The following is a 143,307-nucleotide window of genomic DNA, read 5'->3' on the forward strand; positions in this document are numbered from 1 at the left end:
TTTAAAGAGGCCAGAAGTAAGCGGCCCGAATTCAGTTCTGTCTTGCTGTCTGTTTGGGACACTTGAATGAACCAAGTTGTAGCAATTAAAAAAAATTATCTCCAACTAAGCACATGGTCAGAATCTTCGGTTAGGGCTAGGACTTTTCCAGAATGGTCTTCCAGATCGGTCTTCTCTTTAGAATTCCTACATACCAAGAGCTGATACCAGGAAATCTATAAAAGTACATGTTCTCAAAGCTCCTAAAATTATATATATCTTTCCCCTTTGCTCCGCTTTGTGACCCCAAATTCTTCTATTTCTATTTAGTTTTTATAAGACATATTTTTTTAATCCTCACCCGAGGATATGTATTTCATTGATTTTTAGAGAGTGGAAAGGGTGGGGGAGAGATACAGAGGGAGAAACATCAATGTGAGAGACACACATCAATTGGTTGCTTCCTGCACGCAGCCCGACGGGCTGGGGATTGAGCCTGCAACCCAGGTACGTGCTCTTGACCAGAATCAAACTTGAGACACTTCAGTCCCCGGGTTGATGCTCTAACCACTGAGAAAAACCAGCTAGGGCTCTAATTTGATTTTTAAATGTTTGCCTTGAACAGATTATAAGCCCATCTTTTAGGGTTTCCCATTTTCTTTGGTTTGGAATTGTGTGATAAGTCTAACTTCTGTTAGAATAAGTCCATCATTTGCTTATTTATGCACAAAGATTTTGCTGATGAATTAATATGTTGACAGCCAGAGTCTGCAGTTGATGGGGCTGGGTCTTGTCAGAGGCTCTCTGGGGCTTGGAATTTACCTCGAGTGTCCTGTGCAGGCACTGTGCCCTCTGACCTGCCCCTGCCCAGCCTCATTGCTGCCGAGTCCTGGGCATCTGGGTTGGCAGCTGGCCTCACCTCGTACAAACTTGAGTTTGTTGTACTTGGTTGTTGGGTTCCCTGGAGCTGTCACTAATATGTGCTCCCATGGGCCTTCCCCAGGAAACCTGGTGGTTGGAGCTGTTCTGATAGAATTAAGCTGTCTAAGTTCATGCCTGTTGCCCAAGTCAGAGACATGGCTAGGCTTTTTTGACTCGGAGCAAAATTGTCAGCCTGTCCTCCTCACTTGTTGTTCAGCCGCTCTTCCAGACCCCTGAGGGGCTTTTGGGATTGATCCAGAGCAAACCCTAACAGAGGGTGGGAGGCAGTGTTTACAGCTGCCGGGGCTTTCAGTGGTCAGCTCTGACTTCTCTGTGTGGGGAACTGAACACAGCTGAGGAGATGCTGTCAGCCAGCAGGTGCCCCAGGTAATGAGGATTTCCCTGCTTTTGCAGACAGAAGGAGCAGGTAGCAAGGCCTTTTTCACCACAGCTCGTGATCCTTGCTCTAAAATTGGGAAGTTGGCAGTGAGCATCTGAGCCTGTCAGTCACAGCCAGCCTTTGCTCCTCAGAGTTAGAAGAGGAATTAATCTCTCTCCTCTGTCTCTCTGTTCCTTCCCATGGCCTCCCAGGTGTCCCCAGGGCTTTGCTGAATCTGTGTCGTGTGGCCGTGAGAAGAGCTCTTGGCAAGTACCGACTCCATCTGATTCCCTCGCTGCCGCTGCCAGACCCCATAAAAAAGTTCCTGCTGTACGAGTAGAAGGCAGTGCAGCAGTGGTTTGCAGCGTGGAAGGAGGTGATCTGCGGGGAAGCTGGACCTGCTTCTTGCCCCTGTGAGCCCATCCTGTGCTGACAGATCGTATTTGGCTGTTGCTAGGCAGACGGCCTCGTTCTTCTGGTTTGTAATTCCATCTCAGGTCTTGGACATCGGACAGTCTCTGGGTCATTATCAGCTGAGAGGCTCATACAGAACTTCATGTTATTCTTCCTCAGTGTCTGTTTTGGATTTTCCCAGCTACAGATGGATGAGTGGGCCTGGAAATGTGTGCAGGTGCAGGCTGTGGTCGGAGAACTCAGCACTTTCCAGAGCTGTGCTTCTGTCTGTGGTTTTACTTCTCAATTTAATTGTTTGATTCATCTTTCTGATATCAAATGAAAAGGGAGTTTTTGGTAAAAAAGTGGAGTGCAGAAATACAGTTCATGAACTTGCTGGTTGTCCCTTGCACCTGGGGTTGACATGTGACGCCTGTCGTTCGCACACCCCTTCCTTGCCAGTTCAGTGTTCTCTCCTTGTGGTGGGGAGTCCTACTGTCTTCAGTCAAGGCTGGTTCCTGGCTGCGAGGATTGGCTGTGTTATCTCAAAGTCAGTGCCTGCATTTGTTTGCAATCAAAAGAGATAGCGTCTGCATTCCCCAGCGCTGTACCTGTTCTGGTACCTGACTGCTTGGCATCGTGCCACAGGTCCCGAGTTTTTTGCCATTTCACTCTGGGGAGCTTGCAGACATCGTTTGGACCAAGGCCTGCCCAGCAGCATCCACTGCCAGTTGCAGTGGGAAAAGAGACCTGCAGCGCTGCCTGTCTCCTAGTCCCTGCACACATCAGCGTGGCAACCACCTGTCCTGGGTGCGGCCAGGCTGTCAGCTGCTGGTGTCAAACACCTGTGGTTGGTGATTGCTCTGTTTGGGACCTGATGTCTTGGTGGTGTTCCTAGAACCTAAGTGAATAGTGGTGAGATCAGGTCTCCCCCTGGCCTGCTGGGGTGGTGGTAGGTGAGCGAAGTGAGTGGGTGTCATCTGACATCTGGGCTGTGGGTGGGGCTAGCTCTCACACCTGGGCCCTAAAGGAGGAGTTTCAGGAGTGGTGCTTAGCTCACCTTTCAGCTTTTCCAATCCTGGGTCCCCTTTTTCTGCTGCCTGTTTGGCTCAGGCGCTCTCCAGGTGAGCCATGCTGCAGAGTTATGTGTGCTCTGCGCCTGCCCTGCTGGGTGTTGTCTGCAGGGCCTGTTGAGGGCACAGCTCCCCAGCGCTGTCCTGGGTAGAGGGTGGCTGTGTTCGGGGCTTTCTGGAAAGCAGCCCCTGGGATTGCTGCCAGCCCAGGAGCCCCCACGTGTAGGCACGACCTTCCAGCTGCACAGGGCTGGGCTCAGCTCTTCCTTTCTGGAGGACAGGTTGCTCCCTGTGTTCAGCTAGTGTCTAGTGAGTTTTTGCAGATTCCCTACAATTTGGAGGTCAGCCTGCCTGAAACTTCATAGCTGCCAAACATGAGTCTGAGGACATTGTGAACAGTCGGTTGTTTCAGGCCCCTCTGCTTGTTTAGAGTGACACTTGACTAAAGCTCCTTGTCTTTTGTTGGCAAGAGTGGGCTACAGAATAGGAACAATAACTTTCTGTCAGAGCACTTTATACAATCATGTTTCTAAGCCCTGGGCGTCCAAGAACTGAGGCTACTGCCTGGCCGGCCCAGAGCCTTCCCCAGGAAAGGGCACAGGCAACCAGTGGGAAGGAGCCCAGCCCCCAACCTAGGCCGCGGCGCCTCTGACTGTCTGCGTAGTCCTGAGCTCTGGGCCGTGGCTGCTGTGGGGGCAGCGTTGATAACTCTGAGAATTCAGCTTTGGCACCTGGGTGAGGTGTGGAATGTATTTCCCAAGCCCACCTGTGTCACGTTTGTGCCTTTTCATGTTGTTTGTTTATATATTTATTTATTTATTTATACCTGGCTTTATTCCGGAAAAGTGTTTAAGGCAGAGATACTTTAGTTTTGATGTTCAGTTTTGAAATTGGATAAGTATTAGTCAATGTGTACTTGTTAAACAGATACTTTTAAGAAGAAAGGACAATTAATCAGTTTCCTAATGTAGAATATGTTTCTGTTATCAGGGCTAGGTGCCATCATTTTAAGTTTTTTTCATCTTCCATGAATTGATTCTGCAAGTGAATGTTTCATGCAGAAGTAGGAAGAGGAACAGCAAGCACAGGAATGAGCAGAGCTTGCCCCGCCCCGGAGGAGCATCTGTGCCTGGGCAGGCCCGTGGGCAGGGAGGCTGCGCTGAGCGAGGCTGTGCCTTCCCCATGGGGCTTACAAGGAGAATGTGTGGGAAGCACTTGGTACTTGAGCAATCCCTGTCACATGTCAGCTGCTGTCCTGGTGACTGTGGCCCCTCTCACCAGTGAGTGATGATGATGGTGCCGTGAGGGCCTGGGACCTTGAGGATCAGGCTTGACCGTGTGTCCCCTGGGACAGTGAGAGTCCTGGGGTCCACAGCTAGGTCTTGGGCACAGCGGGCTCTGTGCAGGTCGGAAGTATAACTTAGAAAGTCCAGTTTATAATGGGGCGGATGAGGACACATTTGTAATACCTTAACTAATAAAAAAAAAAAAAAAAAAAAGAAAGTCCAGTTTATTCAACCTAGAGGGTTGTCTTATATTCTGAGATTATGTTCTTAATTTGGGTGATAAAATGTCCTTTAATGAAGGTGGTTATAGGGGGCAATTTTTTTTTTTAAAATCTTGGTGGCAAAACAAATTGTTGGCTGCCGTTTGTCAAGCTGCAGAATTTGTCAAGTTTGCCCATCTTTGAAGTCCCGAAGTCGGGGACCCACAGTTCAGCTGAGGTGTGTTTACATATTGGTGAGAAAGTCCTCTTGGGTCCCGGAAATGGCCTGTGCGCTGTTGGAGGACAGTGTGGTGTTGCAGTTGCCTCATGCAGGAACGAGCTCTGAGGTCCCTGTGTGGCATAGTCGGAAGTGCATGCTACATCCTGGCAATGACAGGGCCAGCGTCCCTGCAGTGGTGGCTCGCTGACATGAGAAACTCTCCTCTGTATCTTGTGCAGAATATACTCTATATGCTCTCGGCAGTGATAGGATGGAGAAGTGAGGTGGGGGAAGAGTGACTTCTGTTGCTTTAGAGTGTAATTGCTCAGTGTCTGGAATGCGTGAGTATCCTTTCTTTTTAAGTTGCTTTGATTTCAGACCCCTACCAAGTAATGTACGAATGTGCATAAATCCAGTCTAAGTGTGGTGTTTACGGACACCATTCTCTTGTGTATAAAACCACAGTGTGCTGCTGCAGTTCAGCCAGCAGAGTCTTGCCTCAGTGTGTGCACAGCTCCTGTGTGTCCGGGACGTGCCTCAGGTAAGGACTGCCCTGAGCACAGTGTCCCCTCAGCTTTGTGATGAGTGTGTTTGACCACAGTGGCTGGGACCTACTGCTCTTGCATTTGTACCTGGTTAAGAACTTTCAAAACTACGATGGACATCTTTATATGTTACTGTAAATTAATAAATGCTTTATTCCCCTATAATTTCTCCAAGTGTCTTAATTTTTTGGACCATTTGTCTCGGGGTTGATCATGTGAAATCTTTGTGTCTGCAGTTCAGGGGGAAGTATCTGTCTTTCTGGAAAGTTTCTGACGATTTGGAGAGAAGGACTTGTCTAAGCAGGGGTCTCGAATGGCCCTGAGGGTCGATGCACAGCTTTCAACTGCTGGACGATCTGTTTCACTTAGTGGGTTTCTGCTTGGAAGAATCTTTGAAACCCACGCTTCCAAGTGAGGCATCTGCCCCTGCAGTGTTCGATGGGGGAGAGGGGGAGGGGGAGACCACGGGCAAGGGCCTTGTTTCTGGGCCCTGTTACATGTGACTTTTTAAAAAATTCTTACCAGAGGATATTTTTTCCATTGATTTTTAGAGAGAGAGAGAAACATTGACGAGAGAGACACATCTATTGGTTGCCTCCCTGATGGGCTGAGGATCAAACCTACAATCGAGGTACATGCCCTTGACTGGGAATTGAACCCATGACCTGCTGGCCTATATTCTAACCACTGAGAAAAACTGACCAGGGCCATGTGGCTCATTAAAAAAAAATATATATATATTTTTATTGATTTCAGAGAGGAAGGGAGAGGGAGGAAGAGATAGAGACATTGAGAGAGAGAATCATTGATTGGCTGCCTCCTGCACACTACCTACTGGGGATCAAGCCCGCAACTCAGGCATGTGCTCTGACCAGGAATTGAACCATGACCTCCTGGTTCATAGGTTGACACTCAACCACTGAGCAGCCAGGCCAGTGTGGTCATTTTGACAGGAGCTGGTGGTGGGGTGGTGAGGTGTAAAGCTTTGGGAGGAACCCAGGAACGAATGAGTTAAAGACAGATGTATGTCCCCTGAAGTCCAGAACCTGGTTGGCAGGTGTCATTGACTGGAAGACCTACAGGGGCCATGTGGGAGGAGCCATAATTGGTGCAGGAACACCAGGGAGTAGGGGAGACTGCAGCTAAGTTAGGGGAATGTCCCCCCCTCGGGATGGGCATTCACAGATGTTCCAGTAACTGGCTCTGCAAGATGCAAGCGCCCGGAAGTTCTCAGGCTCCGCAGCCCTGTGTCTCCTGTGGCCATGTCCCTGTCAGCAAACTCTAAGTTCTGTGGTGGCCGCAGCCACTCGGGCAGGGAAGCTCACTGGGCTGCCTGGGCTGTTGGGCTCTGTGCTGTCTTCTAACATCACGGAAGTCCAGTAGAGAAGGTGCTGGCCATTGATGGAACAACGAAGTGCAAACTGGCATTTGAACACAAGTACTCAGTACTTTGCTAAGAAGAATCTTTTTTCTTCAAATCCTCACCTGAGGCTATTTTTCCATTGATTTTTTAGAGAGAGTAGAAGGGAGCCAGAGAGAAAGAAACATTGATGTGAGAGAGAGACCAGGGCCAGGGATCGAGCCTGCAACAAAGGTACATGCCCTTCACCAGAATCGAACCTGGGACTCTTCGGTCCACAGGCTGACGCTCTTTACACTGAGCCAAACTGGCTCGGGCTGGGGAGAGGGATCTTTGAGACCCTCTGCTTAAGAAAGTTAAAAGGCCAAGAGCCACCACAGGAAGCATGAGTGGAGCTGCCTTGATGAAAGAGATTCTGACGAGGAGGTCCTGTTCCTTAACCCACCCCCGGAAGTGGGATGTCTGTTGGCCTGGCAGAGCAGCGCTAGGAAAAGGACAGCTTCCAGAGTCCCAGGGACATCGGCCCCCGGGCATCTGTCCTCTGGTGGAGGAACGCCCAGCAAGTACTATGTAGGTGCTTTTAATTGGGGCAAGAAAGGGCATTTCTCAGCAATCAACCTCAGAGTTCCTCAGAGCCTCTGTAGGAGACACCAGCAGGGGAGGAGGTTGGAAGGAGCTGAGCAGTTTGTGGCCCTGGGAGAACGACACCTTTAGCTCCACCACCCACTCTGTTCAATCTGGACCTCAGCCAGTCCCACCAGGCAAGGTGGCTCGCATCTTTAGCTTCCTTGCTCAGACGGCCCTTCATGTGGAATTTGGCAGGGCTGAGAAAATGCATCGTCTTTTTTCTCCCTTGACATGTTTATTGCAGGGAATTTTCAAGCTGCTTCCTTGTGAAGTATTGACCAGAGACAGGTCAGCTATTGGGTGCAGGGAAGGAGGAAACAATGAGGGGAAGAGAGACAGATGTGGGAAGGCAGTTAAGAGGAAGGAACCCCAAATCACAGCTTTGCACTTCTCTGCTTCCTCTTAGTGTCAGAATTTTCCGAGTAGATGTACTTTGCTGATAGTTTTCTTCTCCATTAATCTGACATGAACGGAGCCTCCTGTTCCTTCAGTGGGAGGGACCTGTCCCCAGCTCTGTGACTGTTTCTCTTCAGTTCTCTGGGCCAGTCTCTTCACGTGCAGAGGGACACAGGAATGTCGCCCCTGCTTAGGCTTGTTTCAAGGTTAAACTCATGCGGAGGGTGCTGGAGGCAGGAGCTCTGTTCAGTGAGGTGTGCATTAACTCGGCGAAAGCTGTACAGAACCCAAATCTGATGTCTGGGGGGCATTTACCAGGTGCAGGGGCGGGTCTGGGTGAGGAGGAAGAGGGGAGCTTGTGCAGAGGCCCATGGGGGAGGGACACGTCACCTGGGCTGAGAGGAGGCTGGCCAGCGAGGCTGGAGGGGAAGAGGGGCACGGGGGCTGGAGAGGCCGGCAGGGCGGCCACGGAGTGTCCACTGGTCCAGGTTAACACTTTGATCCTCATCCCGAGAGGCCACTTAGTGGTTTAAGCAGGGAAAGCCGCAGTGGGACTTGCATCTGGAACAGAGCAGGTGTGCTGGCTGTGGGAGCCGGCCTTGATGTCCAGGCCGGCCAGCGGCTCGGCTGCTTCCTGAGGCTGGCTCTACTGCTGGCAGCCTGGACTTGGTCCTTGGCAGAATGGTGGAGGGAGTGAGCTGACCTTAGACTTGTTTAGGAAGTGAGATCTTCTGGTCTTGGAGACTGATGGGGAAATGAGAGGCTAGGAAGAGGGTGTCAAAGGCTGTGACCGGATTTCTGCCTCATGCAACTGGGTAGAGAATCTTGCTATTCCTTGAGATGGAAGCTACCAGATGAGGCTCGATCCTGGCAATGTTGAATTGAGATGCCTTTGAGGTACCCCAGGAAGAGTGTGGAATAGGTTACTTGGAAGTACCAATTCGGAGTTCAGGGTTGAAGTCTGGACTATCTTCATCCTTTCCGGTACCCACACCAGCCTTGAGGCAGAGTAAACTTTCCTGGCCCTTGATTGGAGTCTCAACTTTCTTCCATATAAACAAGCAAAATAAACAAACAAACAAAAACACCAAATCCTTTTCAACTCCTGATCTGCCTCCAGCTATATTCACCTCTTCCCCTGCAGGTTGGCTCCCACAACGAGGCTCTTCAAACGCAGTTCCTCAAATTCAGCTCCTTTAGTGTAGTTCCTCTCCATCCTCAGATCTATGAAACCAAAGGTCACCTGCTCCCTATGAATGGCAGGACGGGTATAGGATGATCACTGTAGACATTCCTCTTTAAAAGGGGGAAGGGAGGCACAAAGGATTCACTGGTCCATAGCAGTTCAGAGTCTAGGTCGGCAAATGTTGCAAGTGCCTCCGTGAGGTCTCAAGGGCTGGAAATGACTCTTCGCGGTGCCTGGCTCTGTCCTCCGGCCTCTTGTTCTCACCCTCTGAGTCATCCTTCCTTTTTCTGTGAAAGGTAGTGCATGTTTGCAGCAGAGTGGTTTTCACAGCCTTATTCCTGCCAGTATAATTTTGGGGGTCAAACAGACTCCTTTAATTTAGTTCTAGCTCTGTCCCTCTCAGCTTAGGCTGGCAGTTTTTGCTGATACAATTCTCTCAAAAAATTTTGGGTCACATGTGAATCTCATTGGGGTTTCCCCATTAGACAGAAGCTACACTCACAGCTCTTTCCTAGATAAGCCTTAAAGCTTTGTTTCTTCCTTCTCTGGGTTTAGTTTGCTGTACTTTTAAAATTTCTTGAAATGGAGACTTTAGTAATTGATTTTTAGCCTTTCTTTTATTCGTGTGTGTGCATTTAAATGTACAACTTGCCCTCTGAGCATGGCTTTGATGCCAATCTCACAAATTTTGATGTTATACTTTTATTCATTTAAAAATATTTCTAATTTCTATTATTTCTTATTGACCCATAGATTATTTAAAAGGGTACTTGGAATTTTTAATTTTCCCCCTATTGAGGCTTAATTCCACTGTAGTAATAAAATACAGACTATAATCTACGTTTTTGATTCTTGGAAATTGAGATTTCAACATGTTGCTCAAATCTTCTATACATTTACTAATATTTTTGTCTGTTTATCCATTTTGGATAAACATTTGTTAAAATATTCTATTTTGACTATAATTGCATCTATTTTTCCTTCTATTTGTGTAAATATTTGCTTTGCATATTTTAAGCCTATATTATTAACACATTGCATTCTTGTGTTTTCATATTACACAGTGTTTTACATAAATGTTAAAGACAGGCCTTAAAATTAAATACCCACTGCATTTTAAAGTTATTTATTACATGTTCTTACAAGCTAATTTCTTTTTAAAGTATGTTACTTTGTAAAACATTTTTTATACTCGTTCAATAGAAACTTATCTGGCCACTGGGTAAAGCTAGCAATAAAACTACTGGTGCACAATGTATTAAGTGCATATAAATTTGAAATTGTCATGTCTTCCTGGTGGATTGACCCTTTCATTATTACAAAATATCACTCTTTATTAATGATTCTTGCTTTTGAGTTTAAGTTGATATTATGTATAACTTCATTGGCTTTCCTCTGGTCAGTGCTTACATAGTGTATCTTTTAAAAAAGTGCTTTCATGTTCACATTCTCTGTATCTATATATTTGAGGTGTATCTCTTGAAGCATCATAGAGTTAAACTTTGTTTTATCCAATCTGATAATTTTTAATTGATATATTTAATAAACTTACATTTATTGTAATTATTGATATATTTGCGCTTAAATCTACCTAACACCTTATTAGTTTTTCTTTGTTCATATATCAAATGTTCCTTGTTCCAAATTTATCTTAAAAGGATATTCTGTGTTTTCCATCTGTATTTTTTCTTTCTGTATTTAATTTTCTACTGACATAATTTCAAATTCTCTAATTCTCTCTTCAGCTTTGTGTAATTTGCTTTTAAATTCATATATTGAGTTCTATCTGTTTATTTACTTATTTTGAAAGATTGGCTCTCTTTATTTTTTTTCAATGAGGTATAATTTATTTATTTATTTTTGAATAGTAGAATTCTTTTTTTTTCTTAAATTTTTATTTTTTGCTAAAAGTATTACAAAGGGTATTACATATGTGTCCTTCCCCCCGCCCCTCGCCCTTGACAATCCTCTGCCCTCTCTTACCCCCCAGTGTCTTATGTCCATTAGTTATGCTTATATGCATGCATACAAGTCCTTCGGTTGATCTCTTACCCCCCTCCCTCCTGCCCCCCAACCCTCCCTGGTCTTCCCACTGCAGTTTGACAATCAGTTTGAGGCAGCTCTGCCTCTGTACCTATTATTGTTCAAAAGTTTGTAATGGTCTTTATTATCCATGAATGAGTGAGATCATGTGGTATTTTTCCTTCATTGACTGGCTTGTTTCACTTAGCATAATGCTCTCCAGTTCCATCCATGCTGTTGCAAAAGGTAAGAGTTCCTTCTTTTTTACAGCAGCATAATATTCCATTGTGTAGATGTACCACAGTTTTCTAATCCATTCATCTACTGATGGGCACTTAGGCTGTTTCCAGATCTTAGCTATGGTGAATTGTGCTGCTATGAACATATGGGTGCACATATCCTTTCTGATTGGTGTTTCTGGTTTCTTGGGATATATTCCTAGAAGTGGGATCACAGGGTCAAATGGGAGTTCCATTTCCAGTTTTTTGAGGAAACTCCATACTGTCTTCCATAGTGGCTGCACCAGTCTGCATTCCCACCAGCAGTGCACAAGTGATCCTTTTTCTCCACATCCTTTCCAGCACTTGTCATTTGTTGATTTGTTGATGATAGCCATTCTGACAGGTGTGAGATGGTACCTCATTGTTGTTTTGATTTGCATCTCTCGGATGATTAGTGACTTTGAGCATGTTTTCATATGTCTCTTGGCTTTCTGAATGTCCTCTTTTGAAAGGTGTCTATTTAGATCCTTTGCCCATTTTTTGATTGGATTGTTTATCTTCTTTTTGTTAAGTTGTATGAGTTCCCTATAAATTTTGGAGATTAGGCCCTTATCAGATATGACGTTGGCAAATGTTTTCCCATGCAGTGGGTTTTCTTGTTGTTTTGTTGATGGTTTCTTTTGCTGTGCAGAAGCTTTTTATTTTGATGTAGTCCCATTTGTTAATTTTCTCTTTAGTTTCAACTGCCCTAGGAGCTGTATCAGTGAAGAAATTGCTTCGGCATATGTCTGAGATTTTGTTGCCTTTGGATTCTTCTAGAATTTTTATGGTTTCCTGTCGTACATTTAAGTCCTTTATCCATTTTGAGTTTATTCTTGTGTATGGTGTAAGTTGGTGGTCTAGTTTCATTTTCTTGCATATATCTGTCCAATTTTCCCAACACCATTTATTGAAGAGACTATCTTGGCTCCATTGTATGTTCTTGCCTCCTTTGTCAAATATTAATTGAGCATATTGGTTCGGGCTAATTTCTGGACTCTCTATTCTATTCCACTGATCTATATGTCTGTTCTTGTGCCAGTACCAGGCAGTTTTGAGGACAGTGGCTTTGTAATACAGCTTGATATCTGGCATTGAGATACCACCTACTTTGTTCTTTCTCAGGATCGTTGCAGCTATTCGGGGTCTTTTTTTATTCCAGATGAATTTTTGGAGAGTTCGTTCTAGATCTTTGAAGTAGGCCATTGGTATTTTAATGGGAAGTGCATTGAATTTATAGATTGCTTTGGGTAGTATGGACATTTTAATGATGTTGATTCTACCAATCCAAGAACATGGTATGTTCTTCCATCTCTTTATGTCTTCCTCTAATGAGGTATAATTTATATAATGTAAAATGTACAAATCCTGTGTATTTAGATTAATGAATTGTTATACACATACAGCTCTATCTATATCTGTGTCTATATCTATATAATCTGTATCTCTCCACATCTAAAGAATTTTCACCCAGATCAGGATGTTTTATGTTCCCAAAGTCCTCCTATGTCCCTTGAATATTCCCCTCAAAGATAACCTTTTTTTTTTTTTACCTTCATCACCTTGGATTAGTTTGATCTACTTTTTAAATTTCCTGTAAATGATTTCATTAGTATGCACTCTTTTGTATCTGACTTGTTTACTCAACATTATGTCTGAGAGTTATCCATGTTGTTTTGTGTAGCAATAGTTTGATATTTTTTATTGCTGTGTAGCAATCCATTATACAAATTTGCTATATTTTATTTGTTCATTCTTCTGTTGGTGGGCATTTGAGTTGTTTCCACAATATTATTTTCTTGTGACTTTTTTATCTTGGTCCTGTGTTCAGTGTGTCTGGTAATTTTTGATTGAATGATGGACATTGTGATCATACAGTGTTGTGGCTCTGAATGATGTTATCTTCCTTTAGAGCAGCGGTTCTCAACTTGTGGGTCACGGCCCCTTTGGGGGTCGAACGACCCTTTCACAGGGGTCACCTAAGACCATCGGAAAACACATATATAATTACATATTGTTTTTGTGATTAATCACTATGCTTTAATTATGTTCAATTTGTAACAATGAAAATACATCCTGCATATCAGATATTTACATTACGATTCATAACAGTAGCAAAATTAGTTATGAAGTAGCAACGAAAATAATTTTATGGTTGGGGGTCACCACCACATGAGGAACTGTATTAAAGGGTCACGGCATTAGGAAGTTTTAGAGAGTGTTTACTTTGCTTATGACGGGCAGTTAGATTAGGGGAAGACTGACTGAATTCAGTCAGGTAGTGAGCTGATTTGAGGATTTTCAGTTTTGTAAGGCAAGTCTATTCCCGGCTCACCTTTTCTTCACAGGCCTCGCTCCTTGGTGCTCCCAGAACTCCAGTTATTCCACAGCACAGTGAGTGCCATGGCTGTTTCCCCCAGGGCCTGGCAGCCTCTGGGCCTGTCTGCAAATCAGGAGTCACTTTGAGGAGACAGTTGATGCAGAGTGTTGGGCTCATATCTGTGCATTCTTCTTGTCCCCTAAGGTCCTCAGTAGCCTTGAACTCCAGCTGTTTTTTCCCCCCTCACCCCTGTGAGATTGATGAAACTGCTTAACCTTTCTCATAGTAGCTTCTCTCTGTTACTCATCCTCTCAAATCATGTTGCTTAGACTTTTCAGATGCCTGGAGGGTGGAAGCAGCACTTAGTGTCAGATTCATCTCAGTCAGTCCCCTTTTCCCTGGGATCTTTGGGTCTTATCCAGCATTTATTCCTTCCTTCCTTCCTTCCTTCCTTCCTTCCTTCCTTCCTTCCTTCCTCTCTCTCTCTCTCTCTCTCTCTCTCTCTCTCCCTCCCTCCCTCCCTCCCTCCCTCCCTCCCTCCCTCCCTCCCTTCCTTCCTTCCTTCCTTCCTTCCTTCCTTCCTTCCTTCCTTCCTTCCTTCCTTCCTTCCTTCCTTTCTCTCTCTCTCTCTCTCTCTCTCTCTCTTTCTTTCTTTCTTTCTTTCTTTCTTTTCTTTGGGGGGTGAGGGGTTTGTCTGATCCTCTGATCCAACATATTCTATCATGTCAGAGCAGATTGATGAAATAATTCCAGACTATTTGTTTCAGTAGCTGTTTGCATTTTATGAGATGATTATCAAATTTGATTTTCATAATTGCTCTGTGAAGTCGTTAGCAGGGTTATTGTCCCTACTTTACAGATGGGGACACTGAGGCCCAGAGGAATACAGTGGTTGATGGAGTTTCCACACCTATTGCATGGTGGCCCATCTTTAACCCTCACCAACACTGAAATCCGTGTGTACTGGACACCATCTAATGGAATCCTAACTGTGCCCAGCCAACAGGAAATAGCAGTAAACAAAGAGAAACTTGGAGGGTGGTGGTTCAGTCACTGAGCTGAAGGGAAGGCCCTCAGTGAAACATGAGTGAAACTTGCTATAAACAAGTGCTGTGTGGATGCAGTTCTTTCCCTCTAAGGAACGGAGAAATCTCAATGGCAAATAAACCTGCTCCACCTGCAGCGAGCGGGTCCCTCAGCACCTCTTGGGCAGAGGCGCGGAGAAGCAGACCTGAGACAGACTCCAGCCCACATGGGACAGAGGTCCCGGGACTGTAGGCGCCCTCTGGTGGTTGGCTGATTCGGCACCGCCTGTTCAAATGCAAAGGGTGGCATTTCAGGGTGAATCCTGCCTGCACTTTTTTTTTTTTGCATTTCCTAATTTTTATTTTTCAATTACAGTTTACTCTCTGTGTTATTTTGTATTGGTTTCAGGTGTACAGCATAGTGGTTAACAATCATATACTTCCTCCTGATATTTCCAGTACTCATCTGGCACCGTACATAATTATTACATACTAGAAGCCCGGTGCATGAAATCTGTGCATGGGTAGGGTCCCTGGGTCTGGCTGGCTATCAGGGTTGATTGGGGCCTTCCAGCTGCTGGCCGGGGCCTTCCTTCCCCCCGGCTGCTGGCTGCCTTCATTCCAAGCTGCCCCCTGGTGGTCAGCGCATGTCATAGTGAGTGGTCGAACTCCTGAGGGGACAATTTGCACATTAGCCTTTTATTATATAGGACTAGAGGCCTGCTGCACAAAAATTTGTGCACTCGGGGGGGGGGGGTCCCCCAGCCCGGCCTGTGCCCTCTCGCAGTCTGGGACCCCTCGGGAGATAACGACCTGCTGGCTTAGGCCTGCTTCCGGGTGGCAGAGGGCAGGCCCAATCCCTAGGTGCAGCCCCTGGTCAGGCTCAGAGCAGGGCCTATTGGGGAGTTGGGGCGCCGCCCCGTCATGCACAGAGCAGGGCGGATCGGGAGGTTGCGATGCCACCCTCAGTCACACTCAGGGTAGGGCTGATTGGGGGGTTGGGGCACCACCTCCTGTCACACTCAAGGCAGGGTCGATGGGGAGGTTGCGGCGCCACCCCCTGTCACGCACAGAGCAGGGCCGATCAGGGGGTTGGGGCGCTGCCCCCTGTCACGCACAGAGCAGGGCGGAGAAGGGGGTTGGGGCTCTGCACCCTGTCACACTCAGGGCAGGGCCAATGGGGAGGTTATGGCTCTACCCTGTCACACACAGAGCAGGGCCCGTGGGGGGTGGGGGGGGGGTTGGGGCGCTGCACCCTGTCACACACAGGGCAGGGCCGATCAGGGGGTTGGTGCGCTGCACCCTGTCAAACACAGAACCGCAGGGCAATCAGGGGATTGGGGAGCTCCCCCCTATCAGGCACAGAGCCGAAGGCAGATCACGGGGTTTGGGCACTGCCCCCTGTCATGCTAATCCCAGTGCCGGGAGCCTCACTGCTCCACTGATCCCGGTGCTGGGAAGCATATTACCCTTTTACTATATACGATAGAGGCCTGGTGCACGGGTGGGAGCCGGCTGGTTTGCCCTGAAGGGTGTCCTGGATCAGGGTGGGGGTCCCCACTGGGGTGCCTGGCCAGTCTGGGTGAGGGGCTGAGGGCTGTTTTCTGGAAGCAACCGCTCCTTGTTTTCTTTTTTTTTATTTTTTATTCTGGGCCAGCTTTAGCTCTGAGGCCTCGCTGCTGAAAACATCGATACAATGTTGCTAAAGCCCGGCTGAATGAAAGCCTCTGGGGTTTTGTTTATCTTCTTATTTGCAACATAGTACATAGTTGCTTAGAGTTGTAGCTCAGAGGCCGGCAAGTGAGGCGGGGAATGTTGGAGTCCTCCTTCACTGCAGCAAGCAAGCCTCATGCTTGCTTCCAGCTGGCTGGCTCCGGCCGCCACCTTGGCTGACAGTTAATTTGCATATACTCACTGATTAGCCAATGAAAAGGGTAGCAGTCGTACGCCAATTACCATGCTTCTCTTTTATTAGTGTAGATTATTGACTATATTATTATTATTATTATTTATTATTAAATCTTTATTGTTCAGATTACATTTGTTCCTCTTTTTCCCCCCCCCATAACTCCCCTCCTCCCAGTTCCCGCCCCACCCTCTGCCCTCACTCCCCACCCACTGTCCTCATCCATAGGTGCACGATTTTTGTCCAGTCTCTTCCCGCATCTCCCATTCCCCTTTTCCCCCCAAGAATAGTCAGTCCATTCCCTTTCTATGTCCCTGATTCATTATAATCACCAGTTCATTCTGTACATCAGATTATTTATTCACTTGATTCTTAGATTCACTTGTTGATAGATGCATGTTTGTTGTTCACAATTTGTATCTTTACCTTTTTCTTCTTCTTCCTCTTCTTAAAGGATACCTTTCAGCATTTCGTATAATACTGGTTTAGTGGTGATGAACTCCTTTAGCTTTTCCTTGCCTGTGAAGCTCTTTATCTGACCTTCAATTCTGAATGATAGCTTTGCTGGATAAAGTAATCTTGGTTGTAGGTTCTTGCTATTCATCACTTTGAATATTTCTTGCCATTCCCTTCTGGCCTGCAAAGTTTCTGTTGAGAAATCAGCTGACAGTCGTATGGGTATTCCCTTGTAGGTAATTGAGTCTCTTTCTCTTGCTGCTTTTAAGATTCTCTCTTTGTCTTTTGCTCTTGGCATTTTAATTATGATGTGTCTTGGTGTGGTCCTCTTTGGATTCCTTTTGTTTGGGGTTCTCTGTGCTTCTTGGACCTGTAAGTCCATTTCTTTCACCAGGTGGGGGAAGTTTTCTGCCATTATTTCTTCAAATAGGTTTTCAATATCTTGCTGTCTCTCATCTTCTGGCACCCCTATAATTCTGATATTAGTCCGCTTGAAGCTGTCTCAGAGGCTCCTTACACTATCTTCGTATTTTCGGATTCTTTTTTCATTTTGCTTTTCCGGTTGGGTGTTTTTTGCTTCTTCGCATTTTAAATCTTTGACTTGATTCTTGCGCTCCTCTGGTCTGCTATTGGGTGTCTGTATAATATTCTTTATTTCAGTCCGTGTATGCTTAATTTCTAGTTGGTTCTTTGTCATAGCATCGAGGGTCTCATTAGTTTTCATGAGGCTCTCATCAAGTTTATTGGCAGCTTCTAGCACATTATTGCAAGCCCTTAAAATTGCGTTTTTTAGCTCTATATCCTCCATTTCTGTCATGTTTTTTTGTCTCTGCATTTTTTATGCTTTCTTGGTGCACCCCCTTGTGGTCTTTGTGCGCAGTCTTGTTCTAGTTGAGCCTTGATTGTTGTAGTTAATACTAGAGGGATTTGACCACCAGGCCGACTGGCTGTGAGAATCAGCTGTGTCTGCCGGGAAAACTTCTGTCCTCTGGAGAGGTGCTAATCTAGTCTTTGCCTGAGGCGATCCGGCAAATGGCTCTGCGCAGGGCTTGGGCGGGGCGGGTCGCAGGGGATCAACAGGAGGGCGGAGGGAGCAGTTATGGCTGCTCTCAGTCCCATTCCCAGAGGCTCTGCTTCTCAGAACCCCAGCAACCGCTGCAAACCTCGGAGAGAAAGCTGCCCTCACGTTCCAACTGATGCCAGACAATCCCGCTTCTCCCGTTTGAGTCTGAGTCCCTAGAGACTCTCCCGGATGTGGAGCTCAGAGTCTGAGACTCCCTCCTGATTGAAAACGACAACCGCGTCCTCAGCCACCAGCCCGCTTTGCGCGTGCACCACCGCACCTTTATATTTTCCACACTGCGCCTCCTCTGAGCCTCGGTATGCTGTTCTCTTTTCTTCTAGTTGAAGAGTCTCTCCTCAGCCAGCCTTCCTGTGGTTCTGGGTGATATCTGTTCGGTCTTTTAGTTGTATTTTTGAAGTGGTTGTTTGCGGCAGCAATCTCCAGTGTTTACCTATGCCGCCATCTTGGTCTCTCCTCCACACTTGTCTTCTATTGACTATATTATTTATATCCCCATAACTATTTTATAACTACCAATCTGGACTTCATAATTCCTCACCTTTTTCACCCAACCTCCTGACCCCCTCTTCTCTGGCAACAACTGGTCTGTTCTCTGTATCTATGAGTCTGTTTCAGTTTTATTTGTTTATCTATTTTGTTCTTTAGATTCCTCAAATGTGAGATCATATGGTATTTCTCTGACTGACTTATTTCACTTAGCATAATTCTCTCCAGGTCCATCTATGCTGTCACAAATGGTAAAATTTCCTTCTTTTTCTTTTTCTTTTTCTTTTTCTTTTTCTTTTTCTTTTTCTTTTATCTTCGCCTTCTTCTTCTCCTTCTCCTTCTCCTCCTCCTCCTCCTCCTCATCCTCCTCCTCCTCCTCCTTCTCCTTCTCCTTCTCCTCTTCCTTCTTCTTCCTCTCTTCCTCCTCCTCCCCCTCCTCCTCCTCCTCCTTCTTCTGCCAAGTAGTATTTCCTTGTGTAAATGTACCATCACTTTTTTTACCCACTCATCTATACATGGGCACTTGTGTTTCTTCCATATCTTGGCTATTGTAAATAATGCTGCAATGAACATAGGGGTGCATATATATTTTTTTGAATTAGTGTCATGTGTTTCTTCAGATAAATATCTAGAAGTGTAATTGCTGGGTCATAAGGCAGTTCCATTTTTAATTATTTGAGGAACCTTCATACTGTTTTCCATAGTGGCCACACCAATCTGCATTCCCACCAACAGTGCACAAGGGTTCCCTTTTCTCCACATTCTCACTAACACTGGTTGTTTATTGATTTATTGATGATAGCCATTCTGACAAGTGTGGGGGATCAAACCCGCAATTGAGGTATATGCCCTTGACTGAGAATTGAATCTGAGACCCTTCAGTCTGTGGGCTGATGCTCTAACCATTGAGCTACCAGCCAGGGCTAGTTTAATTTTTTTCATGTATCTGTCCAATTCTTTTAACACCATTTATTGAATAGACTGTCTTTACCCATTTTTAAAAAATATGTTTTTATTGATTTTAGAGAGAGGAGAGGGAGAGATAGAAACATCAATGATGCTCTAGAGCAGTGGTTCTCAACCTGTGGGTCTCCACCCCTTTGGGGGTCGAATGACCCTTTCACAGGGGTCGCCTAAGACCATCGGGAAACACATATATAATTACATATTGTTTTTGTGATTAATCACTATGCTTTAATTATGTTCAATTTGTAACAATGAAATTGGGGGTCACCACAACATGAGGACTGTATTAAAGGGTCACGGCATTAGGAAGGTTGAGAACCACTGCTCTAGAATCATTAATTGTCTGCCTCTTGCATGCCACCTTCTGGGGATTGAGCCCCAATGCAGGCATGTGCCCTGACCGGGAATTGAACCATGACCTCCTGGTCTAGGTCAATGCTTAACTATTAAGCTACACCGGCCAGACTAGACTATCTTTACCCCATTTTATGTGCTTGCCTCCTTTGTAAATATTAATTGACCCTATAGACATGGGTTTATTTCTGGGTTGTGGGCTTTTTCTGTGGCTGGTGCTGACGGGTGGCAGACTAACTTCACAAGCAGAGTGCCACGTGGTTCCCTTCCTCTGCAACGGAGGAGAGGTCTCTCCAGAAACCAGCCCTGCCTGCACCTTGGTCGGGGCCTTCTGGCCTCCAGAGCTGTGAGAAATACATTCTGTGTTGGAGCAGCCCAGCAGCCCCCGCTGACTGACACGCCCTCATTTCCTATCGACTGCAGCCTGAGAACAGAATTCTCCGTCCTGTCCTGTACCAGGGACACTTTCCTCGTTTCTTAAAGACATTGTTTATCTTATGAAGCACAGTAAGTCCACTGACTATGGAATCTCCCAAAGTAAGCGAATGGAGAACTTTAGCTGTCACGCCTGCACATGCCCTATGTACACGCACAGCACACACACACCAAATACCCCCATCTCTCTCTCTCTCTCTCTCTCTCTCTCTCTCTCTCTCTCTCTCTCTCTCTCTCTCTCTCACACACACACACACACCCCTCACACACACCAAATACCAAATACAGACAGCCACACCATATCACAGCCCTCACATACCCCCATGAGCACTCACTACACACACGCATATCCAACTCCACGTATGTGCTACCACATTGTGGCTTGGTGTTGGGACACGGTTATGAGTAGTGACTGGGAATTTGTTTCTGTTTAGGAGTTGGAGGAGGGGGACCTGTCTGCTCAGGGAAGGCTCCCTCGCTGGCACCAGTGACAGCCACCTGGTCTCAGGCACTCACCTTTCCGAGTGCAGGAACCCTCACCAGCAGAGGCCTCAGCAAACTGGGGGGACTCCTCCTGAGTGGGGCCATCTATCGGTCCCTGCCTTCATGCAGTTGCCCGTTGTGGTCGAATGGTGTCCCCCGAAAGGGTGTGTCGAAGTCCTAACGCCATCCCTGTGGATGTGGCCTCCTTTGCAGGCAAGGTCTTTGCCGGTGTAGGTAGGTGAGGTGGTCATACTGGAATAGGGGTGGCTCTCAATGCTATGGCTGGTGTCCTTAGAGAAAGAGGCAGGAGATTTGGACCTGGAGACGCAGAGACAGAGACAGAGCGTGGCCTGACGCAGCCCCAGGAGCGCCACGGGCTGCGGGCCGCCAGCGGAGGCTGGGAGAGGCTGGACCGATTCTCCCTCGGGGCCTGCAGAGGGACCAGCCTGCCGAGGTCTTGATTTTGGGTTTCTGGCCCCCAGAACTGTGGGACAATACATTTCTGCCGTCCTAAGCCACCCGTTGTGGAGCTGTGTTACGGCCGCCCCCGAGAACAAAGACAATTCCATGAGCATTGCCTGAGCCCAGCTAAGCGGCAGCCACTGCTCTGGTGCCTGGCGGATAGGACAGACCCGGTTTCCGCCCTGCCACCTGCAAAGAGATGACGAGATGAAATGTGTGTCTCGCCGGTTGTCACGTGGGCCCCCCGAGGAGGGGCTTGGCCATGTGCCCACACAGATTCCGGCTTATTTGTAGGTGTGTCCTGGGGCCCGAGGACCTTGTGAGGAGAAGATTTTTCCAGAACCATCTGGAAGATCTGGGATGGGAGGGTGGGCAGGAGGCTGCCTGTGCCAGGGTGGAGGGATGTGGTTTAAGGTCCAAGTTTGATGATAGCTTCCTGGACCTTGTCTAAATGGGCTCAGGTGTCCCGCTCCCCAGTGCTCTGCAGGGGGTGGGGTGGGGGCTGGTGTGTGTTTGAGGGCCCCGGGCTCTGAGTTGTTGCTGACCCACTCATTCCAGCGTCTTTCCAAAAGTTGCTCTAATTAGCCTCACCTTGGGCCCACATGGACAGAGGCCTGAGGTGGAGACTGCATTCTTATAAAGTGTTTAGGATTATTCAGAAGTGGGAGAGGCACCCTTGTTTGTAGCTGAGTGGGTTATTTCGCTCTGGCCATGGTCGGCCTTGACAGACTTCTTCCCGTCTGTTTCCACCCCCACCTCTGCCCCCACTCCGTGGTCCTGCCCTCAGAACATCCTGGAGGGAGGCCGGTGACCTGGCCCACGTGCGCCTGTCATAGCCTCGCTCCAGTCTGGCCTCACCCGGCCCTGGTGATCGTGCCTTTAATGAGCCTTTTCAGAGAGTATTACTTGCCACTCACACTGACCCCTGGCAGGGCCCGTCCCCGGGGGGAGGTTTACAGCAGTTCTGGAAAAATGCACCGACTACCAGCTGAATTTTGTAGGAGCACTTTGAAGCAAGGACCCCTCTGCCTGGGCTGACACCCATCTGAGGGGTGTGACCCCTTCTGACGCTGGCGCAGCGTTGGGAGTTGGGAGTTGGGAGTTGGAAAGGTGCTGGAGCCCTGGAATGCTCTTGGTTCTGACTGGCTCCTCTCCTTTGCTCCTCTGTGGGCTCAGGAGGCTGCGGATGTGAAGGGAGAAAGGAAGGAAGGAATCACGAGAGATGGAGGAATGAGACTTTCCTTCGAAGGCTAACTCTTTGATACTCTTTATTTTTCAAAATATTTTCTCTCCTTGTTCAATTTGGACGGTCTGTCTCCTGAGTCTTTTTAAAATTTTTATTTTTATTTTTTTAATTGATTTTGGAGAGGAAGAGAGAGAGAGAGAGAGAGAGAGAGAGAGAGAGAAACATCAATGAGAGAGAATCATTGATCAGCTGCCTCCCACATGCCCCACATTGGGGATCGAGCCCACAACCCGGACATGTGCCCTGACTGGGAATCGAACCGTGACCTCTTGGTTCATAGGTCTACACTCAGCCATGGAGCCACACCGGCTGGACCAAAATTTATTTTAATTATAGTTAACATCTGGTTCACTGAGTCTTTTCCCTGTTCTCTCCATTCTGCTGTTGAGCTTATCCACCAACTTTTACATTTCAGTTATTGAACTTTTTAGTTCTTAAATTTCCATTTAAAAATATATTTATCTTAGTTGAGACTTTCTATTTCTTTGCTGAGTCTTTTGAATTTTTATTTTTTATTATTTTACTTTATGTTTTAAATATATATTTTTATTGATTTCAGAGAGGAAGGGAGCAAAGGAGAGAGAGATGGAATCATCAATGATGAGAGAGAATCATTGGTCGGCTGCCTCCTGCATCCCACACTGGGATTGAGCCTACAACCTGGGCATGTGCCCTGACTGGGAATAAAACTGGGAATAAAACTGTGACCTCCTGGTTCATAGGTCGATGCTCAACCACTGAGCCACGCTGGCCGGGTAAGGCTTTTGAATTTTTAAAATTTGTTTAGTCATATTGGGCAAACTTGCTCCTTGAAGCATTCTTATCCTGGCTGCCTCTGTCATGTCGTGTTGGCATCTATTGGTGTCTTTTTTTCACTCAGTTTGAGGTCCACCTGGCTCTCAGTATGATAAGCGGTTTTCTGTTGAGGCTGTGACAGGAGACAGGTGCTGTCCTGTGACTGCCAGGGGGTGAGATGCCTGGGCTCCCGCCTTTGCTGTCTTGGGCAAAGGTGGGGCCATTTTTCTCTGTGCTGTTTGGCTGGAGCAGAGCAGTCATTGTCTAAGTTTTCTGACCTGCTAGGCTGCTCCTTTAAATACCTGCTGTGTTTTTATTGGTGAGCCTGGTCCCTTGTAAACCTTATTTACAAGTAAAGTTCCTTTTCTCAATCTCTGTGTCCTCCCAGGTTAGAGCCTTAAGGGGTGGCCAGCACAGTGGGGACAGGTGGGAGAGGACCTGACCCCATGAGTGTGCCGTGGGCCCTGTGGGCCTCCATGAGTCCTGGGAACCAGGGATGGGGTGGCCTGGCTTTCCTTCCCTGGATGTGGATTGTTCCCAAGCCGGGCCCACCTCCAGGACATGAGGGTCAGCTCACCTGGGGAAGGTGGTGCGGGGATGGGGGAGGGCATGGTGAATGGATCGTTTGTGTGTTATGAGAGGCCCAGACCCACTGCAAGGGAGGGACCAAGCAGAGAGCTGAGAAATCATAATAAAACACCTCTCCCGGGAAACCACTTAAATGAATCACTGCTAAGGTAAGAATAACTCTTTTGGCAAATGCATTTTCTCTGCCCAAGCTAGAATATATTCAGTCCCACAAAGGGCCCTGTGACAAGCTGAGGGGCAGGCCCCGCCCAGTGGTCGTTCTTGCGGCTCTTAAATTCTCTTCTTCCCACAGGGCTGGGCCTGACCAGGAATTTAGAGGGCCCTGATGCTTACTTAGTGAAACGGCCTGGGGCTGTATTGCTTAGCAGATACATGCATTTATGGGGTCCTAGCAGAGCAAAACAAGCTTTTCAAGATACCTTTATATCGATCTCATTTACATTTTGCTATCAAGTGATTTTTTTGGGGAGGTGGGCAAGAGAATGGACAATCCTCTGAAGAATGCGATGTTGGTGGCCCAGGTTGGCTGAGGTATTGGGAGTTGTGGCTCATTTCCGCTGTGTTAAACCACACTCCATGCATGTGGTCACTACTGCCTGGAGCAAAGGGCCGGGGCTGACAAATGAGTTTCCACATGCCGAACTCAGACTCCAGGTGCACACAGCAGCCCGGGGACGGGTGTGTGTGTGTGTGTGTTTCCCCAGCAGCTGCCCCTCCGGCCAGGTGAGGCCTGACCTCGCTCCTCTGCTGCAGGGAAGCCTGCCTGGGGCGGTTCTGATGACCAGGGTCAGGTCACACACACACACACACACACACACACACGTATTATCTCATTGAAAGCTGGGACTGTCTCACTTCCTTTTTCTAGATGAGGAATCAGAGGCACAGAGAGGCTAAGAAATCCCCCCAGGGTCACACAGCAAGTGACTGGTAGAGCCCAGGTAAAACCCCACTTTGCTTCGATTCCAAAGCTGGGACTTCTGAATAACTTTGGTGTGGGCCATTTCATCACAATGAATGCCACAGATGGTGTGGGTGCAGGCCTTGGTCCTCGGCCCGACTGAGGCCCTCCACGGCAGGCGTCCATCACTGGCCTGAGCAACGGTGCCTGAGAAGAAGCAACTTTTGAAAAACATATGGGTTTGCTGACTGAGCATTTTATTCTGCTACTCTGCCTTTTTAAATGACTTTGGTAAGGCAGTTCTAGAGGAGGTGGGTGAAGTTTCTATAGACCTCCCGCTTTGTCCATAGATGGCCACGTGACTTTTGCCCCCTGCAGTGGAAGGTGGACAGACTTGATGGCTGCAGATAGTTAACCCCAGCTGCGACCTGCTGTATTTATTTATAAAATATATTTTTATTGATTTCAGACAGGAAGGGAGAGGGAGAGATAGTAACATCAGTGATGAGAGAGATTCATCTATGGGCTGCCTCCTGCACGCCCCCTACTGGGGATGGAGCCTGGAACCTGGGCATGTGCCCTGACCGGGAATTGAACCATGACCTCCTGGTTCATAGGTTGATGCTCAATCACTGAGCAAACCGGCCCGGCAAGGGGAGCTGTGACATTTAAAGGTCATTTCAGTCAAGTCAGACAATTCACCTGCCACACGCCCAGCTTCCCTCCCACCTCTCTGGCGGCTCCATCTGCCAGGCTCCCCTAAACACTGGCATCCCCCGAGGGCAGTCCTAGTCCCTTCTCTTCTCCCATGGATGTAAACTCGTCCAGGAGGTTTCAATGGTACCCGGGCCCCCAGCTCCAGTGTCCTGCTGTATTTAATGGGCCTGAGAGACAGCTGCCCCAAGGGGCGTCCAGCCTGGCCGGGCCCTGCCCCTTATTGCAAAGCTGTTTTAAAGACATGCCTTGGGGCCCAGCCTGGTCTGGGGAGGAAAGTGGCGAGGTGTGTAGATAGGAAACACCTGTTCCAGAACATTGAGCTTGGCCAGGTATTGTTTTATATTTGTGTTTTTTTTCCTTTCGGTTCATTCAAACTTAATCTGGTGGTGAAATTAAGTACATCATCAGCCTAAAGCTACCAAACCAAATCCATAAATGGTGGGATTTGAAAAATATGTACTAGCGCAGGGAGTCTGGCCTGGGGCCAGCCCAGCTAGTGCACAATGGGTCAGTGTGTGCTGGGGCCCTGAGCTGAGACCACAGGCAGGGGGTCAAGTCCGGGGAAAGCTCCCATGGGCCCAAGGCAACGCTGTGGGGCTCTAAGCTGCAGACATGAGCCCCTGAGGCCTGCTGTCGTCAGGGGTGAGGTGAGCAATGCGGTGTGGCTGGGGCGTGGGGAGCTGCAGGGGAAGGTGTGGAAATCTGACACAAATGCAAATGTTTTACCTCCTAAATCACCTTGGTCTTTGCAGTTGAAATTGATCCTGAACTTCCCACCCCAGTATCTCCCAGGGGTGGGGGGAGCCCGGCTGCTTCTCGATTTTCAAACTCACAAGTCATAACTCTTCCTCCTGCTGCAGCCGGTCATAGGCTGAGTTCTGAACTCACAGAGACACGCGAAAATGCCGAGACTGTCCTGGGACCGGCCACCTCCACGCTCCCTGCAGACGGGGACTGGCTGAGGGCACTTTTGTCTGGGGCTTCGCCTTCCTTTGGTTCTCTTCTGGCCCTGGGGACCCTCAGGTGCGATGCATTGACCACCGTCAACCCAACATGCCAAGGCCAACCAGGGCCCCGCTCACAGCTGCCCTCCCGGGCGTGTCCTGTTCACTCAGAGGGACGGTGGCTCCCGAGGAGCCAGTCTTAAATGTGTTGTCCGATGGCCAGGATGCTAGGACACGCCTGGTGGACCCAGGGCCTGGGACACGTGGTCTGCAGTGCCCATGGGGGTGGGTCTGCGGAACCTGTCCAGCTGCCTTTGTCCTAGTTTTTTCGTTGTTCTCAGGCCTCTTCTGAGCGTCCGCGTCAGCTGCAGGCAGGCCGCTTCCCAGGAGTGAGCATGAGTGAGCCAGGGCTGCTGTGACATGCTGTGTTGCTCATGCATTAATCACACCAGCGCTGTGTCGGCTCTTGGACACCTGTCATTCCCAGCCTCTGTGCGTCTGCTGAATCACAGGCCCAGACGGAATCCCCGATGGGTTACACCTCTACTGCAATGAGCTCTCCTGTGCACAGTGGCTCTGTTACAATCACCCAGCACTGAGCCTATAGCTCAGGGGTGGAAAGCCTTCTGCCAAGGGTCTTTGGATACTTATAACATCATCTGTGGGCCATACAGCATTATTGACTTAAAAATTAGCCTGCTGTATTTGGTCAAACATTTATTAACTCAGCCACCCTGAGCGGTGGGGCCCAGGTCCTACAGCCAGTGAGTGGGCAGCGCTGGGCCCTGCACTTGGCCTCTGACATGGTGCCTCTCTGGGGCCTTCTGTTCAGCCCTTGTGCTCAGAGCAGTGAATCCTTTTCCTTTGATTCCCGAGGACAGAACTGGGGGTGTCTGCCCAGTGCCTCCCAGGGATTCTTGCTGGGGAGTGTGGTGGGTGTGAGTACCCACATGACCACTTAGAAAGGGGTGCTGCTGGGGGAGCCCCAGGAGGAGGGGCCGCAGAGCTGTGCTCACTGCCACCTCCAACCCTGCCACATGGTTCCGGGACTGCCAGGCATGGCTGCCTTCCTTTATATGTTTTCTTTTAATATATATTTTTTTTGGGGGGGGAGTCTAGATACTTAAAAAGCTTTGTATCTTCTCACTGTTTGGACACCACAAAACGGGTAGAGTAGGGGTCCTCAAACTTTTTAAACAGGGGGCCAGTTAACTGTCCCTCAGACAGTTGGAGGACTGGACTATAGTTTAAAAAAAAACTGTGAACAAATTCCTATGCACACTGCACATATCTTATTTTGAAGTAAAAAAAACAAAACGGGAACAAATACAATATTTGTATTTGCATGTGGCCCGCGGGCCGTAGTTTGAGGACCCCTGGGTAGAGTATTAAAAGACCTCTCAAACTACGCTGGAGAAGACGGGCTTTAAAAATTGAGTAGGTGATTCTTATGTTGTGCGCACTTGGTATAAACAAGCTGAACAAACCCTAGTGCCCTTTTGTTCTCTATTTATGTTGAATGCAATGGTTTTGTGGAAAAGCCACGTTTTTACGACTCTGAAGTGCCTACTTCTCTCCCCTGAGGAACATTGAGTCTCGTCTTATTTACTGCGCTGGGTATTAACACTCATAGTCTATTAAGGAATTTTCTCCAGGGCCGTGGCACTCCCGGGGCTGTGAAAGGACCGTGGTGTAGGTAGGAGGTGATATTAAAGTCCAGACACGTAGGGTGGGGCACCGAACATGACCCCGAATTCCAGGGGACGCATTAACTCCGAGCCCACGGCCCCATGCAGACAGGCCTCACCTCCGGCACCACCAGTTTCACTCTGTTAACGTAAAAACCATTGAAACCTGTAAAGAATTTTTGTGAGTTTATTTGAGCCAAACTGTCGACATATGCCGGGAAGTAGAACCTCAACAGATTGAGATAATGCTCCGGAGAATGGCGGGGTTACATTTGTATTTATACATTTGCAATCAAAGGAGGGACGTAGGTGGGTTACATGAAAATCATTGGTGATAGATTAAGGAGGAGGGATAAAGCAAAGCAGGGGAAACCCCTGGGATTGGATAAAAAGTAAAATGATGGACACATACTTAAGTGGGTGCAGGAACAATTAACATGATCATGAAGGAATTTGTGGTATCTGTCCTGGTGCCCAGCACATTTGGTTGTGCCCCAGGGGCTCCAGAAAAAGGGAAGTTACAAGTCACCCAGAATTTTCAAGGGTATGTTATCATAGATGCAAAAAGACAGATAGGCTCAGTTAAGGTAAAGGTTGACCTTGTCAGTGAAGATACTGACCTAGGACGTAACTGCCCTCCGTAACTGCTTTTAGGTAAAGCTTAATTTCAGACCATCCTTTGTGGTTACTTTAGGTCTCTGAGTTTGCAAGACTGCCATGCAGGCCTCCCCTAAGCTTGTCAGGTCAGCATGTGGCCCCTTTCGTCCACAACTCCCAGTGTGAAGGATGAGGTGGGAGCCCAAACTGTTTCCCGGCAACGAGGCCTGAGCTCAGGTCCAGAGTGTGGAAGTACATCCGCTCCATTCAGAAGTGACAGTGCCCGCGGGGGCCCAGTGCCGCCCTGCCCGGGAGGAGCCGTCGAGAGACCACAATTCACGGCTCCTCTCTGACTGAGGTTGCCTTGCCCTTGAGGGCACCACAGGGGTGGGGGACAGTTGGCTTCTATGCCAGGCTGGCCCTCCTGGGAAGTGTTCGGGACCCTGCATCCCAGCATCCAGGGCAGTGGAGGGGGCGGGCCCCTGTGGCTGCAGTTTCAGGAGCAGGAGGCTGGGCACGGGATGCTCTCGGTCTGATGGAGCCACAGCCGGACCTGGGGTCTCTTGGGTGTGAAGGGAGACCCCAGCAATGGCTTGGGTGTGAGTGGGGGCTGGGCAGGCACTCTGGTCTGGAGCTGGAGGGCTTGGCCAGCCTCTCGGAAGTTCTGGGCAGTTGGCAGGGAGGGTGCTGCTCTGTGGTGACCTGGCTTTCAGAAGCCTCGGTTGCTGCTGCACTTGCAATGTCCAGGGGCAGGAGGTGGACCACAGCCATGGCCTGGAGCTCAGGAGGTTCCTGCTCCCCATTCATCGACGCTCTAGGATCCTCAGCCACTACTGTGGTCATGGGACCCCAGAAAAGGTGACACAGGATCCCAGTCAGCCTTGTTCCACCCAGGGCTTGACTGAGCAGCTCCCGATTGCCACACCCAGCATGGCTCGTGTGCAGGTTGGGTCAGAGATGTGGGGGTCCAGTCGTGGGTAAAGCTGAGATGAGGCGTCCCTTTATGTGATGCCTGACATCGGGACCCCGTTCAGTCTTTGAGGAGGGCCCCCAGTGAGGGGGTCGGAAACAGCAGGGAAACAGCTCAGCCCAAGAGGCTCAGGTGACTCATCAGACACCCAAGGAGCAAGGGAGTCAGCTGCCCAGTGGGGCAGGCCCCACACCCACAAGCCTGCAGCCAGGCCTGTGGGCGCCTCCATGACCACGGAGCTAAATTCCGCCCCCCACCCCGCCCCCGCCTCACCTCTTAGCTCTTTCTCCACCATCATCCTCTCTTCATGTCTTAGCCCAAACCTAGGGCAGCCTGACACGGAGGGAGACAGCATGAAGACTGCACACCAACAACAGACAGAACAGTCGGCTCTGCAGAGTGTAGACACAGCCCAGGGGACATGAACAGATGTCTAAATTAAAGTGTAAACTATATGTGGGGCAGATGTTAACTAGATTTATTGTGGTGATCATTTCACAGTATATACAGATATTGAGTCATTAGGTCATACACCTGAAACTAATAAAATGTTGTACATCAATTATACAAAATAAAAAATGTGAAAGAACAGAAAAAACTCTATAATAATAATAGAGGAATACGTAAATTGTCTGGGACCCTGTTACAGTAACAGTAATGACCGAATAGCAGGCTGTGTGGGGCGACCAGGCTGGCAGGGGGGTTAGGGATGACCAAACAACTGAACAGCAGGCTGCGTGGGGTGACCAGGCTGGCAGGGGGGACCGTTGGGGGTGATCAGGCAGTCAGGCAGATGAGCAGTTAGGAGCCAGCAGTCCCAGATTGTGAGAGGGATGTCCGACTGCTGGTTTAGGCCCGATCCCCGGGATCGGGCCTAAACTGGCAGACATCCCCCGAGGGATCCTGGATTGGAGAGGGTGCAGGCTGGGCTGAGGGGACCCCTCCGTGCATGAATTTTATGCACCGGCCTCTTGTAAATTATAATTAGAATTTAAATTAAGTTAAAGTAGACTTAAAAATTAAAATTAGAAATAATTATGTTAGTATCCTCGTAGAGAACTAAAATATATTACATCTATAGAATAAATGTTATTAAAAAAAGAACATTTTAAAAGCAAGCATGAGCTGAAAAATAAAAGGGCCCAGACACATGGCTAGGTTGAGCAGTCCCTGCTGTCTCCTGCTGTTTGAACCATGGTGGCTATGGCGACAGACCTTGTAGAGCAGAGTCGAGCTTTCCTCATGCCCCGGGGCCCCCCTCATTACTGACTTACAGAATTGTGAGCATAACAAAATGGTCTTTACACCACTACCTCTCGGGGTGACTTGTTGCACAGCAAATATAAACTGGAAAAGTGAATTTCTCTCCGTTTCATTTATTGTTATTATAATTATCAATTAATTTCTTTGAGTCTCAGTTTCCCTTATCTGTAAAATGGAAATAATACTTAATTTAAGGCTTAGCTAACATGATATATGTACAGTACTTACTTAGCACAATGACTTAGAAAACACTTAACAAAGGTTGCTTGAAAAAAGGTAGCTAGATGTATATATTTCTGCATATTTTCTTTCATTTACTTGAGAATATGAGGCAGCTTTTTCCTGAACTTTAACTTCTTGCAGTAAGTGTTTTGGAGTGTTCTCTTCACCTGCTTTCTTGCTATATTTTGGTTTTGATTTTGAATTTTTTCTTAGGTTACGATGCTGGGTTTCTTCTGTTTACCCATCTTGGAGACACAGCAGGTTCCTATGGGTTTTCCATTTGCCCCAAATCAGTGAGAACAGAAACTCTTGTCTTGCATGCCTGGCACTCCTGCCTTCAGCCTAGGGGTCCTCTCTGTACATCTTCAGCTGCTCCCCAGCCCGGAGCACCCACCAGTGGCTGCAGCTTTTCCTGATGTCAGAGTCCATGATCTTTTCCCCTCCCCCTTCCCCTCCTCCTCCTCCTCTTCCTCCTCCTCCTCCTTCTTCATGGTAGCGGATAAGAAAGAGGGTGTTTTGGGATTTGATTTGTGTGAGAACATATGTTATTTTTATAAATGTGCATTGTTATGCCATTTTTCTTTCTTTCACCATTCAGGATGGCAGGACCTGCCTGAGCCCTGGAGTTTGTCGAAGCCAATCAACAGAACCGCTCCTTGGTCCATTCATGGGGCAGCCCATCTGCTGGCTCATGGGATGGCTGTTCTCTTACATCAAAGCTCTTGCTTCTTCCAAAAGTCCATCCGGCTTTGGAGCCAGAGACTCATCAGAAAAGAATTCCTGCCGTGTTGGAGGTTCAGGAAGGACTAATGGGAATCAGCAGGCCGTGTCCTCAGAGTCCTGCAGGGTTTCAGTAGTTTTCATGGCATTAAACACCCTTGCAGACTCGGGAGGGTTAAATGGAAAGCTGTCGGTACTTGATGGGATAATGGTTAGCTCCTTCTGAAAGCGCCGCGGATCCGATGGGGTCCCCCAGTCCCCAGGAGGAGCAGCAGGAAGCCGCTCTAATTAGATCGGACTTTCCTCTGTCCTCAGGCTGCGTCTGACTGTTACTCTGAGTGCCTCCATCTCTGAGGCAAACGGAGGATCCGAGTGCTTGACGTGAAAGCACATTTCACACAGGTGCCAATGCATTTACTCACACTCACGCACGCGTGCACACACACACCCACACAGAGGCCAGGCCTCGCCACATGTGGGGCAGACTTCTCTCCTCCCTCCTCTCTGTGGCACGAAGCCGAGCTGGGGCATCTCTGTTTATTTTTATGTGGAGGGATTCATCAGTTAAATGTCCAGCTTTGAGATCAGGCACATCGGGAGCTGCTCCTGCTACCCATCTCATTGCTTCAGACTCCACTCTGGGCCCATGTTAGCGATTCTTCGATCCCCGGTATTTTGGCAAGAATTGTACAGTGTTTCTTACCCAGAGGGAGCAAAGGAGCAGTTGGGTTTTCTCTCCATCTTGCAGGAATCCCTCTGGCTCTGGGGTTGTTTCTGCTCTCCTAAGACCCTGCCCCGCCCAGGGAGGCTGTACCAGCCCCAGTGGCTGGGGTGCTGAATTCTGAGGTTCCTGACCTACACTCAGGGCTGGGCCCCTTGGGGATCTGTAGGTCACAGAGCCTCTTCCTGGAGGTGTGTGCACACCACACACCACACACACACACACACGTGCACACAAACACACGCACACAACTTCTGGTCTACGGGGCAGTGCCTGGCCCAGCCAGATATTAAAGACCAGAAGGTGAGGCCTAGGTGGGCAAACAAGCTCTTGCTGATGTGTGATGATCTGGGTGTGTGTGGGGGGGGACCAGCTTCCAGCCCGTCCACTCTCCCACCGCCGGGCCCAGGTTTTCCTTTTTACCCAGAATGGGTCTTCCTCCCATTCCAAGAGGCCTGGCTTGGCACAGAGTGGAGGCTGGTTGGCTCTCTTAGGAAGGGTCACTCTGCCCACTCACCTGCAGCCCTGGTCTCAGGGGACCCAGCTACCGGCAACTGCTGTCCCCCGAGGTGACCCCGGCAGCAGGGACTGTCCTCAGGGCAGAGAACAGATAGGGGGAAAGTCTAGGATATGGACACACATGCAGGAGGGGTGTGTGTGTGTGTGTGTGTGTGTGTGTGTGTGTGTTGGCTTCTCTGACTGCTGAGTGAGGAGCAGGTGGGACTGTTAGAGTTTCTTAAAGACAGAAGGACATTATATTAGAAGAGTGTTTAGTGACATTGGGCATGTTACTGATATATTACAGGAAAAAGCAGGTCACAAGATAACTCTTACAGCTTGGTAAACATGTACATATCGATTATATACAATAGAAGAAATATAAGAACAAAACAGTAAGAATAATTATCTCTAAGTGGTGGGATTTACAAGCAATTGTTCTTTTGGAGGCTCAGTTCTGTTTCTAAACTTTTTACTATGAGCATATATTAATTTCACAATTAAAATGTTATTTAAAAATAAAATGGAATGACTGAAGAAACGGTTTGGTCTGGAATAAAAAGACTTGGGGATATGCAACAATTATCTTAAAGTATTGGAAGAAATGTCACATAAGAGAGGGATGTTGACTTTATTTTTGCTGATGGGGATGAAGAGGATGATTACAAGTGAAACAAACAAAAAAACAAATAACTTTCTATTCACAAAATTGTTCAAAGTGGGATGGGCTGATTCAGAGGGTTGTGAGTTCTCTGTCACAGGAAGACCCTTTACCCTGATGGGGAGGTGGCAAGATTTCAAGTGCAGGATTGATAATGCTGATGATGCTGGTGATGCCGATAGTGATGATAGTGGTAATGATGATGATGGTGGTGATGGTGGTGCTGATGGTGATGATGATGGTGGTGATGGTGGTGATGATGGTGGTGATGATGGTGGTGATGGTGGTGATGATGGTGGTGATGGTGGTGGTGATGGTGGTGATGATGGTGGTGATGGTGGTGATGATGGTGGTGATGGTGGTGATGATGGTGATGATGATGGTGGTGATGGTGGTGATGATGGTGGTGATGATGGTGATGATGGTGGTGATGATGGTGGTGATGGTGGTGGTGATGGTGGTGATGATGGTGATGATGGTGGTGGTGATGGTGATGATGATGGTGATGGTGGTGATGGTGGTGATGATGGTGATGATGATGGTGGTGGTGGTGATGGTGGTGATGGTGGTGATGATGGTGATGATGATGGTGGTGGTGGTGATGGTGGTGATGGTGGTGATGATGATGGTGGTGATGGTGGTGATGGTGGTGGTGATGATGGTGGTGATGGTGGTGATGGTGGTGATGGTGGTGATGATGATGGTGGTGATGGTGGTGATGATGGTGATGATGATGGTGATGGTGGTGATGGTGGTGATGATGGTGATGATGATGGTGGTGATGATGGTGATGATGATGGTGATGGTGGTGATGGTGATGATGATGGTGGTGGTGATGGTGGTGATGATGGTGATGATGATGGTGGTGGTGATGGTGGTGATGATGGTGGTGATGGTGGTGATGATAATGATGGCGATGATGGTGGTGATGGTGATGATGATGATGGTGATGATGGTGATGATGATGGTGGTGGTGGTGATGGTGGTGATGGTGGTGATGATGGTGATGATGATGGTGGTGGTGGTGATGGTGGTGATGGTGGTGATGATGATGGTGGTGATGGTGGTGATGGTGGTGGTGATGATGGTGGTGATGGTGGTGATGGTGGTGATGGTGGTGATGATGATGGTGGTGATGGTGGTGATGATGGTGATGATGATGGTGATGGTGGTGATGGTGGTGATGATGGTGATGATGATGGTGGTGATGATGGTGATGATGATGGTGATGGTGGTGATGGTGATGATGATGGTGGTGGTGATGGTGGTGATGATGGTGATGATGGTGGTGGTGATGGTGGTGATGATGGTGGTGATGGTGGTGATGATAATGATGGCGATGATGGTGGTGATGGTGATGATGATGATGGTGATGATGGTGATGATGATGGTGGTGATGGTGGTGATGGTGGTGATGATGGTGATGATGGTGATGGTGGTGGTGATGATGGTGGTGATGGTGGTGATGATGGTGGTGATGGTGGTGATGATGATGGTGGTGATTATGGTGATGATGATGGTGGTGATGGTGGTGATGATAATGATGGCGATGGTGGTGGTGGTTGTGATGATAATGGTGATGATGACATAATCTTTTATGTTACACTACTGGCCCAGTGCACAAATTTGTGCACATTGAAAGGAAATTAATTAGAAGAAATATTTTAATATTGCTATTTGCCCTTTCTCTATAATAGACTAGAGGCCCAGTGTACAAAAATTCGTGCACTTGTCGGGGTCCCTCAGCCTGGCCTGCACCCTCTCACAGTCCGGGAGCCCTCAGGGATGTCTGACTGATGGTTTAGGCCCGCTTCCCATGGACAGGTGGTCAGTGCCCATGGTGAGCGGGCCTAAGCCATAGTTGGACATCCTTAGCACTGCCGTGGAGGTGGGAGAGGCTCCCGCCACCACCGCTGCACTCACCAGCCTTCAGCCCGGCATCTGGCTGAGCGGTGGTCCCCCTGTGGGAGTACATTGACCACCAGGGGGAAGCTCCGGCCCTGCCCCCCATCGTCCCACTGCTGCTGCCAGTTGCTGCCACCTCCTGATCGCTGTCCCCTCCCTCTGCCCACTGGCACCCACCTTGGCTGGCCTGGCACTGCCTGCTTGCTGGCTCCCCCTCTCCCTCCCCCGCTCACTGGTCATTCCACCATTCCGGCGATGTGCATATTAGGCTTTTATTATATAGGAAGTGTCAACCAAATTCATGATTGACAGTGACAGATCAAAACACATGCATGTGATTGGTGCCAGTGAGAGCTTTATATGTATCACACATCCATGAGTCAACTTAGCCTTTTATATGTATATAGAATAAACTTGCTTAATTAGACCTGCTTTCTGATTTAGCTAAATTTTTCCCAGCCCAGTGAAGCACCCCAACTTATCTTTCAGATAATTCTCAGCAACACAGCAGTAAATATCAACATGAAGCAGATTATTATTGTAGATCATTCAGGGAGAACAAAGGGTAAAATATTTAACTGCAGCAATGTTTGATTATTTTCTGTGCAGTGAGAAAACCTGAAGTCATTTTCAAGGTCCACCATTTCTTACCTCTTTTCAGTCGGGTGAAGTTTCTAAACTTTCTAAATTTCCATTTTCTAGCTAATGAAAAGAAAATAGGATTCCATTGAGTCTCCTATCTCCCTACTCCAGGACTTCTGTGAGGATCTAATGAGATGAGGCACAGGAAAATGCTTCACAGACATTTGGTTAAAGTGTGAAATGTTTCCACCTGGCTATAAAGCAAGTCATGTTCCTGGGCTGAAGAAACTGCAAGGAGGCTAGTCGTTGCTAGGGAGAGGAAGCCAGGCATTGCTAAGTGACGTCATTACCAGTGCCCACAGCGACTGTTTTGGGCTGGGCTGGGCTGGGCTGTGGGCTGCATTTTGCACCATGGGGTCTCGGCAGTGTCAGCTGCAATTTGGTGGGCTGTCGCTCTGGGGTGGTGGCGGGCCTGTGTCCCACTTGGGAGAAGCTGAGTGTTGCTTTGTGTGTGCCAGGTCAGCAGCGCTGTTTCTCTGTAGACGGCCAGTGCATGGCGTGGCAGCTCCTGCATTGAATGTCTGCCCCCTGGTGGTCAGTACGCGTCATAGCAACCAGTCAGACGGTCGGACACTTAGCATATTAGCCATATATATATTATGCTGATAATGCATAAAATATTTCTTTCACTCCAGGCTGAAACTTGCCTGACCCTCTGGGGAGGCACTCGGGTGTCAAATCAATCACCCAGCAGAGCGAATGAGTCCAAGGTGAAACTTGACCCGGACCTTCCACTCTCAGGCCAGTGCTCTGCCCCCCTTTGATCCAAGGATGGTGGAATCTGGTGCAAACCTAAGGCATCTGGAAGAGCATTTACTGTGGACCCCACTGCACATGCCCACATTTCCACAGGCTCAGGGAACTGTGGCCACATCCTAAGCCCTCAGGACCAGGATGATGTGGGATGAGGAGCAGGTCTGCAGGGACTGGGGAGGGAAGAGTGTTTCTGTAGGGGGACCCAGTCTATGAGGAGGGTGGAGCCTGAGCCCATATATCTGGGCCCTTTCATTCCCCCAGCAGCAGAGGGCCTGGGCAGGGGGCCATGTTTCCCAGGGTGGGCGGAGCCACCCCTGGAATCTCTCCTGGCATTCCACCCACCTTTCCATGCCTTAGCCTGGCCCAGGGTATGGGTGCTCCTCTGTGTTTCCTTGGTCCCCAGCCTCTGCCTCCCCTTGTTCATGTGGCTTCAGGTCTCTCCCAGGCTCTAGCCCGACCACCCTCCTGACCTCCCGACACCACCCGTTCCACCTGGCATCCTGCCACCTGTTTCATCACTTCATCCTGAACAGCCCCCGAGCTGAGCCCCTCTCCCATGCCGCTCCCACCCCTGCTCTGAGCCTTGTCCCAGAGGGAGCTGGTGGCGGTCTGTCCCTCCTGTGTAATCCCAGGTTCTGTTGTTTATTCTCCCCCAACAGCCCTCGGAGCTGCCTCCTCCACCAGCCACTGTAGGCCCTTGTCCACTGTTCTGGGCGCGGTGACCTCTGCACTGGCTGCCTGCCTGCGGTCTCAGCGGGGCTGGGCCTCACTTTCTGGGTGGGTCACACCCCCTGCCGAAGCTCCCGGGGCTCCCACGACAACACCCCCCTCAGGGGGCATTAGGTCTCGATGTCCTTTCAGTGCATCTTTTTTTCTGCTCGTTCACAGTTTTGCTCAGACAATACGGGGCTCCTCTCAGGTCCCCAAATGGTCCCACTTTCTCATGTCTCCAGGTTCCCACAGGCTCTGTCCTTCTCACGGACTGGTCTTCCCTCTCCCTTCACTTGGCAAACTTCTCTCTGTCCTTCAGGCTCAGCCTGCCCTGCTCCTGTCGGGGTGAGTACGCCCAGCATCCTGCCATCAGAGTCTGCTGCAGCCCTTGTTACCCTAATACAGCCGGCGCTCAGTGTGCTTGCTGGGTGTGTGAATAAATGAGGGAGGCAGCGAATGGATGGATGGGGTGTACAGGGTGGCGCAGGCTTGCTGTGCAGAGCTGGGATTTCCACCATTCAGCAAGGGTCTGCGTCCAGAGCCAGGGTCAGGGCTGCCCACAAGGCAGGCACAAGGCCCTGCCCCGGAGTTGGAGGAACTCAGGCCTATGGGCTCCTGGTTCAGTGCTCTTCCCAAGGTGAGGGAAGAGCTGCAGAAGGGCGGGCTCCATGGCCCTGTGGGACAGTCTGCACCTTCAGCTCCAGCGTGTGAAGAGGGTCAGAGGCCCGGCAGCCCCAGCCGGTGGAGGCACCCACCCTGCTCTGACCTGTTGCTGTCACCAGGAAGCTCGTGGTCACTTGTCTCTTGTTTCCTAGTGGCTACTGCTAGAAGGGAGACAGCAGGGGGCTGGCCAGCTCCCTCTGTGCCAGAGGCCTGCAGGGGACAGGAGAGGGAGCTCCAGACCCCGCCTCAGCCCATCAGAGGGATGGCGCACACCCGGCAGAGGATCCGTGGATGCTGGCCCGGAGCGGGAAACGGCCTCGCTATTAGGCAACAGCACAGACCTTTTTGTTTCTCTGCTCCTTCCCAAGTGGCAGAAGATCAAGGCCCCGGGCTTGAAATAACACAGGGGAAATAGCTTGCAGGCGCGCATCTGGAGGCCAGAAGGCTTTTAATAGCCGTGCTGGGGAGGGAGTCAGGAGGGGTGCGGGCCTGGGCGCCGGCTCCCAAACTCTTCTCTATGGCTTCCCATGCCTCAGGCAAGACGCGTGTCTGCCCTGCTGAGGGGTGTCCACCCGGAGGCAGGCCCTCCTCTGTGACCTCGGAGGGCGCGGCCTTTCACACCTGCCGCTGCCACAGCGCCCGCCCGGGTCCTCGCTGCAGGCTTTTGGCCTTGTCGCCACCCTCGAATTTCTTGGGTCTCTGATGCCACCATGCCAGACCTCCTCGGGCACGGCTCTCGCTGAGCCCTCCAGGCCTGGGGTTCATTGGGGTCTACAGCAGGACTGGGGCAGTCTGGCGAGGTCACGTGCTGACACACGTCTGTACGTACTCGAGGCTGAGCGAAGCAGACTTCCCTCTCGGGCAGTGGGATGAGCCTGGTCCTGGGGGATGTCGCTTTGTGGCCACAGTCAGTGCGTTGGGGCCACGATGATGTCTTACGTCGGAAAAAGGAGGCCTCTTGTCTTCCCGTGCACGTGATTCCTTGGGCTGGAGTCTTAAAATCAGCGAGAAGGGACCCTACAGTTCTGGGAAGCCGAGTGAGGAGAGAGGGCCTCATATTCTACCCTCGACACCGACTGCTACCAAAACGGCACCCCGCTAATAAGGAGCCACAGGAAACACCCACGACTGGGCCACAGCGCAGGCCACACACACGGTGCCATTTCCTGAGCACCTACCGGGTGCCAGGCGTGGCCCCCCCCGGAGTCACGTCCCTGCAGGAGGACATGGTGCAGGGGTGGGGGGAGGCTGGGGAGCTGCTCGAGGCCACACAGCTGGTCAGAGCTGAGGTTCGAATCCAAACCTTTGTGACAAGCCCCGCTTGAACTTTGAGACCCTGGTCTCCTGCGACCCCGTGAAGGAATCCCCGGCCTGGTCCAGATGCTTTCTCAGAGATCACGCTTCCCTGAGCACCGTTTGGGTCTCGTCACCTCCCACCTCAGGCGCTGGCAGTGGCTCTCCTTGCTTGGCGGCCCTTTTGGATGGCAGGAGTGACAGATGACCTGGGACGCCGAGCTGCTCATGAATCCAGCCCTCAGCAGAAGGACGGCTACGTGCAGGGGAGTCAGCCGGATGGGACATGCCTGTCGTCTGGCTCTGAGTGGGTGGGTGAACCCACGAAGCCAGCTGTCCAGGCTCCCGGCTGTGCTGACCGGGGCTCCAGCCACTGGATGGCCTTGATTGGTTGGGGGCAAATGATCAGCATGTCCTGTCCCAAACCACCCGACACATGAGAGGTACTGAGCAGGGGCTGGGGAGGAGCCTGGGCCTGACACAGATCTCAACACCACCGAGGCCACCTGGGCAGGGGCGGCCCTGGGCTGGGTGAGCAAGGTGCCTCCAGGAGGCTGGAGTTGGAATGGGGGCAACCAGCCACCCCAGCACAATGCTCCTCAGGGACTCAGAGGAGTGGAAACCCCAGTGTATGGTGGGACCAAGAATAGCGCCCCCTGGAGGGGTAGCACAGAGAGAGAAAGCCTGCAGGGAGGCATCTTGAGGGAGGCAGCCACGGGACACAGGAAGCAGGGAGTGTGGTGTTAATTTGCATGTATTCCAAGCCCTGGGAAACATAGGAGGCTTTAGGGATCCTAGACTGAGTCCCATTTTGTATGTTCAGGTCACTCTCTTTACCTAGACTGGCGGGAAGTGCCCATGCAGCAAAACTACCGAGCCAGTGGCTGAGCAGCGCCAGGGTTGGAGATCACCCCGGCTCCTCTGGTTCCTGGACTAGAGTTAGGTTTTACCAACGGCAGGTGTCGGAATGTCCTGGGAGGCCCGGTCTGGGGGTGACTTTGCCGCCCTCTTGTGCCCTAGTTCCTTGTTCTCCATCTGTGAGTGCTGGTGACGGGGAGGGAGCTGCGCCCTAGTTCCTTGTTCTCCATCTGTGAGTGCTGGTGATGGGGAGGGAGCTGCTCCATGTCCCTCTGTGGCCATCGCTCTGGCTGTGGCCCCCAGGGTGGGCACCTCATCCGTCGGCCTCTGTTCTCACCAGCTGTAGCCTGGTCTTAGCCGAGCTCTCTGACCATCTTGTAGAGGTCCTGTGAGGTCTTCTACGACCCGCAGAGCCGTCCCGTGGCCCGCTCCTGGTCAAAGCCGCAGCTTTCCCGCGCAGGAGTGGGCCCGGCCCTGGGAAACCAGCCCACCCGCTTCCAAGCCCACCCCAGGCCGGAGCGCAAGGCCTCTGACCTCTGACCCACTGTGCGCGAAGGCCATGCGCTCTGCTGCGTCTCCGAGTGTGGCCTCGTTCCCTCTTCCCATTGCTGCGGGAAGTATATTCTTATTTCCACAGTTATTTGGTCATTTTAATGGAATTTGTGACAGAAGTTGCTGTCGTCCGCCATTTTGAACTGGAAGTCAAGTGAATTTTATAAACAGGAAAACAAGAGTAAAAGTCAAGGATCCTCACACATGCAGCTTCGTTTAGACAATTAAACTTTCTGAGGCAGAATAGTATTTTGAAATACGATCTGACTGTATGTGCCGGCCTCTCCTGTCCTCTCCTCCCATCAGCGGTGCACTGTGAGCTGTGAGTGGAGTTGATCAGAGAAATAAGAAGTTGAAAGAGATGCATAGGAAGAAACGGAAAAATATTTAACTTCAAGAACTGGGTCCCATTTCAGGTGGTATTATTAGAAGGAAATTTATTGAGTGTGTGTCTGTCCAGGGGCTGGGAGGGGTGAGATGCTCCCAGAATCCACCAGGGAGTAGGTGCCGGTATGACATTAACAGATATGAAGGGGGCTCTGGAGGCAGGAAGCAGGAGGCAGGAAGCGTGGCATCAGGGGAGGGCGTGGATCCCTGCACCTGCCCTCAAGTTTCTCCAGCTCCGGTGCGAGTGTGCTCGGCCCCTCCTACGTCCGTAATGGGAGCTGGTGCCCAGAGTTATCCTCCTGTGATGGTTAATTCCATGTGTCAACTTGGCTGGGCCACGGTGCCCAGATAGTTGTCAAACATCATATACTTTGGATGTTTCTGTGAGGTGTTTGTGGATGAGATTAATATTTAAATCTGCAGACTTTGAGTAAAGCAGATTGCCCTCCATAACGTGGGTGGGCCCCATCCAATCAGATGAAGCCTTGACCAGAACAAAGACTGAACTCCACCCCCTCCACCTCCAAGCGAGAAGGAATCTGTCAGCAGATGGCCTTTGGATTTGAGCTGCAACTCTTGGCTGGGTCCCCAGCCTGCTGGCCTGCCTGCAGATTCTGGACTTGCAGCTCCACAATTGCGTGAGCCAGTCTCTCAAAGCGACTCTATATGCACATCCTGTTGGTTCTGTTTCTCTGGAGAATCCTGACCAATACAATACACCTGCCACGGACCCCCTGGGCAGGGAGAGGTGGCTGCCCAATAAGAAACAGCTGCTGGTTCAGGCAGGGGGATCTGAAGAGAGGCTGAGAGCCTGAGAGGCACCCGGGGCCATCGGCTGCAGGGACTGTGTCAGAGGCCTGGCACAAAGCTAGTGGATCACAAGAGTGTCAGCCATTTGTAAATGTTTGCACGTGAAGTTGGAGTCTCTGTAATCGTGGGAAATGGATGTGACGCTCAGTCCGTAGCTGGGAGGCACCGACCGTGCCAGTGGCTCTCATCATCGGGGCACCACTGAAGCTTCCTCTCCATCCCCAGGCGGCACAGCTGCGCCCGCAGTGCAGGAGCAGACCCTGTGTCTCCAATGGGAGAGCCGGACAAGAGGGCCCCTTGGAGGGGAGGGGGGGAGGGGGGCTGTGGGTGCTAGTGAACCCGGAGCCGCATGGCTGACCATGGGAGCAGGGTTGGCAGAGAACAGCTTTGAAAGGCAAGAGGAGGTTCATTTCAGAGCCTCCCTTCCAGGTGCCTTCGGCATCTGCCTCATTAGAGCACCAGGGAGGAAATTGCCTGGAGTCGGGCTGGCTCCTGGTGCTGAGTAAAGTGACCTGGCCGGTGCGCTGGCTTGCTTTTTTGAACAAAGGTCTTGGGTTCACTTCTCCATCTCTCTGCTCTCAGGACCTTGTGACGGTGGTAGTATCCCATTAAAGACAGTAGAAGAGAGGGCTGGAGAACCCAGTTTATGTCCCTGTTCAGCCTGGACAATTGGAAAGGGAAGGGGTGCAGAGAAGTGCCCGAAATACAGAAAGACAGCTGGTGAGATCGTGTACTAATTTGTATGCAAATTCCATCAGCAGCATCTCTGAGTCCGGGGCTTTAACACGCTCCAAAGCAAAGCTGGGTAAATATGCCACTTTTTTTCTGCTTTGAAGACAGCTGTTTGCAGGCATGTTAGGCAACCACGACAAAGAGCATTCCTAGTGCATGTGGTGCCTTTGAGTTTATTTATTTGTCTCAATTTATTCCAGTTACATTTGCTCGTGGCGTGATTGCGCATCGCACGCTGATTGAAGACCAGGGCCTGTGTGGTGGGCGGCGGCCGCGGGAAGGGTTTCTAGCTGCATCTAATTTAAAGCACCTTTGGCTGAGTGGTGTCGTGAAGAGGATGTGGCTGAAACAAATAAAAATCACAGCGGATCAAAGTGCACGCACAAATCTGTTCCTTCTGGAAGCGGCTTCTCTCCCGCCCTCTCCCCGGGCCCTTGTTTCCCTTCATCCCAGAACCAGCGATTCTTTTGTGGCAAAGCTCCAGCCGTCCTGGTCTCCAGGGAGCGACGCTGTTTCATCTCTGATTGATGGGGCGAAGGCACCGCACGGCGGGCTGGAGGAGATCTAAGGGCCTCCCGATTTCATGGTGGACACGTGAAGTGTGACATCCATCAGCGCTCCTTCCAGGCAGTTCAAAGACAGTCAGGCGGCGGTGAGGTGCTCGTGGAGCACAGAGCCCGAGGACTCCAGGACGTGATCAGCAACGGCCCCCAACACTCCCCCAGTGCGATACTCGCCCGGCTGCGGCTCGTGGAATGTCACGGGGGATCACAGAGCAGAAGGGACCCCCAGGCACCCAGGGCTGCCCACACTTCACTCACAGACCCGCGGAGGCTGAGAGGTGCTCACTTTCAGGTCAGTGGAGAGCGCTCAGCTCTGGAGGCAGGGGTTCCTCACACTTCCTGTGCCTGCGACCCTGCGGGGGGCCTCAGCCCCCCTTCTCACACACACACACACACACACACACACACACACACTATACTACAGACACACCACATACACAACACTAATTACACACCTCACACACACACTATATACATGCCACACGCATGCACACAGTAAGCCACACACACCACACACACAGTACACATCCACAGATCACACACAGCACACAGACATACACACCACCACACACATTCACACACCTGTGCGGTTTTGCTGGCACTGTCATAGTCCCTCACCTCCTCAGGCTGGCTGTGAGCATGTGCAGCCTGGCCAATCAGGGAGCAGTGATTGGTCCAGGGCTGGGCACGTGACCAGGCAGAGCACTCAGGGCTGTCCTGAGAGTAGCTGCGTGGTGCAGGAGAGGGTCTCTCTTTCTTGGATTATGAGTGTGATGTGGCCTGGGGGCGGGTGGCCTTTCATGACTGCAGACCATGCAGGCGAGGGAAACAGGACAGCAAGGGGGAAACATGCCTGCAGCCTAGATCCACTGCTTGAAGCCAGTCCCCTGCCTCAACTTCACACACACACACAGGGTGTGTGTATGTGTGTGTGTGTGTGTGTAGTTTGTGTATGGGAGGTAGGTAGTTTGTGTTGTAGTGTATGTGGTATAGTGTGTACATGTATGGTATAGTATGTGGTGTATCTGTGGTATAGTGTGTGTGTAGTTTGTGTATGGGAGGTATGTAGTTTGTGTTGTGGTATATGTGATGTGTATGTGGTATAGTGTGTACATGTGTGTATAGTATGTGGTGTATCTGTGGTATAGTGCGTGTATGCGCATGTGTACTGTGTGTACTGTGTGTGATGTGTGTGCGTGTGTGTGTGTATGCGTGTGTGTGTGTGCTGTGCTCTGTGTGTGTGTGCATTCCTCCAGTTTGGAGAGGGGCCCTGTGGGAACAGCACTGGCCAGGTGTCAGGAGGGCGGTTCCCAGCGCTGTCCTGGGCAGTGTGGGCCCTGACGGAGGTGTCATAGTCGGTACCGAATGAAAGTGATCTGGGTCAGACAGAGGCCAGCAGCTCATCTTGTCACACGGACATGCATTTCCGAGTCCCCGAGACAGGGTGTCTGTGAGTGTCTCCACACTTACTGGACCAGGAACCTTCTCTTTCCTCGGGAGCCCTGGGAAGGAGAATGAGGCGTCCGGATACAGAATTTAACCTGGAAGCAACCTAGGTGCCATGCTGTCAAGGCCCCTCATCTGGCAACAGCCTCTGGCTGGGAGGATGAAGGCAGACCCCCCCTCACACGGTCCCGGCCAGTCAGTTCTGACCCTGCCACCGGCACCTGACCCCAACTGTGGCCGACTTTGCCTGTGCCACTCCCTCCGCCTGGAGTGCTCGTGTCCCCACCCCACCACCCCACTGACTGTTCATCTGGGGGTGCCCTTCCCACCTGCTCATGCCACAGTGGGGAGGTACCCGCACTCCCAGAGCTCCAGGGCACCCTGGCACAGGTTGGCACACATGGACATAAATAAAGATAAAGCAAGAATATTAAACTGCCTGAAGAGGGATTCTTTTTTATTGATGAAATGGCCAATCCATAATGAGGCTATACATTTTCATAAAAATTGTATGTAATTCAATGTCAATATTTATTTGGAAATGGACTGGAAATACAAGGAAAACTGTCACATGTGCAGCTGTGGGTGACTCCACCAGTTGTCTCTTCATCCTTGATGATGTGGACAAAAGGTAAGTGGGCTTAACAGGTATTCAACTCAGACATCACTGGACATTACTGTCCAGGTCATGTGACATTAATACCCCCCGCCCCCCATCAAGTTCAGTTCAGCTGAAACAGCTAAGATTGCTGGCAAGTTCGACATCACATTTTTTCTTTAAACAAAGCTTCGCCGCCTCCTCCCCAACCTTCTAGTCCAGGTGTGCAGGGCACCCACAGCCCCGACGCAGCCCCTCTAGTCCAGGTGTGCAGGTGAGGCCTTGTTAACTTTGAGGGTGGTGGGGCAGGGCGGTCCTCCAGCTCCTCCCTCTAAAGCAGGGCCTTCGTCCTCTCTCCCTTCCTTTCTCAGGGACCAAAGGCTCAGCAAGAAGAGTCTGTGGCCCAGAGAGCCAGGCTCCGGGACCCAGACCCACCCAAAATCCTGTTTAGGGGCCTTCTTATCCCGAAAGGCAACATCTGGTCTGCCTTCCCCAGGATGGGGACGCCCTGCCTACACGACTGCTGTGTTGATTTCTCAGCCCCACATAGGGTATCAGGTCCAGGAGCAACATAAGACTGATCCATCCGCAGGTCAGTGCTGTGACGGCGCCTGGCCTGCAGACAGCACGCACCTCACCCGCAGCCCACCCGCTGCAGCACATTCTCACCGGACAGGGCAGATGGCGCTCCGACTCAGGGCAAGGGAAAGACAAATGAAGGAACAAATTAGAAACAGACGGAACACCAACTTCTTGGGAAATTAAAACAATCATCTCATGGATAAAAGAAAAATCAAATCAGCAATGACCAAATATTTAGAAAAGAATAAGAGAAAAAGTTACACATTAGAGCTCATTGGAGGCAGCTTGGACTATACTGAGAAAATAAGCCCATGGTTTAAAATTTGTCAAAGGAAATGAAGAAGTTAATCAAAAGAAAAAACCAAACAAACCCAAGGAGAACAGAAGAAAGGACCGAAGGTAACGGTAGAAATAACCAATTAGAAGACAGAAACACCGTGGAGTTAATAAACACAACCAGAAAGCTCACTCTTTAGAAAAATATAATAAAGTACTAACTAGTGAATCAAGAAAAAATATGAGAAAGCATCCCATGAAAATAGCCCCAGAGAAACCAGAATGTGAAGAGCACAGATCTTACAAACTCTATGCTAAAAGAGTTTGAAAATGTGGCTGAAAATATCATTTTCTAGAAAAGTGTATATATTATTAACGTTAATGGTTTAAGAAGACTTCAGTGCGCCAACATTTATAAAAAACACGTGAGAAAGCTGAACAAGTTGTAGTAACAAAGTGTGGCTTGTGTGTGTGTGTGAGTGTTGTCTGTGGTGTGTGAGTGTGAATGTGTGTAAATGTGAGTGTGTGGGTGCTTTAACCTGCTGTAAGCCCGCGCAGGCTCTCCAAGCTCCTCCAAATAGAAAAAAATAACAATGGCAATAATAGTACCGGAAGTGAAGCTCCCGGCCTCCGGCCATGCTTTGTGGGTCACGGTGCTGGCTGCCTCCCACGGCTGCAGGGTCTGCCCCGATGGGCCCCACAGAGAAGCAGAGATGGGGCGGCACCTGCTCCCGCCCGTGTCCCTGCTGTCATGGTGGGTGGTGAGGGGTCTCAGCCCTCCCTCAGCTCAGCCTACCTCAGAGGGCAGAGTGGCTGCCATGCCCAGCCTGTGGGATGGTCACCAAACACAGCAGGACGGGTCGGCACCTCTGCCTGCGCCCCACCGTCAGGGACCCGCGTGTCCCTGGGTCTCTGAGGACCCCACGCAGAAGGCAGGTGTGGGTCTGCACCTTCTACCTGTCTCTTTTATTCCCCACCACCCTTTAAGAAGATGCCGGTGGGGAGGGGCCCAAGGAGAGAAAGGGAGGTGGCCACCCCCAAATGTCTGGCTGGAAAGGACACAGGACCCGCAGACACCAAGAGGCACCTGTGTGGGTGCCCACTGGGTGTGTTTGGGGGAAGGAGGGTCGTGTAAGAGGTTTCCAGCACAGGCTGCCGGCTCTGAAGGCTGAGGCAGTGTAGTCCCGGATCAGCCTTCAGGGACGGTGGTCCTGCCTGGCTGACTCGGCTCTGGGCTGAGGGAAGAGGCCCCGTAAGTCATTGTCTGTGGGTGGGGGCAGCAGACGGTGGGTGGAAGGGGGCCCCAGATGAATGGATGCTTAACAGAAACTGCACGGCAAGGGGGCTGTATTGGCCCTGCGGGAAGAGAAGACCCGCTCTGGCTCCCCAGCTTCCCTGGGGGCTCTGGGCGGAGGGGAGGGTCAGCAGCAGGGAGCCTCGAGGAGGATTCCGCCTGAGCACAGGCAGGAGGCTTCCTGAAGGGGCCCCGCGAGGGGAGCTGGGTCACCAACTGGTCCTGGTGTGGCCGGGGCTTTAGTGGTTTTAAATCAGATGGTCCCATGTCTAGGGAGCCCCATCCCATGTCCTGGGGACGAGTGGGCACCCTGGAGCTGTCGGGGGGCAGAGGAGTGGCCCTGCTGGGCTGCACTTCCAGGAGGAGTAGGACAGGCTGGGGGAGGCCAGGGTGGGTCACCGAGGCTTCCTTCTTGAACTTGACTTCACTTCGGTAAGGTATAGAGTTTCCCTGTTTAGCTTGGCATAAAGCGAGCACTCAGCGAGTTATGTGGGTTTTAAATCATATTTTAAGGTACCAGTTTCTTGCATTTCTTACCTGGTCCGGCCTCTTGCAGCTCAGCCTGTGTGTGTGTGTGTGGGGGGGGGGGGGGGGGGGGCTTCCTCTCGCTGGCCGCCTGCTCTGGCCACCCTGCTCCCTTGACGCTCAGTCCAGGAACTGGCCCCCTTCTTGCCTCTGTCCCCTCTGCCTCCTTACCCCTTTGGAAGTGAGAACCTTCCTGAGCTCTGGGTGCTCCCTGGACTGGGGTCTGTCCCCACATCCCACTCCCAAGGCCACCTCCTGCACTGGCCAGTGCCCTGTGGGCTTCCTCTCCCCTCCTGTGACTCCACCTTCTGGGGAGCCTGTCCCTCCAGGGGGAGCCCAGCACGGTTTTCTCAAGGGATTTTAACCTGCAGAGTAAAACGGGTGTCGAGGACGGGGACAGGTGACATTCATTTAGGTTCAGCTGTGCTTCTGCAGACTCTCTCCAGTGTTCTCATCTGCTTTTCAAATCCAGAGCAGGAGGTACTGAAATAACCTGTGTTATCCATAGTGGAGGACGAGGCGCCCGGTCAGGGCTGGGCAGGCTCTCCCAGGCGCCCTGCCGTGCCCAGCAAGACCAGCCCTTCTCTTCCATTTCTGGCAGCATGAGGCAACGAGAGGGCCTGGCACCCAGCCATCAACCCTGGTATCCCAGCCTCTGGGCCATGAACCAGAGCAGGACCCCAAGAGCACGCCTGTGTCAGCACGGCCACCCAGAGAATTAGGTCGCAACACGCCTGCTGGCCCGACACCCATTAGGCTGAGTGCTGGAGGCTTCGTATGCTAGGGGACTCACAGGCCGGGAAAAACCTTTTAATGAGTCACTATTAAACTCATTTGCTCATTTGCCTTTCGACCATTTGCATATAGGAGTCTTGAAATATCTCCTTCCTAACTGGGCAGATAGTGATAATCAGCAGAGTTCTCTCCCCTTCGAGGCCCATTGCCCATCATAAAGTTGCTACGGGAAGTTTCTGGTGACCCATGTGGGCCTGGAGGGCTGTGTGTGTGTGTGTGTGTGTGTGTGTGTGTGTGTCACATGGGCCTGGAGGCTGTGTGTGTGTGTGTGTGTCACATGGGCCTGGAGGGCTGTGTGTGTGTGTGTGTGTCACATGGGCCTGGAGGGCTGTGTGTGTGTGTGTGTGTGTGTGTGTGTCACATGGGCCTGGAGGGCTCTGTGTGTGTGTGTGTGTGTGTCACATGGGCCTGGAGGGCTGTGTGTGTGTGTGTGTGTGTGTGTCACATGGGCCTGGAGGACTCTGTGTGTGGGTGTGTGTCACATGGGCCTGGAGGGCTCTGTGTGTGTGTGTGTGTGTGTCACATGGGCCTGGAGGGCTCTGTGTGTGTGTGTGTGTGTGTCACATGGGCCTGGAGGCTGTGTGTGTGTGTGTGTGTCACATGGGCCTGGAGGGCTCTGTGTGTGTGTGTGTGTGTGTGTGTGTGTGTCACATGGGCCTGGAGAGCTCTGTGTGTGGGTGTGTGTATGCAGGGTTCGCCCGCCTCTGCTGCGTGTGGCCACGTGATTCCAGCCTCGCTGCCACGCCTGCAGGGTCAGGAGCTTGAAACATCCTGTGAAGTCATAGGGAGAGCCCTAGCATCTCCCACTGCCGGGGACGAGAGCAGAGGAGTGGGCTGACCCTCGCTCACTTTGTCCTGTGCTGTAGCAGTGGCCCCAGAGTCCCCTGGAGAGAGGCCAGCAGCCTGATGGCCTGTCCACTGTGATGGAGTTTACACTGCAGGTCGCTGGGTATTCATTACCTGTGAGACCAGAGTCAGCAGACATTTAATGGAACTGCAGGGACACAGAATGGGCCCACAGAGAGTTCATTTTCAAAATAACTTTCTGTTTCAAATGTGTGAATACTTGGATCTGAGTGCAAATCAAGACTAGCCCCTCAGTAGTGAGGTTAAGACCCCAATCCAGGGAGGGAAATGTGAAGTCTGGGAATTCCCTCGGCAACCCCAGCTCCCACCATGTGGGTGGCCAGGATCCCCTTACACACAAGCCTAACTCTTTTAAAAAGAAATGGGGACAAGTAAGTGGCAGTGACTGAGTGTCCCTCTTCCCTCCAGCACATGCTGGCGGAGCCGTCTCTCCATTCTCAGGGACAGGTGAAGGCTGAGTGGACGGGCACCTGGACAACACGAGATCCCAGAGGCCCCATCAGCACATGCAGGTGGAGAAACTGTCTCCACCTCTTCAGGAGCAGTGAATGGAGAATATGCTCCTTTTCCATGACTTTGGAGAGCACGTGTGTTTCCCGGAGAGCATGCGTGTTTCTTGGAGAGCATGCATGTTTCCCGGAGAGCATGTGTGTTTCCTGGAGAGCATGTGTGTTTTCCAGAGAGCAGGAGTGTTTCCTGGGAAGCAGGGGCAGATGCTCCGACAGCATTTGACCCCTTTTTCCTTTTGCAAAGGCGTTTCCCTTCTTTATCTGTGACTGCGGGCCGGGGTGGCGGGGGGGGGGGGGGGGCAGTTCTTTGCAAGGTTGGCGCTCCCAGTTCCCGGGTAGTGACGTGGGCAGGTCCGGGGCCCATGGGGTCTCTGACGGTCTGCTGTCCGGAGGGAGCCACCGCCTCTCCTCCCGCCAGCCCGCGCTGACAGTAATGGGCTGCTGCCTCATGATTTCTCCAGAGAGATGGAAATAGCAGCGCCGAGTCTTAAAACAATGTCCTTTGATCTAAATGCTCCAGGAAATAAAACACCTTTGCAGTTATGGAGTCTAGACAGGGACGCGTTTTCAGGGGGTCCCTGAGCTGTGCTCCTGCCGTCCCCGTCCTGACCGACGACATGTGCATCTCCTCGTGTGGCCTGGTCTCTTCTCCTCCACAGGCATGTGCGCCTGATTCCACGGCTGCCGCTTACCCTTGTGGCCCACGGATCACGCCTCTGTGCATGTCGCCAGGACGGCGCTGCAGCCTCTGAATGCCTGCCTACCTGGCCTCTTCCTGTTCAAACCCACCCTCCCCGCCATGGCAGACACCGCCTGACATCGTGTGCAGGGCGGACAGTCCTCCTGAATCCATGGTGTGAAGACAGCTGGGCGGGTGATTGTGATTCGGGCTTATCTCTCATGCTCCATTCTGGTAGAGACAGAATTCTGTGCAAAGTAGTCCCTGGCTGACTCCCTAAATTCTTACGTGAGAGTCTTCACCCCAAGCCCTCAGAGGGGACTGTACTTGGAGAAGGGGTCTTTACAGACAGAGGTCACTGAGTTAAAATGAAGTCCTGGGGGTGGGGCCTAATCCAGTAGGACTGGTGTCCTGATCCAAAGAGGAAATCAGGACAGACACCCCAAGAGGCTGTGTGAGGACACAGGGAGCAGATGGCCATCTACCGGCCAAGGAGAAAGGCCTGAGGAGGACCCAGTCCTACCCACACCTGACTCTGGACGTCTGGCCTCCAGCCTGTGAGACAGCAAGTGCGATCAATTTCTGTGTGTAAGTTGCCGGCCTGAGGACTTTGTTAGGGCGGCCTGAGCAGACCAAGACCCTGGCAAACTAGCCCCGGAGAGGTTCTTTAACTTTCTGAAGGCGATGAAGAGGTTTGTGGGGATTTTCTGAACCCGCCTGTAGATTGGGAACCTGGGACGTGCGGGTTACAGAACAGACTTTGGTCAGCGGTCTGCACTGTGCTGCGTGCAGGGCCGTGCAGGGGGCTTCATCAAAGGTGATCCCGGGCCAGACACAGAGGCTGAGCCGGGGCTTCCGCCTTCTCCAGCCCCTGGGTCACGCTTGGGGCTGGGGCACTGTTACTCAGGGACATTCCACATGGCCTGGGCCAGCCCCCCAGCCTCTGCACCAAGGACCCTCTGTCCCCACCGGAGGGACAAGAACCTGTGTGTTGTGCTGGATGCTGGCTCAGCGAGGCCGGGACTGCCCAGGGAGGGTGGTTGGAGGGGTTCTGCCAGGAACTCAGCCTTGTGAGCAGGGGACTCATTTCCTGTGCAGGGAACACACACGCGCAGGCCACACACGCGGAGGCGAAAAAGGAGCGGTTTTATTGGGCGATTCCAGTCGGTGAGAAGCGCACTCAGCGCCACACGTGGGACACGCCACGAGCTCTCCTTCTGCGTTGTGCACGGCAACAAAAGTTGCAAAAAGCTGTGACTGCTTTTCTATAACAAACTCATTTCCATGTCGTCTGATCACAGAAACGTCACCTAGTGGTTTCAACCACCAGTTTTGGGGTTCTTCCTCCTGTCTCCAGTCCTGGGCTGGGGTGCACCCTGTCCGACACGGGTGGCGGAGGTGACCACCCGCTCTCTCTGTCTCTGCTGGCCTCTGCCCACGGCACCAATCCCGCCTGGGCTGCAGTCCCGCCTGCATGTCGCTGGTCCTGGCACGACCTGCAAACCCCAGCGTCTGGTATTTGCACCTCAAACAGAAAAGATACAATAAAAACACGTGTAAAAGTAGACAGGCTGCCCTGTGCTGGGCAGCTGCCGTGAAGGGGCCTGCAGGACCGGACCTTGCTCGGCGATTCCCGGGTGGAGAGGAGGACACCCCTGGGCATGGCGGCAGACTGCATTACACTGCGCACTGAGCCACACTCACTTTACAACAAAACACCTTTCTTTCTTCAGTAATAACGCAACCCTAGCTTACTGTAACTTTTTAACTTTTTACCTCTTTTATAATAACACAGCATGAAACACACTTTATAGCTGAACAAAAATATTTTCTTTCTTCATATCTTTATTCCACAAACGTTTTTCTATTTTAAATAATTTTTAATTTATCTTTTACTTTTAAAATTTTTCTGTGAAAATTAAGAGACAGGCAAACACATTAGCCTGGACCCGCATAGGGTGGGATAATCGATATTGCTGGCTCCCACCTCCGCATCTCGTCCCACGGGAAGGTCTCCAGGGGCAATATCCATCATGGAGCCGCCATCTCCCACGACACCAAGGCCACCTTCTAGAACACCTCTTGAGCCTGGCTGGGGTGGCTTGGCGGTTGAGCGTCGACCTGTGAACCAGGAGGTCAGGGTTTGATTCCCAGTCAGGGCACATGCCCAGGTTGCAGGCTGGATCCCCAGTGTGGGAGTGCAGGAGGCAGCCGATTGATGGCTCTCTCTCCTCATTGATGTTTCAGCTCTTTCCCTCTCCCCTCTCCCTTCCTCTCTGAAATCAATAATACATTAAAAACAATAGAACGCCTCCTGCAGGACCTGCCTGAGGCTCTTCTTGAGCGGGTGTCACTCTTTTCAGAGATATGCCTGTGGGTCCCCTGCCAGGAGACCGCGGGTTCTAGCAGGGCTTCAGATTCCAAGTTCCCAGTGGTAACTAGACGAGATGGGCAAACTGAGCCTGAGGGAGTGCAAGGACACAGGCCCAGTGACTCTGCGGATACTGTCTTCAAACACCACCTCGGCAGAGGGAAGGAGGAAGGGTCCACCAGCAGAATGAGTGGGCGAGAGCAATGTAAACAAATGGATGGAGATGGAGATGCTTTCACGCTGGGTTCTATTTAAATCTTCTTGTGAATCAAATGTTATGAGGGCTCCAAACCCTTTAAAATGGAAACATTTGATATATCTTGACAGACCCTTCGAAAAGAAGAGTCTGTGGTGGTTTGCTTGGTTTGTTTCTTATTTTCGTCCCAGATATGCCTGTAAGCAGATGAACATGTCTCTGTATTAGTGATGGGTATGAGGCCACTAGACGATAGGAATTTTTCAGCTCTATGAGACGTCCGTCATACTGGCTTTCGGATCTTGACAGAAACATCGTTATGCAACACATGACTGTACTTAAAACTCAGCACACCCTTCATAGCATAGTGGAAACTAAACAGACTTGGGAGCCATGAGAATTAAAATATAATTCCTGCTTTCCCACTTACTTGCTGTGTTACCCAGTACAAGTCACTTGTCCTCTCTGAGCCTCTCTGTGCATTTTCACAAGGAGGTGGTAATAATATCTGCCTCCTGGCGGAGATCAACTGCAAACCTCTGAGCATGGGACTGGTGACGCCCTGTGGAAACACGGGGTCAGGCATCACGGGCTTGGCCGGGGCAGGGGGGCTACCCGGTCGTTAAGGGATTTAAAAATGTGGGGGGCATTTAGTCCTTCCTCTATGGGTAATTTCTTCTGAACAGGAACAGCGTGCGAGCTGGAGGGAGGCCTCCCTTTCCAGAAGCTGTTATTGAGCTGCAGTGCCCGCACGGTGGCCCTGGCCCAGGTGTGGCCTCCCACAGCCGCCCCCAGGGCCAGCCTTGCCCGCTTCCACCGGCACATGCCCGCTGGGGGACGTGGTGCAGCTGGAAGGTGTTCTTTTTGGGGAAATAGGAGTTATGGGGAAAGACATTCATTTAAAAGCTTTTAAGGAGCCATTCACCTGTGGAAGTGCTCCCCGGGCGAGGGCCTTCCTGCGGGGAACACAGCTCACTCTTTAAAAGGGTTTTAATTAACGTTGCTGAGAAACATACCAGTGGCCTTTCAGTCTGAAAGCTAAAGAGCAAAGGTGCCAGCCAAGAGTTTTATGGCGTGGAGCTCGTTTTCTTAAAGGCGGTTGAAATAGTATTCCCGTCCTTGAGCCTTAGCGCTTAGCTCTGGTCACGGCCCAGAATAAGTGCTGGATCCCTGGAGGCCTGACCTGAACCCTCCAGGAGGAAGGCGGCTCTCTCTACAGGACCTGTGCCGCTGCATTTCGGTGGTACTTTCAGGAACATGGGGCTGCCCCCTGCTGTGGGGCACTACCTTGCCGGGTGGCAGCCCGTCTCACAGCAACCCGCCCAGCACTGCTCAGCTCTGAACTTTCACTGAACCGTCGCTGAGCAAATGCCAAAGCCAGAGAGGACCTGGATGGGGGGCTTGGGGGTGGGTGGGGGCGGGGGTGGACCAAAGACGAGGGTGTGTGGCTCCTGATGGCCCATCTGGGCAGTGGACTGGGATCTGCAGGCCGTGGAGGCGTCCTGGCCGGAGACAGAGCGGCGGGGTACGTCTCCTAGTGTAGACGTCCTGGATCCAGACCAGAGTGTCAGAGCGGTCCTGGGGGTGGGAGAGGACAGTGGGTCGATGTCGGAGGGGGCTGTGCCAACAGAAGGGGAAGGAAGGTAGCGGAAAGGTGATGAGAACCCACAACAGGAAGCAAGGCCTGGGAACAGGTACAGCTGCTGATCAGCCTCCAGAGCCGGGAGAGGATATGTTTCTGTTGTTTAGGCTGCCCAGTCTGTGGCCTTGGTTGCAGTAGCCCCAGGAGAATAATCTGGGGTCCAGTCCCCAGAAGAGACCTTAGCACAGTGGGTTCTGGAGCCCCGGAGGAGGGCTCTTCTAAAGGCTGTGTCAGTCGATGAGTTTGGGAGACGCCGGTTCAGCGGGAGGTCCCATGCTCAGATCTCCATGGGGTTTAGCAGTATGGCTGCTTTTCACGCATGTCCTCATCCTGTGTTCCTCAGCTGCATTCTGGGAAATGCTGGTCTAGCCCGACAGGGTGTTGGGGTCTTGGGGTGAAAGGGCACGACAGAGGACCAGCCTGGATGGGGCCCGAGCCAAGCTGCCTGCTCGGCCAGTGACAGGGCAGCGACCCCAGGCAGTCACTGACCTTTCTTGACTCAGCTTCTGTCCTGACCCAGGTTTCTTTTTTCAGTTTCTGATTACACCCTTCTGCTGGGCCATGGAGCCCCCTTCTCACCCTCTTCAAGGTCACTGCCCTTGTCTGAGGGGATGGGCTCAGCTGGCTGGTTCTTCTGCTCACCGGTCCTGGCTGGATCCTGGTGCTCTGAAGGCTGGGGCGGTCCCAGCAGCTCACTCACGTCACTGCTGCTTGTGCTGGCTGTCTGGGGGCTCAGCGGAGGCTCCGCTCAGAGCTCTCTGGTCCTCCCTCAAGGGGCCTCCCCAGGTGGGCCGAGCTCCTCCCATCTCAGTGGCTGGATTCCAGGGGACAGTGTTCCAAGAGCTGAAGATCTTGGGGCCCAGCCTTGGAGTTTACTGAGTGTTATTCTGTCACATTTAATTGGTCAAAGAATGGAGCCAGCCCAGATTCAAAGGAAAGGGAAAAGGCCCCATCTCTCTACAGAATTTAGTCACCTTCAACCCACCACACTGATCTGCCAGGAAGTCTTACCAGTTTTACATCCAAAAAATATAATGCATTGTAACACATTATTATTTTTTACTAAATGCACCTATGGCCTTGATTCAAACCCTTGCCGTCTCTGGCGTAAATATTGCTATGACCTCTGAACCATCCCCTGCTTCCCCGTTGTCATCTTCCATGGTCCCCAGGGCGCACGCGGGGGAGAGGCTGGGAACACTGCTAGACTCATTTAATGAGGCCAGCATTACTCTAATACCAAAGCCAGATAAGGACACTAGACGATTCTTTCTTAGAATTTCTCTCGCTCACACTGCTCATCTGCTCTTGCATGCCGTCTGGTTTACCCATGAGAGCCTTTAACATATTAATCCAGGGTGTTTTAATTCCTGCCCTGATCATTCCAACATCCCTGCCACATCTGAATCCGGTTCTGATGCTTGCTCTGTCTTCAAACTGCCTTTTTGGCTTCTAGTTTGCCTTGTAATATTTCCCTGGTAGCCAGACACGATGGAGGGGGTGCAGGGAACTCTGGTAGACAGGTCTCCAGTGATGTGGTAGCCAGGTATGGCGGGGAGGGGGGGAAGTGTTCTGTAATCCTATGATTAGGTCTCAACCTTTCTCTGAGGCTCTGACTCTGGGCTTCACACATGTTTCTCAGGTGTCATCACCCCCCTTTGGTGGGACAGAATGGCTGGAGTTGGCTGGAGTTGGACATTTCTCTTCCTCCGAATCAGGCAGGCTGATAACACCCCATGGGGGAGGCCCCTTTCCCCTCCCCCACCAGAAGCAACATGAAAAGGCGTGACCCGAGCTTATAAATTCAAAGTTTTATAGATTCCAAAGTTTCCATAATATAAACACTTGTTAATTTATATTTAGAAAAAATGTTATAAAATGTCACTTCTTGGAAGGCCCTTCGAGCCTTTCTGGCCTCCCTCAGCGTCCCCCGCAGCGGCTGCCTCGCTGTGGCCAGGCCTCCCTGCCTTTGGGGCCTCGGCCGGACCGAACTCCCGCAGGAAGTGCACTTCTGTGGGCGCCCCGCGGAGCCACGCGTCGTTAGTAGTAGATTTCTCGGTTGGGTCCGTCTACTCTGAGGAAAGTGGTGTTGTGGTTGCTGAGTCCAAACTCCAGGTTCCACTGTTCACTCAGTTCAGCAGCTTTCCTCATTTCCTGTCACCACTATCAGCCCAGCCTCTGTCTGATCCACGGCTTTTACGTTCTTCCAACAAGAAGCCAAAAGGGCAACACGTGGGTTTTCAGATGGCTGAGGAGCGAGGAGGATCTCGGGGCTGAGACACACAAGCTGGTGGAGATGTCAGTCTTGCAGTGGTCTGGACGGCAGGGCCAGGCGTGCGCCCAGGTGGAGTCAGCGACAGCGGCAGGGCGGCCCTGTGGGGTGGGAGCCTGTCATGTTGGTGCGACGGGGAGGCCCAGCTGGGCCACGAAGCTCTATCCAGCAGCGGGCATGGTCCCGTCCACAGGTGGGTCCAAGGCACTCACGGCACCATTCCCGCTCAGATGACACGTCTCCCAGTTGGGAGGAAACCGATCCATGAGAATCCCTGCCCCCGATTCCTGTTTTCTGCCCAGGGCATCAGGGTCCCGGGCAGATCTCGAAGCCCATGACCTGTCTACGTGGGCACTTTCAAACTTGAAAGGAAGGCACACTGGCCTCTGGCTTGTGTCTCAAGCCCCTGAATGAGGACTCACCCCCCACTGTGTTCTGAGCAGCTGCATTGGGGCAGGGGCTAGTTCTTGCAGCTCCAGAGTCTAGGCTGCTGCCACAGGACAGGAAGCGTCTCGGGATCTGGGAAGGAAACCTTTCCAGACTCAACTGAGGACCCACGTGGCTCTGAGCGCAGAGAGCACGTGTTAGCTGCCCAGTGAGAGCGTGCTAACGTGGTACCATCCATCGCCTTGTGTGGGTGGGCGACCCTGAAGATAAACCCTGTGAGGAAGATCCAGATGCAAGGGGCTGGTGAGCAGGGTCCTGCCGGGGGCTTGGGGGCTCGCCCCGCGGCCTCTGAGGAACCGCTGTTCCTTGGAGGGACCCGAAGGCTGGGGTGCCTATTCACCGGCTCTGACCTTCCTCATTCTGACTGTGGGTCCCCGCGTTCCTGGCCTGCCGTCCCCTGTGGAACGTACAGCATGCGTGGGGCATATGAGTATCTATGAGGCTGAGGGACGCCCCCGGAGCAGGGCCCAGATGCCGCAGGCAGTGGGTTCTGGATGACTCCCTGACTCAAGCTCAATCCGTTCAGTCAGTGACAGAGCACCAGCCAGGGGTCAGGAGGGCGGGGAGCAAAGGGGACTGAGCCCCACCACCTTGGAGCTTCCAGACACACAACCAACACGTAAACCATACAGAAAGTGAGGTGATAATAGCACTACATAAAAAAAGAGAACACCAGGTGGGTGAGGCCGGGGTGCCACAGGGGGGAAGGTGGCTGCAGTGTTAGATGGGGGTCGCGGCCTGAGAAGCTGACCTTTGAGCCGATGCTGGAAGCTTTCATCACAGCCAGATCTGGGGCCATCTGGGCTCTGGCCACGGGCCACGAGCATCTCCATCAATGTGGCGTCTCCGGGAAGCTCTGTGCCCCCTGGTCCCATCCCAGGAATGCCTGTTAGGTTAGGGCTTCCTGCTCAGGTGGGACCAGGCACCTGGGTCCCTCGCGGCCAGGCAGGCCCACCCTGATCACCCACTGAGCAAACTCAAGCACCTTCCCAGCCTCAGCGGATGGTGCATCCCCCTCGAGACATCCCTCATTGGTCTTCTGGAGCCTGCTCACAGCCAGGAGCCTGAGGAGCCCCGGTCGGTGAGTGGCGGGCACGCAGCGATTTGTGAGATGAATTGGAGAGATTCTCCGCCCCAATGGGGTTCTGAGTCTGTGCCTCTGGGCTAGTTCCCTAGGGTTTCTGCAACAAATTAACACACACTTGGTGGCTTGAAACAGGCTTCTAGGGGAGACTCCGTTTCTGCCCTTCCTGTGGCTGTCACGGCCACATCGGTTCAGTGCTCTTGACACCATGAAGACATCACCCCCAAACGGGGCTACTTTTGCCATGTTGATCTTATTGCTGAGTTCTGGGAACTGGGAGTTATCGTCATATGCTGTGAAAATAAGTAGTTAGCAAAGATGAAAAGAGGTTAACCAGCTGAAAAATATGCAAGTAGTTATGCAACCCAAGACCTTTACAATGACTTCTCTCAGCGTTGGCCGGACAGCGCCCCCTGCTGTGGCCCTCTGGACAGATCCTGCTAGATTCCCCGCAAGCGTCCCCGGGAGGCCTTGGCCCACAGCCCTCCAAAGCAGCCCACCCTCGGCCGCAGTCCCAGCCCTCCTTCCCCATCAGAGCACCTCTGCCCCCGTCCCGGACAGCGGCTTCCACGGGACCACCTGGCAGGCTCAGTCCCCTCTATGGGGCAGAAGTTGGCTCAACTTCTTTTTTTTAAAAAAAATATTTTTTATTGACTTTTTACAGAGAGGAAGGGAGAGGGATAGAGAGTTAGAAACATCGATGAGAGAGAAACATCGATCAGCTGCCTCCTGCACACTCCCCACTGGGGATGTGCCCGCAACCAAGGTACATGCCCTTGACCAGAATCGAACCTGGGACCCTTGAGTCTACAGGCCGATGCTCTATCCACTGAGCCAAACCGGTTAGGGCAGGGCTCAACTTCTTTATAACACACTCAATCCTCCTTACTCATGGATCTCAGATTTGCCACTCGGCCTACTTGCTAACACTCATTTGCAAACCCCCATGCACCCTCGAGGTGCTTTGGGGTCCTTTGTGGACACGTGCACACACACATCCTCAGCTCTCACCGCGCCGCACGCTGTGGAGCCATGGAGCCTCTGCTCCGATTAGTCAGTTCTGTGAATGACTTACCTGTTTGCCCTTCCCCTCCTGGCCTCTGGGGCACTTTTCACACGTCTGCTAAGCACTTCACACTGCTGTACTGGAGTCCTGGGCTGGCGGAGCCAAGGGCCACACACTGGGCGGCTCACAACCACAGAAACATATTCTGTCACAGTCTGGGGGGCCCGAGGTTGAGATCAACGGTGGGCAGGACTGTGCTCCCTCTGAGGCTCCAGGGCAGGGTCCTTCCCGCCTCTTCCAGCTCTGGGGGTTCCAGGATGCCCTAGGTTTGGGGCTGCATCAACTCTGCTCTCTGCCTCCCCCTTCAATGGCCTGCAGCCTTCTTAGGGCACCAGTCATTGGATTTAGGACTCACCCTAATCCAGGAGATCCTTAACTCATTAGATCTTAAGACTCTTAACTACGTCTGCATAGTCCTATTTTTGAATAGTCACATTCTGATATTACGTAAATTTGGGGGACGCTGGTCAGCCACTGCAGTGTTATATCAAGATCCGTCCTTCCAGTGTAGGCAGACTCCGTCGGCTGTCTCCCCCACTGCCCTCTTTCAGGCAGGACACCATGGTCAGGCCAGGGCTCTGGAGTCCTCTTCCTGGTTTCCCAGCTTCCCTTCTGGCTCGGGGAGGCCACAGGACCCAGTCTAGCTAGCAGAGCTTCAGGTGCCGAGGGGGTTTCTGGGAAATTGTGCTTTCCTGAATAGGGGTCAGATGTGGTTGGCACTTTGCCCTTTCTTCCGGCCTGGAATGCAAATGTGACATCTGCTTCGGCAGCAACTACTTGCAACCAGGAAGAAACAAGCCTGAGGTTGGTGGGAAGGTCGGTGGGAATAAGAGAGAGCCCTGGTGTGGAGGCCTCACCCAGCAGCCACACCTGCCTCTCGCATGCTTCGTACGTGAGACATGCAGGTTCCTGCAGTCGCAATAGCTGCTTGTTCACCAAAACCTTTCCCCCTCTTTCTGGACACAGGGCTGGACTACATTTCCCATCAGCCACTGCAGTTCGGTGACTGTGGCCTAGGGACTGGGTTCCAGCCAATGGACTGCAAGCCCAGTGATGAGTGCCACTTCCAGGCCTGGCCCCAACCCTGCAGTGCCTTTCCTGCCTCTTTCTTCTTTACCTGCTGGGTGTGCACATGCCTGGGAGGCCAAAGTAGGGGCGAGGACAGCTGGTTCCGGAATTACTGGGAGGAGCAGCACGTCAGCTGACCAGGAGCACCTGCCTTAGACCTGCGAGGACAAGAATTCAGCTCTGTCATGCTGGAGCCATTAGTGCACTGTGAGGTCTACTCTTGTGGTCAGTGAGGTGCTCACATAACTGAGCTTTGTGCTTCCACGAAGGGGCCTCTGGAGGCAGCGGGGCCCACGCATGTAGGGGGGCTCTGTAGGCGAGGATTTCTGAGGAAGGTCCCTGTGCTGCACGTCCATGGTGCTTGAGCCCCTTTCCTGCTGCTCAAATGCCATGTGCTGACCCTGGGATGGCAGGGTCTGGCCTTCTGATCCTGAGTAACGGCTGTGACACTTTCAGCTCGAGCAGTGGAGTGCCATGTCCCTTGCCAGGCACTGGCATTGGCCTGCCTGCCGTACCCTGTGCCACCTTGGCCAAGCCCGTCCACCCCCCTGAGACCCAGCTTCCTCCTCACAGCTGGAGCCCGTCCCCGGGAGGCCTGGGTGAGGGTCACGGGCAGCGCTCAGTCAGGGCTCAGCGTCTTGAGAGCCCTTAGTAGAAGGAGCGGCTCTTGGTGTTGGCGCTGCTACGAAACCAAGAGACAGAGCCTCTGGGAGGCCTCAGCATCCTTCTCCTGGGACGTGTTCCATCCCTGACGACGTGGCCAGTCAGCACCAGAGGGATCTTCAAGGGAAGAAGCGATGGGACAGTGACGACCTTGAATGGAGATCCTCTGGGATGCGAGGCAGGTGGCCGTCCGGCGGGTGGCAATGGAGGAACAGACGGGGCTCTCAGATGTGCTCATTTCTGTGTCCATTTTAGAGACAGAAGGACTGAGACTCAGAAAGGGGGAGTTCAGAGCCCAGCACCACAGAGCAGGGCGAACCTGGGGGCTCAGGGCTCTAAATCCAGCTCACCTGACCGTCTCCTTCTCCCGGCGATGCTGGAATGGTTAGGAGTGTCCTAGTCCCTCACCAGTACGTGCCCGCATTGGGCCGCTGCCTGTGGGCAGGAGGTGCACTGAGGCCCTGGAACAAAGTCCCACACAGGCCCAAGGGACACACACCAGGGCAGGCTCTGGAGGGGAGATGCCGAGGAAGGGGAGCGGCCATAAATAAACAGTAGGCTGTACACCCAACTGCTTATTCTCGGCAGTAATCCCCAAAATCCAATCCAAGCCTGTTCCCTGCACGAAATCAACCGAGCCGAGTGCACACTGGCCGAGTCCGCACCCGCATGCCTCTATCTCTCTTTCTGTTTAAGGAACCAGCTTTCAAATGCTTTTAATAAAACGTTTCAATCTCTCATGCAAGGTACAAATAAATATTTTCATGTAATTGGAAGAATGCAGACAATTGTAAAAAGTTATGGACGTTTTACTTCTGATTGGCCGAGACTCAGCACAGCCTGGTTTGATGTACTCTCATGCACGGGCCTGCAAAGCCCGCTCCCCGGTTCTCTGGCACCGAGGGAGGCTGTGAATGCCGTAATGATGTTTAAACGCTGACAAATGAACTGCCGGGGCCGCACCTCCGACACGGAGGAGGCATTTCCAGGGCGCTTTGCTTCCCCGCTTCCTCTGCTGGGGGCGCAGGTGCAGGGACAGAGGGGTGCAGTCAGGGGCCGTGGGCGGCGAGGTGTGGGCACCGAGAGAAAGGACGAGGTTGCTTCTATTTCACTCTCGCCCCTAATTTTGGACTTTCTCATTAAAATAACAAGGACCATGTCAGCTCAAAATGCCAGCACATGTTTTTACTTTTCTCGGTCGATGGAAACCACATGTAGCATCTACCCCTTCCTTTTTCCTTCCAAAATGCAGATGGAGGAGCTGGTCCAGGGTCGGCCTCGGTACCCGACGCTGAACGGAGGCCGGGCAGCCCCAGGCTGGCACGTGAACAGGGCTCCTGCAGGCACCCCCTGGGCAGCCCTGCCTGGGAGGCTGGCCGCGAGGAGCGCGGGCTAATTTTAACCTCCTGATGGCTCCCAGATGGCTCCTGGTCCCCAGGTCCTCCTCCGTGCGCCGGGGCTGCATTTTCCCAGGGCAGGCGTAACCCAAGCAGACCTGAGCGGTTATTTATAAACTCTCCCGAATGCCAAAGCACCACGAATGATCCATTCCCCCAGTTCGCAGGAACATATTTTCAGCATAACTCATCACTTTGAAGATGGGTCCAAACTTTTGTTCGCATTTATTGACAGGAAGTTGTTTTTCAAAGCCGCAGTCGGCAGGTGGGCCCCGGGCCAAGGGGCTCCGGGCCAAGGGGCTCCGGCACCTTCTGAAGCTGGCGCGGCTCTGCGGGCCCAGGAACGGTGCCTCCCCCTCCCCTCTTTCCTGCAGGATTTGCCTGGGGGTTAAATAGTACGTTTTCCCTTTGGAAGGGTTTGTCCTTTTGAAGCTTTTTTTCCCTTTTTAAAAGGGAAAACCACTTACTGGGAGAGTGAGAGGTTCCTGTGCTCTCCGCAGTCCTGCAGCGTTTCAGGCCTCTCTCTCCCAGACCCGCTCTTTTCTGCGTGGCCACGCTCTGCGGCCTCCTTCCTGGGCGGATCTTCTCTGGCCAAGTGCCCTCTTCCCTGCACCTCAACTCGAGCAGGACCTGAGGATGCCCAGGCTGGACGCCTGCCCTGGGCCTGCTTGACCCGCTGTGGTCCCTCGAGCCCTGCACACCCAGTCATCTGCAGCAGAGGTCCTGGGGGGCCCTGCAGATGACCCCAGCCATGCGGTTCCCAATACACCTCCTCATCTCTCCTTTAAAGACCCCCAGGGACCCCAGCCAGCAGCCCAGGAGTCCTCCCAGACCCCTCCCGCCCCCCAGTCCTCATGGTCACTGGCTGTTTCTTGGTTCTGCTCTCTCGTCCCTGCCCCCACCCCACCCCACCCCCACCCTGTTTCAGACCCTTCTCGTTCCCTTCTGGGTCATTGCAGACCTTGCAGGTTATCTTCTCTGTGCCTCAAACCTCTGCCTGTAAGTTGGGGGTAACATGAGTACCCTGCTTGTGGGGTGACGAGCTTTCATGAATTACTATTGGAAAGCTCTCAGGACAGCTCCTGGGAGTGGCACTAGATAAGGTGGCATGCTCCCTTCTCACAGGTTTCCGAGTTTCCCTGCCCCTCCAACCCAGCCCTGAACATGTAGCCCTGATTCCATCATCCACGCTGACACTGCCCCCGCCCCCTCAGCACGGAGAGGTCCCCACATCACCTAAAATGTGCAGGCGCACAAGATCTTTGGTGGTGCGGGGGCGGGGGCTGTGGTGACATGTGAGTGGCGGGCCCCCCTGCATTGATATGCCTCTACACTTTTGGGCCCCGATGGCGGTAAAAGCCAACATTTTTGATGCAACCGTGTAGGAAAATGGTGGGAAAATGGTCATGGGTCCCTTTGTCTTGGAAGAATTAGGGAGCACAGCAACTCACAGAGGGGTGGCCAGGGCTGGCCTGGTGTTGTGGACAGTGCCCAAGGCTCGAGTCTCCCTCCGTGCGTGGCTCAGCGGGAATCCTGGCTGCCTGCAGCTGGTGGAGGAGGATTTGGTTCTGGGGATGGTGGCCGTGGTGTAGCCATACTGGGAGGGTTTGGTCCCTTCCTGTGGCTTTGTTCATGTTCTTTTCACACATTGGCAATAAGACAGAGGCCCTGGTGTGTGAGGCCTCGCGGAGCTGCCTGTGCCTGGAAGGAGAGAGCTGCTGGTGGCAGTGGACAGAGCTGTCGAAGCTGGTCGGCACCTGCCCTCCCACCTGAGGTGGGCAACCGCCTGCCCTCCCCGCCTTCCGCTCGCTGCTCTGGAGGTGGCAGTTATACTGGCCGGTCCCGGGCATATTCGGGGCAGGGCTCCTTGCCCACACAGAGCCTGCTGAAGTCACTGCCAGCACAGCACTGACGAACCTAATTCGGGTGGCAGGTGGTGGGAACCTGGTGGGTCTGAGGGTCAGGGCCTCCCGGGGTGGGCGTTCTCAGGCCTGTGAACCCAGCCGTGCGCCTGGATGCAGGGTGTGGCTGGTCCCCATTGCCCCCCTCTCGTTGGGGGGTCTCTGGGCTCAGCCCTGTGCGCTGCCTCCAGAGGACCACTCCTGCCCCCCACGTCGGCCCCTTGCTCCCCTTTTCTTGGCACGCGTGGCGTCGCCCTCTCTGTTCCTTTCATCGCTTTGGGGGGTGCTCGCTGCACATTCTCAGGTGGAAATGGTTAAGCCTGGTCCCGACAGCCACCCCTCTGGGTTTCCCTACCCGGCGCTGCACCCCTGCAAATGGGGCCCACATGTGCGGTGATGCGGATGGAGACGGGCCCGGCTGCCAAGAATGTGATGGGAGGCCTCCCTGGGCGCGGTGGCCGTGGAGGGGAGCTCTGCGTGAGCCCACAGGGACAGCCGAGTCTTCCTCCCGCTGAACACGCTGGGGGTGACCCCCTCGGAGTGGGAGGGGCTGCCACGGTTGCCACATGGTGCAGATGGCACTGGGACACGAGGAGGAGGTGACCGATGCGGGGGAGGGCGGGGGGACAGAGGCACGCTGCAGGGCCCCACCCAGGCTACAGGCGGCCCATCTCCGTGGCCTTACGTTGGCCCAAATAAAGTCAGACTTGGTCTCCCCACTCCCAGCTCCCAGGCTGAGAGAGCGGAGGTCCCCCCACTGAGGGACCCGGCGGCCCTCTGCTCCCCTGGGGCCGGGGCTATCAGTGGGCGGGGGAGCTGCCTCCACCCACTCTGCTTGGGTTTCTCTGGAAATTACTTTGAAAACGTACAACCTTGAAAACACGTCAATTCACTTCCGTTTGATCGCCACGGTGATCCCAGAAAATGAGTGTTACCACCACGTGACAAGCTTGCGGAGGTTAATCAACTTTCCTGAGTTCGTGGGTCTCGATGGCCACGGAGGGAGGGGACCCGGTCTTCTCACCACGGCCACTCTTTGCCTGCTTTTTCCTGCCTCGGACGTGGGGTCTGTGCCTTGTCTGCCTCACAGGCTCCCTTTTTGTTGGTGGTTCCGGATTTTGGGGGAGGCGGCAGGGCTTGGGTGTGACGTCGTCTGAGCCGGACTTGAGCATGACCGTTGCAGGGCGGCAGGGGGTGGTTTCCCGGACAACCGGCTGGTCCCAGCTCAGGACCCGGCCCTGCCCTGGCCACAGCTCCAATGGCACCCAGAGTTTACTGCACGAAGCGTGGGAGACGGGGGAATGATGTCGGAATGAGCGAGGAGGGTTCGTGCTCAGCGGAGCCTGGGCGGTGTGGGACCTGCGGATCTCTGTGCCACCACCAGTCACTCATCCTGGCCACTCCCGTGCGGGGACCCAGGGCACCGGTCCATCCCGACAGACTGTACTTGGACCGACACTCCAGCTTCGTGCCCTGATATCCGAGAACACCAGGCAGCAGCCACAGTCCTAGGGGACCTCCAGACCTCCTGCAGGTCTGTGGGTCTGTCCCAGGCACCCATACAGCTGGCCCCAGGTCTGACAGGCCTGGTCTTCTGCCCCCACCGATTCTTGCCCTGCTGCTTGGCGACGGCCAATCTCCTGAGAGGAGCCCCTGCTCGGGTCAGCCCTGGGCGCCCGGCCAGGGAGGTACGAAGGGGCTGGCGGTCAGTGCTTCCTGTCTGTGCCCTAAGACATCCAGTTCTCGATGGGGAAAGCCAAGAAGCCATGACTCAGACGGTCCAACGTCTGATGGAAGCCGCCCGAGTGCTTTCTCCTCAAGGAGCAGTTTCGGTCAGTGCGTCACCCCGAGCAGATGGGGCCACGCTGAGCTATGGTTCCATTAAGCCATTCCTGCCAACGGAGCAAATGCAGATGAAGGCGTGAATCACACCGGCTCCCCGTGTCCCTGGCAGGAGGGAGACTCCTCTCCCTGCAGCCGGAACAGCCTGTGACACAGGTGCCAGCCACAGGCAGCACGTCCCCGAGGCCACACAACATCCACGCCTTCAGGCCGCACCTTCCAGCACCGCCTCCCAGCGCCTGGGCGCCTCCTGCTCTCCTCTGGCTGATGTCCCAGCTCCGGACCGTCCACCCTTGGCCGAGCGTCACCTGGCTAGAAATCATACAACTTCCATTTTAGGACAAGAGTTGAAAGGCTGTTTGGTTTAACTTTCAATGTTGCTGGAGCTCCTAGAGGTGGCGTCTGGGATGGTGTGACTGTAAGGGAACACAGTCTGGCTCCCATTCTCTCAAGAACATAGAAACACCATTTTTTTTTCCTGCTAAAAACTGCCAGGTCCTGGTGTCACTGCCCACAAAATGCCAACCAGGGCAACCCGTTCTTAACCCCTGCGCCTCGTTTTCTTTGTTGTAAGGTGGGGACTTCCATAAGATAAGGCGCACGGGACTGCTCTTTAAACTGTAGAAACGTTGGCCAAGAAAACAGGAACCTTCTGTTAGGAGGCAGCCTTCAGTGGAACTCAGCTCGCTGGTGTTATGGAAACGCAGGCGATGTCCTGGCATTGCTAAAGTCTGAGAGATGGCCCCCTCCCTAGCTGCTCTGTTTCCATCTCAGATGTTCACTGATGCAAATAGTTATCCCCCCAGGCCCCCCTGCTTTCTTCCAGGAATGACAATGACAGACAAATCTCAATGACAAGACTGTGAGGCAAGGCCCTGGGAATGGGGATGGAGGCCCTTTTCCTAAGTCAAGCATTTTTTTTTTCTTGAATAAGTTAGAGATGAATTAATGTGGATATTAGAGTTTGCTTTACATGTTTAAAGTAGTTTAATGTTGACACATGCTTATTATCTCTGATGAAACCTGATGAACCATAGAACACGGAAAGTATCCTGATGAAAAATGCCTAGGAATGTTGGCTAAAATAATAACTATAATCAACACCATTCACTAAAACATATCTTTTAGAGGGACCCAAATCAAAGAGGGGAATGTACGGGAAATGATTCAGGGCTTCACTGGAGGCACAGATGGGAGTGAAGGTCATTTTGTATGTCATTTGTTAGTGAACAAATTTTTGGGTTTTAATGGCTGTGCAGAAACAAGAGACGAATGTTCGAGCTCCTAAGACGCTGGAGGTTGGAACTGAGATTCTTACACAAGAGACATCCTGCTCCTTTGAAGAGCTGCACTTTCAGTGAAAAGGTGACACAGAGAACACACCAGTCTGAGAGATTGGGATAAAATTAACCCAGGGCCGGCCATTCCTCTGGCACACATGTTAGGAGAAGACACAGAACCTCTGTGGATGGACAGGAAGAATTCTCATGGAGGATCCACAATGAGATGAGCACAAAATCCAAAGGTTCCAGTCGGAGGGGACAAATAAACTCCTAATAATTTTGCATTTATAACAAACAGTAAGATTAGGTCTCTAAGAGCTTCAGGAAACAATATCATAAAATAGAGGTTATAAAATAGTATTAAAGACACAATGAAAAAAAGTGAGAAAAGAACAAGCCATCAACAAAGAAAAACAAAAGACAAGAAATATTAAAAAAGAACAACAGAGAACTTAGAGGAATAAGAAAACAGAGAGATTGAAATTTAACAAAATCCTGAATGGTTAGTTTAAAAAACAGATGAGATACAGCTGAATAGAGAATTAGTAAAGTGGAAGGTCACTCTTAACACATGAAAATAAAGAGATGGAAAGTTGGAGGCATGATTAATTGTTGTGGAGAATAGGCTAAGAAGGTCAATAAAAGCACAACAGGAATTCCATATGGAACAAAGAAAGATAAGGGGAGTGAATCAATATTTAAAGAGATGATGACTGAGAGTTTTCCAAAACTGAGGAGGGTTTTGAATTCTCTGATTCAGGGAAAAAAATAGATGAAAGAAAATTTACATCTAGATATATGTATAACAATAAGCTTTGCAAGAATGCCCAAAACAAAGAGAATACCTTAGAAGTAGCCAGAAATAAAAGATTACCTAAAAAGGAATGCCAATGAATTTGGTTGCCATTTCCTGACAGTAACCAGAGGACAGTGAAATGATATCTTCAAAGTATGGGGAGAAAATAGAAATCTCTACCTAACTATAAAAAGTCTTACAAGAATTAGGAAGAAATGATGAAAAACAAAGGTTTAGAAAATTTGTCACTAACAGACTCTCATAAAAGAACTTCTAATATAGTTCAGCAAACAGAGAATTGAACCCAGAAGGAATGAGTGAAGTATAAACAGAATGGTGAGTCTTTCCCACATACAGTAGCATGAGGCTATTACAACATTTGTTTATATTTTAAATTTTCCACTATATCTTTTATATTCTTTTGACAAGTCTCAATGGTGTCTATTTTTTTTGTTTACTTTCTAAATAACTAGGACTCTCAGTGATTTGCTTGTTGTCTTCATCTCTTCAGAGACCCAGCTGTTGGATTTGTTAATCAATGTCAGTTTTTCTCTTTATTCACTCATTACTTCCTGTTTTCCATGTTAATTCATTCGTTTCATGTGTTTTGTATGTTTTCCTTACGGAAACGTGGATGCTCTGTCTCTGTCCCTTTGGTTAGAGAGACTTCCCGGTCACTGGGAGATGCCCCCGCACCCTGGGCTTCCTCTGTGCTCTGCCCTGGGCACCAGGGGCACAAATCCCGGCTCTGAGGCCAGCGGGCCTGTGGGGAGCAGCCAGGTCCAGGTGGCAGGTGTGTGAGGCAGGAACCGCTCTCTCAGGCAGTTTGACCAGATGGTAGGGCTGACATATGAGCGAACCACAACCCATGTGTGGCAACCTAGAAGCAAAGCTTTCTAGAGATCACTGGACATATTCTTAACATGAAGAAAGGGTGCCAGGTTTATTTCACAAAGCGCTCGTGAGAGAGAAAAAGATTCCTGTACCCAAGACCTTGCTTGTTATTGATGCATTTGCAGACGCCTCTTAGCGATGTAGACCGTACAGGGTGAATTCTTGCTGCTCACTCATTCCTGACCCTTCCTCTCAAAGTCCCTGAATGCTTCTTTCCAATGCTTCACAGCAGTGTACCTTCAAAAGTTTTCTTAAATGTGGCAGTGACTATGATGACACAATGATAGCACGCCCAGGAAAAAGTCAAAGGTCAGTAAGTTATTCAAGGGCTTAATTAACGCTTGTCAAATCCCAAAATATAACCATCGGTACCACAATGATTTGCTGGATTTTCCATCCAGATACATTGGCATGATATAAGACAGGGGTTGGCAAACTGATTTGTAAATAAAGTTGTTTTTTTTCTGTTAAGGGCCAGGTGTCTGTGGCTGCCTCCAGCTGGAGGGCAGAGCTGAGCAGTCCCGACAGAACCCCTCGGCCCTCAGAGCCCAAATTATTCACAACCTGGCCCTTGACAGAAAACGAGTCTTGCCTCTGCGTGGGCCCAAGAGGAAACGGTAGTTGTCTTTAGCTCTGCACCAGGCAGCGGGGGATGAAAATTTTCAACAACACGATGATGAGGGTGGCGGGAATGAAAATCCTCTGTATACAACAAAAGAAACCCAAACAACGAACTCGGTTTGCTCTCGAGTTTCCAGTCTATTGTTTATCACCGAGCTGTGTTTTTCCACAAACAGATGATAATGATTAGAAAAAAATAAAGTTTTTGAGGAGGTGATTTTCCATAAACATTCGCCTTCGTAAAACGAAGTCATCTTGAGTCATAGAAGGCATATTGGAGACATTTTAAAATCTCTACTCTGTGATCTAATTCCCACGTGAATCCAAGGCCGTGTCCACGTGAGCTCTGCAGAGAGAGCTAGGTCTGCAGTCCGAGGACCTGGGTTCACACTGCAGTGATGGAACCACCCTGTGGCCACAGGTAAGACGCGGCCCCCACGTGGCCGTTTCCCGTCTGTAGAATGGGCCGGTCTGAGAAGTGGAGATTCAACGCTGCTTGCAGCTCTAAAACCCGGACTCTGTGGCTGCCATCCAGCAGGAAGGCTGGTCCCATTCTGACTACCCCATGCGAATGTGACGGTGAAATAATAAGGGAGCTCCAGATCCGAACCCCCTGCTGAGTCCACGTCACACTTTACTTCTGAAGAGCAGTGATGCAGCCCAGCCGGCTGAGTGAGTAGACCTGGGCCGCGTTGGGAGTTAGCAGCTCAGGCTCTTCTGGAAGTCGTCTCCCTGGGGCCGGGAAGGAGGGGGAGCTCTGATCACAGAGAGACAACTGGAGGTGCACTTGGACTTCAGGAACGGCTCCACGTTGTCCCCGGCTGTCCCGCCGCTGACATACAATAGATCAGAATCTGTTTTGTATTTAGGAAAAAATGTACAGCGAGCACGTGACTGATTTGTAACACACTCATTGCAGGTGATTCCAATTGTGTGGTTTTTAAAAGTTTGCAAATCCTGACACCTTCCCGGCCTCCGGCGCCGTTTTGCGCGGAGTGGCATGTCCATTATTGTGCCCTCACGCGTGTGAGACCCTTTGCTAATTTTGCAGTCCACAGACCCCCGGCATCTCAGATATGGGGGGTGGAGATGCGGGGACTCAGCCCAACACAGCACTAATTCGGTTCCTGAGGAGTAAGCAGGATGCGGCTCGCAGGATGCCTGCCTGCTAACACCCTGTGCCGAGATAAGGGCTCTGCGGTGTCGGGGCCGCCTGGGAGCATAGGACGTTGGCTAGGGTGATGCCAATCACCTACTTAGAGGAGGTAAACCATCACCTACTGCCTCTGAACTGCAGAATTCCTATGGACACGGCAGGCAGCCAGGACTTCCCAAAGCTGCCACGGTTTAGGCAACAGAGCTGTTCTTTCCTGGGAAACTGCAGGCCAGCTCCAGGCCAGGTTGAGGATGTGACAGGAGCTGGACTCGTCCAGCAAATTTGGGAGCATGCCCACTGCCTCTGGGAGGTCACTGTGTTTGGTGCCCCCTGGAACTAGTGTTAGTGGAATGCAAAATTTCCTAAACTTCGTCTGTTGAACGAACAGCCTCTGGGATCCATCAACAGATGGCTTCCCACCACCATTCACACTAAGGATCCTGGTGGTCAAAGAAGCCTGAAAATATTCTATCCAGTTTCCCACCCCTGGAGCTTTCCTTTGCTTATGAGCACCTTAAAGGCTCTGAGAAGTCCTGCAATGATTTTCCAGGGAATCTGGTCTCTCCTTGTTAGTTGCATTAGGTCCCATCAGGTGACAGGCATTTGAAAATGTCTTAATTTATCCGATTCATTGTTTGACTTTAATGCAGTGGTTCTCAACCTTGGCTGCACATTAGAATCACCTGGGAATCTTTTTAAAATCCTGATTTCTGGGCCTCATCCTCCGGAAATTCTGTTTCTTTGTTACTAATGTTGTGGCCCCACCTCATAACAAAAAAACAGAATTTCCAGAGGATGAGGCCCAGAAATCAGGGTTTTAAAAAGATTCCCAGGTGATTCTAATGTGCAGCTAAGGTTGAGAACCACTGCTTTAATGTCTTCCTTACTTTTTATGCTCCTTATTTATTTATTGAAAAAACATAAAAAATACCCTTGCTGTTGTACAGGGGAGCACACAATGTCGATTTCATTGCTGAATGGAATAAACTCCCCTGTGAATCTGTCAGAGACAGGCATGCAGATCACAGTCGTGCTGAGTCATGGGGAAATCCTGTGGGGAGGCCCTTTCGAGGAGGGGCGGGTGCACCAGCTCGTGCACGAGGAGGCGTTTGTCAGGCAGACGCTGTGAGCCGTCGAGTGGCCTGACTTGGACATGGAACTAGCTCCGGTTTGGCCTCTTCAAGCTGAGGCCTGGGGCACCTTTCCATGACGAATTCCTGGGAAGGGGCAAAGGGCAGCATGGGGCCAATTAGACAGGACCTAGAGCTTGAACGGAACCCTGTGGTGACAAAGACAGAGATGTGGGGCAGGGGGCCGATATGCTCGATCACCACTCCCATACCCCAGGCCATGGATTCAGTTCTCCGCAGGCTGCCCACTGCCCTCTGCTTCCCCCCACGCTCTGCTCAGCCTGGCTGCATTAATGTGCACCTCACCTTACTGGTTAAGAATGTAACTTTTAAAGCCAGGCAGACCTGGGTTTGAGCAGGGACTTCCCACAGTGAGACCAGCGTGAGGTTCCTGAATATCTCCCATCTTTGTCCCGAGTCCCCACGCCTGCAGCACTGTGACGACTCCTGCCTCGCGGGGTTACTGGGAAACCACCTGACAACCTATCACAGCTGTGAGCAGATCGGGCCTATGTGACAGCTCAGCCTCGGTGCCCTCGAAGAGGTGTGAACCCTGATCATCTGTACCCCATTCCTGCCAGGCCCCTCCCATGAGGGGCACTGCTGGCTTTGCAGTTCCTTTCTCAGTTAACTGACTAAATACGGGTCCCAGGGCCCCAAGGAAATGCTGGTTGTGTCAGTGCGGGTCAGGGTTGGGAGAACAGGGAGGCGAGGCGATGTGTCTGGGGCAGCCGTGGGCAAACTACGGCCCGCGGGTCGGATCCGGCCCGTTTGAAATGAATAAAACTAAAAAAAAAAAAGACCGTACCCTTTTATGTAATGATGTTTACTTTGAATTTATATTAGTTCACACAAACACTCCATCCATGCTTTTGTTCCGGCCCTCCGGTCCAGTTTAAGAACCCATTGTGGCCCTCGAGTCAAAAAGTTTGCCCATCCCTGGTCTGGGGCCACGAGGAGGGAGGGAAGGCTGTGCGGAGCCTGCTGGGTCGCCTGCCCCTCTGCGGGGGCCCCATGCCTTTCATGTCCGGCTGCAGAAAGGGTTGAACGGGGGTCCATGAGCAGAAGTTCAGTGAACCCCCATGTTGAAGGCAGCCTGGCATTCGCATCTGGGTTTGGGGGAACTGGGTCCTTCTGGAAGCTGAGCCCACTGAGAAGACGGCATATTTACCAAACACGGTTTGCAAACCTGCTGCGAGCCTGTTAGAAATTATCCCTTTCTTCCTCTCGCCTGCTCCCCAGCCGCCGCGCCGACCTGGAAAGCATCAGCGTTGCTCTCACATGAAGCATTTTTTCGGGCCTGACACGCAGGGCTCTGATGTAGAAATTGGAATTTCACACTCTGAAGGGCCCACATGGCTGCAGAGGTCAGTAGGCGGCTCCCGCGTCCACCCGCCGGTGAGTCACGGGGGGAGATGCCGCCCCGAATCACCATCAGCAGACACGCGTGCGTCAGAGGCTCTGTGCGCTAAAAAGTTTGCTTGACATCTGGGTCTCCCCCCACCCCCACCCCCCCAACAGCACACACTCAACAATTTTCAGCCGAGGGGCACGTCCCACTCATCTGGTGAACACATCAGCTGAATGCAATCTGCTCTCACAAACAGATGTCCCGGGGGTGGGGGCACCAAACACTGGTTAGAAGTTGCCGGAAGGTTCTTTATGAGGTTCTTGTTTTGTGGAACAGGGCGCAGAATGGCCAGAGGGTTTGCTGTAATTGAAACACACCTAATTTGGGGGCTGAGCTAGGATTCGTCCAGATTTTTCAAGCCCCCGTCCAAAATGGGGGTTTCTGTTTCCAGTCGTCGACTTTCCTGGGCGTATCAATCTCTTTGCCCGAAAAGACCAGCAAGAAGCAGAGAGGGTCCGACCTCTGGCCCTGGCTGGAATGGGAGGGGGCGGGCTGCAGGGTCTGGACCTGTGTGGTTTAGACTCTGCCTGACAATACGAAGTCAAGACTGCTGTCTGCACCGATCCCGTTGTCGTCTGAGCGGCAATTGCTCGCTTATTCCTGTGTGTTTGCCTTTATTTTGTTTTGGGCCTTCAGGTGCACGTGCCGTCCCGGGGCTGCGTGAGCTTGCAGGTGACAGGGACAGGCCATGGCGAGGACATCTGGTCCCCACAGAGGCCGCCAGTGTCATCATGGACCTCACTTCATTGCTTCCATTCTTCACATGGTAGCAGCTTTCTCTCTTTTATGCAAAAGCCTCAGAGGAATGTGTAAATTTGTAAGGATCTCAAAAGAGAGGGCTGCTTCCTTTGTAAGCTCTCCCATCTTGTGCTGGTCCTTTGTAAAGAGCCTCTCCCGGGAGCCCCCTGCTGGTTATTATCAGCAGGGACCGAGCAGCGGAGGGGTGACCCCCGGCAGCCCTTGGGGAAGGTCTGGGCCTGTTTAGGAAGCCAAGTGCCAGGGCCTTGAAGCGAGCAGTTTCCTCTGCGAGGGAAGGACAGATGATGTCACCTTGTCCCAGGTACCGGAGGCAAACCGCCTCTGAGAGAGGCGGCGGAGGCTGCTCCCTGGAGGTGCATCTGGAATTCACTGCCTTCTTGGCACCTACCGGTCTGCAAGATGCGCAGGAGCTGTGACCCTCCCCAGCCGGGTGCCTCCAGCTTAATGCTGCCATTCTGTGGCCTTTGGGGACTGGCATTCCACACCCCCCCAGACAGGGACACAGGCTGGAGGCCAGTGAACGGTGAACACCTAGTCCAGGGAGCGCCGTGCTGCTGGGCGGTGGCCCTGCCTCCTGGTCCCTGGGCTCCTGTGTGACCCCCTCACTTGGGTGTGGGCCCACCTGCAGCTTGCTTCCCACTAGCAGTCGACGGCACAGTGATGGGATGCCACCCTTCTGGAATGTTCTGTTACATAAGACTGTCGTCTATGGCCTACCACCCTGAACGCACCCGATCTTGTAAGCCTGAGACAGGTTGGGCCTGATTCTTCTTGAATGGGAGACGAAAGACTGTCATAAACTAGTGAGAGATCCTCCCTGCTGCCAGGTGGAGATGGCCCCCAGAGAGACCCACACGGCCAGGAGCTCTGGACGCTGGAGTGGCCCCTGGCTGGTGACCGGTGAGGAAAGGACCTCAGCCCTGCAGACCCGGAGAGGAATCCTGACAGCAGTGTCGAGAGCCCGCGAGGGGATCGTTACCGGCTTGGGATGGCAGCTCGGTGAAACCCTGACGCCGAGAACCCAGACAAGCCAGGCCTGGACTCCTAACCCGAAGGAGCTGGGAGGTAACACACGTGTCATCTGAAGCCACCAAGCGTGTGGCATTCTGTCACTCAGCCACACGGCACTGACAACATGGACAGCTTGGTCTCCCCCGGGTGGCCCTTGACAAGGGACGGCCTGTTGACCATGCCTGTTGTAGGTTTGGTGTGGAAATGGGACCAAAGGTCTCTGGTCCCCACAGGACACCCAAGCTGGGGATGGCTACTGTACAGACAGAAGTGGGGACCAGCACGGATTGCCAGGGCAGTGAGAACAGCCAGCTTGTTGAGCAAGCTCTGGGAGTAGGGTTTGCAGCAGGAGTCCCCAACCATGGGGGCTGCAGGGCACTGTGAGAGAGCCAGCAGGCTGAGGGCCAGAGCACGGCTGTAGGAATGCCGGCGAGTGTCAAGAATAAGGGACTTGTCAGGAAGACGGAGCTGCCTGGACTTGAGTGGACACTTGGTGGGCCAGCATGGAGACTGGTCAATGGAATAGCCTTTACCCCAAGCCTGGGACCAGAACCATGCAGGCCTCCCCACCAAGACTGGGAATAGTGTCTGGAGATGGAGGGTGAGCCAAATCCTGCCAGAAGAGAGCCGTACCCAGTGGGGAAACGAGAGGAATAGGTTCTGCCACGCGCTTGGTCAGCATTGAATCTAACGGAGGACACACTGGGAGTCTTCGTCAGCCCGTGCTCCTTTGCCTCCCGCGCAGGCTCTCTGCACAGCAGGTAGGTGAGGAGCAGCTCACCTGTGGGGCCTCTCCACAGGGCACAGGAGACCATGGGGGCAGTGTCCTGTGCAGTGAGTGTGGGGACAGCAGAGGAACCATACTGACAGCAGGGCGCTTTTATTTCAATTTGTCAATTATTCCAGGGCAGGAGCACATCGGCTCCAGGAGGGTCTTGGTTTCCAAGTTCTACTTTGCCCTCGTGATTTCCGACCACTGGGCGCCAGGCGAGTCTTCCCCGTGATTCACGGAATTGCCTCTCCCGTCCTGGAGGCTGTGGCCAGGTGTGGCTCATGAGGCCGCAGTCTAAGAAGGCAGAGCTTTCAGGGTTGGAGGTTGTCTTTCTCCTGTTAATCTTCCAAATATTGTGGTGACTATAAACTAAATGAAAAGAAACCAAACATGATCTTTTGGGTGCCATTCGAGATTCTCAGTCTTTTTCCCGTTTAGCATGCGTTGCCTGGGAGACAAGACACCAGAGGCCCAGCGGGGAAGTGGCGGCACCAGGTTGCTTCGAATGCCAGGCTGTGGCGTGTTGTGGACCCTCGTCCTGCTTCAGGGTGAGGCACAGGGTACGGGGGAAACACCTGTCCCGCTCAGCTGTCTGCGTTGTGCGAGGGGCCCCGGGGCCTGCTGTGCGGAGTCTTCAGGAGTCTGTCCTCGGGGCCCTTCCTTTGTCCTGACAACTGTCACCTGGACATGTAACAACCCTGTTTGGCGGTTAGTGAATGTGATCCCAGCCGGCACTAATCAAGGCTAAATCACCTGCAGCTGCCACGCCCCACTCGACAGTTTCCCGCCTCCAGAGCACCCTCCTCCAGAGCACCCTCCTCCTGTGGAAGCAGAGCATCCCTGAAACATCATGTGACAGCGTGTGGAGGGTAAGTGGGGACTTTGACGATGGCACCCTCCCTGTGTTGTAGCACCTGGGCTGTAGGCACCGCGACGCGTCAGATCAGCCGAGCAAAGGTTGGCTCCCCGGGTTCTAACTCAGGCAGGTGAGATCCCCCCTCCCCCACCTCAGCACAGGACTCGCTGTCCGAGGGACTGCCCGGCTTGGGAGCCAGGGAAGGGGCCAGGGGCATCTGGTCCCCGTGCTGCTTCCCCTTTGGGCTGAGGCAGGTGGATCGGAGAAACGAGCCATGAAGGCCTCCCCACCAAGACTGGGAACAGTGTCTGGGCCATTTGTTATGGGAAGGTCAAGGGGATGGACGTCTTGATAGGCCGAGCGGCAGAGTCATCGCCACCTGCGTCCAAGTCAGTCCAAGTCACGTGGTGTTTCCTGACGAGACGGGTTCATGGGTCCCCGTGTGTAGATGCAGTCGGGTTCCTCCCTGGCCCGAGCCTCGGTCGCACACATCTCCATGGAGGCTGGCGGGTCAGGTGGGCCAGTGCTGGAGAGGATTGAGACACCAGGACAGCCTCTTTACCGGAGAGGAACAGAGTACGTCATCAGGTGGCTGAAGCAAGAAAAAGGACATTCCCGTCCCCACAGGCAGGACAGGGCCCCCGGACTCTCTTTTTAGGGAAACTCCAAACTCGAGAACAATTTGGAACCGCATCTGCACTGCCTGGGCTCCCTTGCCCCAGCCCTTTGGCAGCTCTCCCCTTGAATTTCATCTTTTTTCCACTTGATCTCACTGGAAGGGGAATTTCCCTCAGTTTTCTGGGAAGTTTGAATGAGATGCGCTCAGCTGCTAGATGTTATTGAGAATAAAAACAAAACACCTTTTCACCCTCAGAGTCCCAGGCAGCGTTTGACAGCCAGGTTCTGCGCACCCACATTCCCAGCGCTTCGGTTCTTGCTGGAGTGGAGGCTCCCGGCCCAGTGTCACCTCAAGTCTAACATTTGTGGGAAGACACACCTTAGCCAACATTTAGAACTCAGTTTACAGGCAAGAGCTCTTGAGGCTGTTAGAATTCAAATGTTGAAAGCCTTGAAAGAAATGGAAAAGGAAATTCAGTGCGTTCTGCTTTTTAGGAGAAAGGGGCAAAGCGTGAGGGATGGAACTCGCCTTGCTGGCACCATTCTTTGCCGTCCTCCTGTGGGCGCACTCAGGAAATGTGGGTGTCACATGAAGTGTCAGTGACCTTTCCTACACAAATTAAGGCAGAGAAGTGAACTGAAATATTTTAAATGAGATGTTGAAGAGTTTTTGGGGTAGCACTGCTTTTCCAGAAGATGCTATTAATCAGATTGTGCCACCACCTGCGTGTCCCCAGGTGCTGTGATATCTGGTCTAGTAAAGTCGGGGCTGACTTCCACACTTCTGTCGCCAGCTCACGGCCATGAGTCCAAGGAAATGGGACATAATGTTTTTGGTTTCCGTTGGTGCTTATGACCAACTGGCTTCGGATCCTGAACAGGGCACAGGGGAGGGCAGAGTTGACTCCCAGGAACCAGCCCCATCAGATTGCCTTTCAGGTACCACCATCCCGACGGCACACCATGAAGACGGACGTTTCCCGAGGGCCAAGAAGCATGCCTTGCCCCTCACGATCACCCTGGTTGTGGTAGTCCACACTGTGGTAAGGACCCAGGATGACAGTAAACAGCTTCGTCAGCACATACACCACGTACATTCTCAGGAAACAAGGACACATGGAACGTCTCAGAAAATTCATTAATTCACCTCAAATCCTCCTCCTTCCATCCACACGGAATGCTGAGAGCCAACTGCTAAAAATTAAACAAACGGACATGTTGAAGATATCAACCAGTAGGAGACGACGTTGGGGAAACTTGAGACTAAAACGCATTCAGATGTGTTTGAACTGTGCACTGAAGACACTCAGAGTTTCCATGACTGCAGCAACCATGATTGCTGTTTGTTCTCAAGGGCAGTACATATGTTTCAAAGGCTTTGCTTTGTTTGTTTTCCTGCGAAGCTAGGCTTTGTAAGACAAACATGGTTTATCCTTTAGAGACATGGGTTTGAAAATCTATAAATAAAATGCCAAATGCACACAAAAAATTGAATGTATTTTTCTTTCTGATTCCATGACCAACGCAATGAGAAGGACGCGTGAGGCTGTTAGGTTTCTGGTGAGCTGAAGAACCCTAAGCAGCTGTCCTCATTGCAGGAGTGTGAGGTGTGCACACAGTGGCTGCTTGATTAGAAGCAGTTCCAGCTTTGAATCCCGGGCCTCCTGTTAACTAGCTGTGGACTTGAGGGAAGTCATTTTCTTCATCTGTAAAATGTTTAAAAGGAATACCTGTCTCACGGAGTTATTGTGCTTGGAAATCCAATTCTGCAACTTACTGTTTCTTTCAACTGTGGTCACACCACATCCAGGATCCTACAGCACCCTAAATTCTCGTCGACTCTGAAAGCAAAGAAGAAGGAGGAACATAGTGGATTGCCCTGCTCCCTGCTCCCAAGATGGCCAATGACCAACGATCAAATGCTCGGCAGCTAAAGATACAGATCAATGTTGGGTTTCGAATGTCACCTTTTAACAGGAATCCTTCATAGATGGGTGTGTATTCTCCTATCACAGGTACACACTACCTGGTCATCTCTCTGTGATGTTAGCGGGCGTGGGTGACCATTGCCCGAGCCATTATTTTATAAGGGGTAGCAAAAGAACCATGTTCTTATTCTATTATTCCTTTACTTAGTTAATTGAAGTATCTCCACAAAGAGAAACTTCCCCTCAGTTACTCTGAGGAAGAGTTTTCATATGAAAAGCAGGATAGATGCTTGATTCCCACCCCCACCCCCACCCCCCACACTTTTTTAGTTTGCAAGGCCATGTGTTAATTTGCTAGCATCCTCTAAAGCTGAGCAAGGAGTTAAAAAACAACAACTGTAATTGTAAATTCATAGATGTCAGTCTTCTTGGTGGGCTCAATCCACTGAAGCTTTCCCTTATTGCTGCCCCAACATCTAACCTTTGGAGGGTGGGGGTGTCTCCTGACTCCTTTTGACCCCACCCATGGTCTTTGGTAGCTTCCCTGCTTCCAGCTATCAGAAGCCATTCTAGGCTCATTTTATAAACTTGCTGCTGCAGATCTGGAATCAGCCATTTCTCAAGTAACTCTGGTTCATTTGAGTGGGAAATGGTATTTAGAAATCAATGTGCCCTTGGAGTGCTCAGTGCTATTGGGCGGTCTTTGTGTTTACGGATTTTCAGCAGACAGCTAGTAATTTTTCATGTTTTTTGTTTTCCAAAGTAAAAATGCATGAGTGCATTCTGTTATTTTCAATTTAAATTCAGAACAAATTCAGGTTTACTTAAACAGATGGATCTCAGGTTTTTGTTTAGTAATATTATTTTTAGAACATTTGCATTGATATTCACAAATGAGATTGGTCTATAGCTTGCTCTTTGCTTTAATGTAATCTTTATCAGGATTGGGGGTTAATATTATACTTAATGAGAAGACTTTGGTAGGTTTTTTTTTTTAAGTTTATTGATTTTTAGAGAGAGAGGAAGGGAGAAGAGAGAAACATAGATGTGAGAGCATAACATCGATTGGCTGCCTCCTGTATGCCCCCTACTGAGGAATCACCCTGCAACCCAGGCATGTGCCCTGACCAGGAATCAAACCAGCAGCCTCTCAGTTTATGTGACGATGCCCAACCAACTGAGCCAAGGCAAGTCTTTGGTAGTTTTGTTTTTTTTTTACTTTTCAGGATCTAGAATTATTTGTGTAGCAGTGGAATTATCTAGTCTTTAAAGGTTGGATAGAATTTCCATGTGAAACCGTCTGGGCCTGGTGCTTTTTGAGGAGAACACTGCACTTGTATTTCTCCTATGGTATCTGGCTCGGTTAGGCTTTCTGGCTCTACTGGGGTCATATTGTATTTTTCCAGAAAGTTATTTATTTCATCTACATTTTAAAATATATTTGCATAAATTTGCAAATTGGTGCTTTGTCCCTCTCATTGTTTTCTTAATTAGAATGGCTAAAGTGAGTTGCCTATTTTGTTGAAATTTCAAAAGAACTACCTTTTAGGTTTATTCATTATTCCCACTGCTTTTCTCTCTAACTTATAGTGTGTTCCCCCAAAAGTATATACACTTTGAACAATTATTAATTCCAATGGGTTAAACCCGAAAAGAAAGAAACATCAATAGAGCTATCAGAAAAAAGTATGCATACATTTTTTGGGGACACCCTATATTTTTGCTTTTATCATCATTAATTTCTTCCTTCTGCCTTTTTGGGTTTATTTTATGCTTTAAAAATAATTTTATGCTTTTTAAAAATAATTTCTCAAATTGGGTGTTTACTTCATTTATTTTTGTTTGCACATATGCATGACATACTTAATACTATTTTTCTTTGAAAATATGTACCTAAATTTTTTTTAGCTATATACCATAGATTGAGGTATGTCTTGTGTTCATTGTTATTCTTAAGAAAATCTACAATATTTAAATATTTTCTATTTAATCTAAGAGTTTTTAAACATAATTTACATTTTTTTCTGGATTGTGGGGCCTTTTAATTCTTGATACAGGGTGTCCCCCAAAAATGTATGTATACTTTTTTTCTGATAGCTCAATTGATATTTCTTTCTCTTCTGGTTTAACCCATTGGAATTAATAATTATTCAAAGTGTATATACTTTTGGGGGGACACCCTATCTATAATTTCTAGTTTTATTGATTGTGGTCAGAGAATGTCTGTATTATTTTTAATCTTTGGGATGTATTGAGTTTTTTATTAGTAACATTCTGTGTGCATTTGAAAAGAACAACATATATTCTGCAATATTGGAGTTCAGGGTTTTATATATGTATAGAATCTATTACTGTTTATTGGTTATATGGTTTAGGTCATCTACATCTGAACTGTATTTTTCCTACTTGGCCATGTCTTTTACTGAGAGCGGTGTATCAGATTCTCCTAGAATGTGTCTCTGTTGATCTCTTCTTATATCTCCTCAGTGTGGGCTTAGGTTATTGGTGTGTATATCTTCACTGAAAATTGTTGACTTTAAGAAGTGGGCTATTTTGTCTTATAAATTTGGTTTTGTCTGAATTTTATTTTTTCAGATATCAAAATTTCTACCCTTGCTTCCTTTGAATTTGCCTTTGAAGTGGATTTGTCCACATTTTTACTTTTATTTTTCTGAATTTCTTTATTTTAGATGTTTCTCATATACAATGTTGGATTTTGCTTTATTGGTCAAGCTCAAAATCTTTTCCTTTTGTAGACAATTTAACTAAACGTTCCTCTGATCAAGTTCATAGTCTTGGCTTTTAGCAAACAGTTGTAGAAGAACCAAGATAAAGAATTATTTCAGACTTCACTTCGCTTTCATTCTGCTTTGCTTCACACATGTACAGACACACACACACACGCACACACACGCACACGCACAAATAAGTCATACATTAAGCTTTCTTAAAGTCAAAGGAGAAAATAAACAGATGCCTCAGAGGAGATGGAAAACTGGTATTGTTTTAATCAAAGCTGTGAAGACAAAGGAAGGAACAGAAAAACACAAAGATTTAAAAGAGCAAATCTCAACGGCAGGCGATTCCAAGACCTTCCCAATTTCCACCCATCTTCAGGGTGATGGGGTATCTGTAGCTTCTGCGAACAGTGCACATGACAAGGGTCCAAACCAAGGGGTTGGATAAAAAAGTATGGAGACACAAAAGCCCGTGAAAATGTACAGATCAATATGAAAAAGCTTAGAAGGCTGTTCATCAAAATGTAAGATGTCAATTCCAAGCAGTGAAACAGGTCATTTAAATTCTCTTTATTTCTATCATTTTTATATCACATGTATTTACATTATAAATGTGTTGACAATGTATTGCTTTATTAACCAGAGAAATTATAGTTATTTAAACCAAGACGAGTTCACTGGCTTCTATGGACCAAGTAATATGTAGACAACCTGCCCAGGTCTCCCCACAACTTCAGGGCAGAGCTGGGAAGGGGACCCCTCCTGGAAGGGGCCCTCAGGGGCTCTGCTTGCTGGATCCTACACAACACATCCCCCACCCTCACCCAAAGTTGATGAGCCTTGCTAGCCAGAGGGGAGACAATTTTGAAATGATTTTATAAATAGTTTATGGAGGTGAAATGTACATAACATAAAATTAACCATTTTCAAAGTGAGCAGTTTAGTGGCATTAAGTACATTCACAGTGTTGTGCAGCCACCACCTTTGCCACACCTGGAAATGTCAAAACCACGCTCATCCCCCAAAGTCAAGGCCATCAGGTATGGGGTAGTGTCTCCCATACCCGCTCCGACACCCCCAATGTGCACTCAGTTGATACAATTTTTTTAATGGAGAAATTTTACTTTCCTTTTGTAAAGTAATTCTGAAAAGTAATAAGAACCTCTGTAGGGGCAAATATTCTGTTGTTCAAGTAATGGGATTTCTGTGCAACCTGTTCCAGGTGCAGCCTCGGAGCCCAGAGCCCAGCCATGCCTTCCCGGGGAAGCGTGGCTGAAACCTCCTCATTCTTGGCTTTCCAGTGTTAACTGGCATGCACATGTTGCCGATTGTGGCGTGTGATGTACCCAGTGAGCACTCACAACGCTGACAGTTCGCAGGGCTCTGTCGTATCCCCCAGCAAGGCCCTGGTGTGGACCATTTTCCTTCTGACAGGCTCCAAGGGAACGTCACGTGTGAGGGATTTCGGAACCAACTCAAGGGCTTTGAAGGTGAAATTTCCTGACAGGCTCAAACTTCCACTTCAAACAAGCACCCTCAATAATTTAAAATAATGGGACTTTAAAGTTTGTAACTGCCTTTGGAAGGAAGGAAAGTGTAACTACCTCAATTGTGGGAGAAGAGAGGAGGGAGGCAGGGGTGAAGGTGATGGAAAAGGAAGAGACAGGTGGAGAAGGTGATCCACGTGTAGCCTCCTGGGCTCTGAGCCTGGTGGCTGCAGGGGCCTCTGCCCATGTGACATCATTGCCACCTTCCACCATTCCATCCCATCCCTTTGAACTGGTGAGGGCTGTCCTATCTCTGTTTTAGGGATAAGACAGTCGGCCATGGAGAGGTTCCATGATTCCTTCCCTAACTTCCTAGGTAACCTGGTTAGCCATGGCAAACCTGCTTCACAATCCACCCGCTCAGACTACCAGCCCTTCGACCCTTCCCGAACAGCTTGATGATGGACAGCTTCAAAAGGCTTTCTGGCCCTAACCGGTTTGGCTAAGTGGATAGAGCGTCAGCCTGCGGACTCAAGGGTCCCAGGTTCGATTCTGGTCAAGGGCATGTACCTTGGTACATGCGGGCACATCCCCAGTAGGGAGTGTGCAGGAGGTGGCTGATCGATGTTTCTCTCTCATCGATGTTTCTAACTCTCTATCCCTCTCCCTTCCTCTCTGTAAAAAAAAATCAATAAAAAATATATATTTTTAAAAAAAGGCTTTCTGGAACCAAACTGGAACACATTGTCTGCTGTGTCCTCCTGTTCCCCCATTTCCTCCCTCACTTAGGCCATCCCAGGACCACCGTCTTGCCCAGGACCAAGTTGCTGCTGAGGACAAGATGTATGTGTTGGACTTTTCTTTCCATTTTTCTTAAGGAGGATAAGACAAATGTCAAAAAGAGAAGGAAAAGAAGGCACCTACCTATGACATTGGCTCCTCACTCCTCTGTTATTTGTCTTTTCTATAAAGTTGACATATTTTAATGGTGTCGTTCCCTTGCTGAAACCTGGCCCACCCTTGCGGGGGAAGAACCACAAATTCACAGAGGATGGCGAGGAGCTATGAGACACCAAAAGGTGCCCATGGAAATCAGCCACAGGCATTAGAATAGACAAGACCCTTAGTGGAGATGCAACAACAGTTCACTACTCTTGACTCACAGCCCAGCAAATAGCAGGAGCACTGGTTCCTGTCCCCCTCAAAAACAGGGACTTCCCAGGACTATGCACATAGGCACCCACCCTTAGCATAGGGCCTGCCTACACCAGGGTGGTTGTACCACACAAGTATATTGAATGCACTTGAAAATGTCAGGGACAACAGATCCAATGGGGACGGACCCAGAGACACACAAGGCAATGGGGACTGACTTTCCTCAAAACTCATGGACAAAGAATTTGAAGGAGAGAAATGTCCTGGGTGGATTGACAAGGGGCAAGGAGAGGGTCTTGACCTTGCTTCATCTTTAGAACAGGTTTGGCTGTTTTCATTTTATTTTACCGCAAACCATCAAAGTGAGAATCTCCAATTCTTTTCAAAGTGCACACTCCCATCTGTCACTACTCGATGAGTGTGTGGGATGATCATCATCCGAGCCATGGGGTACCCATCCCGAGTGAGTCTGGGTGAGGTGCCAGCTGGCTGTACAGGAGGACACCCGTTTCTAGCTCAGAAAGGCCTCGTTCTCTGTTCGGGATGCAAACTCTTCAAAATTAATGTCCATTAGGTTTCACACATCAAAAAAAAAAAAAAAAAAAAAAAAAAAAAAAAGAAAGGCCCAAGAAGCTCATGGTTCTGGGTGTCGCTGATTTAATACTTCATCACAAAAGGCATTTTATTACACGTGGTTACTGCAATCTGGGAACCAGGACAGGCTCAGGCAACCAAGTCAACATGAAAGTATTCGTTGATGAATAGATTTTATTTTTAGCTGAAAAGTTGGCCAAGTAGGAGGCCACATGGAGGAGATTAGGGTTTAGCGGGAACATCTCATCAGCGCGGTGCAGAGTGATTATGAATGCTGATAGGAATCCCGAGCGTGCCTTGGAGACGCTGGGCTTCCCCTGGAAGCATTCGTGTTGGGGAGCGCGGCTCTTTGGTCTTCATAATTTGGAAGAAATAATTGTGTCCTTCCATCTCCAGCCTTCAGCCAACTCAGCTGGAACCTCCGCGTGTTTGCCAAATCTCCTCCCTCGGCCTCTGAAATCTCTGTTTTCTGGAGTCCGTGTTATGCAGAATTCTCCCCACTGAGACCCAGAGCCTCCCATCAATGAGCAAAAGGCCCTTCCCAGAGGGCCCAGCTGGGGGCTGTGGGACCCGCAGGGTTCTCACCCCAGCCTCCCCTTCTGCCTGGCCCTGTTGCTGACCTGGCTCTGTTGTTACACACACCCTGGAAGTCTCAGAGTTTTAGGTAGGGACGCCTTGAGCCACCATCAGCCCACAGGGCAGGCCGGACATGGAACACCCAGGGAACCCCAGTCACTGTCGCAGGTCCTGGGTGCCCCTGAGACTTGCACAGTGCAGCTGCCCTGTCCTCGGGGGAACCACGTCAACAGGATGAGAGTTAAACGACACAATGCTCCTGATGTTGCTGGGGGGCCTGGGACAAGTGCGCAGGCAGCCCCCTCCTGCTACCCCCCCCCCCCCCCAACAAGGCTTGGTCCACCTTGGCTTTGCTGAGTAGTTTGGGTTTAGTTTCCATCCACAGAGGCAGCAGTAAGAGGGCCCATCACTCACGCGGCCCAACAACTGGTGCACAGAGACTCCAGTGTTTTTATATCCTTGCAATGGGGATGTGGGAGATGAGAGGGAGGGTGGGGACCCCCATGTTCCCCACAGCCACATCCAAAGAACTGGAGCATTGTGGCTTGTGCCTCTTTGCCTGGAGGTCACAACACTATAATGAGCACTTGAGCAATGCCGGCATCACAGCTACTTGACAGGCGGCTCTGGCCTTTGCGGGTTGAAGGCAGGGCTCAGGAGAAGAGCCAGGGAGGTGCTTATGTGGATGGAGGGGTGCCCAGCAGTCCATGGACTTGGCGACTGTCAAAGGGGATGGGGCCCAACAAGCCAGGAGGGTTAAGAAGCTGAGCCAGACCCAAGGTTCTAAGATTTGAGGTGCAGGCTTGACCTGGGCTCCAGGATGGAAGCCCAGTGCCATCTGGGCTCAGTGAGGAGTGTGGTGACCCACTGATGACGTCCCACAAGCCAGGATAGAGCCTGAGAATCATGAGGCCCCTCCCAGGATGGCTGTCAGCTAGGTCAGCTAGCTCTCCTCTCAGAGCCCCCCTCTGCACCCTGACATGGGATGGAACCTTCTAGGACTGACAATTATAGGACACTAGAGGCCTGTTGTAGGAGGATTCCTGCAAGAATAGGGCTTCGCTCCTGTCTCTGCAGCTCCTATCCTGCCAGTCTCTGCCCCTCCTACCCCGCCCGTCTCCGCTACCTCGGCTCTGTTGCTTGGCTTCCTTCTATGGTGTCTTCAGTCTTTGCTCACAGCCGGTATATGCAAATTAGCCGCCATATTTGTTGGCGGTTAATTTGCATATCATGCTGATTAGCCAATGGGAGGCGTAGCGAAGGTATGGTCAATTACCATGTTTGTCTATTATTAGATAGGACTAGAGGCCCGGTGCACAAAAATTTGTGCACTGGGGGGGGGGGGGCGGGGTTCCTCAGCCCGGCCTGTGCCCTCTCGCAGTCTGGGACCCCTCGGGAGATAACGACCTGCTGGCTTAGGCCTGCTCCCAGGTGGCAGAGGACAGGCCCAATGCCTAGGTGCAGCCCCTGGTCTGGCTCAGAGCAGGGCTGATTGGGGAGTTGGGGCGCCGCCCCCTGTCATGCACAAGGCAGGGTGGATCGGGAGGTTGCGATGCCACCCTCAGTCACTCTCAGGGTAGAGCCGATTGGAGGGTTGGGGCACCGCTCCCTGTCACACTCAAAGCAGGGTCAATGGGGAGGTTGCGGCGCCACCCCCTGTCACACACAGAGCAGGGCCAATCAGGGGATTGGGGCGCTGCCCCCTGTCACTCACAGAGCAGGGCCCATCAGGGGGTTTGGGGCTCCGTACCCTGTCATGCACAGAGCAGGGCCGATCAGGGTGTTGGGGCACTGCCCCCTGTCACTCACAGAACAGGGCCTGGCCAGCCTGGATGAGGGGATGATGGCTGTTTGCAGCTGGTCACACACCCTTCAGGGTGGGGGTCCCCACTGGGGTGCCTGGCCAGTCTGGGTGAGGGGCTGAGGGCTGTTTTCAGGCTGGCGGGTGACTGAAGCTCCCAACTGCTCCTTTTTTTCTTTTTCTTTTTTATTCTGGGCCAGCTTTAGCTCTGAGGCTTGGCTCCAGCTCTTAGGCCTCAGCTGCTGAAAGCAGGTATCTGGTTTGTTTGGGTTCTATAATCGAAACACTGTTTCAACTCCAGCTCTGAGATCCCGGCTGGCTGAAAGCAGGTTTCTGGGGTTTTGTTTAGCTTCCATATTTGTAACAATGTTTCAAACTGCAAGCTCAGAGGCTGGCAGCAGCAGGCAGGGAATGTTGGAGTCCTCCGTCACTGAAGCAAGCAAGCCTCATGTTCGCTTCAAGCTGCCTGGCTGCCAGCTGCCATCTTGGCTGGCAGTTAATTTGTATGTTGCCCTGATTAGCCAATGGGAAGGGTAGCGGTGTGACACCAATTTGCATGTTTCTCTTTTATTAGTGAGGCCTAGAGGCCCTGTGCACAAAAATTTGTGCACTCGAGGGGGTCCTTCAGCCCGGCCTGTGCACTCTCACAGTCTGGGACCCCTCAGAGGATGTCCACCTGCTGGCTTAGGCCCGCTCCCTGGGGGAACAGGCCCAAGCTGGAAGTCAGACATCCCTCTGGCAGCGCGGCAGCCCTCAGGGGATGTCCACTTACCAGCAGGGAGCAGATCTAAGCTGCAGTCGAACATCCTTAGTGCTGCTGAGGAGGCAGGAGAGGCTCCCACCACCACTGCTATGCTGGCAGCCATCAGCCTGGCTTGTGGCTGAGCAGAGCTCCCCCTGTACGAGCGCACTGACCACCAGGGGACAGCTCCTGCATTGAGTATCTGCCCCCTGGTGGTCAGTGTGTGTCATAGTGACGAGTCATTCCCAGTTGCTCTGCTGTTAGGGTCAATTTGCATATTACCCTTTTATTATATAGGATTATTAGAGCACACAGGCCCACAGCCTCCACAAGTTCTCCTGGCCACACTGGACATTGCATCTGCTGCTCCGCCCAGCAGCCCTCTGTGTCACTGTTTCTGGCCTCCAGTCCCACTCACCCCACCTGGGAACCCACTTCATGCCCCTGCAGACCTTCAGAACCCCTCCGACCCTCCCTCCCCTCGTTCCCCTCCCATCCACCCACACTCTGTCACCAGGTCCCCTGGTTCCTGTATTGTGGCTCAGGTAAGAATCCACAACTTTGGTCAATCTTGACAGGAGAGCTGAGTAGCTCTCCTGGAGAGAAGATTGTGTAGCGTGGCTGACTGCTGCCACCACCTCTGTTTCCCAGCGTCCTCTGGGCCACCAGTGCCATCGTCCATTGTCCCGAAACCCCACCTTCCTGTCCATTGCTTGCCTGTCCTGTCCCCGTCCTCGGGGTGTTTCCTCTTCAGAGTGGAAACATTAGGTGGAATCAGAGAAAACTGCCATTTTAGGTTAAAAACTAGAGGAATATGGGCAGTTTCCTAGGATTCAACCTGTTACCTGCAGCACCATGGTGGGTGTGTTCTGTGCCTGCCCGTCCTCAGCTGCGTGTGGGTGTTCATAACGATCTCTTTTGCTGGGAGAGCGGGACTATATTCTGTAGTTCCAGAATTTGTAAAGTTCTGCTTTTCACTTTAATTCATTAGGGATTGATATTTTTTGAAATGATACATTTGTGAAAGGTGTAAGGAAGAGATCAACTTTTTTCCCTTCAATATTCCAAGTGCCATCACTGAGCTGGCCACAAGCAAATCTCAAGTATACCACAATGTTATTAACTATGTTCATTAGGCTGAATATTAGATTCCCAGAACTTATTCATCTCTTAACTGAATACTGTACCCTTTGACCAACATATCTCCAATTCTCCCACCTCTAGGTCCTGGAAACCACTATTCTGCTCTCTGTTTCTATGAGTTTGACTTTTAAAAATTTTAGGTTCCACATATAGGTGAGATCATACAGTACTTGTCTAGCTTATTTCACTTAGCACAATGTCCCCAAATTTATCTACTTATTACAAATGGCAAGATTTCCTTATTTCTCATGGATGAATAATATTCCACTAAATCAGGGGTGGGGAATGTCTGGCCCATACAAGGCTCATGAAATCATTTGGTCTAATCCTGCCAAGGCATTAGGGGTGAGTTAATTAAATGTTTGACCAAATAGCAGGCTACATTTTAAGTTGATAATTTCGTATGTTATACATATCCAAATGGCCCTTGGCAAAAAAAAGATTTCCCACCCCTACACTAAATACATATTCCAGTGTGTGTGTGTGTGTGTATGTGTGTGTGTGTGTGAGAGACAACTTATTTATTTACTTATCCATCAATGGACACTTAGGACATAAGTTGTTTCCATATATTAGTTACTATGAATAATGCTGCAATGAACATGGGAGTGCAGATATCTCTTCAAGATACTTATTTTGTTTCCTTTGGATAAATTCCCAGAAGTAGGATTACTGAATCATATGGCAGCTCTATTTTTAATATGTTGAGGAAACACTATACTGTGTTCCACAGTGGCTGCACCAATTTACATTCCCACCAACAGTGCACAAGGGTTCCCTTTTCTCCACGTCCTTGCCAGCACTTCTAATCTCTTGTTTTTTTGATAGAAGTCATCCTACCTGGTGTGAGGTGACATCTCATTGTGGATTTGATTTGCATTTCCCTGACAATTAGTGATGCTGAGCACCTTTTCATGTACGTGTTGGCCATTTGTATGTCTTTTTTTTTTTTTTGAAAAATGTATTATTCAGACCCTCTGCCCATTTTCCGAATGGGTTATTTGCCGTGGAGTTGTGTGTTTCTAATACATGTTGGATATGAACTCCTTATCAGATCTATGGCCTGCAAATATTTTCTCCCATTCTGTAGGTTGCCTTTTCACTGTGTTGGTTGTTTGCTTTGCTAGTCAGAAACTGTTTCATAATTTTTCTTCCTTACCTTGTTTTGTTACCACAGGGATGCTTGCTTCATAAAAGGAGATCATCTTCCTTCCTTTTCTAGTTTTTGGAGCATATTAATTAAAATAGAAGCTTCAGCCCGGCTGGTATGGCTCAGTGGTTGAGCATTAACCTATGAACCAGGAGGTAACAGTTCGATTCCCAGTCAGGGCACATGCCCGGGTTGCGGGTTTGATCCCTCATGTGGGGCATGCAGGAGGCAGCCAATCAATGATTCTCTCTCATCATTGATGTTTCTATCTCTCCCTCCCGCTCCCTTTCTGTCTGAAACCAATAGAAATATCTTTAAAAAATAGAAGCTTTAGTAATTTAGTTTTTTAAAGAAGATTGTCCACCATATATCAGTTTTCAAATATATTAGTCCAAAATTATTTATTTATTTTTTTATATTAATCACTACATATCAGTAATTATTCTTATTTTTCATTTCTAATATTTATTCATGCCTTTATCTTTTTTTAAAAAATATATTTTATTGATTTTTTACAGAGAGGAGGGGAGAGGGATAGGGAGTTAGAAACATCGATGAGAGAGAAACATTGATCAGCTGCCTCTTGCACGCCCCCTACTGGGGATGCCCACAACCAAGGTACATGCCCTTGACCAGAATCGAACCTGGGACTCTTGAGTCCGCAGGCAGACGCTCCATCCGCTGAGCCAAACTGGTCAGGGCTCATGCCTTTATCTTGATTAATCAAGAAAAAATAAATGTCTATTTTTATCAGTCCTTAGTAAAGAATCAGCTTTTGTTTTTTTGTTTCTCCATATTGCTTCTTTATTTACTATTTCCATAATTTTGACCTTTATTATTTTCTTCTTTTACTGTTCCTTGGGCTTACATTGATTGATATTATATACATTTTTATAATGAGTCTTAGCCCATTAATTTAAAATCTCTCATTTTCTAAAATATATATTGAATATTATAAATTCCTTTTATATCCCCTTCATCCATTTTCCACAGATTTTTGTGTACAGCTCTTCTGTTGTTATTCAGTTCTCAGTAGTTATAATCTCTGTAAAAATTTATTCCAGGCCCAAGAATTACTTAAAAGTGTTATTTAGTTTTCAAATGTATGGGTGCATTTTATTTCTAAATTCATTGTGTACTGTGAGATGTTTTTAAATCTTTGGAATTTTTCAAGACTTTCTTTGTGATCCATTATATATATAGTCAAATTAAGAAAAACCACATTCTATTGTTTGAAAAGAACATGTAGTCTATATTTGTGGGAGCCTGTGAGAGTCCTCCCCTCCTCCTCTTCCTCCTCCTCCTCCATCTCTGTCTCCTTCCCCATCTCCACATCTCCTTCTTCATCTCCTTCCCCATCTCAATCTACTTCTCCATCTCTATCTTCATCTCCTCCATCTCCATCTAAATAGAAGATTTCATATTTTCTCAGGCAGCTGGTTCCTTTGGGGCGCTCTGCCAGTTCGGCAGTTCTTCTTTAAATCGCACATTAGAAGTGTATTGGTGGCATTGGGTATTGATTTACTGTAAAACGGCCTCCTGGGTAATGACGAGTGCTATTCCCAGTCAGAGCTGACATGCACTGCTGATGCTGGGCTCTCTGCTCACCAGTGCCAGTTTGACCCCCAGGAGACATTGGCAATGCTGGAGACATTGTGGATTGTCACAATAGGGTGAGTGGCGGGGAGACGGAGGGTGTGCTACTGGCATCAAGTGTGTGGAGGTCAGGGATGCTGCTAAACATCTCACAGTACACAGGACAGGCACACACACAAAATTATCTGTCCCCAAACGTCAATAGTGACAAGGAGGACGGAGCCTATTTATGAAACCCACAGGCTTTTATAATTGTTTTTTTTCCTGTGCACAAAATGACTGTCAATGCCTTTAATGCAAACACATCACACTTACATTGATTGTTTTGCAAAATAATTGTTAAGCTTCAAAATGTCTCTTATTAATGAGAAATTAGCATGGGATGACTTACTAAGCCACTACTGGCTCTTTGATAACTAGAAAGATGATGGGTATTAAGGACAAAAGGAAGGAAATGGCCTGGGAAGTCATGGTGGATGTCCGCAGGCCTCTCTAGAGATGACGGTCACCATATCTGGAGTGAGGCTCCAGGAGCCTGCCTGCCAGCCATGGACGCCCCTCACTGGGTGCCCTCTGCTGGGTGCTGCTCCGTGCCTCACTCTCACTGCATAGCCCACCCCAAGGACCAGGATGCACCCAGAGCTTGCCCACGCAGAGGGATCTCCTGCAAGGGGCCGAGTGAAGACAGATGTTCTGTCTTTGTTCAAAACAGTAACACATGAGAATCTGCCTCATTTACGTCATCTTGCATTTCCATTAGCAACACCCTCGGCATGAAACCATAAGTGGGATGGAGGCATCTTAGGGTGGGCCCCTGGGCCTAGTTCCAGAGATCAGGGAGGTGGTCCAGCTGTAGGAAGAGCCCTCGGGAATCTGCACCCTTGGGGAGAGCCACTCACTAGCCATGCAGACTATAGGGGGCCGCTTCATCTCTCTGTGTCTTCATTTCTTTATCTGTAAAACAAAGAGGTCATATCAGAGCGTCCTCTGGTTTCCTCACGCCCCTTGAACGCTTGCACTTTAGAGCATTGTATGAAAAAGACAAGACAAGCATCATCAATTAGCAGGGCAGTACGCGTTATAAATTAATCTTTCACCACTGTTTCCTCTTCAATGTTGGAAATGGATTCAATTTGCTTTCCACAGTGTTTCTTATAACAAAAGCAGCCTGACTCACTATTTAATATGAGTTTATTTGGGATGATTTTAGAAGGAAAACAAGTTCAAAGAACCGTTTGATAGGAAATGAAACCAGAAGTTAGTTGCATATGCATGGTTGCATATGGTTGAAAACAAAATTATAAGCTAAAAGGTATGACAAATTTCTCTTCTACCCAGTGTTTCTTAAAAAAAAAAAAAAGGGTACTTTGAAATAGAAGAGTTTGGGATCTTCACATTTGGTTGCTGCATTTTCATTTAATTAATAACTGTCTCTGACCATTTTTCATCTGGTATCGCGACCTAACCAGGAAATAATCAGGAAAGCATTACTGAACATATTGCCAATAAATTAGAACATGGCAGCTGAAGACATCTGAGTTTTGTTGGTTCTTGATCTTTTCATGGCCCATTAGGAATGATTTCCACAGGGTTCACGCAGGTGGAAGGAAAAGCTGGGGATGCTGGAAGCCTGAATCCAGCCCAGAAGGCAGAGCAGGGAACTGGTTATGCTTTGACTGGGTTACCCCTGCCTTCCCCAGCGAGAGTCAAGTTCAAACTCACCACCATGTGGAGATCTGGGAGCCACTTTCCTGGCTTCTGAGATCCTTCCCCCCACTCACCAGGCTAGTGCTGTGGCCCTAGGCTCTTTGGGGGGCAATGTGGTGGGAAACATCCCAAGAGAGCCCCCAAATTCCACCCTGGCACCCCGCCCCCCCCCCCCCCCCCCCCGTAGAATATGTGAATATATGAATACAATGGATTTCACTCCTAAGAGGATGTTAAAAGGCACAGTTGACTGTAAGGAGAGATGACCATGTGGACCTGATCTAAGCAGACCACCCTAGGAATCTGGGTCTGAAAGTCAGATTTGGAGGAAGTCGGGGAACAGGAGCATGAGAGGGACTCCACGTGAGGGTGATTCCCCAAAGCTGGAGAGACCACGTGCCTCTTTGAGGGAAAAGCAGCCCCTCATGGACAAGGAATGGAATTCTGCCAACAACCTGAACGGCCTTGGAGGTGGATTCTTCCATAGTCGAGGCTCTATGTGAGAACACAGCCCTGCTGCCACCTAGATTTCAGCCTCTGAGACCCTGAGAAGAGAACCCAGTCCTGTTGCACCTGGCTCTCCATCTGCTGAATTGTGAGTTAATCAATGGGAATGCTCGAAGGTGGCATGTTGGTGGCTATCTGCTGGGCAGAAGTCCAAACAACCGCAGCAGCCACACACACGGAATGAATACAGTGGTGGCATTAGCCATACAAATATCACCCCCACAGGGATCCACAGGGTGAGCCTCCCCTTCCCACACGTGTTCTGTCTTCTCCAGTGTAACTTGCATCCACTCTGCGTTGGAAAGTGGGAGACAGCCCTGAACTGGAGACCGGGGATATGGATTCTGTTGTTTTCTGCTTTGCATAGGCCTAATGGCATTTGAGCAAATCACTTTATTTAGGGACCGTAGTTCAACCATCTACATGGGAGTCATTGAATTCGATGCTGTCTAAAGTCGAGGGGCTCATTTGACCCGTTCCAGGTTGTGTCTACGTCCCCCCCCCCCCCCCCCCCCCCAAACACAAGTGGTTGATGAGCACCTGGAGTCTAGGTGTTCCAGCTCCCTCCAACTTCGATGGCAGTGAAGTCGGCTGATTCCATACTTGGTCATTGCATGTGTGGTGGCCACGTATTGAGCATAAGTCCTAGATGAAGACCAATTACCGTATGAAGAATGAAGTGAGAGAGTTAATTCAGAACTAAGGCCACGAGCCAGTGTGGGTGGGAGGACGCTTCCTCATCACAGGCTGCTTGGGGAGCAGGTTGGAGTGAGAAAAGTTATTTAAAGGAGACACGGAGGACAGGACCCCATCCACGGCCAGGGTGTTAGGAAGTCTTCAAGTGGGATTCTGAGGACTTGCTTCAAGTGTGTGAAGGGAAAGCAGAGTTGGAGGCAGCATGGAGTGGAGAACCAGGCATAGTCATTCACACGAGGTCTACTGGAGCACAAGGCTTGTCTTCAAGCAACCCTGAGGTCTGCTCTGCACCAGGACCTTCGCTGGCCACGCGGAAATGATGTCGTCTGGTGGTTCCATCATTGCCAGACATGTGGATGGTTTCTTTCTTTTAATCGCTTTATTGTGGTAAAAGACATATACCATAAACTTTACCATCTGAACTGTTCTCAGTGGCATTACGTGCATTCACATTGCTGCGCAACCATCACCACCATCACCTTCCCCAGAACTCTTTTCATCTTGCAAAGCTGAAACTCTGTCCCCCCTAAACACTCACTGCCCTTCCCCATCCCCTTGGCCCCTGGCACCCACCATTCTACCTCTGCCTTTTGTCTTTCTGATTTTCACTATCCCAGGTACCTCGTGTAAGTGAAGCATCAGGCTTTGTCTTCCTGTGTCTGGCTGATCTCGCTGAGCACAATGTCCTCAGGCTCATCCATGTTGTAGCTGTGTCAGCATTTCCTTACTTTTAAAGACTGAATACTATTCCCTTGTGTGGATACAGTTCAAAAAATGCTTTCATTCTTTGGGCTCTAGGAGTGCTCACTGCTATTGGGTCTTTCTTCATTACTATGCCTTTTCAGTGGAGAGCTAAGAAATAGCAATTTTTTAAAAGGCAAAATACTTATTGGGTTAAATAATTTTACTTCCAACTCCAATTTAGGACTATTACACTTTCCTAGATTTATTGATCCATATGTATGTCCTTTTTCCAAAGTCAAGATCCTGGGTCTCCATGACACCAAAATGATTACTAGCTTGCCTCAACCTACTGCATACACACAGCTACCTCAGGAGAGCAGTACCAACTGGCAGCAGTGTGATTCCTGAAAGCAGTGTGTGCGTGTGTACACATGTGTGTACACATTGGTGCATGCGTGTGTGCATACATGTGTGCATATGTGAGTGAGCAAGTGTGTGTGAGGGTGTGTGCATGTGTGTAAGAGTGTGTGTGTGTGTGAGTTGCATACATATGTGCATATGTGTGTGCGTGCCTGTGTGCATATGTGAGTGAGTGTGAGTGTGTGTGTAGAAGTCACAGTTGCTTTCTGTCTGGGTTATTACCAACCTGGTACACAGCCAGGTTCATTGTCTTCATTTGCTTTAGATTTTTCAGAGTTGCTTTTCTTTAAAAAAAATGCGTTTTTTAAAAAAATTCATTTCACAGAGAGGAATAGAGAGGGAGAGATAAAACATCAATGATGAGAGAGAATCATTAATCAGCTGCCTCCTGCACACTCCCTACTGGAAATGGAACCTGCAATCCAGGCATGTGCTCTGACAGGGAATCGAACTGTGACCTCCTGAGCCACACTGGCCAGGCTAGAGTTGTTTTTTAATTGATTTTTTTATGTGATGAATGAATATTTATATGTATCTTAGGTCAGACCTAGAAGACAATGTTATATTCAGAGAAATCCAGCTTCTATCCTGGTCCTCACCATCCTGTCCATTCCATCCTCAGGTAGGTAATTTTGTAAAAATTTATGTTTAACCCTCTAATTTAAAATACTTATCTATACTAATAAAAGGGTAATATGCTAATTAGACAGGGTTGACCGGACATCTTCTGGATGTCTTACTTCCTTCTGGACAAAGCCACAGTGGCAGGAGCCAAGGCAGAGGAGGTTAGGGGCGATCAGGCTGGCAGGAGAGCAGTTAGGGGGTGACCAGGCTGGCAGGGGGGCAATTAAGGGGAGACCAGGCTGACAGGGGGGGCAGTTAGGGGTCAGCCAGGCTGGCAGAGGGGCAGTTAGGGGGTGACTAGGCCAGCAGGGGGGCAGTTAGGGAGCAGCCAGGTCAGCAGGGGAGCAGTTAGAGAGCGATCAGGCCAGCAAGCAGAGGCTGTTAGGGGCGACCAGGCAGGCAGGAAGAGTGGTTAGGGGCGCTCAGGCAGGCTAGCAGTTAAGAGCCAGTGGTCCCAGATTGCAAGAGGGATGTCTGACTGCCGGTTTAGGCTCCATCCTGAGGGGTCCCAGATTGGAGAGGGTGCAGGCTGGGCTATTTTTATATTCTCCCATATTTTCAATACATAATAATACCATAGATTTCTTAAAAAATATATGTTTTTATTGCTTTCAGAGAGGATGGGAGAGGGATAGAGGGATAGAAAGATCAATGATGAGGGAGAATCATTGATTAGCTGTCTTCTGCATGCCCCTACTGGGGATTGAGCCCACAACCCAGGCATGTGCCCTGACTGGGAATTGAACCGTGAACTCCTGGTTCATGGGTTGATTCTCAACCACTGGCAGGGTGATACCATATACTTCTTGGTCACATATCCATCCTGATTTTTCCACTTAGCAGCATGTCCTAAATCACAGTCTATGGAAGTAGTCTCCGTTCCTTTTTTAGGGTTAGATACTACTTCGCTATACAGTAATACCACCGTTTACTGAGCCAGCCCCTTGCCGACAGCATTGGTGTTGTTCCCAGTCTTTGCTGTTCACAGGGTCACAACAATCGGTCGTCTACATGTATATTTGCATGTTTTCCCCAGGGCACCTTTTGGATATGTTTCTAGAGGTGGAATTGCTGGGTTGAAGGGTAAATGAATATGCAGTTTTGTTAGGTACCTTGACAGTTCCCTCCAGAGGAGACTGCACATTTCACATCCCCATCTGCAATGTATGAGGGTGACTCGTTCCCCATAGGGTCAGCTTTGCCAAAAATACATCATCAGACTTTGGAAAACCCAATATGTTTTCAAATTCAACAGGCTGCTCATTGTGCTTTCAAAAAATCTGAGCCGTTTGATCTAATGTGCCTATAACGTTATAATACACCAATAACTTGCAACTCGAATAAGCACTTAACCGTAGAAATTAACAAGCTAATTAAAAGGAAAGGGATGTAAAGTGCGTACATTTATGGAACAACTGGAAGAATAAGATGCAGCCTCTGCCGCCATGGGTGCTGGGACTGTGCTGCTGCCAGGGCTGCTACGTTCCTGACCTTTCCTCGGACTCTTACAGCGTCCCCGGCAGCTGCTGGCGCTTGCCACCCGGAGCCCAATCCTGCCCTGAGCAGGCCCCTGGTTGCTCTTTATTTAGGGATCTGGCTTGTACCTTCTGGTCCAGGGTTCCTCCTGTCATACTGCCCACAGCCAAGCTTCCCTGTACCCCAGTCCCTCTGCCACCATTTCCCCCGGGTGCTGTTTTGCCCAGGACAGTATCGGGGCACTGGAGACACCCAGATCTTGGGGCCTCAGAGTCCCGGGCCCAGCCTCGAGGTGCGAGAGCTGAGGTGTTTACCCACCAAAGCTTGTCCTCTCTGGCCTAAGGCTGCTCCCAGGGGCCCTTCACTCCTGGTGTCCTGACCGCTCCTCCTGCACAGGCAGGCTCAGGCCGAGTTGCAGACACCTGCTGTTGGAGGCTGGGGACTATGAGGAGGCCACCACTTCAACTGCCAGAGTCCAGGAAGCATCCCTGACTGACCGGGACCCGGGTCATGCCGAGAACACCTCAGTGGGGGGAGAATTCAGGGTGGACTTTGCCACGAGGGCTGCGGGTGGGGGCCAGCAACTGTTAGAAAAGCCTTCCCTGCATTGAGCCCAAATTTTGCCCCCTGAGACTCCCACATTGTTCCAGTTCTGCCTCCTGGAAAATAATGAATCAAAACAATATTTTCCAGAGGAATCTGAACAATTACCCAGAAAGCCCAAGGCTGCTCTCGCACACACAGGCCGCAGTGCACTGCCTGTGGCTGTCTGCCTGCTCTCTATGGTGACAGAAGGGCCACGTGAGGCACACGTGGGGGGACCGTCTGCGTCTCGGCAGCGTGGGCAGAGGAAGGTCCGCTTACCCAACAAGCACCTTGATCCATTAGGTCCGCTGCTCCAGGCGCTTGGGGAAGTGTCCCCTGTGACTCACTCATGAGTCAGATGCTGGTTCTCATTTCAAGGTTTTAAACCCCCCAATGCTTCCCTCTCAGAAGCAAACAATGGCCATTTTTGGTCTAGAAGACCGTAGACTGGCCAGTGCCATCATCACTTGAATCTCTGGCCGCATATGAATGGAATACATGCATTTAATTTCTCTCAGAAGAAGATGGGTTTCCAAGACAAAATGTGATTATAGCCCACCTCCTCTCTCACTCCACAAGCTGAGAGGGATGGGCCAGCGCCCACAGCCACCCCAATGACGAGCCCACTGCCGGTGCCTCCGAGGAGGGGACGTATTCTTAGCTTTCACCGACTTTTCTTCAAATATTTGGGCGGGGCACTCAAATCTCATATTCTAATGACAGGGAGAATGATAAACGAGGTCATACACCAAGTTCCACTGTCATCGCTGTACGAAAGTGAAGGATTAATTACAGAGAGTCCGGCTGGGAGCAGCCTCAAGGTCAGAACCGGACCCCATGGCCTCCATTCTGCAAGGCCTTCGACTGAGCCAGGAGGACTCGTTTCTACCGTGTCATTGGCTCAGACTCCGGATCAGCAGGAGGACCTGAGCCTGTGGGATGAGGAATTCATTTCTGACCCAGAAGTTGGAGCCTGGCTGCACAAACCTGCAAAGAGACTTTCTGACTGACAAAGACACGCCCCCCCCCCCCCCCGCCCGTCCCTGGCGGTGTGCCCCGAGTCCCTAGTCCCCAGGGCACAGGCTCTCCCTGGTCCCCCACTCTCCCTCACCCCATGGCTGGGCGCTGCTCTTCTGGCCGGCTGCCCTGGGCCGCGGGAGGCTGCGTGCATTGGCTGCTGGTTCCGAGGGAGCCGCGATGCCGAGGAGGCGATCCATCACGAAGGATTTGGGGGCGGCCAAGAAGGAAGGCCTGAGGGTGTATGCCATGGCCGGGAGCCATCCCTGTTCTGTGACCTGTCAGCGAAGATGGGGAGGTCTGGCTCCTCCTCAGCAATGCAGCGAGAGGACAGGGGAAGGAGGGGCAGGTGCCAAGTCATCTTGTGACTCATCCAACAACCTTGGACGCTGCACCTTTGTCTCATGTTTTTGAGGTTTGACCAGCGGCTTTGGCATTGTGTGGACAGAGGTTAAGAAGGAAATTTAAGGTTTTAGGAGGCCAAGAATGAAAGGGGGCTGTATCAACGGTCCTCTCCTGACTCAGAAATCCTTTGAAGAGACATCCAACGTTGGCAAAACATCAGTGACCTAAAATTATATTCAAGAACACATAGATGTTTATATAGAAATCAATCTATAATCTATAAACACATGTCTGCAAATTTTGTTGGCATTTCATCTGGCAAGGGATGGTTTTAAAATGGGGGCCACCAATGGCATTTATTGTGGTGCCCTCACTGGGGGGCACGTGGAGGCTGTGAGCAAGGATGAGGCCACCTGGTGGTCCCCAGTTCCCTTTGGGGCGTGGCCATTTCCTAGTCTGTGGTCAGAGAGGGTCCCTAGAGCCGTCCCAGCTCCTGATTCCCTCATTGCCACCGTCCGGTCAATAAGAGCTTACCTGCACGGACAACACCTGGGTTACAGTGCCACCCTGAGTCCCCGGGCAGGACAGCGGCACATGGATCCCCAGGAGGGGCTTCTTTGAACAACTTCCCCAATGGTGGGCTTGGCCCAGCTCACTTCCTCTCGGAGAACCGAGTCTTTTCATGGTGTCGTCAGATTTATTCATTATCTATTTTTATGTCAAAAGAATAGAAATGTCATTAACTCATAAAAGCTGGATGAAAATGTCCAGCCACATGGTATTGGGGACAGATGTTTCATTTCAAAGCATGCGTAAGTGCAGAGTATTTCCCAGCAGAGTGGGAGCCAGACTCCTCACAGCCCTCACCACTCCGCGTGCGTCTCTTCACCCTCACCCACACCCACACCCGCACCCGCACCCGCACCCTCACCCACACCCGCACCCGCACCCGCACCCTCACCCACACCCTCACCCTCACCCACACCCACACCCGCACCCTCACCCTCACCCTCACCCTCACCCACACCCACACCCGCACCCGCACCCGCACCCGCAGCCGCACACGCTGGTGGCTGGGCTCGCTGTCCCAGCCCTGCGGTCTCAAGGCAGTTGTCCGCCTGGGCTGACCTCACATCCCACCTTGCTGCTGGCCGCCCAGGGGGTGTTTTTGAGTTCACATGCCCCCCTCCTCCACTCTGGCCACCCTTTCTCCCTGCATGGTGTCCCCACAAAGGCTTTCCATTATGGCCCAGCCACGCTCTGGCTTCCGCCAAGGGGACAGGGTGGGGGACAAGACAGATATCAGATTCCAGCCTTGGCTCCCCCCTTCACGGCCTCCATGAACGTGGACAAGCCACCTTCCTGTATCTGAGCAGAGGGAACACGTATTATGGATGGAGATACATATTTCCATAGGCCATGTGTGAGGAACTAATGAAGTAATGCAGGCAGAATGCTCCGCACAGCTGGGCACGTAGCTGACGGCCAGTAAGTGGGGGGGATGACAGTGACAGCCACAGTGACGATGGTAACTGGTGAAGATTCAGTGTGGGGACTCCACCAAGTTTAAAAAGAGGACAGCACGATGCTAAATCACCACTTGTTTTAATAAGGATGCTTTATGGCCTACAAACTGCTTGGAAATTCATCGTTACATTTCTTCCTTATGGGGCAGGGGATGCAGAAGTGCAGGACTCATTTTACTGCTCAGAAGTTCAAGGTCACAGAGTAGCACGTAGAGCCAGGCCTCCCTCTGCCCGTCGCCCCTCCCGAGCCACCTGCTTTCCTCCCCTGTCTGCTCTGTTGGGACTGTCCCCCAAATCCACGTGGAAGATGGTCCCAGCCTCCGAGTCTCTGTCAATACCCCCTCCTACATGACCTGCCCCCATAACACAGTAGAAGTAACTACTCTTTCTAAGCCGTAAATATCTCTTTAAAAAAAAATATATTCTTATTGTTTTCAGAGAGAAAGGGAGAGGGAGAGATAGAAATAGCAATGATGAGAGAGAATCATTGATTGGCTACCTCCTGCATGCCCCCTACTGGGGATTGAGCCTGCAACCCCGGCATGTGCCCTTGACCAGAATTGAACCTGGGACCCTTCAGTCCACAGGCCGATGCTCTATCCACTGAGCCAAACCAGCTAGGGCTGCCATGGACCTCTTGAGCTATTAAAGTATAACAAGGAAATATAGTAAAGCACTTACATGATTTTGGAGTAGCAAAGGACAAGTACTGAACAAAAAGGACTGATAAAGCGAAATACTTGAAAAGTCAAAATACTTACATATGAGCTCTGAAACATACGTTTGCTGCCATTCCTAGTCTGTGTGTGTATGTGCCAGCAAGTCGGCTCTGACTCCTGGTGACCCCATGAATGAGTGACCTCCACGATGTCTTGTCCTCAAGGCCCTGCTCGGCCCTGCAGACCCAGCGATGGCTTCCTGTATGGAGTTATCCATCTCATGTTTGGTCTATTTTCCTGCTGCCTTCTGTTTTCCCCGCACGATGGTCTTTTCTGGAGAACCCTGCCTTCTCGTGACGTGCCTGAACAGGGCAGAGTTCCTACCCGATGGCTTAGGAAACCTAAAGATTGGGAGACCTGCGTTGTCTTTTGGAGAGCTGGGAAACAGGCTCATTAAAATGTCACAGGGCTATGAGGTGCAGGCTAGGCGGAGTGGACAGCAGGTGGGACTTCAGGCGGAGTGGTGGACTCCTCAGGTGCTCCCTCCCGGCGTAGGGGCCCAGAGGTGGGAGGGCCAGGGGCAGGAGTGTGGGTGGGAAGGAGAGGCGCTTTGCCCGGGGCAGTTCTGGGCTCAGCCTGGGGGAGAGGATGGTCCCTTCCTGCACCAGGAAGACCCCGTGGTCACGCTCGGCCGTGGATGCTCCATTGTAAGTAGCTGGTCCGGGAGAGGCCTGCAGGGCTGAGGCTCCGCAGTGTGCGTGGCCACAGCCCCTCGGTGAACCTCCAGCTTGAGGCGTGAGAGACGCCGTTCCTCCCCAGGAGACAGTACTCTGCTGCCTGTGGATGGAATTCCAATTCAGATCCCTGAAGTAGATTTAGGGGGACAGAGTGCTGCTCATTTCATTTGGAAAAATGTGCAAGAATGACCAGGAATGCCCTGAACATATCGACGGGAAGTGACCCCGAGTGCCAAACGCCAAACACCTTGAACGATAATGTTGAGAACAGCCAATCCTAGTGCTAATAGGAATGGAACAACGGCAACAAATGGACAGGTCAGAAATGACTCAGGGCTCCCTACATGAAACGGGGAATTAGTGTGGAAGAGGCGGTTGTGCAATAAATGTTATTGGCATAGGTGGCTACAGTTTTTGAAAAAAAGTTGGATGCTTACCGCACAATAAAATAAATTCCAGATGGTTTAGAGACAATGTAGCACACGTGCATGGTAAAGGAATTGAGGGACTACGGGTGAACATTTTTACACTCTGGGGGTGAAAAGGCTTTTCTCAGCATAAAACTGAGCTAGAAAACAGAACGGGACAGTTATATGACTCTATCTAAGAACGGGGAACTCCCACACGCGAGGTCAAAGACAGTGATGCTGACGTCACTGCACGTCTCTTTAATTCCATCCCTATGTGGTCACAGCAGCCCAGCGAGGAAGGCTGGGAGGGGCCACATTTCCCAGACGGGGACACTGAGGCCCAGAGAAGTGAGTGACTTGCTGAAAAGCTCATATAAATCAATTTTTAAAACGACAAACACATTCAAGAAGTATCAGCCATTTACAACAAAGGAAGGGGAAACTGATTCAAGTTTAGTGCTTAGCAAAGAATTGGACATTGAACAACCATGGCATCAATCCGGTTGTTAAAGAGCAACCAGGCATTGCTGAGGAGCAGGGCCCGGCTGCCCTCTGTCCTTGCCCCCGACCCCACGAGGAGGTGGGATGGTCGAGTGGGCAGCACGGCCAGGCATCTCAGTCACAGTTGGTCGAGTTGCTTACCCCTTGGCCCCAGTGTCGTCGTCCGTAAGTGGGGACAAGACGACATAGCCTTGCTTTGTGGCCGTGGAGATGGGACGATTACTCCAGGTGCCTGCCATGGGAACACGGGGACTCCGTGTTCTAGCTTGAGCAGACCACACCGGCCCTCAGGGACCCGTCGCTGGCTTGTCTCAGAAGCCCACGAGTCAGCAGGAGATGGCGTCTGTCCTGGGAAAATGACAATTCCTGACCGATCCGTAGGCATGAAGTCCTGCTGTTTGGGGACTGCAGAATGGAGCAAACCTCCAGCGGCCACAGAGCGTCTTCCTTCTGCTTGGTGGGGGTTGGAGGAACTCTCTCAGCTCTTCAGTGGGGATGGGGAGGAAGGAGGGAGGCAGGGGGGCAGAGGCGGGACGTGGCTGAGCACTGTCCCCGGGGCCCTGACTGCTATGGCTCAGGTGGACCAGGCCAGGGTGAGGATGGGCCGGAGTGGGGATGGGCCGGGGCAGGGACCGGCCTTCCCGGCTGCTCGAGCCTGGCCTGAGTGTGGGGACGTGGCCAGGAGGAGGAGCAGCACCGGCCGCCCACACGTCTTGCTTCTCTGTCTGCCTGCCAGCCGCCGCTTTCATGTCTCTGGCTCTTCCTTCTGCTGCGTGTCCTCAGGTCCGAGCAGCCAGAGAAGAGCTCTCGTTTCCTGGGGCTGGTTCTCATTTCCTGGCACATGCTGCCAGCTCTGCCCCCTACAGCGCCAGGCCTCCGCCCTCCGGCCTTCTGCAGTACCAGTCCAGTCTCTGGGACAATGGAGGACATAACCCCAGCTTATCGGGCCCCTGTCAGACCCTCGCCAGAGGAGTGAGTTCCTTCTCAACTTGTGCTTGCAGGGGTGCGGGGTTTGATCACCCGTTCCCTGTCCGTTCCTGAGATAGGAACAGGCTGCAGGCAAACCCCAAATTCCTGGGCAGAATCCTGCCCCGAACCCCAGCCTCCTTTCTTGTTATGGAGAAAAGCAATGTCAAAAGTCCTGCTGGTACCCCCCTGACCTTTCTCCCTGAGACTGGAGGCTGGGTAGCAACTCCCCACTAGTCTCTGCCTGCTCTCTGGTCCTAGCCCCTAAGGTGGTCCCCAAGTCCTCCCAACAGGAAGGCATCCCAACCCAAAGACAGAGCCTACAGAAGCCTTCCCGCCTCAGCGGGGCCAGGTTTTCCAAGCTCGCATACCGAAGTCTTCACTGGTCTGCCCATACACTGGTTGTCATCTTCTTGTTCCCCTGGCCCACCCTCCCTTGTGACCTTGAGGCCACAGGTGGGAAGGTGAAGGGACCTTAAAGGGAAGATCACAGTGAGGCACCGGGATGGCATGACCTTGACCCCCAGCTGTGGCCACGTTATGACGAAAGCTCAGATCTGTGAGGACCCAGTGGGTGAAGCCAGAGGGAAGGAAGGAGATGTAGGAGATGTGGGGGGTGACTCCTTACACACCAGGGGTTCGAGTAGTGGTGGTGTGGACACCAGAGTGTGGTGGGGGCTCTGGGGTGGGGGTGGTGACTGGCTCCATGGCCTTTTAGAGGAAGTGGCTGTGACTCTATGAATGAAACGTCTTCTGCATTTCTCCCAGACATGCGTTGGGAGGATCAGCCCAGCATCTGAGCTCTGGGTCAACTAAGGCGATCCGGGCCCCCAAACTCATGTCTTGGCCTCTGCAAGCCTGATCGTGGGCAGCATGGCCCACGTCTGCCCCGAAACACGTTGTTCTGAACGACTTCCTGGGGTCAGACACTTGGCCTCCACATGGGACGGGCAGCCTGAGCAGAAACATGTGTGGACCGTGGGGGCCTCGAGGATGACTCTGTGGGTGGAGAAATCAGGGATTTCCTGTTTCGGAATCAGTTTCACCCCTTTACCGAAGGGAGCTGAGGGACCCACTGGTCTAGCGCCAACTGCCCAGAGGTCCTCAGGGCCTCCCTAAGATCGATCACATCTGCATGGAACAAGGTCATCAGAGAAGATGGAGAATTTAAAAGTAAGCTTCGTTTTATGGAACAGTTCGTTTACAGAAAATTCATAAAGATAGCACAGAGAGTTTCTGTGTGCCCTGCAGCGAGGGTGGGTTCCAGTCCCCCTCACCCCTTCTGGCCTGGGCAGGTTCTTCCTGCCAGCCCAGGATGGAAGGGAGACACCAGAGAAGCTCACAGGCTCTCCGGGGGACAGAGGGGCACCCCGCACCCAGGTGGCGGCCTTGCAGTTCCAAGGAGCTGGGCCCTCCTGGGGCTGTGCGGGGCCAGGGGACAGAACCTGTCAGTGTCATGGGGACTTCTGGTTCTTGCCCTGTACCTGTCGCCGGGCCCCTCTGCCTTGGGTGGCTGCTGTCCTGTGTGTAGCCCCCCACCCCCTCCACTCACTCTGCCCCAGCCCGGGTGACAGGCCAAGCAACCACAGGGCACCCGGGGAGATGTACTTGGAAAGTGCTGAAGGAGGACCCTCCACACACCCAGGATTTACTGCTGCTGTTGGAGAGCTCAGGTCCGTGGCTTCACCCCACCCTCCCTGCTTCGGGAACAGGCTGGGGTTCAGTTCCATGGAGCCCCAGGACCGTCGACAGCGAGTTTGAGGAACATGGTGTGTGCGAGGGGCGGGGCGGGGGGACATCAGACTCCAACAGCTAACTGCTCTATTTGTTGTGTTTCCAGCGTTTCATCTGGGAGCACTTTGCAGCGGAGCTAATTGCATGTCTTCCTTTGTTTCGAGAGAGCACAGGCCAAGGTTCCCCCGCTTTTGTTGTGGGCAAAGGGGGTTTCTTCTAAAAGCGCTGGCTCTCCTCGGGGCCCAACCTTTCCTGAGGATGGAGGACACACTGTTTTGATCAAGAGATGCGTTTTATACATTTGTTATATTTCCAAGGAGAGAGAACCGGAGTGAGGTCACCCCCGTTGGCCTGGCCACGGCATCCCCACCCTTGTCCCCATGCGTCTCTCCTAGAGCTGAGGACCTGAGCCCTGCAATGCCCTGCACACAGCACATGGCACACTGCACACGGCACACGGAACACAGCACACGGCACACTGCACACGGCACACTGCACACAGCACACGGCACACGGAACACAGCACATGGCATATGGCACACAGCACACGGCACACTGCACACGGCACATGGCACACAGAACACGGAACACAGCACACGGCACACAGCACACGGCACATGGAACACAGCACATGGCACACGGCACACAGCACATGGCACATGGAACATAGCACACGGCACACAGCACACGGCACACAGAACACGGCACACTGCACACGGCACACTGCACACGGCACACGGCACACGGCACACGGCATGGGCTCCACCGGAAGTCCCCTGCTCCCTGCCTTCGGGCCCTGTGCCCTTGTATGGTGTGCTCTTCTTTAATTTGCATTTGTCAAGAAGTTTTTGGATTCAGTTACACATCTTAATCCTCTCTCCGGACCTCTCTTCCTCCTTCCTCGTGGCTCCAGCCAGATGGTGAATTTTTCGAGGTCTGAGCTACTTGTCTGCCTCCTCAACCAAAGCTTCCAGGGCAGGGGGGTGGGCGCGATCTAGATGCTTGGACCAGCTCCCCCTCATCCCCAGCTCCCTGTTCCCTTCCCCGCCGCCTTCCTTCCCCTGTTCTCCCGCTGACACTGTTGTGGCTATTTATCTGCGGTTGGTTTCCACTGGAAAAGGCAGCCTGGTTAAGAAGCACGGAGGTCATGTGCTTGCTCAAGTCCATGCAGTCACACCCTGTATCGAGGACCTCAAGCGCCCAACAGGCCTCCATGCACTGGCAGTTATGTCTTAATCCAAAGGGGCCCCATGGTGTTAGGGTCAGTGTGGCAGCCCTGGAGAGAAAACCCAGGGCTGGGAGGCCCCCGAAGCTGAGCTGTGGGGCTGACCTGAGGCTTTGCCCTTGATGGGGTTGGAGGACACCTTTAAAAATATATATTTTTATTGATTTCAGAGAGGAAAGGAGAGGGGGAGAGAATCATTGATCAGTGATTAAGCCCCCAACCCAGGCATGTGCCCTTGACCGGAGTCAAACCTGGGACTCTTCAGTCCGCAGGCCGACGCTTTATCCACTGAGCCAAACCAGCTAGGGCTGGAGGACACTTTTAAGGCCTCATCAATGTCTTGTATGGGGGCAGACTTTTCTAGTGAGCAAGGTGTTTCTAGGAGAATGCTGGCCCGTGGCTCAGACACGCGGTCCAGGGAGAATTGCTTCTGGGCGCATTGCACTTTCTCCACCGTCTGTTGGAACCTGGCTCCATTTGCAGTGAACCCTTGAGTAACCAGACTCTCAAGGGCTGCCTTGTATGTCCTGCTGACACGGCACAGTCCGCTGGAGGGGGAACATTCTCAGCAGAAATGCTCGTTTTTAAAACAGCCTGCAGCCTGCACAGCTGACTCGTGCGTAAACCACAGGGGAGCGGCCTGGTGGCTTTCTCGCTCCTTTGGTTGTCACTCCTCTAGAACATGAGCGGCCCCGCTAGGCACTCATGGTTGGGGCTCTGTCATCTGGAGGGTAAACATTTGGGATTGTGTTAATTGTCCAAGGGACAACAACACTATAACAACAAACACAGTCTCCAACTTTAAAGATGATTCCAAAGCCGGAAAATACAAATTACTTAGCTCTCATAATAGATGCATTTGAAATAAATTTAAAGTTTAAAAACTCAATCTAAGCCTCTTTGCTCTGCAGGCCAAAGAAAAACATCTGTGTCATTGTCTTGCTGCAATACGCCACGAGGCTGGGTCTGGGGCCCTGGTGCAGCCCCAAAGCCACGCACCCAACTCCCCCCAAAGGACCACAGTGTAGACCGTCCCTGAGGTCCGAGTAGCTTCCCCCAGTGCGGCCGAGCAGTGGACTTCTGTTCGGGACCACAGTCGAACAAGTACTTCGGTTCGGTTGTTCCAGAACTGCCCACGGAGGAGGGAGGCACAGCTCTCCTGGCACCGCTCATTTCTGTCGGGGGAGGCAGTGGAGAGGAGGGGAGAGAGGACGTCCTTCCTCCCCAGGGCTCAGAGCCCTCACTCCGGCCGCAATGGCAGACACCTCACCTTGGTCCCCAGGGAGCTCTGCCTCAATAGCGATCAGTCCTCCACATCCATCCATCCCGATCAAATGACAGCTGAGTGCTCAGAGGAACTAATCTTCATGAACTCAATTCACACTAACGTGTAACTGTCTAATAGATCCCTGACACTCGTGGAGGTATTTGCATTGTTAAATGAGAGGCTTTGCTCAGGTAAATGAGTCTCGACTAATTAATTAAAGATTTCTTTGAATTAATGATAGACTCATAAGAAGTTGCAAAAGTCACACAGCAGGGCTCCTGGGACCCTCTCCCAGCTTCCCCCAAAGGCGCCACGTCGCATAGCTGTGGTGCATCATCAGCGCCAGGAACGGTGTGAATGGGGTGACCATGGGTTATCCCATTCAGGTGGTGAGAACGTGTGAGTACGGGACACACTCTTAGGCTCGCTTCTCTTGACCAGTAATTTTTTAAAATTTCATAGCTTCTTTCTTTTCTCTGACTCCAAAAGTTCTATGAAGCCCCCAGCATTTTCAGGGTCCAGGGCTCGGGCTGTGAGGTAGGCCACGGGGGTCAGAGCTTGCTTCCAGAAATGCAGACCTGATCCTGTGGCCTCACGTACGTGCTTTTGTAGGCTTTTCTTGCATCGTATTTTCTGGTTATCCTCTGTCTGTAAGAAGTGTGTTACTTTTGCCTGACACATTGATGAATTCTTGGATCCTCTGTACAGTGTTATGGTGCTGCTCTGAGATAGGGGTGGTTTCATTACTTCTTTTCTAATTCTCCACCATGCAGGAGGGCATTCCTCCTTCTTGTCTGATTCTAGGGAAAATGCATCCAGTATTTGTCCGTGAAGCAGATTGCAGGATTTGGGGGCTGAGATTACCTACTTCATTGGCAAGTACCAATATTATTTTTTTTAATAAAAATAATTTGAAAGTGTTTTTTGTGTGTGTGTCTGGAACAATTTAAGTAGCATGGGAATGATCTGCCTTTGGAAGTTTGGTAGAATCCCGGTGAAGCCATCTGGGTGGGCCTGAGGTCTCTGGGGTTTAGCTCTTCGATGACATTCTGTATTTCACCTCTGGGAGGGTCTATTTAAACTTTCTACTCTACAGGGGGTTAATTTGGGTAAATCACATTTTCCTAGAAAGTTATCACTACTTTGAAGTTTTCAAATTGATTTACATAGAGCTGGGAAAAGCAGTTTCATGTTTTTTTTTAAATTCTTTTATTTTAACAGCTATTTCATCCTTGTCATTTTTTATTTTGTGTTTCTCCCTTTTTCATGATTAGTTTAACTTGTAGTTTTCTGCCCCCGCCCTTTTTCATTTTATCAAATAACTGGTATTTTAATTTATTTATGAGTTCAATTGTTTTTTTTATTTTTCTAACTAATTAATATCAACTTTTTAATCTTTATTATTTCCTTCTTCCTGCTTTATTTCTGATTACTTCCTGTTTCTTTTTCTGGTTTACTGGGTAGAATATTTCATATATTTCTTTTTATTGTTTTTTTTGTGTGTGTGTGTGTGTGATTTAGGCATTAAACTATGAACTGATTATTGCTTTAATTTTGTCCTATTGATTTCATAGTGGCTTTTCCATTATCACTACTTTTTAGAGAAATTCTACAATTTAGGGTTGTTTTTAGCCTTTGACCCTAGAGTTTTTAATTGACAGGTTTTTCTAATTGTTTGGTAGGAAGGCCTTTTGGTTACTGATTTTGAGTTTTGTTTCATTATGAACAGAAGATATTGTTAGTATTAACTCTATTATCTGGGACTTGCCGAGCTGTGCTCTGTGGCATGAAATACAGTCAGTTTTCAAGAATGTCTTGACTGTCCACGCCCGCTTTGCCATTGAGATCGGGATTTGATGAGAACCTTGTGGAGTCCACCATTTAGGTTTTCTGCATCCATTTTGACCGGGTCTTCACGCGACCCATCACTAGCTGAGAACAGCATGCTAGCTAGTGCCTTTGATTATTAGCTGGTTTCCATTTCCTTCTGGCCTCTTCGGCAGTTACTGCTTAGGTGCTGCACTATTTGGAACATAGATGTGAACACTGAATCTGCTTTCTGAATTGTACCTTTTAGCTCTATAAGCGGCCATTCTTGTCTCATTGCCTCTTTGCCTGAATTCTGCTTTGTCAAGAGCACTGCCCTTTCTGCTTGCAAAGCTCTCTTTTCTTTTCAGCGTTTCTGAAGCACTTTCTTTTAATTATGTCTCTTATGTATGGCATGGAGATGGACTTGGCTTTTTGAGTTAGTCTTAAAATATTTTCCTTCTAATTAGTGAGTGATGGCCTTTTAACTTGCTGCTTGACCGAACTTTGAACTCTCTCACTCTGACATATTATGTAAAGAATATTTACCACATAGAACACGTTGTTTGGTTGAGCTAGTTTACCATGCTGTTTTCTTTAGTTGCTGTTGTTGTTATTCAGGTGGTAATTAGGAAGGTTTGTATTTTTGCACAGTTTTGTAGATGCCTTTATATTTAAACTAGAGGCCCGATGCACAAAATTTATGCATGGGAGGGGGTTGTCCCTCAGCCCAGCCTGCACCGTCTCCAATCCAGGACCCCTCGGGGGACATCCTTCTCATAATCCAGGACCACTGGCTCCTAACTGCTTGCCTGCCTGCCTGCCTGATTGCCCCCTAACCACTCCCTCGCCAGCCTGATTGACGCCTAACTGCTCCCCTGCCGACCTGATCGCTCCCAACTGCCCTCCCCTGCCGGCCTGATCACCCACAACTGCCCTCCCTTGCCAGCCTAATTGCCCCCAACTGCCCTCCCCTGCCAAGACCTGCCTCCTCTGTGTGAAGTTGCAGAGATGCTGGCACTGGCCTCCTCCACGCCACGCTGAGCTGTGGGACCCCCATGTCTTAATTTGTGGAGCGGCCACCAGGCCCTGCCTCCGCTGTGCGCGTGGCCATCTTGTGACAGCCATCTTGTGATGATGTCAAGGCATGACATCACCTAGGCTATTATTAGTATAGAAGGTATCTATAGAATACTTGTATTTATACATCATATCTCTTCATATAATGTCCTTATTCCCCCCCCCCCCCGCCTTCTTTATTTATTTAGGCTTCTACTATTTGGTTTGTCAGTCTTCTTTATATCTTTTGACCCCATACATTATTATTTATTACTTCTAAATCAATCAGTGAACTTGTTGTATTTTTCTCTTTATCCTCTCAATTTTCACCCTTGTCAAAGCATATAACTTTTTCATACTATTTTTTAGTTATATCCCACTGGTTTTTTTTTTTATTGTTGGTGGTCTTAACTTTATAGGCTATTTATAAGTGTGGAAATGGAGATAACATACTTTTGTTTTTACAGATTGAAGATGTTCTTGAAAACATTGTACACATTTGGCTGTTTCCAGACTTCACAGAAATCCTGTGCAATTCCATACATCCTGTACTTGCTTTTGTTCTACCACATTCTCCCTTTCTTTTCCCTCTGGGAACCCACATACACCTGAGTTCGTGTCATCAAGTGCTGTAAGCTTTATTCTTCCTTTGTCTCTTTGTTTTACTGTGGATAGTTTCTTTTGCTCTTAAATGCTCTAATTCTCTCTTCTGCTGTGTCTAATCTTCTATTACACTCATCCATTGTGCCCTTGTGTTGATCGTATTTTATCATGTCTGTAATTTCCATTTTTAAAAATGTCAGGTTCTTTGAAAAAAATCCATCTTGTCTTTTATGCACTTAAACATATGAGGGATAATTATTTTAAAGTTTGTGTCTGATAACTCCATTGTCTGAATCCCCTGTGGGTCCATTTCTTTTGTCTGTTGTTTCCCTTGCTTTTGATCTCTTTTTTTTCTTGTCTTCTCATAAGTGTGGTTATATTTTTGTACTGAGTGACAGATATGGTGTATAAAGAATTATAGAGATTATGGAGGTATGGAATGATATCATCACTCTTCCAGAAGGGATTTACATTTATTTCTGAAAGGTGGGTAGTAATCCCAGACATCCTTAATGCAATCAGGATCTCAGAGGAACCTGGGTGCTGTCCTTGCAAGGATTATCTATTTTTGGTCCACTGATACTCTGTAATCTCTAGATATCCCAGGAACTCTCTCCTTGGCAGATTCCGATTTATTCTCTTATCCCTGTGAATCTAAAGCGCAGCTCAGCCTCTCGCCCTTTTCTTCTGAAATCGATACATGGCCCTGGGGGAAAGCTGGGCTCTAGGTTTCTTTCTTTTCCTGGATCTTTGCCTTACAGTTTCTTTGCTTTGTTAGCTGTAAGATGTCTTCCAACAGATTTCTTTTTTCTTGTCCAGCTTCTCTATTTTTTTCTCAACTGAAGGGTTGGCAGGAATCACCTATTCTAGCATTCCTGGAAGTGGAACTTTTGGATAATTTTCATATTATTTGGCATTTTCCAAATTTTCTACAGTAAACATGAATTTATTTCATAATTATAGAAATTAAGGTATTAAAAATAAGAAGTAGATGTAGAGGAGCATGTAAAGGGGTTGTGGGTGAGAATCTTTGATCACTACCCCATGCATTTCGTTACAGAAATAAAGGTGTTGACATGTGGGAGCTCTTTGCTCTCTGTCCTATGGGCTCTCTACCCATTCGTTTTGCAGGAAGAAAAGAGGACTGGGAGGCTGCAATCATTGAAGGAATGCATACTTGGCTGCTCTGGGAACCAGATGTCTGTACCGCTGCTCTAAAACATACCGGGAACCTAATGACTTTCTAAAAATCAGTCCAATGTTTGTAAACAGGAAAGTTACAATATGGACAGTGGAGTCACCTGAATTGTTTAAAAAAAAAATAAATACACTGAGCTTCTCTTTTCATGTATCTTGAGCTTCCACCTCCTTTTTATTGGATTTACTTTCTTTTCATTTGCTTTTGGATCAGTTGAAAAGCCCATATAAGTTTACGACATTAATAGCATATAATGTTGTGATATTTTGCAACTTGAAGCCAAGTTAAACATATGGCTGCTTTAATGTTATTTTGTTGAAGACCTTTTTTGGAATGTCTTTTATTCACTTTTTTAGGCAGATGTAATTATAGATGGATTTTTTCGCTTGCATGTTAAGCACATGATTTGGTATGTCTGAACAAGAGAGAGGGGGCCAGATCTCCCCTATGGGAGCAGGCAGAGCCTTCGGCTGCACTGGAACCTTTTAATATTAACTATTGCTTCGGTGATCTTAGTCATTCTCTTGGGCTTCCAAATATCTTACTTATAACACATTTCTGTCACAATCACAATTAATCTGCATAATTGAATGTAAAATCAAGCTGATAATCTAATTTTTATATTTACTATCAATATGTTTTTGAAGGAGACATAGTTTGCCTGTCGGGTGCCCCACTCTGCCCCTGTCCCCAGGATCACCAGTGATCGCTGCCATGTCACCCTTGTTCCGGTGCCGAGTCCTCTGGAGGTTATAGAACTTGAATAGAGCTGGTTCTTGCAACCCAGCTAGAAGGACAAGGTCCTAAGGGCCGCATGCAGGCGATGAGATCAGCTTTTACGGGATGCTTTCTCCAGGTAACTAGCCTCCCCGAGCTTCCTCTAGAACAGTAGCTATACTATGGTTGTTTCGGGGGTGAAATGAGATACTACATGATAATAAACTTAGTTCATTATCTGACTCAAACATATTTCTACCTCAGGTGCAGTGGAAGGACTTTTTCCTGTGACAAAAGAGCAGGAACACAACCTATCCTCTTTCTAGGTCCTTTTCCTTTTGCATCTCTGCTCTCTCGTTCTCCCTCTCCTGCTCCCTCTCCCTGCTTCCCCTGCTGGCTGCCTAAACCTCCCTTCACAGCACGCCTTGCCCCACAGTGGCTGGACCTTGAGGATGTAGGGATGAACAAGGCAGGTGTGACCCTGTGCTCACAGAGGAAAGCCTTCGGGGTGAGGGGGGAGTGACATTTGAGCTGTTTTCCGTGTAGGGTGGGAACCACCGGGGACTTGGGAGATGCCATGGGACAGGCAGATGGGCAGGTAGGCATGGAGAGGGAGCAGGATTCCAACCAGAAGAAACAGCAAGTGCAGTTCCTCTTTAGGGTTGGGAAGAACACGGTTCTTTCTGGTTATGCGTAGAGATGAGTGCAGTCAGACTCCTGAAGGTCACGGATATTTTTGGGAGGGTATGGCCTATGAAGTTAATTTTACCCCAGAACTATTTTTTAAAAACTGGCCAGATTTATGTTGGGGGAGGAGTCTCTAGGTCCTCCAAACCTATCAGAGATGATCATTTAAGAGCAAATTCAGTTGTATAACTTTTAGTGTTCTCTGACCAAGGAAGGGATTCTGGACCTTTGAGTGTTGGGTGTAGATCAATCAGCACGATTTAAACTCTCATATCCATACCCCCACACTATCTCCTTGGGAGGAACCCTCAGTATACAGCACCCTCTTCAGAGCAGGGCGTCTGCAAACTTTATTTGGTATTCTTCTGATTTATCTCTCCCTACCCATTTATTTATTTTTAATTGGGGTATAATTAACATATAATATTACATTAGGTTCAGGTATACGACACAACAATTTTGTATCTATTGTGAAGTGATCACCACAATAAATTGAGTTAACATTTGTCATTATTCATAGTTACAAAACTTCTTTTTGTGATGAGAACTTTTAAGATTTATTCTCTCAATAACTTTCAAATTAGAACACAGTATCTATATATATAAAACCCTAATATGCAAATAAACCAAAAGGCAGAACAACCGAACAGCTGGTTGCTATGACATGTGCTGACCACCAGGGGGTGCGTGCAGAACATGGCAGACATCGGCTGCGGCTGGATGGTGGAGCAGGTGAGCGGGGGCACCAGACCAAGGCGGTGCACTGGTTACTGTCATCATGGCGAGCCTCTGGTGGTTACTGAAAATTCTTTGCTACCGTGCGCCGCAGTCCCACTTGGCGTTCGCACCTGCTGCCAGCGCCCGGTGCCAGCGCCCGGTGCTGGCCCCGATGGCTCGGAGTCGTCAGCGGGTGTGAGCGGCAGCTGCCGGCCCCGGTTGCCCCTGAGGGCTTCTGTGTCTCCCCCTGCTCCTGAGGGGCAATCGTGGCAGCAACAACCATTCACACCCACTGACGGCGCCCCAATCGCTCCACGCCATCAGTGGGGCTGGTGCCATCAGTGCATGGGAGCAGCAGTGGCGGGAGTAGGGCTGCTGGCAGAGAGAGAGGGGACTGGAGGCCACGGCGGGAGGGGCTGGGTGGGGGCGTGGAGGATGGGCCGAGACCCGCCCCTATGCCCACCACAACCTCGCAGCCCACAGTTCCTTTCAAGATGCACGATTCGTGCACTGGGCCCCTAGTTATTTATATAGTCACATGCCATGACTTTTTACCCATTTATTAATTTCATCAATCATTTATATATCAATATGGGCTCTTGGATATATAGACAATCATGTTATCAGCAAGTCAAGTTTTATTCTTTTCTTCCCAATCTTTTTATTTCTATTCTTTTCTGATTGCACTAGTCACTAGTGAGTAACTCCAATACAATGTTGAACAGGAGTTGTGACAGGGGACATCCTTGCCTTATTCCCAGTTTTTGGGGTAAAGCACCCAGTTTCTCACCATTAAGTATCCCATTTGCTATTGATTTTTGTAGATGTTCTTTATCAAATTGAGAAAATTCTCATATATGTCTTGTTTGCTAAGAACTTTTATCATAAATGGATATTTGTTTTGTTTTTGCATCGATTGATAAGATCTTAAGTTCACTCTTCTTCAGCGTGGTGATGTGCTGTGTTACATTTATTGACTCTGAATGTTGAACTAGTTTGCATACATGCAGTAAATCTCGCTTGGTTGTGGTATGTAATTCTTTTTATGCATTGTCGAATTTGATTTGCTAATATTCTGTTAAGGGTTTTGACATCTACGCACAGGAGATGTTGGTCTTTATCTGCTTTTGGCATTAGGGAAATGTTGACCTCATAGAATGAATTAGCATTCCCTCTGCTATTTCCAAAGGAACTTGTAGAGAATTGGCGATATTTCTTTCCCAAATGTTTAGTAGAATTCACCAGCGAGCCCTCTGGTCTGTTGGTGTCATTTTGGAAGATTATTATTTATTCTCTCATTTTCTTTAATAGTTATAGGTCTATTCAGGCGATCTGTTTCTTTGTGTGTGAGTTCTGGTAGTTGTGTCTTTCAATGGCATTTGCGGGCACAGGGTTGTTCATAATGTTCCTTTATCACCCTTTCAATGTAGACGAAGTTCATGTCTGACGTTAGTAACTGTGTCTTCTCTCTTTTTTTCTTGGTTAACCTGCCTAGAGCCTTGTCAAATTTATTGATCTTTCAAAGAATCAGATTTTGGCTATATTGATTTTTCTCTGTTGATTTCCCATTTCATTAATTTCTGCTCTAATTCTTATAATTTTTTTCTGATTGCTTTTTGCTTTAGGCTTAAAGACAAGGCCCTTCAGTTCTTGTATTTTGTTTCCTCCAGGTGTTCTTTCTTACCCCATGTTTTTTCATTCTTTTCTTAAAGAACGTGACCTGGACAGCCAGAGTGTGGGCAGCCAGCTGGAGTTACCCTTAAGCAGCGGCTGGGCGCAGAACAGCAACGGGATGCATTTTGGAGAGCAGGGCCTCCCTTGGCCGCTGTTCCTTTACTTGTTCTCACTGAAGTTAAAAATGGGGAGCACAGCTGAACACTGTGGTGCCTCCAAACCCCCTCCTGTCACAGGGCCCTGCCATGCCAGCAGGACCTCTCAGGACACAGACCTGGCTGGACCAAACACCCTACCGCAGGTCTCTACTCACCGCCATGCAGAGGGGCAGGGAGCTGGGGTTGAGAGCGGGACCCATTCCTGGCCCAGCCGCTGCAGGTAGGACCTGCTCGTGTGTCACTTGGCTGTCAGGGGTGGCGTGTGCACCAGCCTCTCATTTTGCAGTCCCCACTGTTTCTGTTGAAGGTAACTGGAGGAGCTGTTTCTTGGAGATAGCTGGGGTGATTTGGAGGACAGCTCAAGAACCATGAAAAGAACCATTGTTCAAAATCTAATTAAGCAGCAACTGCCATTTCCCCCTCTGCAGACAGGTCTTCTTTTAAATAGGCAAGGTTGCCTGGATTGCTTCGGGAGCTTCTAGAGCGAATCGATGATGTCGGCAGTGTGCCCTATGGGGACGCTGCACTTGCAGGTTCATTGGCCAACCCGGGTGAGTGACAGGTGAGTGAATAAGAGCAGTTCTGGAGGCAGAGCCCTCGGAGTGTGGGGGAGGCCATGGTCTTTCTGCCTCAGCCCCTCGTGGCTCCATTAAATTCAAGGGTGGGATGGAGCACAGATCCCTGTAGCCAAACTTCATATCTGTGAATTCTAAATTGCTATTCGCTCTGATCCCGAGAGTGCATGCAAAGCCCCTGTGGTAAGGGCCAGGGAGGCAGGCTCCCTGCAGGCAGGTGGAGGGGCCAAGAGGCTCCGCGTGTGGGCAGGTGAGCTACGTCCAAGCCTCCCCTGGGTGTGCTGCTCCAGCGGCAAATGCAGAAGGGAAGGCTACCAACATAGGCAGTGACACGGGCTGGGGGGCCCCAGGGCTGGTGTGGGCAGCAGGACATGAGGTGTCTACTAGGTTGCAGAACTGGCAGAACGAAGTCAAAGTGACCCTGCAACCTTCCTCTTTTCTTCCTGGGTTTCTGTCTTCCCCAACCAACCACGTCTGTGGTAACCTGTCCTTGAAATAAAAATCAGGCCTGTTCCTGCCTTGTTGGGGGCCTGGGGCAAATAAGTGTTCAAACAGAAGCCTTCATTCCAAAGCTTATTAAGTCAGGGTAATCGACTACTAAATACAATATGTCGTGTCTTCTCACCTCGACTGACATGTCTTTGCTTTGCTCTGTGGTTACAGCAGCCCCAGGAGAGAGGAACCACTTTCCACCTCTGAACTGGGAGAGGGACAAGGTCCACTGCCAAAGTGCCAGGGAGGATACGGTCGTGACCATCATTAGAAAAATATGATCGCCCCAGCTGGCTTGGCTCAGTGGATAGAGCGCCGGCCTGCAGAAGGGTCCCGGGTTCGATTCCGGTCAAGGGCACATACTTCTGTTGCAGGCTCCTCCCCGGCCCAGGCCCTCGTCTGGGCTCGTGCAGGAGGCAACCAATTGATGTGTTTGTCTCACATTGATAGTTCTCTCTGTCTTTCCCTCTCTCTTCCGCTCTCTAAAAACCAATGGAAAAATATCCTCCAGTGAGGATTAAAAAAAAGAAAGAAAGAGAAATACGATCTGCCATACTAGTCGCGGTGAACTAGGCCCGCGTGTGGGGAGCCCTTTGGAGAAAGCTCAGAAGCCCCATTAGCTGCCCTAAAGGGGTCAGGCCAAGCTGAGAGCTGGACACTTGCCCAGCCACGAATTCTTGGGGCCTCAGACTCTCCTCTGAAATCGGGGACAGGACGGCAGGGAGAGCCTCTGGGGCATCTGATGAGTCCGCCTCAGCCAGTGGGCCAACTGCTCATGCAGACACAGCGCCTGCTCTGAGCCGCCAGTGTCCTCCGAGCCACTGACTCCAACCAGGGGAAGATCTGCTCGGAGACTCGGGTGCGTGTGAGTGGGCGCCCCCCTCCTCCCCTGACGGCTGGGGAGGTGGGGAGAGGGGAGAGAGAAAAGGGGAGAAGGTGGGGGCCAGGGGAGCAGATGCTGGGCCCCAGCCGTGTGGCTAATGTGCAAAGCAGAAGAGTGATCGGAGCTGCGAGCGCTAGGTGTTAACGATTTCCTCGCCCGCCGCGGGGGAAGCCGAGGAGCCCGGGCCTGGGCCTCGCAGATAAATGGCTTGCGTGGTGCTAAGTCCTGTGTTTAACAGCCTGATTAATGGGCCGGAGGAGGGCGGCCCTGCTAATGAGATGTGCAGGTGCCGCCAGGTGGGTGGACACCAGACGGGAGGAGCGAGCCGGCAGGAAGTCCGCTCCGCACTCCGACTCCGAGGAGGCCCTTCGGTGTCGCGGATTCTTTCGAGGGGACTCGGGTGAGCACCACGCACCGTGCTTCCAGGATTGGGGTGCAGCCGGAGATGGTCTGATAGGGACCCCGATTCTAGATCACAGACTGGTGCCCTCAATGCTGAAAACACTGAGAACACTGCCTTGTGATTAAAAGTGCTCTCCTCCCTCTCTCCCTCTTCCTTCCTCTCTGAATCAATAAAAATCCACTTCAAAGTGCTTTTCCCGGAGATGTCAGAGAGCCTCAGAGCCTCGGGGCGCAGCTCAGCCCTGCCGCTGGGGAGGGGGCTCCGTCCTCCAACCTGTGTGATTCCTGGAGGTTCCTGCTTACGGAGCCCAGAGCAGGGCAGCCTCCACTCCCTGCAGCAGAGGGTCCTCCTCCACATCAATGCTCCCCTCCCCGCCCTGCCGTTCCCAGGCCTCTGACTTCGGGGCCCCTCTGAGCCCCCACCCACACAGTGCAGTCAGCCACCAAGGCCTCCGCCACGCTCCTGCACTGGCCACGCTTGTCTCCTCTCTACCTTTCTGCCACCAGCTGAAAGGGCTCTGGTCTCCTCTCCCCTGGACAAGGAAATAGCTCCACTGGCTTCCCTGCCTCCAAGCTTCTCCAAGCCCAGCACAGCTCTCTCCTGTTTGGTGGCGCTCCATGGTTCCCTGGCCCCAGCCTATGAGTCCTGCCACCTGGCATTGCCTCTCTCCATCTCCCCTGCACAGACTCTGAGCTCACCTGCACTCCCCTGGCTTCTCATCCTGTTGTTCACCATCGCCTCCACCATGGGGGCTGTGGCACCGCAGGTCCTTCAGGATCCCGCTCACGCCCCCCCTCCCCGCATGCCCTTCTGACCCCCACAGCCACAATCTTGCCTATGCCTCCGCTAAGCGGGGACACAAATGCCATCAGGGGCTCTGGACGGCTGCCCCTGTGAGCGAGGGAGGAGACCAGGCACTGAGACACACCAGCTCGTTCGCTCAGACCCCTCAGGTGTGTCAGGGGCATCGGTTGGCCGAGGGGCCTGGCTCCGCAGTGGTCGTCCCAGTGAAGGGAGCAGCACGCCTGTGAGGATGCTCTGAACGACCCAGGGCAGTGCTGGCGATGGGAGCGTCCTGGTCCTTAGCCTTGTCCCTAGCATCACGCGTCCTCACAGTGATGGGGAGACCTCAGAGATACCGGTGCTTGGGTCCAGGCCCCGCAATACAGCGAGCCGCCATCTTCTTACTGGTGGAGGTCTTGCAACCTCTGTGAAGCACAATGAAGAAAAGGGGTGTAGCGTGAGGTGCTCTGTACCGGGTCTGGGGAGCAGGACTAGAGCCGTCCTCATTGCAGATGGTCCTGAGGCACAGGGGCTGTAGGGGACCGTGCAGGCCACAAGGCCGGCACATGGGGGGGCCCTGCAGCCAGACACCAGGGTCCACACCCGTAACCATGGTGCTGGAGTCGAGGGCGGGAATTAGGGGACCTGGGCTCTGCCCCCCTCCCAGCATTCCCCAGTGAGACCTCCACCCGGTCCTTCCCTCACCCCACACCGTCGCAGGGTTCCTGTCTCCCTTCGACACCTCCCACAGACCATGCAGGCCCCCCCACACCAGCGTGTATGTCTGAACCAGGTCCTCACTGGCCCGAAGTCCAGTCCTGTTCCTCCAACCTGTGCCCTACACGTACTACCAATGGCTCTACTACATCAGGATGGTGCCCTCCTGCCTTCCCCACTCCTGCCCTTCCCTGGGCCCTGCGCTGACAGTAGACAGTCCTGACGCTCCTCTCCCATGGCCCCTCCTTGGCCCTGTCCACCAGGCTCCCTCCCTCACGTTCTCCCATGTGGCGCCGACTGACACCCTCTCCCTGCCCCACTCTGCCCTTTGGAGGCAGCTCTCCATCCCTCAGACCTCAGAGTGGCGATCGCTCCCTCATCCCCAGAGGCTGGCTGAGTGTCTCTGCTCATCCTGACAGCGCCCTGGGTTTCCTGGCCACAGCACACATCGGCCTGGGTCCCACCTGTCCGCCTTCCGAGAATCTGCTCCCACCCGCCCTGTCCGCTTCCACCCGGAGGCCTGGTCGGCAAGGGGCTCCTCTGGGTTCTCGCCCGTTGGCATCACTGATGCGCCTGCCATGCAGGAGCTGTGCTGGAGGCGTGGCCTGCAAGACAGCAAGGGCCCTCGCTGACCCTGAGGGGCAGGGAGCTGAGCCCAGAAACTGCAGGCACAGTGTTGTCAGGGACGTGGTGAATGCCCGGGAACCCACAGTCCACCCTCCTTGTGTCTGTAGAGCATTCTGATGTTGCCACTGCCCCCCAACCTGAAGAGCTCCCCAAAAGTCAAGCTCTGAAAGGTTGGGGGTTAGGCTCTACCAAATCCTGCTTTGCCTGGCTGGCAGGCATGGTCTGCAGGACGGAGCAGGTTGTAAAATCAATGCGAGAAGTTGTTCATCTTCAATGGGTGCTCCTGAGCCCCAAGGAGTCAGGGAAAAGCATGCCCCAGCCTCCCCCTGCAGACTGATGCAGTTCAGGCTCTGTCCCCACAGTGGGATGCTGGTGCAGCAGCATCCCGGGAGCCACAGGACCAGGAGCACCGGAGGCCAAGGCCAGACGGGCCGCGGCGGAGCCTGCCCCTGCCCCTGCACTGTCTGCTCTGGATGACATTGCACGGGGTTTGGTGCTGATGCCCTGTGATGACGCCCCTGTCCCGGGCATGACCTCTCCAAGTATGCTGGTCCTGCTTTTACCTCTTAAATCGATACCTTAATTGTCTTTTGGTTAAATCTTCTAAAGCGATTTTGCAAACCCAGTTGAAGGGCCGCAGGACGAGGAGGTGGCGCACAGCTTCCTGCCAGAATCCTTTTGGAGCGAAGAGGTGGCTCCACTTAACGGCCGGGCCCCAAGCGCTCACAGACATCCGCCAGGCCACCGCTCCAGCTCCCCTGTGCACATCTGCCGCACCCCGTAAAGCAGCCGCAGTTGCCAGTCACCCAGACGTCACTCCGTAAATCTGCGTGACAACTCGGTGAGTTGGGAGGGGCCAGCAGGTTTATGAGGTGCCATCTCTGTGATTAATGGGGCCAGGGCTGTGCAGGAGGAGGTGGGGGTGGGGGAGGACGAGAGAACAAACATGCGTGCAAGCACACACACACACACACACATGCAGGCACACACATAACATGCACGCACATACACACAAATATGTATATGTGAACACACACACACACACAGACACACAGGATTCCAGGCCTTGCCAGATTAAGACAGGGTCATCGAATGCATTTTCTTTCAGAATTTCCTCCATGGCCTGTGTCTTCCCCATGCTAGAATATGAAATAAAAACGTAGGAAACCATAACTGGAAATTTAAAATATTCACCTTGCATAGATTAGACATCCACAGTACAAGGTTTCCTCCCTTTTTTTAAAAAAATATATTTTATTGATTTTTTACAGAGAGGAAGGGAGAGAGATAGAGAGTTAGAAACATCGATGAGAGAGAAACATCGATCAGCTGCCTCCTGCACATCTCCTACTGGGGATGTGCCCACAACCCAGGTACATGCCCTTGACCGGAATCGAACCTGGGACCTTTCAGTCCGCAGGCCGACGCTCTATCCACTGAGCCAAACCGGTTTCGGCAGGTTTCCTCCCTTTTAGGATTTTATTTTAGACATTTGGGCATTGAATCGATGCATTTAGAAAAAGTCAATAGAAATAGTAAGACAGAGGGAGAGGACAGGAAGTAGCTTCATTGAGCACCTACTATGTGCCAGAGCCCCACTCCCACCATCGTTTGCCTTCATCGTCTCATTTAACAGTCATGGCTACTCTTTGAAGGAAGCGTTGTTTTCCACATTTTCAATATGAGAAAATGGGGCGTCCAAACTGATATAAAAGGACAGTGGCAGGGCTGGGAACCAAACCACACTTGCTGACGCCAGCGTCTGTGCTGGGTCTAATACCCCCGCTGCACGAAGCGCGTGTGCATTGAGCTGCACGCCTAACAACCCTCTTCAGAACATAATCGGCACTTACTGAGTATGGGGTCAGGAATGAAACAGTACATCTCTTTAAACCAGTGGTTCTCAACCTTGGCTGCACATTAGAATCACCTGGGAATGTTTTTAAAATCCTGATTTCTGGGTCTCATCCTCCGGAAATTCTGTTTCTTTGTTACTAATGTTGTGGCCCCACCCCATAACAAAGAAACAGACTTTCTGGAGGACGAGGCCCAGAAATCAGGATTTTACAAACATTCCCAGGTGATTCTAATGTGCAGCCAAGGTTGAGAACCACTGCTTTAAACCCTTCCCTTGGCAACTTAGAACTTTACTGGGAGGTGCTGTCAATTCACGGTATTGACCAGGTTCTCCGACTTTAGAGCTCATGGCGTGGAAACTGGGTGCTTCCAGCTCAGGAGCCTTCCAAGCCCAAGGCTGCTCATCAGAAATTTGTCATAATCAAAGAATGAAGAGATGAAGGCATAGCGAGTGAAATGGATTGTTTCCAATTTCATGGATAAACAGGTGGGTGCATACTTGTTACTTCAAGCTCAGGTAGAAGTGGACTAATGAGTGAAGTGGAGTGAAGGACCCTCGCTCTGGCCAGTACCATTGGGGAGATCAGTGGGCCCCACAGCCCTGGTGCCCGTGCAGCTGGCTGGCGAGGGGCCGGGACTCGTCTATTTGCACACAGGGAGCGGCGATCTCTGACAGCTCGGCATCAGGGTGAGACACAGGAACAGCTGTGTCATGTGGGGAGATGCTGGCAGAGGGAGGGAGGCAGGAGGGAGCAATGAGCTGGAGGTGAGAGGGCCGTGAAGACACTTCGCAGCCCACCCAGCGACGGCTGATGGGCCGCGGCGGGGACAGACAGATAAGGAGGAAAGCTCAGTAGGATTTCTACTCCAGTGTATGAGGGGGAGCGGGCAAGGTCCAGGGTGACACCAGGCTTCTAGGTTGGCAGATGAGGTGAACGAACGTGCCATCATTCTTACAGAGGGGGAGACATGAGGGAGAGAACACGGTCACAGAGACAGAGGAGAGATGCTCAGGACAGAAAACGGTCCACGGGGCCACTGTCCACCTGGGAGTGAGGTTAGAAAACACAGAGACCCGGAGCAGTGACTTCTTTCCCACAGTGTGGGGGGAATCCCCACCACGATGCCCCAAACACCGGGTAAAGCATAATGAGACAGCAGATTTAATACCGTGGCTGGGTCAGACCTGAAACAAGCATGAAGCTGGAGATGTGGTCCAGCCCTGGGAGGTCCTTTCCTGGGGATACCTGCCCATCTCTGGTGCTTACAGCCTGGACCCAATAGGCCCCTTGCTAAGGAACTGAGCACAGACCTGGGGGCTCCAGCCAAGCTGGGAGTCGAATTAGAGAACCTCAAATAGAGCCCGAACCCCTACGGTGTGCTGCCTCAGGAGGTAAAACAGAATGACCCGCTTTGCAGAAAGAGATGGTCGTACTCTGGGCAGATCAGAATAAAAGGAAGATTCCTAAGGGAGAGCTGTACCCAGGAGTCTGGGATTGGAAAGCTCTCTGTGGCATGCCTGTGTGGGAAACCAGCTGGCAATTTTAAAGAAGTCATAGGTGGGTCAATTCCAGCACCCAGGAGATGCAAATTTCCATCAACAGATACAATCTTACGGAACATGAATTCACTGTCAAATAACACAATTCACTCCAAGACACAATCCACCAAAACGAAGAGTCAGCAGAGGCAGCAAGTTGCCAAACATGATGCACAGAGAATGAGGATGTCAACTCCTGACTCTTATAAGAGGGGACAGGTGAACACAGGCTCTTGTTCCTGCAGAGCCGCTCACAGCCTGAGGCCAGGGGTTGGGTGTGGGGGACGGTCAGCAATGAGGAGCCCTGGGGGGTTGGGGTGAGGACTGGGAGCACAGAGTAGGACTGCTGACCTCATGAGTGTGAGGGGGCTGCACACCCAGCTCTTACAGACTTGGCAGAGGCAGGCAGTGACGTTCGCATAGGGTCCTGTAGGGTGCCTGGCAGTTTTCTAGGCAGAAAATGAGAACAGCTTGCTACAAAGAAGAACCAAAGTGAAAAGTGAAAACCTGGTCCACAACCAGTACAGAAGTATGCTGTAGCAGAATTTGAAAACTCTGCCTTCATGTTCTGGGTAGACCAGATGACCAGCTTATACCCAGCAGCACCAAGTCTGCACTGGTGTTCTGGTGGAGAGGAATCGCTAATCGTCCAAGGTTGAAGAGCAAGAACAAAGGTGGACTGTGGAGAAACAATGCATTTGCTCTGGGAGGGCCAGAGGAATCCACCAGAAAACAGTCCACGATGCACATGGATCCCTGGTGTGTGGAGCCACGAAACAGGCCACGCCACGTAGGACCACGTCTTTGAAGATAATCTCAGCAAAGTAACCTTGTCCATCATTAAAGTCATGCTGTAAAAAGTGATCTTAATGGTTTTTATTTTATCTATTATCATTATACATATTTCTTTTCTTCTTTTGCTGTATAAGAGCTATCATAGAGGACCAATGCTTTGGTTTATATTTATATGTCATAAGTGACATTATAATGAAAATATTATAAGGTAATACTGGATATCCATACACATTGTTTTTTCTTAAATATTCTTCAAGTTTGAGAAACCCTGGTTATTTGATTTTTCTTTAAAAAAATAATTTCATTTATATACTATAACACTAATATAGCATAACATTTTGCTTTTTCCTTATTTCTTCAATGTTTAAAACTCTGCTTTTCATTATCAAAAAAGCCAGGCTGTTCTCTCCTCAGATCCACACTGTAAAATAAAGAACATGACATTCCATTAAATTAGGCTTCATAAAATGTTGCAGTACAGTTTTTTAAGAAGATGATGAAAAATGTGAAAACATCAATGGCCTTTTATCAGAGACATTTCCTTCACCTCCAAAAAGGACTGGGATTAATTTAGGGAGCCCTAGAAATAGAAAGGGGGGTAGATTAGCCAAGTTCTTCTTCAAATAGTAAAACGGAGACTCTGGAAAGCAGATTTTCCTCAGAGTTCTCGCGCTGACAAAAGTAACCCCGGGGGCTCAGGCTGCACTTTCACATTCGGACACACCACACAGTGGACGATCACTCGGGTTGGGTGTGTTTCCAAACCGGCTCTCCCTCTGCGTCGCGCAGGCTTCGCTCGGCGGCATTCTAGCTTTTCAAAAGGAGACGGAGTCCCTTTGAAATGCCCTCCAGAAGGCATTCCCCCTCTGCTTCTTGTTATACTATTGCATTCGCTCTTATATTAGGATAAAAGGAAACATATCCTGTGCTTTAAACAACAGAAAAGGGAAATGTCATTCTCACCAGTCCTTTCTTTTTGAGGAATTCGAACACATTCAGAAACTCAAGGAATTGTCATTCTTTAGGGGATATTTGAGGGCCAATTAACATGAGCCCCTTAGAAATAGGTTGAGTGTTCCTTCCTATGATTTGAAAACCACCTATACTCTTTTATCTCCAAATGGACAGTGCAAGGACTGTTGGATAGTTCTGGGTGGAATGATCTGGAAGGAGACACTGTGTGGCCAGGGGACCTGCTCAGTCCACGCTGCCGTGGTCCAGGCCACACCTGGGAGACCTTGGCTGTCACGACCCAGTGAGCCCTGATGGCTATCGTGGATGGGGGGTGGGGGTACACGGACGGTGCAGAAGCAGCATTGTGTTTTGACTGAGAGGGGGTGGGTAAAAGGTTCTTACGAAGTTGATCCTGATATCCCTGAGTGAGTGCTGAAGCCTTCAGCCTGGGCTCTTGATTGCTGCTACAAAACAAGCAAGAACTCCTGGAACCAGAAAACTAGTTTAGAAGGAAAGCAGAGAGTGACTGTGGAGAACAGCGGGTGATTTAATATTATTCTCAAGTCGCTGTTTACTGGGGAAAGACACTCATGTATTTTAGGTCTTCTTGTGCTTTGCACTACATTACAGTTTCTAGAAATGTTTTCATTGGACACCCGGATAGCTGAGCTGCTATCAATGTATGGTCCTATCTGCTCTATTGTTTATTATCAAAATACGGAAAATATGTCATGACTTGTTTTTGAGAAATTCTGTCAGTGTCATCACCATGAGGAGCACTGGCATTTCAGCCCCACTATCAGAATTGCACAGGAGGGGTCTCTGCCGTGGACCGAGGTTTCCCAATGGAAGTCCTGCTGTTGCTCGTTTGAGCTGTGGTGAGTTACCAGGTGAGGGCTTTCATTTACTTCATCATTACCACCCCACTTACCAGCCAGATTTCAGTACTGTTTCTGCCTGCCTTCCGTATCAGAGAGCATGAAAGGAGATGGTACGTGTGTGTACGCAGGTGTGGATGTGTGTAAGCATACGTATGCGTGTATATGGACATATGAAATAAGCCATGTCCTCGTAGAGTTTGTATTCAAGACAGGGTAAATAGAAAACACAGTAAATAAGTTGCCTATTTAGTTAGGTGACAAGTGCAATTGGAGAAAAGTCCAGGAAGGGGTATAGATAGTCGCCAGGGGAAGTTTGAAATAGGATTGTCAGGAGAATCATGCCATACAGACATCTGGGAGAGGACTCTTCCAGAAAGAACAGGAGGCTTAAGGCTCTGGGCCAAGAAAAGACACGTGTGTTTGAAGACCAGCAAGGAGGCCAGTGTGGTCACAGCAAAGAGACTGAGGCAGGGGAGGGGTCGGGGCAGGGATGAAGTCAGAGAGGCCCTGAGGGTCCAGCACATATAGGACCTGGCAGGTCATGGTAAGGACTTTGCTTTTCACTCACAAATGAGATGGTTTTGAACAGAGAAGTGACATGATATGAGTTACGTTTTCAAAGGATCATTCTGGTTGCTGTGTTGAGAAAAGACTCAAGCAAACTAAGACTGGAGTTTGGGGGAGGGGTATGTGTATCAGCGTGTGTGTGTTGGTATGACTGTGTCAGTGTGTGTCTGTGTGTGTGTCCCCACGTGCACACCTGCCCTGGCTTCAGGAGCTCTCGTTTATAAATGAAAGTTGGAGCTCTGAGAACAGAGCCGAGCAAGCCCACTGTGAACTGTGTAACACTCACACCTCAGGAGGCCCCCGAGTATCTGTTACGTGTCATTGAAGTGTAACTACATCAGTACTTCTTCAAACATGAACTTTTCTGTTCTTTTTCTGAGATTAAGACCAGGTAATGGGGGAGATGCTAGTTGGGGTGGTTCACAGTGACCATATTTTAGTATATTGTCTCTCAGTATAAGTGAAATGTACCTATTAGCATTCAACCATATTAAGAATGTTAAATTCTTATTTCTTTTCATGTCCCTCTCCTCACCTCAAACACTTAAACCTGTGGACATCTTCACAAAGTCCCTCCTGTGAATTTTAGCAGGAAATCAAACCTGGTGAAGAGGTTATAGGTTTGTCAAAACTAAATCCTTCCATTCTGTGCTCTGCCCTTCATTGGGGGTCACCATTGGCAATGGGAGCACCATGTGCCCTGAATACAGGTGAATGTACCTGTGTGACAGGAACCCCTAGTGCCGAACAACCCCACACTAGACAGGCCTGTGCACCTGTTGGTTTCACAGCGGCTCTGCCATGTGCAGACTTGCTGGTGCCAGCCATGGTGACAGTTGGTTCACAGACAGGAGGGAGCTCTTAGAGGTCGTATCAGTAACACTTTATGGACAATCCACCTGCCACTTTGCACAGGACCTCTTAATTGACTTAGGTTTCTGGGGCCCCACACAGAGGCTGTACAGGGGACAGATTTCCCCTTGCTGCCCTTCTGGGGGGCTCCTTGGCCTGCACACCCTCGTCTGCCCACCTCTTCTGAGAGTCAAGCTGCTTCCAGATCTGGGTGCCCAGGTCTTGCTGATGGAAAGTAGTGCTGAAGGGGACAGCTCCCCAGGGCCCTTTGCATGATGGCAGGCCAGGCCATCAGAAGCCTGCAGAGGCAGCAGCCAACCAGGGAGAGGAAGCCTGTGCTCAGAGTCTGCTCTGCTTTCCATGAGCTGAGATACGAGCTCCTACCTCTCCTATGAAAACAGCCCTCTAAAACCAACAGCCGCCGCCTGGCAGCTGCCTGCTTTGTCTTACGCAGTGACACCTCCTCTCAGGCTCTGTCCCAGGTCATGCCGAGATTTGGACCAGGCTGCCATCTGGCGATGGAGTGGTGAGCACATCGGTGTTGGAGGAGTGAGCCTGGTCCTAAGGCTGGTTTGCAAAGGTCAGGCAAAGCCATGGACATAAATGCTGCGAGGTGGAAACTTAACAGTTAGTTGCATGTGGTCTCTCAGTCTGAATAAAACCTATCTATTAGCATTCAACACTATTAAGGATGTTAAATTCTTATTTGTTTTCGTGTCTCTCTCTTCTCACCAAACACTTAAACCCGTGAACATCTATTTCAAAATCATATCCCATGGAGGGGTGCACCAATAAATTTTATTAAATAAAAGTCCAAATCAATATATTATTAGAAAATAATTATAAGGCATTCAGTTGAGGGCTATGAAGAATATCTATTACTATCTTCGCTTTTTTATGGACTTCACTAATTTAGATTTAAAAGTCTTGACAATTCAAACAGAAGATGGACAGTGTATGTGTGTATCAGTGTAGATAGTCTTAAGGATTTCATTTCATAGAGTTCCATCAGTTTTAATGGTGCCCAAGTCTTTTCACGTGAATTATATCCATCTACCAAGAATGAACTAGAGCAGGCACTGGACACTTGGGGCTGTGTAACAGATGCAAGTTCTCATTATAGGAGATGTTCTCTGGTGATTATTCATTTGGAACATCCTATATGGGGCCACACAAAGTCATAACTAATTCATTAAATGACTTTGATTTAAAAAGGAGAGAAAGAAAAAAAGACGGAAGCAAAGGTTTGGCGGTTTTAGGCCTGTCTTAAGGTGAGCTCGCAACTCCTTTAGGAAAAGCAACCATGTACAGTAACTAACAGGCTGCTTGGCTGGCCAGCAGAGAGCGGCTGACCTTGCTGACAGTTGGTGACACACGGCTCCACCTCCAAGGCCCCCGTGGCCTGTACCTGATGTGTTGTGAATAGAAAGGTTTTCCGAACCAGGAGCGTGGGAGCTGCTATCTGCTTCCAGCTAGACATTAGTTAGTGATCGTCTGTGGCCAGTTTGCATGGAGATTCAATTAACACGTCCAATTCTAGGGCTGGTGCCTTTCAGGAGCCCCCAGCTGACTCGGAACATTGCAACCAGCCATTTGTATTTGCCGTTCAGCTAAATTCCTATTCCGTTTCTCCTCCAAATCCCTTCACGATGCAGATCTGTGGACCTGCTTGCCCATCCTGGATAAACTGGAATTAAAGAGACTGAAAAAACAAGATGACGTGGGAATTGAGCAGATATTCACACACCCACATTCATAGCAGTATTATTGACCGTGGCCAAAAGGTGGGAGCCACCCAAGAGCCCGTTGACGGTGACTAGATAAACAAAGTGCAGGATAGACACACAATGGGAGGGGAGCAGCCTCAAGAAGGTGCCCTTCTGACATGTACCCGCACACAGAGGAACCTGGAGGACTTTACGCCGAGAGAAGTGAGCCGGACACAGAAGGACACATGCTGTGCTATTGTATTCCACTTATGTGGGTCCCTGGAGGAGTCAAATCCGTAGGGACAGAAGTAGAGTGGAGGGTGCCAGGGGCCTAAGGCGGGGGCATGGGAGTGAGTGTTTAATGGAGACAGAATTTCAATTTCAGACAATGAAAAGGTTCTGGAGATGATGGTGGTATGGTTGCACAACGTGAATATACTTAATACCACTGGACTGTGCACTTAAAAATGGCAAAGAGAGTGAATTTTGTTATGTTTTACCATAATTAAAATATAAAAAAGATAACCCTGAATTTTTTAAAAAAATGAATGAAAGCAATGATTTCCTGTTCTGTGCCTCAAACTCCTGGGCAATGTGCCATCCTTGCCCGCTTGGCACGTCCTCCTGGCCCCAGGCTGCCAGCCCAGTGCGCCCGGCGCTCTTCTCCCGCAGCGGGGTGAGTGCGTGCCCCACTCCGCTGGCATCGTGAAGGTGAACTGGGCTCCAGCTCGGAGTGAGGTCTGGAGCCGGGAGTATTTCCCATCGTCCTTGAGCTCCACGGGCCTTCCCGGGGGGCCTCCCTTTAATTAGGATGGGTGCCTTGTGTAATAAGCGCCATTTCTTTTTGTCACGTTAGGGTTTCTGTAATAAGAAAGCGGAGGCCCTTTATTTTTTTCCCTGTGAAATGTTGCGTTTGAGCTTAAAAACACCAAGCCCACACAAGGGCCAGGTCAGAGCAACATGGGCCCTGGGAGAAAAGCCCGGAGGCCTCAGTCCATTCAGGCTCCGTCTGAATCCACAACGAGAAGATGCTGCCAAGAAAAAGCTCACGGCACCAGCAGACATGTGAGGTCTGGACAGAAAGAGGGTGACATCCAGTTCCCCGTGTCCCTCTGACCTCAGAGCATGTGTTGAATTCCAGGGTCCTCGCTGGGGAGGGGTGTGGCCCACAGGGAGGTCAGAGGACGGAGCAGGGACGAGAGACGGGAGCCAGGCTGGGGGAGAGGCGGGCAATCACCAGGGTGGGCGCTGTGGTGTGCCGGGACACAAGGTATGGGGGACGCACACAGACAAATGGGCTCTGGAGAGAACCATTTCTGAAGCGTAAAATAGCAGAGGGAGATAGGGACACATGCGGAGTTCTCATTCCAGAAAGAGCCTTAGAATGGACCACCCTCCTGCAGGTCCCCCATCCTCATCACTAACATTGTCCAAAGCGGGGCTGTGTGTGCTGTTAGCCCAGAAGCCCAGTTCCCTGCGGCCGAGGCAAAGACTGTGGACACTTGCTGCCTTAAAGGGGCTCAAACCCAGTGGCAGAATGTAGATGTGCCCTTATAGGGAGGTAGAGGGGAGGAGTGGGAGGGAGGAGGTGCCAGGAGTGGGCGGAGGAGGAGGAGCTCAGGCCGAGGGCTGAGCTGGGCATAGAGCTGTGTTGTTGGCCTTGGCCGGGTGACGGACCAGGAGGGCTGGGTGAGGAGGGGAGGGGAGGATTTGCCTGCAGGGCAGAGGTGGAGGTGTGACGCAGCCTTGGGGGAGGGAAAGCTGGGCCTTGAGGGTGGGCTGTGCTCCCTTTGGGGTTCCGGTTCGGGATCAAGCCTGAGTCTGGATGAGGAAGCTCACCTGGTGCTTCGAGGCCATGCCTGTGCCCGGAAGGAGGCCACTTCCCCACGGGGTCCTGGCACTGGCCGTCTGAACACAGGGTGGGAGGGGGTGGAGGGCATCATGGCGGCCCCGTCAGGCTGGTGTGGTGACCTGGTGTGACACACGGTGCCCAGATCTGGCCACGGATCCAGAGAGCAGAGAAGGCAGGGGAAGATGCTGACTTGGTCAGTTCAGGTGATGGAACCTCCTCCTCTGGGTTTGACCCCAACCCCCGGCTGTGGCCCTGCTGCTCCCTCTGTTGCCCTGGGGGAGGGGGCTAGCCTCCAGCCTGGCGAGGCTGCCAGTGCTCTGGGCGCTGTTCGCAGTGCACCCACCTGAGCGGCCTGTGCTGGCTCCGCTCTCCTCGCCACCTGGGGACCCTGTGAGCAGTGCTCCCTGGGCCAGCCTTCCCGGTGGGTCAGTGCCCTGGGGCTGCCCTGACCAACGCCACACAGGAGCAAGCTGCAGACGCAGACTCACTGTCTCCAGGTCTGAGGCCGGAGTCCAGAAGGTGTGGGAGGGAGGTTCCTCCAAGGCCAGGAGGGTGCGTCCTTCCCAGGCCCGCCCCCCAGCTCCTCTGGTTTGGGGGCAATTGGCTTCTGAATGTGTCACCCCAGTCTCTGCCTGTGTGCATCCCTTTTTTCTAAGGACACCAGTCATATTGGACGGAGCCCACCCTACTCCAGGACGACCTCACGGTAACTAATGACGTCTGCAAAGACCCTGCTCCGAATGAGGTCGTACTCTGAGGAGGCAGCAGTTAGGGTTTCCACACATGCCTTTTGAGGGGACACGATTCCAGCTATAATAGCTATGGTCTGTGGTCCAAGAACTAGCCGCTCTGGTGTCTTCTTTTCCACCCCCCCCGGCCCCCATGCGAAGCCGAAGCCGCTGGGACACGGCTGCAGGTGCCTGGCGGGGGGCAGACGTCAGGGCAGCAGGAGGTGGTGGCTGCCCCTCTGTACCCACGGAACGTGCCTGGGGCCAGTTCCCTCTGGGAACACGCGTGATGGCGTTGTCCCAGGATGGACTTCTATCACTAATCTCTTTAGAGAAAGGAGGGAGTGGGAGGCTTCCCCATGCTTTAAAAATAGACCCCGTTTCCCCAAACCACTGACCCTCCTCTGTGAGAACGCAGGCGGATTGCCTCTCTCCGGTGTGGAAGGGCAGGGGCTGTCACCTGTGCGCACATGGCACTTTCAGTGTCTTTCCTCAGGAGCCAGGCCTGCAGCTCCGTGTGAATGCCGGGCCTGGCCGCGTCATGACGCTCCTACCCGAGCCAGGGGGATTCCACTTCTGGCCTTTAACTCCGCCCACCAGCTATCGAGCCAAGTTCTCATTTCAGCTGTGGAAACTGCTAAATGCTGCCAAAAGGGAGTCCCTGGCCCGGCCCCGTACAATGATAAATACTTCAAAAGACCATTAAGGTTTTCAGAAGAAGTCAGAGCCAATCGGGAGAGCCACGTGGAGAGCCCTCGGGAAGAGCATCCCTCATGACTGAGTCCTGCGGCCGCGCTCCTCCCGAGCTCTGGTCCTCGGGACGTGGCTGTCTGGCAGGACGTGGAGTGTGGCTCCTTCCCTTTGTGTCGTGGATACTCAAGACCACCTCCCCTCAGGCACCTGGCACATGTGTTCAAGGTGGGGAATGTGTTGGGCACGACGGCGACTGCTCAGGAAAGCAAGTGTCCACTCTGCCTCCTCAGGACAGTTTGAGGGCCCGATGACCGAGGCAACCACAGCCCAAATCGGGCTTGCAGGGGCCTCACCCACCGTCACCCTGGCCTCCAGGGCCTGGGAAACCCAGAGACAACCATCTTTTCCGTGCGTGGCCATCAGCACAAGGCCGCCTTCTCAGAGGAAGGCTTCCCAGAGAGACACATCATGGGTTCACTGTTGCAGCAGGAACTAAAAAAGGCAAGAATTCCCACTTCCAGTGCCCACAGGAGAGCAGGGAAGTGATGAGAGCACATGATGACCAGAGGGCATCCTGGAGGACTTCCCAAGGGAGGTGGCCTTCAGAGGGATCCCAGTGGGCAGAGTTCATGGGGAGAGCTTCAAGTAAACATGAGCAGCACCACAGGGTATGAGACCTGACCAGGGATTCATTCACCCGACACACAGGTCTTCATGGTGCCGAGCGCATCAGGGCAGCGTGCCGGTGCTGGGGCAGAGGAGAGAGAAGAGCAAGGTGCTGCCAAGAAAAGAACTAACCTGGCCGTGCTGCAGGGAGGAGTGGGGGGGCACTCCTATGGAGGCGGGGAGGTCGTGGAGCAGAGTCTACAGGGGCACATCCTGAGTTTGGGGTGTCTCGGGAAAACCAGACCCAATGGTGTCAGCACGGAGCCCAGAGGTCAGGAATGGGGAGCTGGTCTCTCAGCCCAGGAAAGGAATGCGGCTGTGCTCTAGGCCTGCAGGGGTGCCGCTGGAGGGCGTGAATGCAGGCGCCGTGCGTCCGTCTGTGTTTGAAGAAGTCACCCTGCCTGCAGTGGGTGTGGACTGAGACCCCCAGCAGGGCATTTAGAAACGGCAGTGTCCAAGGCACGAGGGGCGCTGGCTGTGGAGAGAAGCCTGGGGACCAGGTGCCACTGTGGGTGACAAAGGGACGGGGTTGGTCCTGGCTCCATGTGGGCTTGAGACAGGAGTGCAGCTGCTCTCCTGGTTCTGGGCTCCCTCCACAGAGAGGCCTCTGGTCATTGGGCACAGGTGGTCCAGGGCAAGGGAGGGGGCAGGACCGATCCTCAGCCCCCATCGCAGTGAGACCCACTGAGACCCACCGGAGTTGCCCTCGCCCTGAGGGCTGGGGCCGGGGCCCGGTCAGTGTTTAGGAGAGCGAGGCTCTAACCTGGTCAGGACTCCCCATGAAATTAGAATGAGGTTCTTCAAGGGGTTCGCAGACTCCCCAGCGGGGCCACATAGATCACTCATAAAAAGCCAGCTGGGCTGCATTCTTGAGCCCCCAGGTGGGAACACGGGACTTGCTGGGCGGGGCAAGGGGCAGGGAAGGAGGCACACAGCTCTGGTCCCTGTCTGAGACTCCAGAAGGGTTTTTTTTTTTTCAGCTCAAGTGAGGCAGGAGGGTCCCCATTCCACGTCACAGTGTTTTCTGTGGAATATCCCTCCTGGCATTGTGCTAACCCAGGACCCCTCCTCTCTGGCATCTTCCTCCTGTGTGCTTCAGAGGGAGGGCCAGGTCGGGGCTGAAGGGCCTGGGCCAAAAGGGAGGACTCCCCCCCCCCCCCCCCGCCTCCTCCACCCATTTAGCAAAAGCCGGATTACTCATGAAAGTGACCAGGCACTGTCCCATGACCCCTGCACAGGACCAGCCTTCCTCCGGTGCTCTGGCCTAATGGCTGGGGGTACAGCTTCTAGAAGGCCAAAGGGTCAGCCTGCTGCCCCAGGGAAGTGGCAGCGACTGGGCTAATTTGTCTTGGCAGGAAACCAAATTAGCCGGAAACACCAGGCATGTTTTTCATTAGCCATGTTGTGCCTCCAGAAGGCCGGGTGGCTCAGAGCTGGGAACCTAGTCATTTCCCACTGGGGGCTCCCTGCGTCTCCCCTTCTCTCTTCTGCAGAAAGTTGCTATCAAAGAAACAAGTTTTCTGAAAGGTAGCAATCTGCTGGCACAGGGCTGCTAATGTGAAGATGCTCTGAGTGGGTGGGAGGCCAGAGGAAGGCTGGGAACTGCGTCCACTGTCCGCACTGTTCTGTGCTGTTTTGGACTTGAATTGACCAGCTCCCAGGACAGCCTCGGAGCTGGAGAGTGGGAGGTGGCATTAGGTCCAGGCCTCCCAGGCTGCCTTTGCCGTTGACCTTGCCATTGACATTGTGCGAGAGTGGAGAGCCGCAGGGCACAGCCCGGAAGTGGTCTTCTCTGAAAAGAGCCGAATAGGAGACTCATAACCAGGATGTAACACCGGGCTACTCAACTCATAGCTCCGCAGCTGCCCCAAGTCCTTTAACGTGGAATGGTTTCTCTGACGGTCTCCTCCACGTGGTAGACCCTCTTCCCGGGATCTGAGCCTGCCAGGTCTCGGTGTCAGGAGCAGAGCTGGGGACCGTCCCGGCTCCCAGGGGAGGGACAGACTTTGGTGAGAGACCCTCAACACCCAGGCTCACTGCACACAGCCCACATTCAGATGGGAGAGCTGTGACATTTTAAAAAAGATGTTTTTATTGATTTCAGAGAGAGGAAGGGAGAGGAAGAGAGAGATAGAAATGTCAATGATGAGAGAGAATCATCTATGGACTGCCTTCTTCACGCTCCCTACTGGGGATGTGCCCTGACTGGGAATTGAACCATGAGCTCCTGGTTTATAGGTCGATGCTCAATCACTGAGCCACACTGGCCCGGCAAGGGGAGCTGTGACATTTAACCATCATTTCAATCAAGTCGGACAATTCACCTGCCACATGCCCAGCTTCCCTCGCACCTCTCTGGCAGCTCCATCTGCCAATCTACAGGCTCCCCTAAACACTAGCGTCCCCCGAGGGCAGTCGTAGTCCCTTCTCTTCTCCCGTGGATGTAAACTCATCCAGGCGGCTCCAGTGGTACCTGGGCCCTCAGCTCCAGTGTCCTGTGTCTCAGATTTGGCATCTGCACTTGGATGGGTCAGACACATCCATGCCATGACTCCATCCATTTAAGTGGTCCCTTACCTACCTAGGCAGCTGTGTGGCCTAACCAAGCCCCACACCTCAGCCACACATCTCAACATAAAGACCCAATTGCTAGCTGAGAGTTGTGAGGATAAACTGACACCCCTTTGAATTCCAGCGGACTGGTCAGGAGGCCACCGCCCACAGGTGAAAATACACCTGCCGTGCTGGGCCCAGTGAAACCAGAGGCTGATGGATGGTCCCAGGTTCAGGTGAAGTCTCTCATCCTTTACCTTTAAAACCGATTTGAGTCTTTATATTTAAAGACTCAATGAATTTGTTACGAAATTGAGTGCAATTTCCTTATCTAACGACACTGTCCGCAGAAGAATAAATGACATGTCTGCTGATATTCTTTCTTGATCAGGAAATTAAATCTGTTCCACTTCCAATATTTGGTATCCAGCTTGATGAATCTACAGACATTGCAAACTATTCACAGTTACTGGTTTACGTGAGGTATATTAATGATGGCGACTTTAAAGATGAGTTTCTTGTTTGCAAAACCTCTTGAAACGACAACTACCGCACATGATGTATTTGACACAGTTGGTTCATTTCTGAAAGAGTATAAGATCTCTTGGGAAAAGGTTTGTGGTGTTTGCACAGATGGTGCTCCAGCTATGCTAGGATGTCGATGTGGATTTCAACGTTTGGTACTGAATGAGTCACCAAAAGTCATCGGAACTCACTGTATGACTCATCGGCAAATATTAGCAATGAAGACGCTGCCACAAGAGTTACAAGAAGTAATGAAAAGCGTCATAAGTTGTGTCAATTTTGTAAAGGCAAGCACTTTAAACAGTCGACTGTTTTCACAACTGTGCAATGAGTTGGATGTACTGAACAATGCTCTGCTATTTCACACTGAAGTGAGATGGTTGTAGAGAGGAAAAATTTTAAAACATGTTTTTGAGCTTCATGATGAACTCAAAACGTTTTTTAATCAGAAAGCAAGACGGCAGTTCGAAGCACTTTTCGGCAATAAAAGTGAACTGCAGAAAATAGCTCACTTGGTTGACATCTTTGCCATCTTGAATGAGTTAAATTTATCACTGCAAGGACCAAATGCAACATGCCTTGATTTGTCTGAAAAGAGCTGATCACTCCAAATGAAACTTCAGCTTTGGCAAAAAAATCGGATGAAAATAAAATTTACATGTTGCCTACCTTATCTGCTTTCTTTGAGGAACATGACATTGAACCAGACAAAAGGATTACAATGATAATTTCTGTGAAAGAAACTTGCACATGCGTGCAGACGAAATTTCATCGTATTTTCCAAATCTACCTGACACCCCATTTGCACTTGCCAGAAGCCCATTGACAGTCAAAGTTGAAGATGTTCCTGAGACAGCACAAGAGGAGTTCATTGAACTTATTAACAACGATGCAGCGAGAACTGATTTCTCTACAATGCCAGTTACAAAATTCTGGATCAAGTGTTTGCAATCATATGCTGTTCGGTCTGAGACTGTGTTGCACCTTCTTCTTCCATTTCCAACAACATATCTTTGTGAAACAGGGTTTTCCAGCTTGTTGGTTATCAAGTCTAAATACAGAAGTAGACTTGTTGTGGAAGATAATCTTTGTTGTGCTCTTGAAAAGACTGCCCCGAGAATTTCTGATCTGGTGAGAAAGAAGCAATCTCAACATTCCCACTGACATTAGCTTTTTACGCATACTGTCACAAAATGTAGCAATGTCATTTACTGTTGTTATATTAAGACTGTTACCCATGCTACACCTGGTTTCAAGACAAAATTTCATTTATTTGCAATTAGAAATAAATATTTCACAATATATAATTACATATTGTTTTTGTGATTAATCACTATGCTTTAATTATGTTCAATTTGTAACAATGAAGATACATCCTGCATATCAGATATTTACATTACGATTCATAACAGCAGCAAAATTACAGTTATGAAGTAGCAACGAAAATAATTTTATGGTTGGGGTCACCACAACATGAGAAACTGTATTAAAGGGTCGTGGAATTAGGAAGGATGAGAACAACTGCTCTAGTAGAATGGCCAAAGGATTAAGGATAGGGATAGGGTTAGGGTTAGGGTTAGGGTTAGGGCTAGGCCTAGGGCTCTGCCCAGGATAGGGTTAGGGTTAGGGTTAGGGCTCTGCCCAGGATAGGGTTAGGGTTATGGTTAGGGTTAGGGTTAGGGTTCGGGTTAGGGTTAGGGTTAGGGATAGGATTATGGCTCTCCCCAGGCTAGGGTTAGGGTTAGGGTTAGGGTTAGGATTAGGGTTAGGGCTCTGCCCAGGATAGGGTTAGGGTTAGGGCTCGGGTTAGGGTTAGGGTTAGGGTTAGTGTTATGGCTCTCCCCAGGATAGGGTTAGGGTTATGGTTACGGTTAGGGCTAGGGTTAGGGTTAGGGTTAGGGTTAGGGTTCTGCCCAGGATAGGGTTAGGGTTAGGGTTAGGGCTAGGGTTAGGGCTAGGGTTAGGAATAGGGTTAGGGTTCGGGTTAGGGCTCCTCCCAGGATAGGGTTAGGGTTAGGGTTAGGGTTCGGGTTAGGGCTAGCACTCGGGTTAGGGTTAGGGTTAGGGTTAGGGTTATGGCTCTCCCCAGGATAGGGTTAGGGTTAGGGTTAGGGTTAGGGTTATGGCTCTCCCCAGGATAGGGATAGGGTTATGCTTAGGGTTAGGGTTAGGGCTAGGGTTAGGGCTAGTTTAGGGTTAGGGTTACGGTTATGACTAGGGTTAGGGTTAGGGTTAGGGTTAGGGTTAGGGTTATGGCTAGGGTTCGGGTTAGGGTTAGGGCTAGGGCTAGCGTTAGGGTTACAGTTATGGCTCTGCCCAGGATAGCTTTAGGGTTAGGGTTAGGGTTAGGTTTAGGGTTAGCGTTATGTGTTCGGTTAGGGTTAGGGATCGGGTTAGGGTTTCGGTTAGCTTTAGGGTTCGGGTTAGGGTTAGGGCTAGGGTTAGGGTTAGAGTTAGGGTTAGGGTTATGGCTAGGGTTAGGGTTAGGGTTAGGGCTAGGGCTAGGGTTAGGGTTAGGGTTATGGCTCTGCCCAGGATAGCGTTAGGGTTAGGGTTAGGGTTAGGTTTAGTGTTAGCGTTATGTGTTCGGTTAGGGGTAGGGATCGGGGTTAGGGTTAGGGTTAGGGTTAGGGCTAGGGTTAGGTTTAGGGTTAGGGTTATGCCTAGGGTTAGGATTAGGGTTAGGGTTAGGGTTAGGGTTAGGGCTAGGGCTAGGGTTAGGGTTAGGGTTAGGGTTATGGCTAGGGTTAGGGTTAGGGTTAGGGCTAGGGCTAGGGTTAGGGTTAGGGTTATGGCTCTGCCCAGGATAGCGTTAGGGTTAGGGTTAGGGTTAGGTTTAGTGTTAGCGTTATGTGTTCGGTTAGGGGTAGGGATCGGGGTTAGGGTTAGGGTTAGGGTTAGGGCTAGGGTTAGGTTTAGGGTTAGGGTTATGCCTAGGGTTAGGATTAGGGTTAGGGTTAGGGTTAGGGTTAGGGCTAGGGTTAGGGTTAGGGTTAGGGTTAGGGTTATGGCTAGGGTTAGGGTTAGGGTTAGGGCTAGGGCTAGGGTTAGGGTTAGGGTTATGGCTCTGCCCAGGATAGCGTTAGGGTTAGGGTTAGGGTTAGGGTTAGGTTTAGTGTTAGCGTTATGTGTTCGGTTAGGGGTAGGGATCGGGTTAGGGTTTGGGTTAGCTTTAGGGTTAGGGTTAGGGTTAGGGTTATGGTTAGGGTTATGCCTAGGGTTAGGGTTAGGGTTAGGGTGTGGGTTAGGGTTATAGCTAGGTTTAGGGCTAGGGTTAGGGTTAGGGCTAGGTTTAGGGCTAGAGCTAGGTTTAGGTTTAGGGTTAGGGTTAGGGTTATTGCTCTGCCCAGGATAGGGTTAGGGTTAGGGTTAGGGTTAGGGCTCTGGGCAAGATAGGTTTAGGGTTAGGGTTAGGCTTAGGTCTCACAGTGTAAATTAATATTGGAGAAAAGGAGGCTTAGGGTTAGGGTTAGGGTTAGGGCTCTGCGCAAGATAGGTTTATGGTTAGGGTTAGGGTTAGGGTTAGGGTTAGGGTTAGGTCTCACAGTGCAAATGAATATTGGGGAAAGGGAGGCTTACAGCAGTTAAAGGTATAAAATAGTTCCAGTCCCTCACTTTTCTCATTTGTATCATATGGATGATGACGCCTTCCCCGTCACATCTGTGGTGGAAAGTAATTCAGTCATCCCCCTTATCTGCGGTTTCACCTCCTGCAGTTTCAGTTACTCTAGTCAACTGCCATATGAAAATAGTACAGGGAAAATTCCAGAAGTCAAGTATTTGTAGGTTTTACCTTGTACACCATTCTGAGCAGTGTGATTAAATTCTCAATATCCTGCTTTGTCCTATCCGGGACATGTCTCAGGCCCTTTCCGGCGTCTCCATGCTCTATGCATTCCCACCCTTTAGTCACTCGGTAGCTGTCTTGATGATTAGATCCACTTTCACGGTTTCACTGTGCTTGTGATCATGTGGCCCTTATCTTA

General features: G+C 50.7%; 1 protein-coding gene across 2 annotated transcripts in view; it reads left to right on the forward strand.

Moving 5' to 3' along the window:
• Window positions 1-5,161, forward strand: part of ASB1 (ankyrin repeat and SOCS box containing 1) — a 17,034-nt gene extending 11,873 nt beyond the window's left edge. For both annotated transcript variants that reach the window (XM_070422523.1, XM_070422524.1), the window contains exons 4-5: window positions 1-16; window positions 1,492-5,161. The exon at window positions 1-16 is cut by the window's left edge and continues 370 nt beyond it. In XM_070422523.1, coding sequence (XP_070278624.1) covers window positions 1-16; window positions 1,492-1,619 — 144 coding nt within the window. In that variant the 3' untranslated portion in view covers window positions 1,620-5,161. The remainder of the gene's footprint in view (window positions 17-1,491) is intronic.
• Window positions 5,162-143,307: the final 138,146 nt, after the last annotated feature.

This window comes from Myotis yumanensis, unplaced genomic scaffold (genome assembly GCF_028538775.1).
Source record: "Myotis yumanensis isolate MYYU_CA2020_CCGP unplaced genomic scaffold, mMyoYum1.0.hap1 SCAF_8, whole genome shotgun sequence".
Classification (NCBI taxonomy): domain Eukaryota; kingdom Metazoa; phylum Chordata; class Mammalia; order Chiroptera; family Vespertilionidae; genus Myotis; species Myotis yumanensis.